The following is a 115,630-nucleotide window of genomic DNA, read 5'->3' on the forward strand; positions in this document are numbered from 1 at the left end:
CGGGGGATACGGGGTCTCTCCCTCCTCCAGCCCTACAAAACCACCCTCCGTGCTCTCTGGTCCCCCCTCCCAGCTGCCCCCCTGCCCCCTCCTTTCCTCTCACCTCCTGTGTCTTCACCATCATTGCGTCCCCTGAACATCTCCAGGACCCCCTCCTACCAGCCCCACACCTGCCTCCAGGTAAGAGGGAGCCCTCAGGTCTGCTTAGGGTCCTCTTAGCTGCCCCCCACCCCACGAGGCTTTTGCAGCGCAACTGGCCAACCCCCTCCCCTCGCACTCAGTGCCCACTGCCAGGCCTCACCCATTGGGTCCCTGAGCTCAGTTGGCCCTGCCTTCTGCCCAGCCCACCCTGCCCACCTGGCAAGTCCTCTCCCAAGAGTTGTCCCCAACCTTCCCAAGGGGCCACAGCTGCCTTCCAGGGACCCCCCCACACACACACACCCCTGGCAGTGCGCAACTCCCCAAAGGGTCAGAGCTCCTGGGGAGTTTGTGACCGAGGCTTGGTGCGGCCCTAGATTTCTCCTGCCGCAAGCTCACATCCGGCCGTGGCCAGGGCCCGCTCTGTGCTCCTGGACTGGCTTTTGTTGGAAGCCCTGGGAGGGCAGGCCTGGGAGGCAGATGGTGGCTGCAGCAGCTCCCAGGAAGGACACCCGGTCCCAGGAGAGCAGACAAGAGGCGTCCCCAGGGACTTCTGTGGCGGGCAGAACTCTTGGCCCCAGGATTCCAGCCCTAGCGGACACCTTCCAGAAGAGCGCCTCCCCTCGAGTGGGCAGTGCCTGTGACTGGGATGAGGTTCCTGGACAAGAGACAGGAGGGAGGGTCTCCGCTGGCCTGAAAGACAGCAGCTCCACGTGGCAGAGGAGGCCCTGGGCCCTGTGCGTACATAAAGCAGCCCTCATCCTAACGGCCCTGCAGCTCCCCTTCCGGCCTCCTTCAAGTGGTGCGGAGCTGCAGGACCAGGTGGGCTGCCCTCCCCCTCCCTAGCACGGTGGTGGTGGGGGTTGCCTGTGGTGCTTGGGGCAGCAGTGGAGTTGAGGGGCTCAGGTAGAACATTTACTCTGTTCCTAATGAGGTGTTTGCCTTGCTGGGTCTTTGCAAAATAGAACTAGCGCAATGCACCTGATGTCCTGGCTGAGAATGAAGCTGATTGTTCTAAAAAGCAAGTTGACCTAAAATCAGTCTCAGCAGGTCCGTGGCGGGCGTGGGGGTGGGGTGGGGGGGTAGAACTGGTAGCGGTGGGACTGGTGGGGATGCAACGTGCCCAGAAAGAGCCTGCAGGGATGGGGGGTGATGAGCATGCCATACCTCCAGCCCTGCCGGAGGCTCTCCAGAACCTTCTCCATGCAGCCCTGTGTGCGGGAGCTCCAGCCCACAGGACAGGTGAGCAGACTCAGATTTGGAGTTCCAGGGATGAAGCATAGGGCCTCTGTGGTTGGGAGGGCTGGACCTCAAACCTTGGTGCCCGGCAAGTCGGGGGTCACAGCACCCACCTCTCATTCTGGTCTGAGGGTTAATGTCCCTGGCCGCAGGCCGAGGCCCAGCCCGGGAATGAGGGGAGATCCGGGCACATTTGCAGGTGCCCATCTGGCTTCAAAGTACAACATAAAGAAAACACAATTTCCACAAAGATGGCCATCCCGAGAAGCATTGCCTCGGAAGGACTTGAGGGGCTGAGTCATCAGTGACCTCCATCTTCTAGTGGAGACGGTGAGGCAGGAAGGGGCAGCCAGGGAGGACAGGCTTGGGGGAGGGGGCTTGGAGGGTCCAGATGAGGCTGGAGGATGAGGAGTCCCAGGACTAGCCACTGGCTTAGGTCTGTTTGCCGTTTTTTTCACTTATTTATTTATTTGTTTTATTTATTTTTTTGCAGTACGCGGGCCTCTCACTGTTGTGGCCTCTCCCGTCGCGGAGCACAGGCTCAGCGGCCATGGCCATGGCTGACGGGCCGAGCCGCTCCGCGGCATGTGGGATCTTCCCGGACCGGGGCACGAACCCGTGTCCCCTGCATCGGCAGCTGCGCCACCAGGGAAGCCCTTTCACTTATTTCAATTGTGGTAAAATACACGTAACACAATTTACCACGCGACCATTTTAAGTGTACAGTTCAGTGACATAACGTACACCCACGTTGGGAATTCCCTGGTGGTCCAGTGGTTAGGACTCGGCGCTTTCACTGCCGACAGCGTGGGTTCGATCCCTGGTTGGGGAACTAGGATCGCGCAAGCCTTGCAGCACAGCCATGAGTAAATGAGTAAATAAATAAAGTACATCCACGTGGTTGTATAACCATGCCCACCATGCATCTCCAGACTCTGTTCATCTTCCCAAACCGAAACTCTATCTTCAACTAAACACTAACTCCCCACCCCTAGCCCCTGGCAACCACCCTTCTGCTTCTTTCAGTCTCTGTGCATGTGGCCACTCTAGGGACTTCATATAAGTGGAATCATACAGTCTTTGTCCTTTGGTGACTGCCTTATTTCACTCAGCACAGTGTCTTCAAGGTTCATCCATGTTGTAGCCTGTGTCAGAATTTCCTTCCTTTTAAAGCCACTATTATGCCTTTTTTGAAACATGAGTTTTAACGGAAAGTGACGCACGGCACAGAAAATTCCAATAGCACAAAAAAAGCTCACAGAGAAGAGTAGGTGCCCATGTCCCTCCCCCTGAAGGCAGCTGCCCCCAGTGTCCCCCAGGAGGTATTCACGTGGCTTGTCATCCGATTGGAAACAGCGGCCCGGCACCTCCACGGCTGTTTCCGTGGCGGCAGGGGTGAGGGGGGGTTGTTTATGGCCCCCCCCGCCCCGCTGCCGGAAATTTCCCCGTACAGACGTCTTCCTGAGCGTTTCCCTGTACAGACCCACCACAAATTCCTAGACGCGGAATTCCTGAGTCAAACCACCCGCCTCACGCTCCAGTCTGCCCTATCCCTGGCAGGGAAGAGCTGCCAGGCCCAGCTTCCCATGAGCAGAGTCCCTGCTCTCCCCTGGAGGGCAGCAAGGGGTCCCCATCCCCGTTTTCCTGTGCGCTGAGGGCATATCATCATCATCACTGGTCACGTGTGCTGTGAGGCGTACGTGTGGGATGAATTTGTCATTGGTGCTGGTGGAAACTGCTCAGAAATGAGGGAGAGGTTCCTGGCTGAGATCCCTGCCCTGACTGGGGCTCTCCAGGCCTCGATCCCCGCCGACCAACCCTGGGGCTGGGGGGGCAGGGACCTCGGCATCTCGGCCTCTGGCTACACTGACTCTGTGCAGGACTGCTCAGTCATTTCCTGGCTGGTTCCCATGTCCCCGAGTGTGTGGCTAGATTAGGGTTCGCCATACCAGGACACGGCTGCATCTGACCCCCTCTCCCACCCCTAGTTCATTTCTTCTTCCCTGACCCCCACTGCCCCCTTGGGGTCCCAGACATTGCCCCCACCACTGTGACCCAGCCCTGACCTCACAGAGACCGAGCACCCCCAGTGCAGGGCTCCCCCAGGGTAGGACGGTGTAGCTGCTCTGAGGTCTGGAGGGGGGATCGTGTTCAGGACGGAGGAGTACCCTCCCCTCTGGGTGGGACGTGGAGAGATCTGAGGGGTGAGGACCCCAACGGAAGGTGGTTCAGGGGGCTCCCTGGGCTGGCTGGGCCACTCCCTCTGGCTCATGTATGGCTGTGGCCCCTGGTCATACCTGGGACCCCAGGCTGAGCTTGGGATCAGGACCAGAGCAGAAGCGGCTTTGAGAACTGGAAATGGGCCCCCCCCCAGAGGGGGCTGCAGCCACGCTCCCCTAAGACCCCCAGGACAGCACATGCTCAGCATCGGGGGTTCTGGCTGAGAACCAAGACCTCCTCAGCAGGCTCACAAGGCCTGCCCCTCTCTGCGCCTGCCGGGGGACCTGTGCTGGGGCGTGGGTGAGGCTGCATATGGCAGGGTAACCTCCACAGAGGGCCAGAGGCATCTGGGGGGGGTCCGCTCACCTGCTCTGGCCTCTGATTTGGGGTCCTGCCTGCCAGAGCCGGGGGTGGGGTTTGGGAGGAGGGGGCTTCAGGAAGGGCCAAGCGTTCCTGATGGAGGGAGGGCAGCCTGGCACAGAGGGCTGGGCTGTCATGAGGATGGGGCCGAGATGTGATCGGCCAGCAAGAAGTGGCCACTTGGCCTACAGAGGCTGGACGGGGGCTGCAGCCTGGCACCTCCTCTCCCATCTTACTGGCCCGGCACCTAGACCCCAAGTAACTCCAGCTGCCAGGCCTCCTCAGGGCAGGCTTTGGGCCTCCCACGGGCTCATGGGGGCAGGGACCGGTTTATCTCACCAGAACTTGTCCCCTCCTCCGCCGGCACTCAGGATGCTGGGGGCGGGGGTAGGGGGGTCCGGCCAGGCAGGAAGCCTGAGGTCAGCCGGCCACATCCCAGAGTAGCCGGCACCCAGCACCGGCAACATGTGGGCTCTCCTGATGCTGTGGCCCCTAGCACTGGGGTTCAGCCTGGATGACACTCAGACCCCCATTATCTACGACGACGATGGGGGCAGCACAGAGAGAGGTGATGGTGAGTGACCTCGGGCCCTGCCTTGGGACTGGGGGGGTGCCCAGAGCCGGTGAAGAGGAGACAGGGAACGGGGGTGGGGCTTCTCCAGCCCAGCCCTGAGTCCACAGGGCTGGGGGTTTCCATGTCCAGCTCTGTCCCACCAGCCCAGGGACTCCTGAGAGCTGGGGGCTAGATCTACAGTTTCTCAGGGGCCTCGCCATCCAGCTGGGGAACCAGGTGAGGGGCTAGGGGTGGGGGGGTGACTCCTGGCCTCTCAGCGCTTCTATCCCCTTTCCCTCCGGGCCTCTCTCCCCCAGATAGCACGCCGGGGCCCCACCCGCGCAGCTTCCCTGGCCAGCCCTGTGCCAATGACAGCAACACTCTGGAGGTCCCGGGCAGCTCTCGGGCACTGCTGCTAGGCTGGGTGCCCACGAGACTGGTGCCCGCGCTCTACGGGCTGGCCCTGGCAGTGGGGCTGCCCGCCAATGGCCTGGCGCTGTGGGTGCTGGCCACACGGGTGCCACAACTGCCATCCACGGTGCTGCTGATGAACTTGGCGGCGGCTGACCTGCTGCTGGCCCTGGCGCTGCCGCCACGCATCACCTACCACCTGCGGGGCCAGCGCTGGCCCTTCGGCGAGGCCGCCTGCCGCCTGGACACGGCCGCGCTCTATGGTCACATGTACGGCTCCGTGCTGCTACTGGCCGCCATCAGCCTGGACCGCTACCTGGCCGTGGTGCACCCGCTGCGGGCCCGCACCCTGCGAGGCCAGCGCCTGGCCATCGGGCTCTGTGTCACAGCCTGGCTGGTGGCAGCCACCCTGGCACTGCCCCTGGCGCTGCAGCAGCAGACCTTCCGGCTGTCGCGTTCGGACCACGTGCTCTGCCATGACGTGCTGCCCGTCGGTGCCCAGGCCTCCTACTGGCGGCCCGCCTTCATCTGCCTGGCGGTGCTCGGCTGCTTCCTGCCGCTGCTGGCCATGCTGCTGAGTTACGGGGCCACCCTGCGCACGCTGGCGGCCGGCGGCCGGCGTTACAGCCACGCGCTGAGGCTGACCGCGCTGGTGCTGACCTCGGCCGTGGCCCTCTTTGCGCCCAGCAACGTGCTGCTGCTCCTGCACTACTCAAACCCGGACCCTGATGCCTGGGGGGACCTGTACGCCGCCTACCTGCCCAGCCTGGCGCTCAGCACCCTCAACAGCTGTGTAGACCCCTTCATCTACTACTACGTGTCGGCCGAGTTCAGGAGCAAGGTGCAGGAAGTGATGCTTCGCCGGGCGCCCGGTACCGCAACAGCCTCCAGGGAGGGGTGCAGCCCGGCGACCTGCACCCGGTCCTCCTCGTTTGTGTGACAGCCCCTCCACAGGCCGGACAAACAGGAAGGGGGTTGCACTGGGTTGAATAGGGTCCCCTCCCAATTCATGTCCACCGAGAACCTCCAAAAGTGAGCTTATTTGGAAATAAGGTCATTGCAGGTGTAATTAGTTAGGATGAGGTCACACTAGAGTAGGGCGGGCCCAAAATCCCATGTGACTGGTGTCCTTACAAGAAGAGGACACAGAGACACACAGGGAAGCCCATGTGACCACGGAGGCAGAGATGGGGTGATATGGCCACAAGCCAAGGGATGCCACAGACTGCTGGCAGCCACCAGAAGAAGCCAGGAGACCAGCCTGGGACAGATGCTCCCTCAGAGCCCCCAAAAGGAGCCAACCCTGCCCACCTTTATCTCAGACTTCTGGCCTCCAGAACTGTCAGAGAATAAATTTCTGTTGTTTTAAGCCACCTGGTACGTGGTACTTGGCTATGGCAGCCCCAGGAAACCAAGATGAGCGTTAAATGCAGGTTCCCAGGCCCAGCCAGCTCGCCTGTGTCCGTGTCCAAGGTGTGGACAAGGCGAAGCTGATGCTGCCTTGGACCTGCAGCAGGTCCCCACCCAGGAGGAGGCTCGGGCCCCCTCCCCGCTTGTGGCCCAGGCGGCTGGGAGCCCCGTTGGCGGTCCTCGTTCCCAGGATGGGCCTTAGTGTTCTGGGGCACCTCCTGAGCACTGGAGACCTCTACTCTGCTCTCCAAAGCCTGGTGCAACCCATCACTGGGAGCCACAGGGCTCAGCCTCCTACTGTCACCCTGGCTGCAAGACGTCACCTCCTCCTGCTTTCCCTTGGTCTGATCCCTCTTCTCAGGTAACTCCCCCATGGACTGGGCGGGTGGAGCAATGCGAGGATTCACAGTGTACACCCAGGGTGTACACCCAGGGTCAGGGGGCTGCAGCGTTGCAGAACCCACCCCCAGCCAGCTGAAGGCTGCTCTGAATCAAGTCGGGGGCACCACGTGGGGAAGGGCAGCCGTAGCCCCAGACACACATACACACACACCCTGCCGCTCCCCACCCCAGAAGGCAACACAGTGTCCGGAGCCACTGAGGCATCCGCTGTGGGAGTACACAAGCCCTCTCCAGAGGCAGAGGGGAATGGGTGCCATTCCTGGGCTCCCCATCAAGTTCATATGTCTCTAGTCTGGGGAAGAGTGAGCCGGAAGCCCCAGGACGGACACACACACACACACACACACACACACACACACACACACACACACACACACACACACAAGCCCGTGCGCACACGCTCTCCCACGTAAAAGTGAACCTGGGGCTGTGTGAATAAAGTCAACGAAGAATATCATGTCAATAGCCTGGTGTGATGATGTGCTAGAGTCTTCCAAGATGTTACCACTGGGGGAGGCTGGGTAAAGGGTGGCCAGGACCTCTCTGTATTGGTCTGATTTCTTACAAGTGCATGGGAATCTACGATTACCCTGGGATGCAAGTGTTCCAAAGCCTCACCCTGCTCTGAAAGGCTGGGCTGTAGATGAAGGAATGGAGGTGAGGGGCTGGAAGGGAGCTGGGCTCCAGCGCTTAGAGCTGCCTCTCAGCCTCCCCTGCCCGCAGGAGGCCCAAGTCTGTCAGGGACTCTATGGAAATGAGCTTTTATTACACCAGCAGCCTCTACGGCAAGTGGCAACAGGGCCTCGGCAAGGGCGCTGTAACCTTGCAGGATGGCAGGGGTCAGGAGCGTGGAAAGTGGCCGGTGCTGCACGACGGGGACCCACAGGCTGGGCAGCCCCCTCAGGTTCTCCGTGCTGTCCAGAGATGAGCAGTGTCAGCTGAAATAAATTACCACCGTGGAGGCGGAAGACAGGAGAATGCAGGAGGGGGCATGGAGAGCTGGGAGGCAGGTCTGAGCACACGGCTTCGGTAGGTCCAGAGCTGGGACACCCTCCCAGGCTGCTAGGAGCGGGACAATCTTCCAGGCGGGGCATTGGAAGATCGGGTTCACAGGTCGAGGTCAGGAAGTGGGCAGATGAAGGTGCATCTGTCTGGAGCCCAGGACTTTCTCTGCAGAGAAAGTGGTGGTGCTGTCGAGGCTAAACATTCAGGGACCCCTGGGTTGAGGCAGGGGTGCAGGGACTGTGACAGTTCTGGGACAATTTGGGGTTTGGGTCCGGGGGTTCAGCAGCCCGGGCAGTCATTATGCAGAAAAGCAGCCTGGTTCGTTTCTAAGTTGCTGACGCTACGTCCTTGATTTGGCCAGAGACATGCCCCCTCAGAAACAGGTCTTTGGCTACGAGTCCTTCCCAGAAATGTCCCTCCTCCGGGGAGCAGAACGTCAGGCTGTGGGAGCTGCTCTGGCCACCCAGCCCAAGGCTGTAGGGTGGGGTGACTGGTGCTCCAGCTGCATCTGGCGGGGAGGGGGGCGCCTCCAGCCACCTCGCTGACCATCCTTCCCGTTGAGGTGGGGACTGGGCCCCCAGGAGGCCCACCATCGTCTCCGATGGTCTGTTTATCGGGTTCGTTTGGAAGCAGGGGTCACCCGGGCAGGGTCCAGCAGCCCCCAGACAGTCAAGTCTCCTGTCAGCGACCCTCTTCCAGTGGGGCGAAATCACAGCCACATCACGTCTTCCTGCTCGGAGCTTTAGGAAGAGAAGCCACTCTGACTGATGGGGAGAGAAGCCGAAAAATGCCTGTGGGCTGCCAGGCCTGGCGGGGGCGGGACTACGGACCACTCCCTAAACCCGCCTCCAAGTGGCTCGGCCTGGCTGCCTCCGCCCACTGAGACATGAGCGCCCCACCTGGAGCCAGGGTTGGGGGGACATGGTCCAGCAGGGTCCCTCAGGACCCCGCCCATCCCCACCAGGCCACAGTGATGGGATGGGGCCTTCATTTCTGGTAAGAATGAGCGCAGCATGCAAGGGACCACTGACCAAATAGAAGACTTATCTGTGGAACTCAATCAGCTATGAAAAGGGAGGAACTATTGATACAACACCATGGATGGACAGCAAGGGAACTCTGTTGAGTGAGAAAAAGCCAATCTCAAAAGGTTACATACCCCACAATTCTGTTTACAAAGCATCCCTGAAATGGCAAAAGTATAGAGCAGGAGAACAAATGAATGGTTGGGGGGGGGTGGGGCGGAAATCGAGGTGGGTGTGGCTATAAACCTGCAGCTAAAGGGATCCTTGAGGTGATGGGCTGTCCTGTATCTTGACTGTGGTCATGATTACACAAATCTACACGTGGGGGGAAATTGTAGACTCAATTGCAAATGAGTGCATGGAAAAGTGGTGAAATAGGAGTAAGACGGGTAGATTGCACTGATGTCAATTTACTGGTGTTACACTGTAACTTGAGTTCTGGGAGATGTTACCACTGGGGGGAACTGGATGAAGGGCACCTAAGATCTCTCTGTTATTTCTTCCAACTGCGTGTGAACCTATGGTACCTCAAATTTAGAAGTTTAATAAAAATCTTCCCCTGCAAAAGGAAAATAAAAGCAGACCTCTCTCAGAAGACACTGGACAGGGTGGGCAACACTTGGGCGACTTTAAAGTTATACATATGATAATTATTAGCATGAGAGATGGGAGGGGACAACACATGGACAGAAATGCCTTCAGAGTTGCTACCTTTTGCTGAAGGTGGCTACAATACTCCCACCAAGTAGACTGTGAAAAATTTAAAGATGAATAGTCTTATCCCCAGAGTTACCGCTAAAAAAATAATGCTAAAACAACAATAACTGAATCAAAATGCAATTCTAAAAGATATTCAAAAGAGGGCATGGAAGGAGAAACACAGGGGGGCAAAACAAAATTAGTGCAACAGTAACCCTAAACCCAGCCCTATCGATAATTATATTATATGCATGTGAACTAAACCCAGTGCCTGGTGCAAGATGACGTACCCCTAAATCTCTGGGACTTTGGTTGGTGCTGGGAAAAACTTTCCTACTGGGTTTGCTGAGTGGGGATGTAAACCAGCCTTTGCCACCAGCATGGGGTGGAGAGACCCTTGCCACCCAGGAAGGCAGGGCTCTGAGGCCCGCCACTGCAGCCAGCCTCCAGGACCTGGCACTTACCTGAGCTGATAGATCAACCTGTTGTTTAAACCTCTTGAGTTGAGTTTGTTCAACCCAAAAGATTTGCCTCGTCCAGGAAGTCTGCCCAGCAGCTCCTTCCCAGCCTCACCCCACAGGGCTCTCTGGTCTCCTGACCATTTCCTCCATCCTTCCTTCAGGGGAGACAAAGATTCTCTACCTAACCAAACTCCACCCGGGCTCCTCTGAGCTCTTTTTCACTTCGGTCTCAAATTCTAGGCTTCCATGTTCATCTCAGCACTGCCCAACTGTAGCAAGAATCTGCTAATATGTCAGGTTAGCCAGAAACCCCCCCCTCCACCGTACTGATCACCCTTGATATCTGATTGGGTTCCTCGTCCTCCACCATCCACCCCCCGCCCCCTGTAATTTCTCATCACCCTGGCCTACCTTTCAGCAACAATCAGGTGCAGTCGGTTTAGCTAGAATATCCCCCCTTCACCCCTGATGTTTCCTCCTAGTAACTTTCCATCCACTGACTGCCACCCCCCACTCCTTGGCTATAAATTCCCACTTTTTCTTCTTTTATTATTAGGAGTTAGTTACAATCTCTATCCCCACTGCAAGACTGCATAGTGCTCCCCCTTGAAAAATATATTCTTTGTGTCATGAATAATTTCTTCTTTAACAGGGGTCCCAGGCCCAGTGGGTCTCAGGGACAGGTCTGTCCTGGGGTCCAGTCCTTGGGAGGGTTCACTAAGCTCACGCTACACATACAGGCTGCTCTTCTATGTGTGCCTGGGTGGATGGGGGTCAAGGGAGAACAGATCCCACACCTCATCCCCTGAAACCCTACAGCAGGCTGACCCCTGCATCAGTCACTCCCACTCCCTGCCAGGTTCCAGGGCCAGCGGAGGGAGGTTGGGGGCGGGCCCAGCTCTCACCTGTCCTCTGCTTCCCCATCCAAGTCCACCACCTCATGGCCGGCTGCCACGTGCCCCGCGTCCAGGGGACCCAGGTCATAGTCGTAGCTGTACAAAGCAGAGGCTGGTGTCGGCTGCTCTGGAAGGAAGGAGGACTGAGTCGGTAGGGAAGGCACTGGAGGGAGAGGATCTGGATGACCAACAGCCCAGGGGGCCTGAGGGGAGGAGATCTGTGGCCCAGAGCAACAGATAGGAGGTGAGGTCACAAGGTGGGGAAGCGGACACAGAAATCAGAGATGAGGAGACGCAGGAAAGCACAAAGTTGGGGTGGGGCTGGGGAGAGACTGACCAAGACTGAGGAGATGCAAAGGGACCCAGATGCAAAGAGAAGAAGATGGAGCGATACATTCTGGCACAAGGTGGGGTCCCCGAGGCGGAGCATGGGTGGATCCTCACCAAGGGCACAGCGGCCAGGGGGCGCGGGTTCCAATCTCACACGTTCGCGGCAGGCAGCCTCCTGGAGGTGGCAGGTGCTGGCATAGACGACGCCGTCGGAGCCACATACCGGGTCCCTGCTGGTGGTGCAGTCGCGCGCGCAGCCGCAGCGCGTGATCTTCGTCCCCTCCTCCGGGATGGCAGCGGGACCTGCCTCGCCAGGGGACCAGCCTGGCGGGCGAGGCGAAATGGGCAGGCCCCGGGAACTCCACCCCCCAACTTGATCCCTGCCTCCACCTGGGCCTGGGGTTGGGGAGAAGTCCCTGGGGTCCGGACCACACTCCACAGCGTGGAGACAGTTCCTAGGAAGCCCTGACCTGGTAGAATTTCACGCAAGTATTTGCCTAGCGTTTACCAAAATAAAATTTAAAAAGAAAACTTTTATGTTCCTTGCAGCTCTACTTACAATAGCCAGGGCATGGAAGCAACCTAAGTGTCCATCGACAGATGAATGAATAAAGAAGATGTGGCACATATATACAATGGAATATTACTCAGCCATAAAAAGAAACGAAATTGAGTTATCTATAGTGAGGTGGATGGATCTGGAGTCTGTCATACAGAGTGACGTAAGTCAGAAAGAGAAGAACAAATACCATATGCTAACACATATATATGGAATCTAAAAAAAAAAAATTGATTCTGAAGAACCTAGGGGCAGGACAGGAATAAAGACACAGACCTACTAGAGAATGGACTTGAGGATATGGGGAGGGGGAAGGGTAAGCTGGGACGAAGTGAGAGAGTGGCAGGGACATATATACACTACCAAATGTAAAATGGATTACTAGTGGGAAGCAGCCACATAGCACAGGGAGATCAGCTCAGTGCTTTGTGACCACCTAGATGGGTGGGTTAGGGAGGGTGGGAGGGAGATGCAAGAGGGAGGAGACATGGGGATATATGTATACGTACAGCTGATTCATTTTATTATATAGCAGAAACTAACACACCATTGTAAAGCAACTATATTCCAATAAAGATGTTAATAAATAAATAAATAAATAAGAAAAAGAAAACTTTTAAAAGCAATCTAAACTCATTTCAAGAAGTCTGGAAAATAAAGAAAAAGGTCCCGAGGGACCCCTAGCCCGTCCTGCGTCCTTCTCTGTGGCCGATTGGGGCCCCCGGCCTGGGTCCCGACACCCTTTGGCTTGTGGGGAAGCGGAGGCAAGGGCTCTCCTTTGGGCCGCCCGCTTCTACACCCGCCCCCTCATACCCCCCTAGGCCCCGCCCCCCTCACTGCCCACCCCCCGCGCCCCGCTAAGCCCCGCCTCCTGCTCACTGCCTGCCCACTCTGCTCAACCCCAAGCCCCTCCGCTCGGGCAGCGCGCCCTCGACCGTGCCGGGTCCTCCTGCCTTTACCACGCCCTCCTCTGCCGCGGGTGGGGTCGGGGTGGCGGGTGGTCGGAAGGGGCAATGGCCCCGCGCACTTACCGGGGCCCTGGGCCAAGGAACGCTCCACCTCGTTGCACGCAGGCCCAGCGCACAGCTCCCGGGCGAGGGGACTGCGCGAGCTGACGTTGTAGAAGCGAGTGGCCTCGAAGGCTGCGGGACGAGGGGAGAAGGGTGACCAAGTGATGGATGACAGGGTGAGGGACTGAGCTAGAGTTGTGGGTGTTGGGCGCGGACCTACCAGGCTCGTAGTAGTCGTACACAGAGATGGGCAGCGCCGACGTCCTGCCCACGACGTGCTGGCGGAGCGCCCGGAACCTCACGCACGTCAAACACTCGCTGGGGATCTGCGGGGGCAGCGGGCAGGCTCAGGCTCGGCCGGGGCCACTAGGGCCAGAGACTGAGCTCCGGCCTCTGTGCTCTGTGACGCCGCAAAATGTGGGCCCAGAACTGGCTGATTTCGGGATGCCCAGGAGGCGTGAAACAGAAACGTGATCCCATTTTAATTTTGTGGGTCCTTCCATCCCACTTGGGAAAAACATCTCAGCTGGCCTTTCATCCCCCACTCCCCCCATGGCAGGTGCCCTCCCTCCTTGTGTGTGTGTGTGTGGGGGGCCATTGACAAACTTGTGCAACCACCATCCATCTGCAGAATATTTCCGTCACCTCAAAAGGAAACCCTATCCCCATTTGCACTCCCCATCCCCCCAACTCCTGGCAACCACCGATCTGCTTTCTGTCTCTTCACTCCGCATGTTTTTGAGGTTCAAACCATCACTGCTTCATTCCTTTTGATGCCCGAATACTATTCCATACCCCTCCCAACTTTCTGCACCAAAGCAAGTTGGCTAGGGCACAGGGCAGGCAGCCGTGCCAACTCCGCCTGAGTTGCCTCTCCCAGTTTCTTTTTCTTGGTATGAGATCATTGCAGGAACCACACGGGGCCATGGCAGCTGTGCCCTCGCCAATGTGGCTGCGGTGGAGGCCTCCACCCACCACCCCCGGCCAGCAGTACCTCATCGAAGTAGAAGAGCACTCTGCGACCAGCCACCTCGTACCTCTTCAGTGCCACGTGCTTGTCGAGGAGAAGCTGGCAGGGAAGCCAGAGGTCAGGGTCTGCCCGGCTCTTCAGACCCCAATGCTCTCTTCCTCCCCGATCTCCAAGGGCCCAAGGTGGGCTGGACCCGTGAACACCCAAGGCCCCGGAGGCTGAGGAGTTTGCCCACGGTCATCCAGCAAGTCCCCGTGGACCAGGCCAGGGGGTGGAGATCAGCACCCAGGAGAGGGCATTCAAGGCTGGTTGCCACTGTCCCGAGTGCCTGCTTCCCCTTCCCTGCCTGCAGTCTCCCCTGAGCGAGCCTCAGTCCCAGGCCGGGCCTCCCTGTGGCCCCCTAGGCGCCCACAGAGCCCTGCCACCTGCTCCTGCCTCACCTGCACCATTCAAACTCCCTCCCCCAGGACAGGCCCTACTTTCCTGTCCCTCCCCACACTGCAGACATCCTCAGGTAAGGCTGCTCTGCCCATTTTGTGACCCTCTTCCCCTCCCCCCCCAAAAAAGGGGGCCGGTCTCTCTTTAAGTTGAGGATGGTGGCAAATCTCTCCCTGGTATCCCAGATCATCCCCAAAGTGCGGGCAGGTTCGTTGAACCCTTCCTCTGCCACGTGGATAACAGCACGGGTGGCCCACTGAATGACACCTACTGGGAAAGCTCCCACCCCTCCCCACCTGCCCCTCAGCAGATGGCCAGCCCCCAAACACCAACTTTGCCCAGAAAGACAAAAAAACAAAAACAAAAACCCATTTTATGAAGGGCTGGGAATTTGCAACCTGGGCAGGGCCACCAGCCAGAGACCTGAGCCGAGCCCTGCCCACCAGTGCTACCTCACCTGCTCCAGGCTCTCAATGTCCGCCCGGAACCCTGACAGCAGGGGCACCTCCAGGACCGCCATGTTGGAGGAGCCTGCATGCAGCCACCTTCCGATGAGGGGAGAGAGAGAGAGGCCCTTGAACTCAAGCGCCGCAGTGGAATTCATGGACCCCTCTGTCCCCACCACCCCCGAGCCTGCCTGGCTGGCTGCCCATCTGCACAAACACCCTTGGCTGGGTCGGTGGTCAGCCCATTTCACAGCTAAGACACTGAGACCATAAAGAAAAGGCCTTGCCGAGGGTTCTGGGCCTGACCCAGGTCTATCAACTCTGGGCTGTGTTCTGACCCGAACTCCATGCTGTGCCCCCAGTGTGAGAAGCTGCTCCACGGGGCCGAGGGAGTCCAGGCCACTGGGGGAGACCCGGTCACTCTCCAGTGCCAGCCCTCAGTTTCCTCTTCTGTGACATGGGGGGTGGGTAAATATGGCCTCTGGGGCTTGCTATGTGCCAGGCCCTCCCTGTGCTGGGTGCTGGTGACAGGGAGGCTGACACTGAGTGAGGAACCTGCAGACTGTGTCCCAAGGGGACGGGGTGGCCACAGCTCCTGGGGCAGGCGGGGGAGGCTTCCTGCAGGGGTGAGGCCTGAGAGACGCTATATCCGGGTGGCACACGGTGGGGGTTTTTTTTCTTAACGCATCTGAGGGAGGAACAGAGATGCCCCAGCAGGCCAGCCGGGACCAGACAGTTGGGCCAGTCCAGCTGCTTCTCGCTCCCCCGCCTGATTAGATGGTGATCACAGCCGTGCTTAGTGGAACCATCCTGAGTCTCACTGTGGAGCAGGAAACACAGCTGGAGGTTTGGGAAGCCACTCACCCAGGGCTCCCGGGCTTGGACCAAGTTGTGCTTGTTCTTCAGAACTTCCTAAGATGGGAGCCTTGGACATGTGAGGGCTGAGGGTCAAGGTTAAAGAAGGTGTCTGGGCAGCTCTGATGGGCTTCAGGTGCCATAGCTTGCAACCACCTTTGGGGTCCCCCATCATTGCCATGGTAATGAGCAGCCTTCGTGGGCAGCTGCATGCGCCCACCACCGAGGACCCTCTGTGGCCTGGTCCCAGGGTCACACCTGGGGCTGGTGGGTCGCACAGGGGCCACAAACAGCCATCCCACCCAGCCCCACCTGTCACTGGGGTCTGCTGCACCCATTCAGAAGCACTTCCATTTCTTTCATTTCAAAAATCATTTGGAGTGTAAGCTTCTGATTGCAAAGGCATCCATTTCGAAGACATCCATCTTGAATAAAGATACTGGCAGCCGTATGACACAACTACTAGCCAAACAACCAGAAGAGGAATCAGGCTGCCCCCACCCACAAAGGTCCCTCTTTCAGGAAGCCCTGGGTAACCTAGATGATGGACCACTTGGGTCACCCTGCCTTCCCCTTCCAGCACCCTAATTCCTGCTCTTATATTTTAAATTCGCCAATAAAAAGTGAATCCACAAAAATGTAGGCAACCCCCCCCTTGGACCCCAATATAGGCAGAACCTCAGGTCCGTGCCTTCTCTCTGTCTCTCTACCTGTGACCTCGCTGTGTGACCCTCGGGAGGGTCAGGTACCCTCCAGGACCTGTGAGTAAGAAATCTTGTTCTTCCAAGGTCCCTGATGGGTGTTGCTGACGTGTGTCTTGCGATCAGACTAAGGACCACGAGGGCTGGTCCAGCCACAACTTTGGTGAAATGTCTGTGGGGCTCCCACAAGTAGTACAGGCCCAGATGAATGCCCGAGGCGTTCTTAGCCGAGAGCGTCACTATATAAAATGCCGTCCAGGTGGCGGTGCCAGCCAGCGGGGCAGGAGGCCTTACCTGGCGCACACCTCCAGTGTCACCGGGTACTCCTGCTGATGCTGGTCAGCTGCTGGGTCGTCATCGTCAGCCGAGGAGGCAGGCGCAGGGGGCCGCCGCTCGGCCTCGGGCTCCTGGAGGTTGACAAGCAGCTGGAAGGACGGCTTGGCCACTGGGTCTGGCACGTTGTAGGTAACATCGATCTGGGGGGTGGGTGGGAGGACAGAGGCTGAGGGGACAGGGGAGTGGGGAGGGGAGAGGCAAGGGCAGGACAAGGTGGGGGACAGCCAGAACGACGACAACGGTGACATCAACAACAGCTCTGGGCACTACGGTCATTCCATTTCGCCCTGATGGTGTAGGTACGACCATCACCCCATTTTTCCACATTTCAAGCCCAGGTCTGTCTGCCTCTCAGGCTCCCTCCCCTATCCACTGTGTTGTCTGGGCTCCCACCTTCCAGATGGAGAAGCTGAGAATGCGAGGGTCTCCTGGCAGACTTGCCCTCTGACCGCTGGCCAGAGCCTAGGAGGCCAGCCTGTCTCCACCCAGAGTGTGACTAAATCCTGAGCCTGGTGACTGAGGGGTCGTGGGGAGCGCCAGGCTGGCCATCTCCATTCAGGCCTTGGCAGGGAGAATAACAAGTCCCACCATGGGGGGTGAAGGGAGGGGTATGCTTAAGGTCAGAGACCACCGGAACGGGGATCAGATGGAGTTTCTGGGGCAACTCCATTCTCAAGGGGACACATTGCCGTCTGCCTTGGGTCCTGCCTTGGGCAGAGTGGATGGCATTTCAGGGGGCTGACAGGCTGCCCTGGGGTGGCTCTCACACCCACATCCACCCCACTCAACCTGGCCCAACACTGAGCTCCCTCCCGCCCGCCCCTCCAGGGGCGCCCTGGAAGCGCCCCCTCTCCCCGCAGCCTCACCTGCATCAGGCAGCAGCCTTCGCCCTTGGCGCTCACAAACAGCCCCGTGGGGAGGCTGGGGATCTGGGGAGAGAAGATGCCGTGGTTTCCCCCGCAGACCCACGTGGACAGACAGGCAGCAGGGACGGGCCGCCGTCGCTGCCCACCCCCCAACCCTGGTCCCGGGAGCACGCACCGCCGCCATCTGTAGAAGCTTCTGGTTGGCCCTGTGCAGCTCGAAGGTCTCCTGGTAGTCCAAGTTGGTGGAGGCCAGGGAGACGGTGAGGTTGATGCCGCCCGCGTAAGACAAGATGGCATACTCTGCCAAGGCCTGCAGAGCCACGCAGGTGTCCTAGGGACAGAGCAGGAGGCTGGGGTCAGCTCCAGGAGCAGGGCCGGCCCACGCTGCGGGTGCCACGGACCCTCTCTGGATACCAGCGACCCGTGAGGCTGGAACAGAGCACTGGGTGTCCGGTGTAGATACCCACAGGGCTGGGGGCCCCAGGCAGTTGGGGAGCATCTCCATGGAGGCAGGGGCTGGGTCCCTGTCCCAGAGCCAGGCACATCTGTCCCTCAGCCCCATCCTCCTGCCCTCTCTTGGACATCATGCCCCCAGGGGCTGCGGGTAAGGAGCCGTCCTGAGACTTGAAGCAGCCAGTGGCTTCCTACCTGGCTCTTGAGTCCCAAGCCTAGGCCACAGTAACCCCGCTCAGACCCGAGCCCCTCTTTTGGCCTTCCTGGCTCACCTGAGTGGAGGAGAAGCCCCCGAGGGCATTCCGCTGCTGGGATAGCCACTTCACCACAGGCAGGGCAGTGGCCACATCTCCCAGGAGGGTGTAGGTCAGCAGGGCATAGGCTGTCATTTCCACCTCGGCCGAGACCACTGCAACGGAAGAGGCCAGCTGGGGCCCTTTTGACACTGGGACCCAGGACCCGGTGCCCACAGCAGGCACCGCAGGTGGGGTGGCCAGTACCTGTCTGATAGACCCCGTCACTGAAGCTCAGGAACGCATCCTTGTCCACATCCCGGGAACCCGTCAGGCTCCAGTGGGTCACCCCATCTGTAAGGCCAGAACAGGTCAGGGGCCACAACCCCTGTTGGCACTCAGCCTGGCAACCCATGCTGAGTGTCAGCGCATGTGGTCTCAAGAACAGACATCAGGGGGCTGGGCCCCAGGGCAGGAGGGTACCAGGGGAAGATGGCTGGGACAGGAAGGGTCTTGGGGCTACATCTCACATCTGCAGCTACAGCGACAAACCCAGCCCCTCCTGCACCGTTGGCAGACATCACCAATCCCTGGCTGCTTTTCTGTACCCCGGCAGACATCACTAATCAATGGCCTCCCTCCTGGCTGGAGCCCTGAGGCAGGCCCCAGTCTACCCCACTTGGGGACCAGGAAGCCACTCCGTACTTGCAAAGGCTCCAAAGATTCTGAGCTCATGTGTGGTATAAAAAGCCCTCAAACCACTGAGAAATCAGCACTCCCTGCCTCAGATCTTGAGCAGTTAGTCCTAAATTGACACCGTCATCCAACTGGATGGTTTTAGAATTTTGCTTTTTAAGTTTTTTTTTTTTTTCTTCTTCTTCTTCTTAAGCAGTGAAAGCAATTCTTCAGGTGACATCTTAAGCAGAGAAGCTGGATGGAATACCAGCGCAGCTCCTGGGAAAGCCCAGGGGTTGGGGGGAAGGAGACTGAGTTTGGGGACCTCTGAGAAGTCACAGCTCAGTGACTGGGGCTCCCCAAACACAATGAGGAGGCATTTTGTAGATGGGAGACTGACACTCCAAGATGGAAAAGGCTTTCCGAAGCTCACCCAGTGATGGGGGGCAGCGTGGGAGCCGGCTGCAGCCCTCCCCTGCCTCCCAGCACCCTGCCCAGGAATGGTTTCCAGGAAGCCTGGGGGATCCTCTACCAGGGATCTCCGAGCACTGTTTTCCCTGGTGGGGGCGGGGTGGCATCCCCTACTTCATAGGGGAAGAAAATGATGCTCAAGCTCAAGCCACTTCATCAAATGAAGCCACTAGCAGATGCGATAATAAATGAGTAAAAAGAAACAGTGAGGGACTTCCCTGGTGGCCCAGCGGTTAAGAATCCGCCTGCCAATGAAGGGGACACGGGTTCGATCCCTGGTCCAGGAGGATCCCACATGCCGCAGAGCAACTAAGCCCGTGCGCCACAACTACTGAGCCTGCGTTCTAGAGCCCGCGAGCCACAACTACTGAGGCCTGTGCGCCTAGAGCCCGTGCTCTGCAACAAGGGGAGCCACCGCAATGAGGAGCCGGTGCCCCGCAACGAAAAGTAGCCCCCGCTCACCACAACTATAGAAAGCCCGTGTGCAGTAACGAAGACCCAACGCAGCCAAAAATAAAATAAAATAATTAAAAAAATAAATGTATTAAAAAAAAAACAACAAAAAAAACAGGTCTTCCCTGGTGGCGCAGTGGTTGAGAGTCCGCCTGCCGAGGCAGGGGACACGGGTTCGTGCCCCGATCTGGGAAGATCCCACATGCCGCGGAGCGGCTGGGCCCGTGAGCCATGGCCGCTGAGCCTGCGCGTCCGGAGCCTGTGCTCCGCAACGGGAGAGGCCACAACAGTGAGAGGCCCGCGTACCACAAAAAAAAAAAAAAAAAAACCAGAGTGAGCAAAGGACGCCTCCTTCATTCCATGCACGTGTTCATGAGCTGTTTACTGGGGCCCGCAGTGGGCTGGCCCCACACCGTGTCCGCTGGGGTGGCAGGCAGGGGCACCTACCCTGGGTGATGGCCAGGCTGCGGAGCTTTCGCAGAGCGGCGGGGGCTGCAGGGCTGCGGAGCAGGGTCAGCGCGTAGGCGGTCAGGGCACCGCTGTAGGGGTCCGTAGCCAGGGGCGCGCTGGACTCCAGGAAGTGCCTGGCTTTGGCAATGGCACCCCTCTCCTCCTGCGGGGTGCAGCGGGGGTGGGAATTGGAGCACTGGGAGGCTGCTCTGCCTTCACCCCACCCACCACACTCCCAGAGGTTCTCAGGACATGCCTGGGGCAAGCACTGGATGGCTTGCAGCCCCTCACTTTGTATCCTTCTGGTGCCCCACTGCCTGCAGCCTCAGCTTTCAAAGCCCCATTCCCTTTCTTTTCTGTTGGTGCCAGGTTTTCCAAGTGAAGTCTGAACACAACAAATCAATCCAGAGACACTCTGGGGGAAGCAGGCAGACCCCTGCCCGCCCCGCCCCATCCCACTCTATCACTAGGCTGGCTTTTAAGACCCCCAGCTCAGGCCCACCTCATCCTCCAGGCCTAGCTTCAATCGTCACCTCCTCCAGGAAGCCCACCAACCCTCATCATGCTCCTGACCCACAGTGTGAGCGGGTGAAGGACAGAAACCAAGTCCATGGTCCAGTGATGGGCTTAGTTCAGAGAAGCTGCCCAATAATATAGGCTAAATGGAAAAAGGAGGGATTCAAAGCATTCGGGAATTTAGCAAATGAGCAATGGTGCTCCTGTGGGCACCGGTGGAGTCATGGAGTTAAGATAACTCTGCTTTGGTGATTGTTAAGATTGCAGAAGGAATGCTCTCCCAAAGCTTTCCATCTTTAGATCAGGATAAAGCAGGGGAACCGCCCTTACGGCATGTCGTTAAGACGTACCATCTCCCTCCCGGGGCATGTATCAGGGATAACAGAGCAAATTAACTGGACCCCAAGCCTGAGCCACATAAGCCCAGAGCCTGGGGTGGGGGTGGCTGGACACTTTTGCAGAGGTAGCACTGATGTCCTTATAAGAAGAGAGGACGAAGAGACAGAGAGAGAAGGCCGTGTTAAGACAGGCAGAGATTGGAGTGATGCAGTCACAAGCCAAGGAATGCTGGGAGTTCCCAGAAGGTGAAAGAGGCTAGGAAGCATCCTCCCCTAGACCTCCAGAGGAGCCATGGCCCTGCCCACACACTGACTTCAGACCTTGGCCTCCAGAACTGCGAGAGAATAAACTCCCGTTGTTTAAAGCCACTGTTTGTGGTACTTTGTTACAAATGCCACAGGACACAAGTCCAGGGGCCTTTTTTCAGCCTAAGGCACAGGGGCCTTCACATTCTTGAGTTCAGGAAGAAACACTTGGTTCAGCTCTAGAAAAATCTGATAAGGTCAGAATGGCCTAAATGTCGATTTTACCAAAACAAAAAGCAGAACCAGGGGATGGAGGAGAGACCCACCTTGGGAACGCCAAGGAGCCTGGGTTCCTCAGTCTCAGGTGCAGGCAGGGAGGAGGCACCCACGAGGCCTGCACCCCTGGAATCCCTTGGACCCGGGCCAACCAAGTTGGTTGGTCTTCCTAGAGGCAGGGTGTATGAGTCTGCTGGGGCTGCGTAACAAAGTACCACAAATTGGGTGGCTTAAAAAAGTAGAAATTTCTTGTCTCGTGGATCTGGAGGCCAGAAGTCCAATATCGAGGTGTTAGCAGGGCTGGTTCCTTCTGAGGGCCGTGAGGAAAGGATCTGTTCCAGGCCTCTCTCTTGGCTTGTAGCTAGCCATCTTCTCCCTTTATCTTCACATCATCTTCCCTCTGTGCTGGTCTCTGTGTCCTAATGTCCCCCTTTTCCAAGGATGCCAGTCATAGTGGATTAGTACCCACTCTAAAGGCTACATTTTAACGTGACTACCTCTTTAAAGGCCCTGTCTCTAAATACTATCACATTCTGAAGTCTTGGGGCTGTTATGTACTGAATGTCTGTGCCTCCCCGTCCCCCTCCCACAAATGTATATGTTAAAGCCCTAACCTCCAATATGATGGTGTTAGGAAGGGGTGCCTTTGGGAGGTGGTTAGGTTTAGATGAGGCCAGGAGGGTGGAACCTCTATAATCAATGAGGCTGGTTATAAGAAGACAAAGAGACACCAGAGTGATCTCTCTCTCAATCTCTCCCCCAACCCCATCCCACCTCTCTCCATGGTCACGCACCAAGAAAAGGCCACGTGAGGACATGGAAAGAAGATGGCTGTCTACAAGCCAGGAAGAGACCCCTCATTAAGAACTGAATCAGAGGGGCTTCCCTGGTGGCGCAGTGGTTGGGAGTCCGCCTGCCAAAGCAGGGGACACGGGATCATGCCCCGGTCCGGGAAGATCCCACATGCCGCGGAGCGGCTGGGCCCGTGAGCCACAACTACCGAGCCTGCGCGTCTGGAGCCTGTGCTCCACAACGGGAGAGGCTGCCGCAGTGAGAGGCCCACGCGCCGCGATGAAGAGTGGCCCCCGCTCGCCGCCAACTGGAGAAAGCCCTCGCACAGAAACGAAGACCCAACACAGCCAAAAATAAAATATTAACTAAATTAATTAATTTAATTTTAAAAAAAGAACTGAATCAGAAAAAAAAAAAAAAAGAACTAAATCGACCAGAACCTTGACCTTGGACTTTCCAGTCTCTAGAACCATAAGAAATAAATGTCTGTTGTTGAAGTCCCTCACTCTCTGGTGTTTTGTGACGGCAGCCTGAGCTGACTAAGATGGGGGTTGGGATTTCAGGATATGAATTTTGGGGGCGACACAATTCAGCCCCTTAACACAGGGCAAGCAAGGGGCTCTCTGGGCAAAGCGTGTGGGACGTGGAGGGTCTTAGGTCGCACCAAAGCCTAGACACAGTCAAATCGGAAAATTCTGAGAAGTGCCACAATTCACAATTCATCACCAGAGGATTTAGAATTGGCACAGGTGTTAGGAATGGTGGAGTCCCGACCCCAGCGGCCGAGATCCGTCTAAGCTCTCACTGCAGGGGACATGCCACGCCCATCTGGGACAGCCTCCCGGAAGTGACGATGGTCCTTGAGTTCCTCGGGACGTCTAAGCCCTGCTGGGTCTAGTACCGTCCCTGAAGGTTCTAGACTCTTCCCCGCAAAAGCATTCATGAGTCCAACGTTATGTATAGGGCTCCCTGAAGCCAGCCCCTGGGTCACTGGCCAGGAACCTGATTGGGCCCCAAATGATTCTCCGATTGGGCCTGGGGGCTGTGGACAGTCCTGGGAGGGCTCGTACTCAGGATACAGCCACCCCTACCCCACTCTCCCACACACGCATGTCCCCGGTGATTACTGCTGGAATCTCTCACACCTCTGCTCAGGCCACAAGAAGTTGGATGTTCTGTGACCATTGAAAAGCATCAAAAAGTCTCACTAATGAGCAGAAGGGGGGCAGCAAGGAATAAATAGAAGCTGAAGATGGCCAGAAGATGGCCAACCTGGCCTGCAAGGCCAAACTGTCCGCTCGCTCCTCCAGCCGGCACCTCCCGGGCCCCCTGCGCTTACCTCTGAGGCCAGGCCCATCTCCAGGAGCGCTGCCACCACGTAGGCTGTCAGAGGGACTGTGCCGTGGATCCCACCCTGTAAGAGGATTTGTAGTTTCATCCCAAGCCAGAGGGGACAGCCCCCTGCCCCCACTGGGCCCAGACAACACCGGGGAGCAGCCAGGGCAAGGCCAAGGCCCCAGGAGGAGGCTGGGAGGCTGCCAACCTGGATGTCCTTGTTCAGAATCCTGCCCACCGCCGGGAAGGAGCCGTCTGCCCGCTGCTGCCGGACAATCCAGCCCTTGGCGGCTGCCAGCTCCTGAGGGTCAATGAAGATAAAGCTGCGCGCCTGGGCGAAGGACTTCAGGACAAAGGCTGTGAGCCTGAAACAGGATGAGGTGGGGGCTGGGAGAGCCATGGGCTGGGGAGTTGCAAAACAGAGTCACCTCCCGTGTGCCCCGCCAGGGACTGTGGCACGCTCCCCACATCATCCAAGACTCTGCTTCCTACTCTACAAGACAGGAGGGTCCAGCTTGCCCTCGCAGGGCTGTTGTGAGCACTTGATGGAAGTGTGTGGGCACCCAGCTGGACCTGATGATGGAGCCCAGCCTCCCCGTTTGCTCCCTCCCCCCCCCCAGAAGCACCCGGGTCTGCTCCTTGCCTGGCACTCAAGGCCTTTTTGTGAGCTGGTCCAGTCCCACCCCACCCCCCACCCCCGCGATGTGCAGAAGACCTTCCTTGTTGCTCCTCCATAACCACTCCCCAAGAGATCCCAGGTCTTGCTGAGAGATCCCAGGAAAAACCGGCAACCAGGTACACTGGACAGTTGGGCTCCTCTATAGCCCTAGCCAGCCACAGCCATGGGCCTTCCAGTCCCCAGACCTGCAAATGGCTTTGGAATGGGCACATGAGGTGATGCTGGGAGCAGCTGCAGCCATTTTGCCACCACGAGGAGAGCAGCTGCTGCGCCGAGGATGCCCACAGGGACCAAGGGAAAGAACCAGGAACCCCAATGGATTGTGGGGCTGCCAGACTGGCCAATCCTGGAGCCTCCCCAGCTCTATGGTGTGAGGAGATATTCAGAATTGCTTTTTCAGCCAGTTTTCTTTTGTTTGCAGCTGAAAACATCCCACCAACCCACTAGCTTCAGTTACTCAGTCACCCAGGCCCTGGATGCACCATGCTCCTACCTCCCTTCTTTACAGGATGAAGTCTTACTTGTCGCTCAGTGTTCAACCCAGGGGTCCCTCCCCAGAGGAAGCCTCCCAGACACCTCCACTCTGTGATGGACATGCTGCCTCTGGACCCCCAGGCCCTCCCTCTGTGTCATTGTTTTCTATCTGTATCTCTGCAGCCTGCCCCTTGTCCACCCCATCCCCCAGCCCAACTGTTGCTAGCGCACCCTGAATGGGAGACGATGAAGCTGGAGAATGAATGAATGAAAAAAATGAATTCAGGAGAACCACCAGATGGAAACCAGGGAGCCAAGAGGGACAAACAGCAGAACTATCAGCAGGGGAAACACCCCAACTCAGGACAAAAGAGTAATCCATCCTTTCCAAAATCAAGTGGCTCCCCCACCTGACACGCATCAGGATGGCTACTATAAAACAAAAACCAAACGACACAGAAAACAACACGTGTCGATGAAGATGCGGAGAAATTGGAACCCTTGTGCACTGCTGGTGGGAACGGACAATGGTACAGCCCCTGTGGAAAACAATATGGCAGTTCCTAAAAAAATTGAACACAGAATTATCATAGGATCCAGCAATTCCACTTCTGGGTATATACCCCAAAGAAATGAAAGCAGCGTCTTAAAGAGATATCTGTGCACCCATATCTGTAGCAGCATTATTCACAATGGCCAAACTATGGAAGCAACCCAGTGTCCACTGACAGATGAATGGACAAGCAAAATGTGGTATTGAGGTAGGATGTAGATGGGCCCCTGGGCTGGTGTTTGTCAAGCTGAGGAAACTGAAGGTTGTTTCCCCCTGATATTTCAACGGAAAAGTTAATGGCAGGAGCAGAGGAGAGCTGAGCTCTGCTGGAGTAAAAAGAGAAGAGGACCACATCTTTCATTCTTGAGGTCAAGGAGACCTCCCCAACTGCCCATGCACCAAAAAGCTCCTTTGGGGATCAAAAATGGAGGGAGCACTAACGCATAATCTCTGTTCTGTCCATCTCCCAGAGACCCCCCTCGCTGGAATACATTTTGGCTAAAAGATGCATGCGCATATCAGGCAGGGCCCTGGGTCAGGTCAGATGTGGAAAACCAAGAAAGATGACTGGTGAGAGGAAAACAAAAACCCGGAAAAACTGCCCCCATATAAGTGATTTAAATCATCTCTCTGGTGTACTCCTCGTTAGGGAGGATGCCTGCACTCTTCTCTGGGTGTGTATTTCTGCTTTACAAAGTCTCTTTGTGGAATTGTCTCTCTAAAGAAGACGAGGACCAAGGTCCTCTCACCTGCCGACACCAGTATATCCACACAATGGAATATTATTCAGCCTTGAAAAGGAAAGAAACTCCGCAAAGTGCTATAACATGGACGAACATTGAGGACATTATACTGAGTGGAATAGGCCAATCACACAAGACACTGTATGATTCCACTTATATGAGGCACTTAAGAGTAGTCAGAATCATAGAGACAGAAAGTAGAATGGTGGTTGCCAGGGGCTGGGGGGAAGGGAGAATGGGGAGTTAGCATTTAATAAGTATAGAGTTTCAGATTTACAAGATGAAAAGAGTTATGGGGATGGACGGTGGTGTTGGCTGCTCAACAGTATGAATGTACTTAATACCACTGAACGGTATACTTAAAAATAGTTAAGACAGTAAATTTTCTGCTATTTAATACAGTTAAAAAAACAAAAAAAGAAAATCAAGTGGCTCCAAGCTCTGTTCCTGTGAATCACCAAAACCTGAAATATTAACCTTACAATTATTAACCTTATTAACCTCGTCCTGGCCACTCTCCTTCCAAGATACCTCAAATCCATCCTCTTCCTTCTACCCCCATGGCTCCTGTGTCAGCCAGGCCACCCCATGGCTCCCACTGCTTCCACCAGCCCAGCCCTGCCCCATCACCTACTCTGTATGCAGCAGAGTTTGGAAATTCCAAACACTGGGGGGCCAAGATGGAACTTAGTTGCCCCTGTGCTGGGAACTGTGGAATTTCCACATTCTGCTACACTGTTCTCTTTTTTTTTTTTTTTGTGGTACGCGGGCCTCTCACTGTTGTGGCCTCTCCCGTTGCGGAGCACAGGCTCCAGACGTGCAGGCTCAGCGGCCATGGCTCACGGGCCCAGCCGCTCCGCGGCATGTGGGATCTTCCCGGACCGGGGCACGAACCTGTGTCCCCTGCATCGGCAGGCAGACCCCCAACCACTGCGCCACCAGGGAAGCCCCCACTGTTCTCTTTAATTTTCCATCTTAAAACACAAACAGGGATAAACAAACTGTGGTACGTCCATACAACTGAATATTATTCAGCAACAAAAAGAGCTAACAAGCCACTGTATGATCTGAAGGAAATTTAAATGCATATTACAGAGTGAAAGGAGAAATCTGAAAAGGCTGCATACTGAATGATTCCAACTCTATGACATTCTGGAAAAGGCAAAACTATAGAGACAGTAAAAGTCTCAGTGGTTGCCAGGGGCTGGGGGGAGGGAGAGACAAATGTGCAGAGCACAGGGGATTTTTAGGGCAGTGAAACTATTTTGTATGATACCTTAATTGTCCAAACCCATAGACTATGCAACATGAACCCTACACTATGGACCTCAGTTAATAATGTAGCAATACTGGTCCATCATTTATAACAAATGTATATCACTAATGCAAGACATTAACAGCAGGGGAAACTGTGTGTAGGGGAGAGGGCGTGTATGGGAACTCACTTCTACCTACTTAATTTTTCTATGAAACTAAAACTGTTCTACAAAAATAAACTCTATTAATTAAACACACACAGCCCAGCGTGACTCAGATTACAGCCATGCTTTGTTCTAAGCCCTCCTGCTCCATGTGGAATAAAATCCAAACTCCTCCCGCTGCTCAGTCTGGCCCTGCCACCCTCTCCTCCCTCACGTTGGGCCACTCTCCTCCTCATCTGTGCTGCTTCAGCCACACTGGTCTCCTTCTGTGGCTCAAACTCGTCAAGCTCAGTTCTGCCTCAGGGCCTTTGCACAGGCTGTTCCCTCTGCCTGAAATCTTCTCCCCTTGGATTTTCATACAGCTCCTCTCTCATCTTCAGGTGACCTCTTCAGGGGCACCTTTCCTGACCACCCCATGTAACTGTGTGCCTCATCATACCCTACCCCCTTTGCATGCTTCATAGATATGAGAAATTATATAGGTGATGTAGTAGCTTTAAAATATATCCACAAATGCCTTGCTTCTTTTCCTTTCAAGCAGTAGAACCCAGTTTCCCCCCTTCTTGAGTATAGGCTGTACACAGTGACTTGCTTCTAAAGAACTTAATGTGGTGGGGACTTCTTGGTGGCGCAGTGGTTAAGAATCCGCCTGCCAATGCAGGGGACACAGGTTCAAGCCCTGGTCCAGGAAGATCCCACATGCCGCTGAGCAACTAAGCCCATGCACCACAACTACTGGGCCTGCTCTCTAGAGCCTGTGAGCCATAACTACTGAGCCTACATGCCACAACTACTGAAGCCTGCACACCTAGAGCCTGTGCTCTGCAACAAGAAAAGCCACCACAGTGAGAAGCCCCCACACCACAACGAAGAGAGTAGCCCCCCGCTTGCTGCAACTAGAGAAAGCCCGCACACAGCAATGAAGACCCAACACAGCCAAAAATAAATAAATAAATATTTTTTTTTAAAAGTAGAATGTGGTGGAGGTGACAGTATGACTTGGGAAACCAGATGATAAAAGGCATGTGGCATCCTCCTTGTTTTCTCTCTTGGAGTTTTTATTCAAAGGGAAGTCAGCTGCCATGTTGTAAGGACACTCAAGCAGCCCTATGGGATAGTCTTCAGTGAGGAACTGAGGCCTCCTGCCAATAGCCATGTGAGAGAACTAACTTGGAAACAAATGCTCCAGCCTCAGTCAAGCCTTCAGATGATGACAGCCCCAGCCAACACCCTGACTGCAACCTTGGGAGAGATCCTGAGCCAGCAATGCTAGCTAAGCTGCTCCTGAATTCCTGACCCACAGAACTGTGACTAAATGTTTGTTTTAAATGGCTATGTTTTGGGGTGACTTGTTACACAGCAGTAGATAACCATTACATCTTGTACAGGGTCTCTCTCTCTCGGGCAATGAGCTCCTGGAGGCAGGGACCACGTCTTTCTTGTTCTCTCAGGAGTAAGAAAAGAGCCTGGCACATAGCAGACACTTGAATAAACAAACAAATGAATGAATGAATGAACACTGGATGCCCCGGAACCTATCTATAACAGATCCTGAGTTTTAAGGAAGTTGAGGAGGTTGGACTGGATCCTGGACTCCCTGGCCAAATATTTAGGGAGAGGTGCTAACAGGGTATCCATCCCAATGGGTACCTGGCACTGTAATGAGCACGCCTGCACCCTTATCCTACTGCCTACCCGATCCCAGTCCAGAGAGGGATGTGTGGCGAGGAAACAGGTTCAGAGAAGTTGAGCATCTGGTCTAAGGCTGCCACAGTTCACACGAGACAGAGCCTGGGTTTGCCCAGCCCCAGGGTGGATGCTGTTGCCATTGTCCTGTGCATCTGCAGTTTTATCCTACAGGGAGGTTTCACAAGGCTAAGCGGGAGAGGCAAGCTGCTGGGTGTCACATTTCCATGACCACAGCAGAACTGGTCTTTTCCTGCTCAGTGTGTGTGTGTGTGTGGGTGGGTGTGGGTGTGAACTGTGGGAGGGCATACAAAGGTCACAGCTCACTATTTCTGACCGGTGGAGGCCTCTGGGAGCTGCCAGGACTTGGCCAGCTTTCAGAGAGTGACTCAGTGGCTTTGGCCAATCCCGCAGAGGGTGGGGGCCTCTGCTTGCTAGTGCATGACTGCGGCCTTGCCTCATGGCTGTCAGCAAGGCAGGGCCCTGGGACCAGAACTGGGTCAGACGATTGGCTTCTGGGGACTGGGGGGCCGAGCAGGTCAACAAGGCTGGGCCCCTCGGGAGCCAAGCGAGTGACACTGCACCGCAGCGTGGGCTCAGCCAGCCGTGTCCCTGTTCCCCCGGCCCCTAGCACTGACGCTGGGCCGATTTAAGGACTGGATACTTTCCACGCCCATAGCTGCTGCAGGCGCCATCAGGGTGTTGCTCTGAGAAGGAGGCCTCACTAGGGACAGAAAGTTCGGGTGCCCCACTTCCTCAGTAAGCCCCAAAGTGGACGAGGCAAATCCCTGATGATGCCAAGAACTGCTGCGGCCCAAAAATCTCAGGGAATAAGACCCAGGTACACCCAGGCCCTCCCTGCTCTGGTTGACCCTGAAAGCCAGAGGGAGCCGCTCGCAAGGGAAACCGGACCCCAGGACGTGCCTCCAGAACCCCACAAGCCAGCTTAGAGGCAGCGGTCTGGCCTCTCCCGGCCCATCCCCTCCTGCTCAGGGTCACCCCATTCCTGGGTCCCGTGGGCTCTGAGGAGGACCAGAGCGCCAGGACCCATCCTCAAGGGGCCAGAGGGCAGGGGCTCAGTTCCTGGGCCCTGTGGCAACAACAGCAGAAGGAGTAACAGTAACTGTCACCGCCGCCAGCTCCACCATGCACGGGCCAGGCAGAACCCGCCCGCCACCCCAACAATCCAGACCTGTAAACCCCAGGGGCTAAGACCATGGCCACCTCCATTTCCCATGCAGGCTCCTGGCTACGCTGTGCTGGACATGAGAATGTGACTTCAAGTGGAAGAACCTCAGCAGCCGTGCCTGGGGAGCGAGGACTCACCACATACTCCCCGACTTGTCCCGCTCCCCGAAAGCACTATAGGAGCCATCTTGGTGCTTGTAGGTCAACTGTCTCTGGTAGCCTGTGGGGCAAGAAGAGGGGACAGCACCCTGGTGAATGGCTGGCCAGCCAACGTCTTACCCCAGGACCCTGAAACAATGCCACACCCACATCGAGGGTTCCTGAGACTACCCCATGCCCACAACTGGGGTCCTTGAAACTGCCCCACGCCCACAGCTGGGGTCCTTGAAACTGCCCCATGCCCACAGCTGGGGTCCTTGAAACTGCCCCACACCCACAGCTGGGGGGATTGAAACCTCTACTTTATTCTTCCTTTGTATCCTGATATTGCCCCTTTGTGACTCCTGGTCACACACCGGCCCCTCAGTCGTACCTGGGGCAGGGGTTGGTCAGTGAAATGCACCATCTCCAGGCGCCCTCGAGCTTGGTTTGCTCAGAGCAAGGGAGCAAGGAGGGACAAGAGGGAGGGAGGTCAGGTGGGCTACTGGGGCCTCCAAGGCTGGGCTGGGCGGTTGGTCTTACTGTGAGGGCAGCAGGAGGGCATGAGTGGAGGGGGTGAGGGGAGCAGGGGAGGGGTGTGAGGGGACAAATGTAGTGGGTGGATCATAGGGTCCAGAGAGGAAGCAGAGAAACTGGGCAGGTGGGGACTGTCTAGGCGAGCATGACCATGGGCTTGGAGCGGGTGGTGGGGACAGGCAGGGAGGGGTTCTGCAGTATAGGCAGAGCTGCCTCAGCTGAGTAAGATGTGAAGGAAAAGAAGAAGGATGCCGAGGGCATCTAGGTTTGCGGCCTGAAAGGCAGGAAGGACGGAGCTGTGCCCATGGACATGGGGAAAGAGGCAGGAGGAACTCTGAACTGGGTGGACAGTGTCCCCTGCCCCACCAAATTAATGTCCACCTGGAACCTCAAAATGTGACCTTATCGGGAGTGAGGTTCTTTGCAGATGGAATTATGCTCCTGGATTAGGCTGGACCCTAAATCCAATGACTGGTGTCCTTCTCAGAGGAAAGAAAGGGAAACACACAGATATAAAAGGGCTTGTGGAGACGGAGGCAGAGAGCGTGGTGATGTGTCCACAAGCCAAAGAACACCTGGAGTCACCAGAATTCCGCCAGGACAGAGGCCTGGGACAGATGCTCCCTCGGAGCCTCCAGACGGAATCAACCCTGTTGCCACCTTCATTTTGGACCTCTGTCTTCCAGAACCATGAAGGAATAAAGTCCTATTGTTCTAAGCCACCCAGTTTGTGGTACTTTGTTACGGCAGCCCCAGGAAACTAACACCAAAGGTTTGCCGGAAAACCAGGGGGTCGGAGGTTAATCTGGGGCTTGTTGAGTCTGAAAGGCCAATTGGCTGATAAGCCTCAGGTCTGGCTGTCCTGGGGTGGGGGGTGGGTCCAGGCTGCCACTCACCCATACAGGTCATTGCACTCTGGGTGGCATTCAAGGGCCTGAGCCCAGATGAATCCACTGAGGTATGCCTGGCCCTGGGAAGCCAGGGCCCATCCACCTCCAAGACCCTCACAGCACATGAACCTGAGCCCCCCGTCCCCACGATGGACCAAGCAGACTTGGGGTTCTGGGAAGTCTGCGGTCAGCCTTCTTGAAGCCAAACCTTCAGCCCATGGCAACCCCTGAGTTCTCTTTTCATCTGAGAGTTGTACGTTCTTCATAGTAAGTTTTTTCATTTTCTCATCCACAAGGACAGATGGTTGTAGATCATCAGGACTGCCCTTGGAGTAGAATAACTGCGGGAACCGTAACAGGCCAGGAGGCAGGGACCCCAGACTCGCCTTAGGAATCGAGATTTTCACGTGCCTCGGTTTCCCCATCTGATAGGGGCCAGCATCGTCTGAGCCAGGCACCCGCGGGTCCTTTTCGGTGGCAGAAATTTCCAAGGTTGTGCCCGTGGGTTCTCATCTCCCTCTGGCTGGGTCTAGTGCCCTGGCTGCCCCTCGTGCCCCAGTCCAGGGGAGCCTGCAGTCTGAGAAGCCCCCACCACTTGCCCCTATGAGGTCTTGGGCACCTCTTCACTCCCAGGACCTTCACTTTGCTCATCTGGGAAATGGGGACCATCAGTGTGGAGGCTGCCGGGAAGGCAACTCAGGGCAGCGTGGATGGAGCGGCACTTGCCTGGCACAAGATCGATGCCAGCCTCAGAGCTGGGTCCAGCCCCCTCCACGCGCTCCTTTCACTTCAGCTCCAGCCCAAGGCTAGAAGCAGAGCCCAGGAGGCCCCAGGACCTTGGGATCAATTGACAACTCCCTTGTTACACAGGTAGGAAACCAAGTTACTGAGAAAAGCAGGCCCTACCCGAGGACACAGAGTGGGAATCCATGACAGAAGTGAGACCCCACCTCCAGCCTCCCACCCCCTTCCTCCTACCTGTGGGGCCTAGATGTGCAAAGTGGGTAAGACAGGGCCCTCAGAGGCCTTGTCCGCCCCCCTGCCTCCGCCCCCTCTGCCATAAGGTTGTTCCCTATCCTAAGGACCTGAGTCATGGCAATGGAAGATGTTCAGTGCTGTGTTATTTATATCTGAAGTTCAATGCTGCTTTGTTTATTTCTGAAGAAGTTCAGTGCTGGTGGTTTATTTCTGAAGATGTTCAGTGCTGCATTATTTAGGAAAAAAAAACCTGGAAATAACCCCAGTATGTCCAAAAGCATAGTTCAGTATGTTGTGCTCCATAAATGCACGTGATGAACAAATAGTGTAGTCTCCAAAGTGATTATGAACTGAACACGTCCTGAGACCCAGCGATTTCACCCCACAGAAATCTGGACGTGTTGTCACCAAGTACACTAAGAGGGTGATTAATGGCAGCACCATTCTAAAAGCCCTGAGTTGGAAGCTGCTCCAAAGCCCATCAACAGACACACTGACTATGGTCTCCCCACACAGCAATGGAGGTGAACAGACCACAGGTCCCCACAGCCCAGTGGACGAATCTTGTGCACACAGTGCGGGGTTGGGGGTGGAGGGCACGCCATAGGATGCCATGTTATGAGACACCAAGAGTGGCAAAGCTAATCTTTGCTCCTGGAGGGCAGAGGAGTAAACCCAGAGCCAGCAAGACAGGGAGGTTATGGGGATTTTTTTCCCTTTCCAGATGTTTTTTATAATGCTATTATACTGCTCTGGTTGTTCAAAATATCTACATTTTTAAAAGATGCTATTCCTCTCCCCAGGGCTGATTACCAGCATTCAGAGCCTTTTCCTAACAGGGGCAGACACCAGGTTCCTATTAACAGGGACCCCATCAGGCCACCCAGAGTGGCCTCTTTCACCCACTTCTTTGCCTTCTTCTACGTCCGCCGCACTTGGCATGTGAGCTGCCCCCCAGCATGGTCAAGGCTACCTGCAGTCCCATGCCCTCCACCCAGGCAGTGTCCCCCAGTACCTTGCACCAGGTAATCAGTGGTCTCCCTTTCCACCTCAGGGCTGAGCTGTCGGGTTTTCTGGAGATACTTCAGGACAAAGACGTTGGGTGCAAAGTGGATCATGTTTTGCTCTCCGCAGCCAAAGGGCAGGCGCAGGTGGTTGCTGAGATGGTTCAGAGTTGGCCCCATGACATCTCCTGGTGGGAAGAAAAAGAAGGATGGGCTGGGGACTGGCCTCACCCAGTGCCCTGGCTGTCCTACGGACAGCTTTCCTTAGAGAGAGCCCACTTGTGGCCTAACACCAGCAACCCATCCTCTGATTGCCAGTGCTGCCCTTTGAAACTGGGCTGCACCCTTGCCCAGTCAGCCTGCTTGGTCTCCTGGCTTTGGTGAACACCCACTGGCCCTTTCCTCCATACCTCCCTCTGTGTTCTTTAGTTTTAACTCAGGTGTTCTTTCTCTACCTTTTCATTATGTTAAATGCTCTTTCCTTTCTGGCTTTTTAAACAGGTGCAATTAAGGCTATACATTTCCCACTTAGTACAATTTTGGCTGCATCCCACAGACGTTAAGATGTCAATCCAGCCATGCGATTCCATTCTAAATATTTTTTCTAACTTCCAATATGAAATGTGATTTTCTCTCTAACCGTATTTAGATTTTTTATAAAACTCTTCCTACATGTGTGGTATTGTTGGTGTGTTTTTAAAAGTTCTTTTTTTCTCTTATTTCTGACCTACTGTGTTCTCATCCCTTCAGTACCCTGTCTTCCTCTCCCTGGCCTCTATGCCCCAAACATTGCTGATGGGCCCTCTGGAATCCCCACTGTCCCCTGACTGCACCTCTCTTCCTTCCTCGGCCTTTCCTCCTGCCCCACTGAGGCTGCCACTGCTCTTGCAGCCTGCTCTTGTGGCAGGGCCTACCTGGCTACTTTCTCATCACCCTTCTCTGGGTTTTCCAGCTTCTTCTCCAACCTTCCATCCCACTGTGCTGATGACACTGACTGGCACACAAGTCCCTGCCTTCACCTCCTCTCCACTGCTGTCCATCTGCCTTCTCCCCTACATCCCTCACCTCCATCTGTGCCACTCATCCCCAAGGCCACATTTGAGTTTATCTCATGCTTCAGAAGTCATAAACTCCAATATCCTCTGATCTGGTCACAACCACCACCCTGCCCAGGCCCCAGGGCTTCCATCCTCTGATGTCAGAGAGACCCAAGACCCCCTCCTTCAGGCCTGTCCACCTCCTCCTGGTGTCTCACCCTCACCTCACCCTTCCAATTCCCAGCACTAGATGGATCACACACTCCCCACTTTCCACTTCTATGCCAGGGCTATGGGAGACAATCCACAGCCCAAGAGATCCCTGGTCACAGCCTCTTACCCCTGCTCAGTAAATGCTCTAAGCATTTGAAATGGTCCTGCCCACTCAGCTGGACACCCAGAAGCCCCACCCTCCACCCCATACCTGGTTAACTTCACCTGGCCTTTCAGCCTTCTTGTATATCACCCCAGACCCACTGCCCTCATGGAGTTCACCACCCACCCTCCCGGTTGCCCCACACAGGGCAAGGACCTGCCTTCTCAGCCAGACTAGGAAGCCCTGAAGGTCGGGTTTGAGGTCATCTCTGAGTCTGGCCCCAGCGCCCATCATGGAGAAGGCACTAGAAGCTGCTTGTCAGGTGAGTGGGTGTGTGGTTGGAGGCCCCGGAGCACAGGTCCCCAGCAAAGCCTGGTATGAGACTGAGCCCAGAGTAAACACTTGTCCCTTGGCCTGGGTTCTTGCTCCTGTCTTCCCCAAATCAGGCTGCAGGGCAGACGCACCTATGATGGCGGCGGCTGCACGCTCAGACCCAGGGATGGCGCTGTGCGGGACCCCCAGAGTGAAGGCTTCGCTGTAGCTCTCATCTACTTCCACCTTCCTCCAGATGCGGAACTCGCCCACAGAACCCCAGCCAGTGGAGAAACCGATGAACTGGACCTCTGGTGTCTTGGGGAGGGTCCAGGCCATGATGACAGAGTCATTGGATGGCTCTGGACCATGGCCCACCTGGAAAAAGAGGCCAATGCTGCTGGATGCTGGCAAGAAGCGTGAAGCCGTGCTCAGACATGGTCAGAGGCCTTGGCCACGCTTATAGGTTGGGGCGGGGTTCTCAAGGGGTCAGAGATGAGAGAAACTAGAGACCACACTGTTCATGAAACACCTAACAGAGACACAAGTGTGGCATCTGCAGGTTCCAAAGTACCTCTGGATCTTAGCATATGCCTCCAAACTCCTCTATTTGTACTTCAAAACCCCACTTGGCTATATCCCTCCTCTAGGAAGCTGTGTCAGCTGCTTCTTTCTATGTCTCCTCTGCTTGGCCCAAAAGAGTCCACAGTCCCCATTTTACCTGTTCTATCCACTTTCTTTCTCCCTGACCACCCACCACCCTTCAGCTCCCAGATCCCTGGGCACTTCCTCCGCCACAGCTCTCACCACCTGTTTTTTGTACGTAACTCCAGGCAGACCGTGAGCAACTTGAGAGCTGCCTTGTGTTTCCCCTCTCCCCTCCCCACCCCTACCACATGTATCAGGAAGCAACAATGCCAGAGGACCAGGAGGTTCCCGTGCCCACCCCAGGCAAGCCCAGCCATGCCTGGATGAGCCCACTGTGCCAGCTGATCCAGAATGTTCTGAATTCGTCCCAGGAGAGGATCTTGGCTGTGTGTGTGCTGGCCACGGGCTCGCCCATCTTGCTGGTGGAGATCCAGGACCTGGTGTTCTGGTGCCCTCCCAGAACGATCTCGATCATGCCTGCCGTGTCCTGGGGTCCTGGGGACAAGGCCACGCGGGCATCGTTGTGGGCTCGCACGGCCACATCAAAATGGGTGAGGCGCAGCGGCCGCTGCACATACTGGAACTCGTACTTGTTGGGTGTGGAGATGTGGACTCTCTCTGGATGGAGGGAAGGAGAAGGGGTGTTGAGGGGGCACCGAAGCATGCCCAGAGCTGAGCATCGGGACCTCAGGGGGCCAGCCTCACTGTGACTCCCCATGAAGCTGCAGGAAGCATGGTGGAACGGAGCTGGCTTAATGACCGTTTTGTCAATAGCAGACAAAAGATGAAATGCTCACAGAGATAAATCCTACAAAAGACGCGCAAGACCCATAAGCTGCGAACTGCAAAATGCTGCTGAAACTAAAGACACAATGGAGAGCTAGAGCGTGTTCGTGGGTCAGAAGATAATACTGCAAAGATGTTAATTATTCCCCAAACTGATTTATAGATTCGATCCAATCCCAATCAAAATCTCAGCGGAGTCTTTTGAAGAAACTGCCAAGCTGATTCCAGAATTTACATGGAAACTCAAAGGATCTAGAAGAGCCAAAGCAACTTTGATAAACAAGAACCAAGTTTACTCACACCCTCCGACACTGAGACGTACTCTAAAGCTAGAGCAATCACAAGAGTGCAGCACTGGTGTCAACATAGACAAATGCTGAATGGAACAGAACAGGGAGTCCAGAAATGGACCCACACATGTATGCGCGACTGATTTGCAACAAAGGTGCAAAAGCAATTCAATAGCAAAAGTCTTTTCAACAAATGATGCCAGGACAACTGGGCCTCCAGATGCATAAAAAGGAACACTGATCCATACCTTGCATGGGCTCCAAGGAGTAACTCGAAACAGATCATAGCCATTTTATGAATGTAAAACCTAAAACTATAATACCTTGAGAAGAAAATGTAGGGTTGGGCAAAGATTTCTTAGATAAAACAACAAAAAATAATCCATAAAAGGAAAAAGTGATAAGCCGGGCTTCATTAAAATGAAAACCTTCTGTTCTTTAAAAGACACTATTCATCCAATGATGGACACTTAGGTTGCTTCCATCTCCTGGCTATTGAAAATAGAACTGCAATGAACATTTTGGTACATGATTCTTTTTGAATTATGGTTTTCTCAGGGTATATGCCCAGTAGTGGGATTGCTGGGTTGTATGGTAGTTCTATTTGTAGTTTTTTAAGGAACCTCCATACTGTTCTCCATAGTGGCTGTTTCAATTTACATTCCCACCAGCAGTGCAAGAGTGTTCCCTTTTCTCCACACCCTCTCCAGCACTTATCGTTTCTAGATTTTTTTTTTAACATCTTTATTGGGGTATAATTGCTTTACAATGGTGTGTTAGTTTCTGCTTTATAACAAAGTGAATCAGTTATACATATACATATGTTCCCATATGTCTTCCCTCTTGCGTCTCCCTCCTTCCCACCCTCCCTATCCCACCCCTCCAGGCTGTCACAAAGCACCGAGCCAATATTCCTGTGCCATGCGGCTGCTTCCCACCAGCTATCTACCTTCCTACGTTTGGTAGTGTGTATATGTCCATGACTCTCTCTCGCCCTGTCACAGCTCACCCTTCCCCCTCCCCATAACCTCAAGTCCGTTCTCCAGTAGATCTGCGTCTTTATTCCTGTCTTACCCCTAGGTTCTTCATGACATTTTTTTTCTTAAATTCCATATATATGTGTTAGCATACGGTATTTGTCTTTTTCTTTCTGACTTACTTCACTCTGTATGACAGACTCTAGGTCTATCCACCTCATTACAAATAGCTCAATTTCGTTTCTTTTTATGGCTGAGTAATATTCCACTGTATATATGTGCCACATCTTCTTTATCCATTCATCCGATGATGGACACTTAGGTTGCTTCCATCTCCTGGCTATTGTAAATAGAGCTGCAATGAACACTTTGGTACATGACTCTTTTTGAATTATGGTTTTCTCAGGGTATATGCCCAGTAGTGGGATTGCTGGGTCATATGGTAGTTCTATTTGTAGTTTTTTAAGGAACTTCCATACTGTTCTCCATAGTGGATGAACCAATTCACATTCCCACCAGCAGTGCAAGAGTGTTCCCTTTTCTCCACACCCTCTCCAGCATTTATTGTTTCTAGATTTTTTGATGATGGCCATTCTGACCTGTGTGAGATGATACCTCATTGTAGTTTTGATTTGCATTTCTCTAATGATTAGTGATGTTGAGCATTCTTGCATGTGTTTGTTGGCAATCTGTATATTTTCTTTGGAGAAATGTCTGTTTAGGGCTTCTGCCCATTTTTGGATTGGGCTGTTTGTTTTTTTGTTATTGAGCTGCATGAGCTGCTTGTAAATTTTGGAGATTAATCCTTTGTCCGTTGCTTCATTTGCAAATATTTTCTCCCATTCTGAGGGTTGTCTTTTGGTCTTGTTTATGGTTTCCTTTGCTGTGAAAAAGCTTTTAAGTTTCATTAGGTCCCATTTGTTTATTTTTGTTTTTATTTCCATTTCTCTAGGAGGGGGGGTCAAAAAGGATCTTGCTGTGATTTATGTCACAGAGTGTTCTGCCTATGTTTTCCTCTAAGAGTTTGATAGTTTCTGGCCTTACATTTAGGTCTTTAATCCATTTTGAGCTTATTTTTTTGTATGGTGTTAGGGAGTGTTCTAATCTCATACTTTTAAATGTACCTGTCCAGTTTTCCCAGCACCACTTATTGAAGAGGCTGTCCTTTCTCCACTGTACATTCCTGACTCCTTTATCAAAGATAAGGTGACCATATGTGCGTGGGTTTATCTCTGGGCTTTCTAAGCGTCCATTATCGGATGAATGGATAAAGAAGATGTGGCACATATACACAATGGAATTACTCAGCCATAAAAAGAAACGAAATTGAGTTATTTGTAGTGAGGTGGATAGACCTAGAGTCTGTCATACATAGTGAAATAAGTCAGAAAGAGAAAAACAAATATCGTATGCTAACACATATATATGGAATCTAAGAAAAAAAATGGTCATGAAAACCTAGTGGTAAGATGGGAATAAAGACACAGACCTACTAGAGACTGGACTTGAGGATATGGGGAGGGGGAAAGGTAAGCTGTGACAAAGTGAGAGAGTGGCAGGGACATATATACACTACCAAACGTAAAATAGATAGCTAGTGGGAAGCAGCCGCATAGCACAGGGAGATCAGCTTGGTGCTTTGTGACCACCTAGAAGGGTGGGATGGGGAGGGTGGGAAGGAGGGAGACGCAAGATGGAAGAGATATGGGAACATATGTATATGTATAACTGATTCACTTTGTTATAAAGCAGAAACTAACACACCGTTGTAAAGCAATTATATTCCAATAAAGAGGTTAAAAAAAAAAAAGAGTGTGTCGGTAAAAAAAAAAAAAAAAAGACACTATTAAGAGAATGAAAAGGCAAGCCACAGACTGGGAGAAATACCTTTGCAAAGCATTTATCTGATAAAAGACTTGTATCCAGAACACATTTTTTAAATCTCTCAAAACTCATTATAAATAAACAACTCAATTTTATTTAATTTTATTTCACTTTGGCTTATTAGATCTTAGTTCCCCAACCCGGGATTGAACCCAGACTACGGCAGTGAAAGCACTGAATCCCAACCACTGTACCACCTGGGAACTCCCAACAACTCAATTGTAAAAAGGTTAAAAGACACTTCACAAAAAAAGATAGACTAATAGCAGATAAGCATATGAAAAGACGCTTAACGTCATTAGTCATGATGGAAATGCAAATTAAAACCACAATGACATACCACTAGACACCTATTAGAATGGCTAAAATTAAACAGACAATACTAAGTGTTGATAAGAATGGGGCAGAACTGGCTTATCCAGTGCTGGTGGGAATGCAAAATAGTACTACCACTTTGGGAAACAATTGACAGTTTCTTAAAAAGTTAAATACATACCTACTACATGAGTTAGCTATTCCACTCCTAGACATTGACTCAAAAGAAAGGAAAACACATCACCCATACAAAGACTTGTGCATGAATGTTCATAGCAGCTTTATATGAAATAGCCCCAAACGGGAAATAACTTGAAAAAATAACATTCAAAAAGTGAATGGATAAACAAAGTGTGACACATCCATGCAATGGACTCCTACTCAGCCTTAAAATGACTGAATTATTGACACACACAGTATGGTTGAATCTCAAAATTATTATGCTGAGTGAAAGAGGCCAGACAAAAAGAGGACATTCCATATGATCCCATTTATGTAAAATTCTAGCAGGTGCAAAGTAATCTATAGAGAAAGGAAGCAGATCAGTGGTTCCCTAGTAGCAAGAGTGGACAGGGTGAGAGAGTTCAAAGGGATGTGACTTTAGGGTTAATGGAAATCTTCATTATCTTAATTGTGGTGATGGCTTCACAGATGTACACACATGTCAACATTTATCAAACTACCCTTAAAATATGTCTAATTTATTGTATGTCAGTTATACGTCAATAAACATGTTAAAATGTTACTGACCTTACTTTGAATACAAATATATTTGGCCTAGTGTTGATTATGATATAAGAAGTACAAACAATATATAAATGTCCAATAATGTTTCAAAATGTTCCATAATGATCAAATTTTGGAGCAGTCCTTTGATGGAGCATACTGAAGCTGTTTTGAAATGCTGTTTATAACGACTTTACAATAACGAGGAAAAGTTCTCAGGATGTGTTAAGTGAGAAAGGCAAGATATAAAATTACATAGCTTATGAGTCACAACTATGCTAAAACAAACAATAATCAATCCTATGAAAGTGAATATAACAAAATGTCAAAAGAGGTCATCTTTGGGTATGAACCAGAGGAGATAGTTTCTATCTTTCTCTCTTTCTAAATTTTCTCTAATACACAGGTATTGCTTTTTCCTTTCCCAATTTTTAAACTTATGGTAAAATACACACAATGTAAAATTTGCCATCTTAACCATCTTTAAGTGTACAGTTCAGTGGCATTAAATACATTCACATTGTGCAAACATCACCACCACCCACCTCAAGAACTCTTTTCATCTTGTAGAACTGAAGTTCTATACTCATTAAACAATAAACCCCCATTTTCCCCTCCCCCCAGCCCCTGGCAACCACCACTCTACTTTCTGACCCTATAGTTTTGACTACTCTAGGGAGCTCATATAAGTGGAATCATATGGTATTTGTACACATGCATTGCTTTTTAAAACGTTTTTAATTTAAATTTTACTGGGATAATTATAGATTTATATGTGACTCTAAGAAATAACACAGAGAAATCTGTGTACTCTTGACCCAGTTTCCCCAATGGTAACATCTCACAAAATTCTAGTATAGTATCACTAACGGGATATTGGCACTGTTACAATCCTCATTCAGATTTCTCCAATTTTATTTTATGGGAGAAAAATAAATGTTGCCATTTTATCATCAGTCCCAGACCCTTTCTCCTTGCCCTAACAACCATCTCTAAAATTTTGTCATTTCGAAAATGTCATATAAACAGAATCTTTTATGTACCCTTTTAGGATTTTTTTTTTTACTCAATCCACTTCATCCAAGTTGCTGCATGTTATCAATAGTTTCTTCCTTTTTACTCTGGATAGTATTCTAAGATATGGATGGACCACAACTTTTTAACCATTCACCCACTGAAGGACATCTAGACTGTTTTCAGTTTGAGGCTATTGCAGATAAAGCTGATATGAACAGTTGTATACAGGTTTTTGTGTGAACATAAGTCTTCATTTCTCTGGGATAAATGCCTAAGAGTGTAGTTACTGGTGGGTATGCTGATGGCATGCTGTCTTTTAAGAAACCATCAAACTGTTTTAAGAAACCACCAGCAGTGACTGTACCACTTTACAATGTGTGAGAGATCCAGTGTCTCCACATCCTGGCCATCTTTTGGTGCTATCTCTACTTTTTATTTAGTCATTCTGGTAGGTGTGTACTGATAACTCACTGCATTTCAATGTGCATTTCTGTAATGGTTAACAAAGTTGAGCACCTTTTCATGTGTTTATTTGGCATCTGTACATCTTCTTCGGTGAATTGTTTATTTCTTTTGCCCATTTTCTAATTGGATTGTTTGTTTTATTTACTGTTAAATTTTGAGAGCTCTTTATATATTCTAGATCCTAGTCCTTTGTCAGTTCTGGGTTTGGAAATATTTTCTTCCAGTCAGTAACTTGAATTTCCCCGCATTAACAGCATCTTTCACAGAGCAAACGCTTTTCATTTTGATGAGGTCCATTTATCAATGTTTCCTTTTGTCATTCATTCTTTTGGTAATATGTCTAAGAATTCTTTACCTAGCCCTAGATCCCAAAGATTCCTCCCATGTTTTTTTTTCTAGAAGTTGTACAGTTTTACATGTAAGTTCGTGCTCCGTTTTGAGTTCATTCTTGTATAAGGTATGATCTTTCAGTCGAATTTCATGTTTTTGCCAATGGATGTCCAATTGCTCTAGCATCATTTGTTGAGAAGGTTCTCCATCCTCCATTGAATTGCTTGTGCACCATTGTCAAAACTCATTTGAGCACATATGTGATGTATTGCTATTTACTGAAAAAAGGGAGGGGGGGATGTTAAAGGAAGCCTGTGTCCAGAGTGTGCTGTGGGTCAGGGGACCTGTTGTGCTGAATGCTTTGGGAACAAGGAGGTGGTACACCTAGAAGGTAGGCATCACCAGGGGACTCCACTTCAGATCCTCTGCTGTGCCTCTTGGCAAAACCTGCCAGGTGAGTGCCCAGTGCCAGGCCCAGCCCAACCTCCAAGCTGGAGGGCTCTTTGGGGAGGGACTGGATGGGGAAGGGGCAGACCCTCCCATAGGCAGCTCAGACTCATGTTCCTCTCAGCACTGCCCTGACCCCACAAGGCAGAGGTGTGGACAGGCCTTTGTCTGGCCACCCCACCCACTGGGCACTCTGTGCCCATCTCCTGTTCACAGATCATGGGCAGGTATAATGTCAATTTCAGGGGATCAAGATGGACCCCAGATCTCACACTTTCTGGAACCCACCTTAATTTCCCGCATCCTCCTTTGCTATCCCTGGGTTCTGGGTCACCCTCATTCCCACAGCTTTCCCATGATATGACTCTAAGACCTCCTTTCCCCAGACCCTGGGTGAGGAGCCCAGGGCCCAAGGACAGCCCTACCCCTGATGGCAGTCTCTTCTCATTGGTGCCTGCAGTCTACCATCGTATGTGCTCACTTCCTGCGTGGCAGATGCCCAGTCCTCACTCTGGCTTACAGGTGCCCCCAACTGGGACATATCAGTGCTTTGCTGCTGTGTCCCCAGCTCCTAGGGATGGTGGGTGTCCACTGAGCAGCAGGAAAGCTGCCGAAGTGCAGGGGTAAGGGCCAAAGTCCTTGGCAGGGTGGGCACGGGAACTCACCATTGGGACAGAAGAAAGCGCTGTAGGTGTATGACCGGGGGGCTCCTTCAGGCTGAAACAGAGAAACGGGGAGAACTGAGAAATGGGGGGCGGCAGCCAGTGCAAGGGCGAAGCCGCCCTCCCACGGCAGCAGCTCTGAGTGTGGATCCCGCAGGGTGATACCACGACCACAGGTGCACAGAGATGGACCAGGTCACCTACCTCCCATGCTCAGATAGGGAAAATGAGGCTCACTTCCCCTTCTCTGGGCTCTAGTCAAACAAACTCACCAACCGCTCCTGGACTTATCATGCTTCTCACACCCCCATCCTACCCTCCCAGCCACCCCTTTGGCCCAGCTCCAAGCCCAGCTGCTCCCTGTGGGCAGAGAACACTATGACTCGAAGGCTGCCAGGATCTGAGGCCCCATCCAATGTCCAAGAGCACTGAGAAGGGGGCACCCAGGTCTGTCAAGGACGGGGTCTCTGTCCCACTGTCCGATGCATCCCTTGTCTCCTGTCCATCATGCTCCTGCTTCCACCCCTTCCACAACGTCCCCCAAATAATAGAAGGCAGCTGGCTTGTTCTCTTATTTATTTTTAAAATTTATCTATTTTTGGCCACACCACGCGGCATGAGGAACTTCCCCTGACCAGGGATCGAACCTGTGCCCCCTGCAGTGGAAGCGTGGAGTCTTAACCACTGTACTGCCAGGGAAGTCCTGGCTTGTTCTCTTAAAAGGGAGCACTGGGAATTTAACCCGATACACCTTGTGGGCTTTCGTCTGACCGGAACGGCCCCTGTGGGGCTCTCGCTTTTCCAGATCTCTTTTAGCGCCATCAGCAAATCGGTGAGCTGGGGCCACCTGAGGTCAGACCTCAGACGGTTAATGCTTGGCCACTGCAGCCAGGCAGCCTCCTGGGGTCCCAGCTCCTCCTACTGTGAGGATCATTTTATCTGCCAACTTGTGTAAGCCAGGGCATGCCTAAACATCTGGCCAAATGTTACTTCTGGGCATCCCTGTGAGGACTTGTCTTAAAGGAGTCAGCATTTGAATTGGTGGACAGGGATGTAGATGGCCCCTCCCCAACGTGGTGGCCCCCAAACACTCCACTGAGGGCCCAAATACAACAACAGGCAGAGGAAGGATGAATTCTCTCTCTGCCAGACTGCTTGAGTTGGGGCATCAATCTTCTCTGCCCTCGTTGCTTCTGACCTTCAGACTCACAGATGGCAGACTTCTCAGCCTCCATGGGGACTTCTCAGCCTCCATGATCGCGTAAGCCAATTGCTTATAATAAATCTCTTCCTAGAGAAATGTATATGTCCTATTGGCTCTGTTTATCCGCAGCACCCTGACTAATACACCCACTCCTTGCTGGGTGACCGAGGGCCACTCACTTAACCTCTCTGGACCTCTATTTGTCATCTCTAAGATGGGGGTGATGAAGGCGCCGACCTCACCGCGACGTGAGGGTTAGGTGTATTTCAGACAGAGCCTGGCATCTTTTCAGTGCTACTCAACAGTCAGCTCTTGTTAGCGTTTCTCATCCCCCTCTTCCCCCCACCCCCACCCCCAGTCCTCTGTTGAAGCTGCAAAGATGGGCGTCATCCATCCTGGGTCTGTACTGATGAGTCCGGGAGGCACCTGTCTGGATCATGTCCACTTCCTGCTATCATCCCGGGGCCACGCCCAGGGGCCTGCACCGGGGTCCTGCCTCACCCACGCAAGCCACAACCTGACACCCACACTGCACACCTCACTAGCAAACCTTTAGCAAAATCACCCGTGGTTGATGCTGAGCTGTCCAGCAGCCGCATTGTCATCTCACACCCAGAAGGCCTGACATGGAGCCCACAGGCCATCTGCTCAGCCACAGGCTCCAGGGTGAGCCCCCGAGATTTCGCTTGGACTTCAGCAACCCCCTCCCCGGTCTATCAGCTCAGCCCCTTGTTGGAAAAGGGGCTGAGTCACTGGACAGGGCCTGGCCACTGTAAGCCCATGATAGCTATACAGTCATAAAAATGATTCGTGACTCAGGTGTCTATCAATGGATGAATGGATAAACAAAATGTGGCCCATGCATACAATGGAACATTATACAACCGTGAAAAGGGATGGAGCACTGACACGTGCTACGATGTACGTGGACCTCAAAAACATCATGCTAAGTGAAAGAAGCCAGACAGGAAAGGCCACAGAGTGTATGGTTCCATTTATATGAAACGTCCAGAACAAGCAAACCCAGAGACAGAATCTGAGCCCTTCTGCTGCTGCTGAGCATTTCTCTGGCTCCGGCTGACCATCCAGGGCCTCCTGGACACACCCCCACCCCCAGCATAGCCTCTGAAGCAGCCCATGGGGCCGCTCGTGGCCACGCCACCCTGTCTTCTTTTCTGGCTCAACTCAGAGGGGACCCTGGTGCCAGCCTCTCTCCTCCACGCTGCCCTGGCTTTTAGCTGATCCTGGGTTCCAATCTCCTTCGCCTCTGTGCTCAAGGCAGCTCCTGACCAGGTTCCAAAACATGGTCACTGCATGATGTCATTATTACCTCTGGCAAGACTTTTCTACAACCTTGTAGCACAGATCGGGGCTTCACTCTTGTCTGTTCTATGGATTTATCTATTCCGGACATTTCATATAAACAGGCTCATACACTACGTGGCCTTGTGTGTCTGGCTTCCTTCACTCAGCATAACGTTTTCAAGGTTCATCTACGCTGTTGCATGAATCAGCGCTTCAGTCCTTTTTAGGACTGAGTAATATTCCGTGGTATTGGGTAACCGGATCCCCTCGCACCACATTTATCCATTCATCAGCTGATGGACATATCCTAAATCGGAAAGAGCGTCCCTGGTTTATGTCCAGGTTCCCCCAGTTGACCATTATAAATGCCTGGATGACCACAGACCACTTTTCTTTAGCACTCAGGCCAGGCATCAAGAGATGTCTTCCACACACTCTCATTTAACCGTCCAGCAGTTTCATGTTTGAATCCAGGGCTCTCACTCCACAGCCCACCCCAAGCCAAGAAGGCAGACTTCCTCTCACTCCTGTGATGCCCGCCAGGCTCCCCTCATGGGTCTGAATTATGTCGGCCTCCTCTTTGATCCTGTGAACTCCACTGAGACACGGTGGGGTGATGGAAGGCTCTCAGCCTTCCAGCAGAAATGCAAAAGGTCACAATCCCCTGGGCCAGCTGGGGATCCAGGAGGGATGGCGTTCGCCGCCCCTCCTCCTGATACACACCCACGACAGCTCGGCCATCACCTGCTTCCCCACCACGTGTCTCTCAGGAATGGCCTTTCTGTTGTATTCAGACTCCTGCCCAGCAGGTGGCACGTGGTGTCTTGGGAGGGTCCATCGTATAACTGATGGAGCGAGCGACCCATGTGCTCAGAGCTCTGTGGTGGGATGAGATGGGAGAAGCCGTGCACCCAGTGCCTCCTATTTCATAAATCCATTTTTCTAATTCATGCTTCATTTTTTTGCATTGACATTTCAAGTCTTCTGATGCCTAACTCATACCTCCTGTCCTCCAGTGCTGTCTGTACAGAGCTGGACCAGTGGATGCTGCAGACAGAGGACACTGCTGAACAGCATGAAAGGGAGGAAAGGCTTGAGGATAAGAGAATCCTTCTCTGTGCATCTAGAAATTCCTCCTGCAGAGGAAGAAGACAAGAGCTCCAGGCCTCCAGATCAGGCTGGCCGCACTGGGGGACTCGCTGCCTCCTTGGACTGAGGTAGGGCAGGCTGTGGTCCAGGGAGCGTGCTCAGGCTGTGCAAAGGGTCACCAGGGGTCTCTGCATTTCCTGTTGAGGCCATCCTATCCTGCTGGCTCACAGAGATCGCGTGCCTCATCTGATGACACACTCGGAGGACTCCATCACGTCGTGTCAACAAAGCGGCAGCAGTAACCCATCCACCTCCAGGAGTTCCGCCCAGCGCGTGTGTGACTCCAGGCGCTGATGGGAACCATTTGTGCTCAGCTCCACCAGGACTGCAGCCAGGAGGGAGGGCAGCTGTTTGCAGCTGGGCTACTGGGGAGGGGCAGAGACTCGGGGCCACTGTGAGGAGATTCCGTGGGGCTGCTGTGTGCTCTCCATGCAGCACTAAACAGGAGTCTCTCCACAGCTCTGGGCTCTGATACATCTGAGCAGCCCAAAAAAGATGGGGCATTGCTGCTGCTACAAGCCCAGCACTGTGAAGCGCCGTGTGCATTCTCCAACCTCCCCCATGCTATGGGGTGAGCGTGAGCCTCCCAGTCTTACAGAGCAGAGTCGGAATAACAAGACACTCGCTGAGCCCCATGCGTAAGTGGCAGATCCCAGATTCACAGCTCGGGGATGGGTCAGGGGGCGGAGGTGGGGGTGGAGGGCAGGGGGGTGGGGGTGGGCGCGGTGGTCTGGGCGCCCCAGCTGGAGGCTCCGTGTCCTTCCCACACGGCCATTCCAAGGACAACCCTCTGAATGATGGGTCACAGGCCCTACAATTGCCTGTTGACAAACGGACAGCCAGGAGACAGAGGCACACCACCCTCCAGGGTGATCAAGCCGGGGGTCAGGAGGACACTTCCCTGCAGCCCGCGTGAGTCCAAAATCACTTCACCAAAGCCTGCTCTGCTCCTTGGAGAGCAGATGGATGCCGCAGTCCTCCAGCAAGGCAGCCCCGTCACCTGCCCCAAGCCCCAAAGCAGGACTCATGGGGGCTGCCCTGGCCCTGGCTTGGGAAGGGACCACACTCTCCGGCCCCAGCCTCACTGTTGAGGTAATCAGGCCCTGGCCAAGTGCCTCGAGTGAGGACATAGGCTTACCTCAACCATCACACCGCGCCGGATGTGATCCCTCCCAATGGGGACCCTCCTGTCAGCGTAATTCTCCTCCAGGGTTCTGATCGACTTCCCATCCCGGCAGCAGCTCGTTTCTCTGTAAGCCAGGGCTTTGGCTGCGGAGATTTGAGTACTCGGTGCTGGCTCTCAGAACAGGTCCCTATCCGGCGCTGTTCTACACCCCACCCTTGTCCCAGGCTTCCCAGGTGTGCATGCACACATACGTGTGTGTGTGTGCATATGCGCGTGTGTGCACGGTGTAGGCTGGATGTGTGTGCATGCATATGTACGCATGTGTGCAAGTGTGCGTGCATGTGTGTGCTACCTCGGTTTGGCATCTTAAGAGACTGTCTTCCCCCAGATGAGGCCCCCTACCTCCTGATCATTCCCTCTGGCCTGCATCCCCAGCAGCTGTCTTGCCCCTTGATCTCATCTTCTGCCCCGCTGACCCTTCACCCGTGCCTGGACTCTGCACCTGAACCCCTTGGCGGCCTGGAGAGTGGAGTTGCCCAAAGAAGCACATGACCCTCACCTGTGATGTTGCTGAGACCCAGGTCGCCAAAGGACAGAACCACCCAGGAGGGTTCCATCTCCCCGGGGACCACACACGTCTTCTTGGTCAGATGGCGTTTGCCAGGATGTCCGACAAATTGGATGCCCTTGGGAACTGAGATCTTCACGTAGACCTGGAGAGTGTGGCAAGAACCATGGTGCCCGGAATCTGTGTGCCCTCCCAGCACACCCCACTGCCCACTGCACTCCGTCCACCCTGGCAGCCTTTCCCCCAAAGCCACGCTCTCTTTGGGAGGCTCTCTTTCCATTTCTGATCAGAACAAACTACTTACCATTGTCCTGCTGGGAGCCCCCTCCTTCCCTCAGCCCCCTGAACCCTCACTGGTCCAGCTCTCCCTTGGGACCAAGGTCAATTCAAGGGCTGTCTCTCTGGCCAAGCATGGGATAAGAGGGGCCACTCCATATGCAGGCCCCGCAGGGAACTTCATCTGACCCTCTCTCCAACCACTGAGGTCCACCGAGTCATAATAGAGTTCAGGTGTGCACACGTGTGTGTCATGTGTGTGCTGTGCATGCACGCATCTCTGTATGCACACCTATGTGTGTAGGCGTAGCATTACACGATGTGTGAGTGCACGCGAGTGAAGGCAAGTGTCTGCACACATGTGCAAGCATGGTTCTCTACACGTGTGCTTGTGCACACCATGTCTCCACGTGCATGTTGTGTACGTGTGTGTGTGTTTATAACCCTCCATCTACAACAGGCTCTTTGCTCCCCATGCATTTGTCCAACCAGCACATATGCAGCACCTGGTGGGTTCAGGAGCCCTGCTAGGAGCTCAAGAAACAGGTCTGAACAGACAAGAGCGACCCCTGGGCCTCAGAGGCTTCACGTGCCTGAGTCACACACACACGCAGGTGTGCACAAGGAAGCTTTACAGTGGCAAGTGTGACAGTGTCGGAATCCTGCCCAAGGGCAGGCCCAGTAGAACCTGAATGAGAACGGTTGGTGCAGGGTGCTTTGGGGACTCCCCCATTCCCCTCGAGACAGCATTCTTCTAGAAAGTTCTTCCAGGGAGGAAAGAAGAAATTCAAGCGTCAAGCATCAGTGAGATACATTTTCCACGTGCTGGATGGAACCCGCTGTCTAGGCTGAGGGGTCTGGATGTGCCTGTTTTCCTGGAACCTCAGGAATAGCACATGGAGGTGGGGGGGCGGGGGGGCGGGGAGGGCGGTTCCTGAAATTGACGTGTGGTGATCCCTGGACACACCTGCTGCCCGGCAGGGCTTCCTTCTTCCCGCTGACAAGCCAACCACCAGTGCTTGCTAGGAGCTGAAATGGGCACCTGGGGGGCCTGCCTGCAGTTCAGGAGGGAGCCTCCCATGGGGGCCACCCTGTGATTAGGGACCACCCTACATTTATTCTGGCTTTCTGAAATTAGGGTCCTATTCCTCCTAGCCATAAGCTACATAAAAAGCATGAATGATAAAGGTTCTGGGTTTGGGGGCACCTTTATCCCAGCTGACTGCCCTGAGCCCCTCACATGTCCTCCTTGGCCCCCTCCAGGCCACCGCGTGGCCACTGCCGTGGTTCTCACTCAGTGGCTCTCACTCAGATTACTGCACAAGCGTCCCCCTTCTCTCCTGCTCTTCCAACCAGACCCTAAAGCCCAGCCAGACTGTGGCACGGTCAGTTTCTGGGACAGGCCAAGCTGCCTCCTGCCTGTCCCTTGCATATACTATTCCCTCTTCCAGGAATGCCCTTCCAGGGCTGGTGCCCAGCTTAAGCATCGCCCAAAGACTTCGGCGTTCAGAGAAGCCACCCCTCCTCAGGGCTTCCCTGGCTTCCTGTAGACACTTAATTCTTTTTTTTTTTTTTCTGGCCGCACTGTGTGGCACGGCTTGCGGGATCTTAGCTCTCCAACCAGGAATGAAACCTCTGCCCCCTGCAGTGGAAGCGCAGAATCCTAACCACTGGACGGCTGGGCAATTCCCGATACCTAATTCTAACACAGGTCTGCCCCTCACTCCCTGGGGGACCTTGAACATACGATGATGCCTCTCTGAGCTTCCCAAGCGGGAATGATTCCATCACAGCCCCTCCTTCCTCAGCCCACGTGGGCACTTGCTAATGATACAGTTAAAATCATCCACCCGGCACTGGGCACAGAGATGCGTGCCCAAGAACACCGAGTTAGTGGCATCAGAGCTCCAGGTGAGCTCAGGCAGACCCCACGTCCTGAGCATTGGGGTCTTCAGATTCCCACACAGAGCCTGGCATGCATCAGGTATCGGGCGATAGCTTTTGAGTGAACGAATTCGAATCACTCACATCTTACACACAGGAATTCCTTTCTGGTGGCCTCTGGGTGTTTCATTTCTATTCCAGACTTGCACTGACCCCTTTTTGTTTCACTTGGAATTTTCTTTTCATTAAAGACCCAAGACAGAAGTTCCTGTGTGACGGTACATTACGTGCGGCTCAAATAAGCATCGGGGAGTCAAAAGCAAATACCAGCCTCAAACCTGGACTGTGCCAGGCAGAAGGCAATGGGAGGGGTCCTTTACTGGCCTCAGGGCCAACATACGGCATTCTGAACAACACGTTCTTGGGTAGATGTAATCAGTCGGCAGAGATATAGAATTTGCAAAGGAAAAAGGGAGTAAATGATTTCATGGAAGCTCAAGGTCAGCCTCTGAGCTGAGACTCAGAGACTCGGAACACTGCTGTCTCCACTCTGGGCCAGGCTCAGAAATGATCACAGACATAGGGGAGGGGACAGGGGGTGAGGGTAGATCTCTCACACCCAGATAAGGAAACTGAGACAGAGTGGGCTGGTGAATGGAAACAGCAAGCTGAAGTCCAAAGGGTCGTCTGGGGGATGCTGAGACAGGTATGCGCTGGGACTACAGCTGTGCCGCGGGGGATCCGCCACCTCCACTCAGGACCTCCACCCCCAGCAGCCTCGCTGCCCTTCAGGTGGCAAATTCCAATCACTCCCTGGCCAGAAGGGCTTGCTTTTCAAGAAAAGCCAGAAATCTGGGCAGGGGGTGGATAAAATCTCTTGGTTTCCAGTGTCTTTGGCCTGGGGCTGCCCCTCCCATCTCTGCCCTTGGTGGGGAATGTACCAGCAGCCTTGGGGGGGGGGCGGGCGCACACACATGGGCAGGGCCAGGACAAGGTTAGCAGGCTCCCCCCGGCTGGCTGGGGTGAGGCTGAGACCTGTAGCCTGACCTCCAGGCCAAGCTGTGGAAAGCAGGCTTGCTCCCAGCTAGACCCCTGGCCCTGCACCCCACTCACTCCTCCATTTGCAGCCTCGGCTCCCAGCTCCCACTCCTGAGGGCTGCCCCTAACTCTGGGAGCCCACCTCCTCTCTCTTCCTGCCACCCCCCAGCTGACATCCAGTCTGAGATGGCGCAAAAGGATTACAAAGGCAGGGGAGGAGGGTGCCCCTGCCCTCCTGCAGCCGCACTCATGCTCAGGCCCCAAACACCCCTTCCCTATCCTGCCCCCACCTGACCCTGGTCCTCGCGGCTCCCTCCACATTGCCTGCCATCCCTCCTCCTCATGAGGGTCTGAAACCCCCAAGCCCACCTCCTTGGGGTAGCTGTTACCGGTTGAATTGTGCCTCCCAGGAAGATATGTTGAAATCCTAACACCCCCCCACCCCGTACCTATAAACGTGACCTCATTTGGAACTACGGTCTCTGCAGACGTCATCAAGTTCCAATGAGGTCATTAGGGTAGACCCTAATCCAATAAAACAGGGACTCTTCTCAGAGGAAATCTGGACACAGAGATAACAAGAGAAGTCACCCTGGGGTCCCTTGATGAGATGAGGCGACAGCTCTGTGACCCCAGCTAGGTCGGGTCTACCAGCCCCTTGCCAGCCTGAAGAAGCTACAGAAGGCAGACTCTGTCGCCCTTTATCCTCCCAGTAAAGATTTCTTGGGGTTCACGTCTCTCAGGGGGGATTTGAGGTAGGAGGTAGAGGGGCCCCTGGGCTGGACAGCTGGTGTTTGCCAAGTGGAGTAAAATTGGAGCTTTTTTTCCCTAGACACTCCAAGGCCAAAGTTAAAGGCAGGAGCTGAGCTCTGCTGGAGTAAAGAGATAAGATGACCACTCCTGAGACCAAGGAGACCTCCCTGACTACACATGCGCAGAAAGGCTCCTAGGGGGTCAAAAAGGAGGGGGCGCCACCCCACAATAGGTGATGCCAAACCTCCCACAGGCCTCTGTGCTAGAATCCATCTTGGCAAAAAGATACGCAAGCATGTTGGAGCGGGTCCTAGGGCAGGTCAGATGTGGGAAGAGAAGGTGCTGACGACTGGCCGAAGGTAAACAAAGGCCGGGAAGAACTGCCCTGTAGAAACGATTTAACCGCCCCTTTACTGCACTCCTTCTCATTAGGGAGGATGCCCACACCCTTCCTCTCTGGGTGTGTACTTCTGCCTTGCTTCTGTCTTAAATAAACAACACTCTCTCTGTGTGTTCTCCCACTTGCTGTGCTGTGTCTCTCATCATAAACTTCACCTGTTTATGCAGGTTTTGCCTCTTTGAGAAATTCATTTTTCAAACAGAGCAAGAGCCAGGGAAACTTTGCTTCTAGCCTCTGGCCCCTGGTGGTCCAGTGGCTAGGATTCCTGGTTTTCATCCAGGCTACCCAGGTCCAATTCCTGGGCAGAGAACTAAGACCCTGCTTCAAGACCGCTTGCTGGTGTCTCTCCGAGATCACCTGACTCCATGCCGTTCCATATGATACTCACCCTCCCACACCCCTGCAGGGTCAGGAGTCAACGACAGTCGCAGTTGCTCCGTCACATCCGTCACCCTCTAACCCCGCCATGCACACACTCCCACCCCCAACCTGCCCGGGTGTAGACAGCTGGTGAAGGAGAAGCTGACTCCACAGATGCTGTCCCACACGGCCCTCCAGGATGACCCCATGCCGCCCTGCCTGCCCCACATCCCAGGTGCTGTGCCCCTCCAACCCCTCCCCCCAGGATGACCCCACCTCCCTCTGCTTCCTGCCATTAAGGAGGCCACCCCTCTCCCCCATAATGGGAAAGGCTGTGTATGGAGGGCGGGTTCGGTACCTCGACGCAGGTGTCCATGTAGTTGTAGATGCTGAGCGGGATTTTGGCCTGCTCCCCGCGGACGACGTTGGGGGGCAGGGTGAAGTCGACAAAGAAGGGCTTGAAGGTCTTCAGCAGAGTGGACTCCGCAATGCCCAGGCCCCTCTCGGCAGACAGACCCACTGCCTCACCCACCCAGCTGGTGATGGAGTCGGGGACCTGCACGCTGAGTGTGTCCTCGCCTGATGGATCACTGCGGAAAGACGGACAAGCGTGTGCTCTTCTCCACGGCCGTGCCGCAAGCGGCCAGGTGGGAACAGAGGAGTCCAGCCGTATGGCCTTGGGCCCCAGGGTGGTGCCCCCCGCAACTGCCCCGGCAGCTTGGAAATAAGCATTCAAGGCACCCCACAGCGTGTGACAGGAGAAAGTCATCCCTCGGCCCTGACTCGCCCTAATCGGAAACATGAATGTCTCTCACGACAGCTGTGATCACAGGACCATTCAAAACATGGGTCCAGAGAGGCAAACTCTGGCAGTGTGTGCTCTGCCCAGTTTAGGGGAGAAAGACACTGAATCAAGGGGACTGGTCACTTAGAGCATGCTTGTGTGTCTCCCAGAAAGACATGTCCAAGCCCTAACCCCTGGTAACCTGTGAATGGGACATTATTTGGAAATAGCGTCTTTGCAGACGCCACTAGTTAAGATGAAGCCACACTGGAGTAGAGTGGGCCCTAATCCAATGACAGGTGTCCTTAGAAGAGGAGGGAAATTCAGACACAGAGAGAAGAAGGCCAGGCGAAGATGGAGGCAGAGACTGGAGTGATGCAGCCACAAGCCAAGGAATGCCTGCCTGTGGGGGACACCCACACTTCCTGGCCTGGCATCCTTGTCCCATATACTCCTGCGGAGCCCAGCTCCCTGTTAAGGGCGTATGTGTGATTTTTCAGGCCTGCCCACAGGCCTGCAGGTCTCACGGGGTGGGAGTAGGGTAGGGAGGTGAGGGGTGCGGGTGCACTGGGGTCTCTGAGGGGAGCTGCAGCCAAGGACTCGGGGCCCCTGGCTGGCCCTGCTCTTTTCGTGTTTGCATTCCCGGCCCAGAATTTCCATTCCCAGGTCTCTTTAGCATAAGGGACCATGGGCAGAGGTTTTCTTCAGACACCTCTGCCAAGGCCTCTTTACGGTCCGAAGGAAACACTGAAGACACCCCTCCCCAGTTGGAGTACTTTCCCACTCCTAACTCTCTCCCCTGTCCACCCCCAACCCCACCCCATGGTCCATAAAGCTGCTGGAGCCTTTTGTTCAGGGCTCCCTCCAAGTGAGATGACCCCTGTGTCTTGGCGGATCCACCTGACAGTGGGCCATTCTGTGGGGAACAGAACAGGGGGAGACATACACAGAACACTCTACCCAACAACGACAATGGAACACACATTCTTCTGAAGTGCACTTGGGGTATTTTCCAGGACAGAGCCATACGTTAAGCTACAAACTAAGCCTCAGTGGGCTTAAAAAGAGAGCGAGCATACAAAGTCCCTTCTCTGACCACAATAAGATGAATGAAGTTAGAAATCAACAAGAGAAGGAAAGCTGGAAAATTTACAAATGTGTGGAAATTAACACATTCTTAAACAGCAAAGGATCAAAGAAGAGATCACAAAGGAAATTAAAAAGTACTTAGAACTCCCTCTTGCTAGAGCACTGGAATCACAACTAACTGCTGAACAATCATGGACAGGAAGACACTGGAACTCACTAAAAAAGATAGCCCACATCCAAAAGGAGAGGCTGCAATGAGACGGTAGGAGGGCTGCAATCACAATAAAATCAAATCCCATAACCGCTGGGTGGGCGACTCACAGACTGGAGAACACTTATACCACAGAAGCCCACCCACTGGAGTGAAGGTCCTGAGCACCACATCAGGCTTCCCAACCTGGGGTCCAGCAACAGGAATTCCCAGAGAATCAGAGTTTGAAGGCTAGCAGGATTTGACTGCAGAACTTCAACAGGACTGGGCGAAACAGCGACTCCACTCTTGAAGGGCACATACAAAGTGTGTGCATTAGGACCCAGGGGGAAGGAGCAGTGACCCCATAGGAGACTGAACCAGACCTACCTGCTAGTGCTGGAGGGTCTCCTGCAGAGGTTGGGGTGGGCGGCTGTGGCTCACCACGCGGGACAAGGACACTGGCAGCAGAAGTTATGGGAAGTACTCATTGGTGTGAGCCCTCCCGGGGTCCTCCATCAGCCCCACCAAAGAGCCTGTAGGCTCCAGTGCTGGGTCGCCTCAGGCCAAACAACCAACAGCGGGGCGGAGGGAGGGGGGGACAGCCCCACCCATCAGCAGACAAGTGGATTAAAGTTTTACTGAGCTCTGCCCACCAGAGCAACACCTGGCTCTACCCATCACCAGTCCCTCCCATCAGGAAGCTTGCACGAGCCTCTTAGATAGCCTCAACCACCAGAGGGCAGACAGCAGACACAAGAAGAACTACAATCCTACAGCCTGTGGAAGGAAAACCACAATCACAGAAAGACAGACAAGATGAAAAGGCAGAGGATTATGTCCCAGATGAAGGACCAAGATAAAACCCCAGAAAAACAACTAAAAGAAGTGGAGATAGGAAACCTTCCAGAAAAATAATTCAGAACAATGATAGTGCAGATGATCCAGGACCTCGGAAAAAGAATGGAGGCAAAGATCGAGAAGATGAAAGAAATGTTTAACAAAGACCTAGAAAAATTAAAGAACAAACAGAGATGAACAATACAATAACTGAAATGAAAACTACCCTAGAAGGAATCCATAGCGGAATAACTGAGGCAGAAGAACGGATAAGTGACCTGGAAGACAGAAGGGTGGAATTCACTCCTGCGCAACAGAATAAAGAAAACAGAATGAAAAGAAATGAAGACAGCCTAAGAGACCTCTGGGACAACATTCACATTATAGGGGTCCCAGAAGGAGAAGAGACAGACAAAGGACCCAAGAAAATATTTGAAGAGATTATAGTCAAAAACTTCCCTAACACGGGAAAGGAAATAGCCACCCAGGTCCAGGAAGTGCAGAGAGTCCCAGGCAGGATAAACCCAAGGAGAAACACGCCGAGACACATAGTAATCAAACTGAGAAAAATTAAGGACAAAGGAAAATTATTAAAAGCAACAAGGGAAAAATGACAAATAACATACAAGGGAACTCCATAAGGTTAACAGCTGATTTCTCAGCAGAAACTCTACAAGCCGGAAGGGAGTGGCACGATATATTTAAAGTGATGAAAGGGAAGAAACTACAACCAAGACTACTCTACCCGGCAAAGATCTCATTCAGGTTTGACAGAGAAATCAAAAGCTTTACAGACAAACAAAAGATAAGAGCACTCAGCACCACCAAACCAGCTCTACGACAAATGCTAAAGGAACTTCTCTAAGTGGGAAACACAAGAGAAGAAAAGGACCTGGAAAAACAAACCCATAACAATTAAGAAAACGGAAATAGGAACATACATGTCGATAATTACCTTAAACGTGAATGGATTAAATGCTCCAACCAAAAGACACAGGTTCACTGAATGAATACAAAAACAAGACCCATACACATGCTGTCTACAAGAGACCCACTTCAGACCTAGGGACACATACAGACTGAAAGTGAGGGGATGGAAAAAGATATTCCACACAAATGGAAATCAAAAGAAAGCTGGAGCAGCAATACTCATATCAGATAAAACAGACTTTAAAATAAAGAATGTTGGGGCTTCCCTGGTGGTGCAGTGGTTGAGAGTCCGCCTGCCGATGCAGGGGACACGGGTTCGTGCCCCGGTCCAGGAAGATCCCACGCGCCGCGGAGTGGCTGGGCCTGTGAGCCATGGCCGCTGAGCCTGCACGTCTGGAGCCTGTGCTCCGCAACAGGAGAGGCCACAACAGTGAGAGGCCCACGTACCGCAAAAAAAAAAAAGAATGTTACAAGAGACAAGGAAGGGCACTACATAATGATCAAGGGATCAATCCAAGAAGAAGATATAACAATTATAAATATATAGGAGCACCTCAATACATAAGGCAAATGCTAAGAGCTATAAAAGAGGAAATCGACAGTAACCCAGTAATAGTGGGGGACTTTAACACTGCACTTACACCAATGGACAGATCATCCAGACAAAAAATTAATAAGGAAACACAAGCTTTAAATGACACAGTAGACCAGATAGATTTAATTGATATTTATAGGACATTCCACCCAAATACAGAAGATTACATTTTCTTCTCAAGTGCACACGGAACATTCTCCAGGACAGATCACATCTTGGGTCACAAATCAAGCCTTGGTAAAGTTAAGAAAATTGAAATCATATCAAGCATCATTTCTGACCACAACACTATGTGATTAGAAATCAATTACCGGGAAAAAATGTAAAAAACCACAAACACATGGAGGCTAAACAATACGTTAACCAAGAGATCACTGAAGAAATCAAAGAGGAAATCAAAAAATACCTAGAGACAAATGACAATGAAAACACGATGATCCAAAACCTATGGGATGCAGCAAAAGCAGTTCTAAGTGGGAAGTTTATAGCAATACAATCCTACCTCAAGAAAAAACAAAAAATCTCAAATAAACAGTCTAAACTTACACCTAAAGGAACTAGAGGAAGAACAACAAACAAAACCCAAAGTCAGTAGAAGAAAAGAAATCATAAAGATCAGAGCAGAAATAAATGAAATAGAAACAAAGAAAACAATAGCAAAGATCAATAAAACTAAAAGCTGGTTCTTTGAGAAGATAAACAAAATTGATAAGCCTTTAGCCAGACTCATCAAGATAAACAGGGAGAGGACTCAAATCAATAATATTAGAAATGAAAAAGGAGAAGTTACAATGGACACCACAGAAATACAAAGCATCCTAAGAGACTACTATAAGCAACTCTATGCCAATAAAATGGACAACCTGGAAGAAATGGACAAATTCTTAGAGAGGTATAAGCTTCCAAGATTGAACCAGGAAGAAATAGAAAATATGACCAGACCAATCACACATAATGAAATTGAAACTGTGATTAAAAATATTCCAACAAACAAAAGTCCAGGACCAGATGGCTTCACAGGTGAATTCTATCAAACATTTAGAGAAGAGCTAACACCCATCCTTCTCAAACTCTTCCAAAAAATTGTAGAGAAAGGAACACTTCCAAACTCATTCTACAAGACCACCATCACCCTGATACCAAAACCAGACAAAGAGACTACAAAAAAAGAAAATTACAGACCAATATCACTGATGAATATAGATGCAAAAATCCTCAACAAAACACTAGCAAACAGAATCCAACAACACATTAAAAGGATCAAACACCATGACCAAGTGGGATTTATCCCAAGGATGCAAGGATTCCTCAATATACGCAAATCATTCAGTGTGACACACCATATTAACAGATTGAAGAATAAAAACCATATGATCATCTCAATAGATGCAGAAAAAGCTTTTGACAAAATTCAACCCCATTTATGATAAAAACTCTCCAGGAAGTGGGCATAGAGGGAACTTACCTCAACATAATAAAGGCCATATATGACAAACCCACAGCAAACATCATTCTCAATAGTGAAAAGCTGAAAGCATTTCCTGTAAGATCAGGAACAAGACAAGGATTTCCACTCTCGCCACTATTATTCAACATAGTTTTGGAAGTCCTAGCCATGGCCATCAGAGAAGAAAAAGAAATAAAAGGAATCCAAATTGGAAAATAAGAAGTAAAACTGTCACTGTTTGCAGATGACATGATACTATACATAGATAATCCTAAAGATGCCACCAGAAAACTACTAGAGCTAATCAATGAATTTGGTAAAGTTGCAGGATACAAAATTAATGCACAGAAATCTCTTGCATTCCTATACACTAACAATGAAAGATCAGAAAGAGAAATTAAGGAAACAATCTCATTCACCATTGCAACAAAAAGAATAAAATATGTAGGAATAAACCTAAAGAGGTAAAAGACCTGTACTCAGAAAACTATCAGACACTGATGAAAGAAATCAAAGATGACACAAACAGATGGAGAGATAGACCATGTTCTTGGATTGGAGGAATCAATTTTGTGAAAATGACTATACTACCCAAAGCAATCTACAGATTCAATGCAATCCCTATCAAATTACCAATGGCATTTTTTACAGAACTAGAACAAAAAATCTTAAAATTTGTATGGAGACGCAAAAGACCCCGAAGAGCCAAAGCAATCTTGAGGGAAAAAAACCGCGCTGGATGAATCAGACTCCCTGACTTCAGGCTATACTACAAAGCTACAGTCATCAAGACAATGTGGTACTAGCACAAAAACAGAAATATAGATCAATGGAACAGGATAGAAAGCCCAGAGATAAACCCATGCACCTATGGTCAACTAATCTATGACAAAGGAGGCAAGGATACACAATGGAGAAAAGACAGTCTCTTCAATAAGTGGTGCTGAGAAAACTGGACAGCTACATGTAAAAGAATGAAATTAGAACACTCCCTAACACCATACAAAAAATAAACTCAAAATGGATTAGAGACCTAAATGTATAAGACCGGACACTATAAAACTCTTAGAGGAAAACATAGGAAGAACACTCTTTGACATAAATCATAGCAAGATCTTTTTTGACCCACCTCCTACAGTAATGGAAATAAAAATAAACAAACAGGACCTAATGAAACTTAAAAGCTTTTGCACAGCAAAGGAAACTATAAACAAGACAAAAAGACAACCCTCAGAATGGGAGAAAATATTTGCAAATGAATCAATGGACAAAGGATTAATCTCCAAAATATATAAACAGCTCATGCAGCTCAATATTAAAAAAACCAACAACCCAATCAAAAAAAGGGGAGAAGACCTAAATAGACATTTCTCCAAAGAAGACATACAGATGGCCAAGAGGAACATGAAAAGCTGCTCAACATCATTAATTATTAGAGAAATGCAAATCAAAACGACAATGAGGTATCACCTCACACCAGTTAGGATGGGCACCATCAGAAAATCTACAAACAACAAATGCTGGAGAGGTTGTGGAGAAAAGGGAACCCTCTTGCACTGCTGGTGGGAATGTAAATTGATACAGCCATTATGGAGAACAGTATGGGGGTTCCTTAAAAAAACTAAACCTAGAATTACCATATGACCCAGCAATCCCACTACTGGGCATATACCCAGAGAAAACCATTATTCAAAAAGACATATGCACTCCAATGTTCATTGCAGCACTATTTACAATAGCCAGGTCATGGAAGCAACCTAAATGCCCATTGACAGACAAATGGATAAAGAAGGTGTGGTACGTATATACAATGGAATATTACTCAGCCATAAAAAGGAACGAAATTGGGTCATTTGTTAGAGACGTGGATGGACCTAGAGACTGTCATACAGAGTGAAGTAAGTCAGAGAGAGAAAAACAAATACTGCATATTAATGCATATATGTGGAATCTAGAAAAATGGCACAGATAAACCGGTTTGCAAGGCAGAAATTGAGACACAGATGTAGAGAACAAACGTATGGACACCAAGTGGGGAAAACAGGGTGGGTGGTGGTGGTGGTGGGATGAATTGGGATATTGGGATTGACATATATACACTAATATATATAAAATAGATAACTAGTAAGAACCTGCTGTATAAAATAAATAAAATAAAATTCAAAAAGAAAAAAATGTTTTTGCAAAGATAAATGATATGTCAAAAATTAACTGTTATACTTTGCTACTCAAATTATCTCTGGATTTGAAAGAAATTTTTTTAAATCTCTGCCAAAAAAAAAAGAAAAAAAGGACTTAGAAATGAATGAAAACAAAAGCACAACACACCAAAACTCACAGGATGCATCAAAAGCAGTATTAAGGGGGAAATTCATAGCTGTAAATGCTTACATTAAAAAATAAGATCTCAAATAAACAGCCTAACTCTGTAACTTAAAGAACTTGAAAAACAAAAGAGATCAAATAATAAAGAAGCAGAAATAATAAAGATTATAGCAGAAATAAACGAAATAAAGAATACAAAAATAATAGAGAGGGACTTTCTTCATGGTCCAGTGGTTAGGACTCTGCGCTCCTAATGCAGGGGGTCCAGGTTCGATCCCTTGTCAGGGAACTAGATCCCGCATGCTGCAACTGAAAGGATCCCACATGGTGCAATGAAGATCTCGCATACCACAACTAAGACATGGCATAGCCAAATAAATAAATTAATTAATTAATTTTTAAAAAAGAAAAATAATAGAGAAAATGAAACCAAAAGTTGGTTCTTTGAAAAGATTAATAAAATTAACAAACCTTTAGCTAGATGATCTAAGAAAAAAGAGAAAAGACTTAAATTACTAAAATCCAAAATGAAAGTGGGCACATTACTACCGATTCCACGGAAATAAAAAAAGATTTTAAGAGACTACTATGAACTACTGTACACCAACAACTTGGATAATCTAGATGAATGGACAAATTCTTAGAAACACAAAACCTACCAAGACTGAATCACAAGGAAATAACAAATCTGATTAGATCTCTAACAAGTAAGGAGATTGAATCAGCAATCAAAATCTTCCCAAAAAGGGAAGCTCTGGATGTGATGGCTTCGCTGGTAAATTCTATCCAACATTTAAAGAAGAACACTTGTGCACTGTTGGTGGGAATGTAAAATGGTGCAACCACTGTGGAAAACAATATGGTGAATTCTCAAAAAATTAAACACAGAATTACCATATGATCCAGCAACTCCACTTCTGGGTATATACCCAAAAGAATTGAAAGCAGGGTCTCGAAGTGATATTTGCACATCCATATTCATAGAAGGGTTATTCATAATAACCAAAAGGTGGAAGCAACCTAAGTGTCCACCAAAGGACGAATGCATATACGAAATGTGGTCCACCCATACAACGGAATGCTATTCAGGCTTAAAAAGAAAGCAAATTTTGATACATGCCACAACAAGGATGAACCATGAGGACACCATGCTAAGTGAAATGAGCCAGTCACAAAAGGACAAATACTATATGATTCCACTTACATGAGGTCCTTAGAGCAGTAAGATTCATAGAGACAAAAAGTAGAAGAGTGGACGCTAGGGGGCTGAGGGGAGGGAGGATTGGGGAGTTAGTATTTAATGGGGACATAGTTTCAGTTTTGCAAGAGGAAAGGAGTTTTGGAGACGGAGGGTGGTGATGGCAGCACAACAATACGAATGCACTTATTACCACTGAACCGTACACCTAAAAATGGTTAAGGTGGTCAATTTTATGTTACGTGTATTTTACCAATTTTAAAAATTAGAAAAGAAAAAAAAAAAAAGAGCTGACGAGTCCTTGCCTGGGCCCAGCAAGAACCTCCTCCTTGGTCTCAGATCTGTACTCTCTGACTCATCCTTGCTCCAGCCAACAGAGGGAGAGAGACCGTCTCAAATCCCAAATGCCTCCCAGCAACCCTCTGTGGCTCTCCACACCCCCACCACAGACCACACGGCCGTCACACTCCCTGCCTCGTCCTCTTGGCCCCACCTGCCTCATCCCAACCATGTGAAAATCACCAGCCTCTCCCAAGCCCCAACTCTTGCCCATGCTGGTCCTGCCTCCTGGATCCCCTTCCCCCCTTCTTGTTTATTTATCCTGTGGGACCCAGCTTGGGCTCCACCTGCCCTGGGAGTCTTTCTAGCTTCCCCAAGGGGTCCCTCTACTTCCTCCCAAGCCCTCCATGAGAACACTGGCCCTACTGAAGCATGAAGCCCTTGGAGGCATAAAACATAAATTCTACGCGTGAGGGGACCCTATCTGCCTTGATCAAGGTGCCATCCCTGGCACCAAAAACACTACCCAGCACCCAAAACATCACCCAGTACACAGAAAATAGATACATTTTTACTCTCCGTACATCTCTGATGATGGACTGACAGCCCATCTTAAATCTGGACTCCCAGAACAAAATGCAGTAATCAGCTTCTGTTCTGACCAGCGGGGAAGACTGCCCATAATGAGGACAAGCACATCCGTGAAAGCGGCCTGAGGAACCCCCAGCTGAGTGCTTGGCTCTGTGCTGAGCATGTGCCATGGTATCTCATGCCAAGAAGGGGACCCCAGCTCAGCAGTCGGTCCACCCGCTGGCCAATCCACTAGCCCCAGGGTCTGAACTTTCATGCCTAACTGGTTTCCCAGGGCAAGTCACCACTACCTTCTGACACTAAGCATTGAAAGAAAAAAGCCAACTGCATCTGGCAAGAATTTAGCACAGCACTGCTGCTTCAAGGCGAACTAAAAGAGAAAACAATGTAGAACGGAAATGTGCTGAGAGAAGCAGCCTGTTTTGCGGGCAGGAGCCTGAGTCCCCTGAGGAGCGAGGAGGGGGTGGGTGGGTGGAATTGAGTTCATGTTCCAGGGAACTGTAATCATTTTAATGAGCTCGTTATATAAACAGAGCGGATAGAGTTACCCCAAGAGGGAGTTGTTAAGAAGCATGAAGCCCTCAAATTTCATATTTCATAGGCAGATGTCTGAGGCTACAGAGGGATTTGGGGCTGACTTCATAGCTTTGAGTTTTATGTGTTAGAAAAGGATGCCCAATGTCTTACTCAGATGTTGGTGTCAGATCTCCAGGCAAACCGACTGGGAACCATCTTTCATGAGTGCCTCTGAGTCAGCCCACAAAGGCAGCAAAGGAAAGAAATCATACTTACCTGATGTTGAGACAGTGCCAAATCCATGTTTCAGGGAAGTAGGTCCTTTTCTTCTTCTCTGCTCTATGAAAAAAATTTTTTTTTAAAAAAAGAAATGATTAAAGTTTCACGGACATAACTTAATTCTGTTACCTGGCAGGTTAACATTCTACTTGATTAGCCTATAATATGTTAATTCTCTTACCCAGCAGCTTCATATTCTACACGTTTTAATTCTCTGACCTGGAAAGGTTAGTATTCTACTCTAATAGGACACAATGTGTTAATTCTTTCACCTGGCAGGGTTAACATTCTACTTGATTAGGACTAGTACAAGCGAGGCATCAAAGGCTTGACAGAGGCTTCTTAAAATGACAGTGGTGCCTCGCATCCTGAACTTAGAAGGTAAGAAGGGCCACAGGGACCACCCCATGTCCTCTCCTTTGTTAATTTCCCTCCCTGGGTTTGCCATGTTTTTCTGCATCATTACATAGAGCTCTCCTATCCCCTCTCCCCTTTCCTCTGTGCTTTCATTTTTTTTTTTTTAGTTTTTTTTAATTGAATTATAGTTGACTTAGGACATTGTGTTAGTTTAGTTTCTGAAGTACAGCAAAGTGATTCAGTTACACGTATATACATTCTTTCATGTGCTTTCATTCTTGGTTTATCCTCAGAAGCCTCACAGCCCACCTTCCTCAGGGGCTGTCCTATTCTTTTTTTTTTTTCTTTTCCTTTTTACAGTCTTTATTGAATTTGTTACAATATTGCTTCTGTTTTATGTTTTGGTTTTTGGGCCCCGAGGCAGGTAGGATCTTAGCTCCCCAACCAGGGATTGAACCTGCACCCCCTTCACTGGAAGGCAAAGTCTTAACCACTGGACTGCCAAGGAAGTCCAGGGACTGTCCTATTCTTTAAAAAATAATATTAATAAGCCCTACTTGACATCTGGCAAAACTTCTCAAGATTAGAAATGCTCACATCTCTTTCAACCTGAGGTTACCTCTCCCAGGGATGAACCCTGAAATTAACCACAGACACATGTGCAAAGACAGACTATGGTGTGGCTCACTGCAGCACTGTGAGAAATAACAAACATCGTCTGGTTAATCAAATGACAGTACATTCACACCGTGGAATATTACGTGTCAGTGAAAAAGGGTGAGGTAAGTATATATGTACTGGTATGAAATGACCTCTAAGGTTTATCGCTGACTTTAAAAAGGAAGGCACAGAACAGTATTATAGTATTCTCCCACTGCGTTTTTTTTTTTTTTAAAAATCCTTGTGTATACACAGAAAATTTCTAGAAGGATATCTAAGGAATTATTGACCATTATTGCCTCTTAGAAGGGAGCGGAGGATCTGGAGGTGGGAGGGAGACTTCCATTTCATTATATACCCTTTCATACTCTTTGAAAAATAATTTAACCACATGCATATGGTTAAGAAAAATGTCCTTCAGGATAAGGATGCATTATCCAATTACAAAAAGGCACAAACACTTGCTTTTTAAGGCATTTCTTATGCCTTTCTGCATTGGGATTTACAATTCCCTTTGAGGTTTTGGGTTTTGAGGCTGCTTGCATATCCACTTCAGGCCAAGCTCTCAGGAGGCACGCACATGGGAGGCTCCAGGCTTCCAGAGTAGTGTCTGGCTGAAGGATGCTCAGGGGCCAATATTATACCTCCTCACTCAACCACATCTCAGAAATGCCTTCGTGTGCGTCCAAAGTACCATAGGGGGAGCCTGGTCTGCCTATGCCCTGATGTGGAGTTTGGAAACGAGGACCCCTGTGGGCCTGTTAAATGTGTGACTTGGGCAGGAAGAACCTAGGGGATCCAGGTATCCAGAAACCACTGCAGAGGAGACTGGGGGGACTGGGAAGGTTCCCAAACTGGGCAGAGAGGGCTTGAAAGAAGAAGAGGGTTTTCATGGACAGGCCTGCCAGGGTGGGAGATCCTCTGGGCCACATCTGGCTCAGAACAAGGGCTAAGGAGTCTGGGTGCCACCCTCAAGGTCTCCAAAGAGACCCAGATGCTGGGGCACTGCTGACCACACTGACCCCATCCCTGGCCCACTTGGTTCTGTGCTTCTCATTTAATGAGTTGGCAGGAAAGGGTACATCCAAGGCCTGCCTCCCCTTTCCCAGCCTACACACCCCTAAATTCAGAGAGAGTGAAAAGGCAAGGTCTTCAAAACACCCTACCCCTCCCCAAGCTGGCTGGAGTTGAGGAGTTAGTGGGAGAGGCAGAGAATGAAGAAGGTGGGAAAGAAGACAGGTGGGGAATGGGGGAGCAGAAGGGAGGGAACAAAGGGAAAGACAGGAGAGAACAGGAAACACTACCTCCTGTGAAACAAAGGTTTCCATGACACCAGGGACAAAGCCACAAATCTAAGGGGGAGATGTGAACTCCTCTCTCTCAGTAATTGATAAGTTAGCAAACAAACAAAGAAACAAAATGAGCAAGGATATGGAGGGTTTGGGCACCATCTACCATAGACTTGACCAAAAGTACTCATAGAGAATCCTATACCCAATGACAGGAGCTTGGACATTCTTTTCAAGTAGATATGAGCATTTACAAAAACAGACCATATACCACATAGCCCGTCTCCAAAATAAAAACCAGATGATGGGTATCATACAGACTGTTTGTTGACCATAGTGGATATCATACAGACCATGTTCTCTGGCCATGATGCACATCTGACACAAATCTATAAAACACATAAAATTATAATAATTCTAAAAATCACTTGAAAGTTGAAAACACCTCTGGGTAAGTCACTTGCCACATCTGGGCAAATCAATTTTTCCGCTAGTAAGAATCTATTTGGAAGTCAGCAATAATGGAAACACTTCATAGCACAACTTGGGTGCAGCCAAAGCAACACTCTGAGGCTTAAACATTTGATTTAAAATAAGAAAGACTGAAAAGTAATTACTTGGTGTCTAACTCCAAAAGGTAAAGAGTTGGAGGGGAAGGGGGAAGAGACAGGAACAGAAGGAAGGAGGAAATGGTGGGAGGAAGGAGAAAGGGTAATAGAGAGAATTTTCTAAGCAGAGTCTCTGGGAGTGGGAGGATCAAGCCACAGTTTCCCACCCTGCCCCAATTTGTCTGTCCCTAGGCAGATCTGCTCCCCTGTTACACCTTCCTTCTCTTCTGCACCCCCAACCCCCAATTCCATGCACTTGGATGGGTCCAAGGACTAGGGGGAGCAGGGCCAAAGTGCTCAGTGCCCCAGCACACTAGGCCATTGGTGAGTCTGGCCCCAAGGAGACACTGGGCAATGTCTGAAGACATTTTTGGTTGTCACAACTGGGGGTAGGGGTGGGGGGTTACTGGCATCTGGTTGGTGGAGACCAGGGATGCCACTCAACACCCTACAGTGCGTGGGACAGCCTCACTGCAGAAAATGATCCAGCCCCAAATGTCAACAGTATGAGTTTATGACAACCCTATTCGAGGCAGTGACAATTACCTGGGGGGTTGTCTGGAGGACACTGCTGCCATCAGGCTCCCTGTGTGGGGCTGGAAGGCAGGGACAGCCTCATCAGTGTACAGGCCGCCGTCTTGCCGGTGGTTCAGGCTCACCAGGTCTGTCATCACCACCAGTCCTGTTTCCTAGGCAACAGATAATGCCCAGACCCACAGTGGGGAAGTGGACATTGTAGTCCCAGAGGTCACTGCCCCAACATCACTGCTGTGTAGCCCTGAGGGAGTCAGTCCTCTCTCCAGGCTTGGTGACACGGACTAAGGGGGTCATGGGACCCAGTAGCCATCCAGGGCAGAGCAGAGGGGAGGCCAGCGCGTTTGTGGTCTAGGCACAAAAGGCCACATCTTGTATGATTCCATTTATATGAGACGTCCAAAACCACAGGCAGATCAATGGTTGCCAGGTGCTGGGGGAGGGTGGGTGTGGAGTGACTGCTAATGGTGACAGGTCTCCTTTTGGGGTGATGGAAATGTTCTGGAACTAGACAGAGGTGCTGGTTTGCACAGCACTGTGAACGTACTAAATGCCACTGAATTGTTCACTTTAAAATGGGTTAATTTTCTGCTATGTGAATTTCACCTCTATTTAAAACAAATCAATTGGCGCAGTGCCTAATCCGGACCAAGAGCCAATGACTGTGGGCTGCAGTTATTACTGTTATAATATAGGGACTTCCCTGGTGGTCCAGTGGTTAAGACTTCACCTTCCAGTGTAGGGGGTGCGGGTTTGATCTCTGGTCGGGGAGGTAAGATCCCACGTGCCTCACGACCAAAACACATAAAACAGAAGCAGTTGTAACAAATTCAATAAAGACTTTAAAAAAATGGTCCACATCAAAAAAATTCTTTAATAAAAAAATGATATGTATGTATATATATTGGTATATATATTTGATACAGCAAAATGTTAACTGTGGGATCCAAGTGGTGGATCCACAGGTGTTCGCTAATTCGTTCAACGTTTCTGTATGTTTGAAAATGTTCCATAATAAAAATGGGAGGAAAAGGATGCCTGTTATTTATTTTAATTTGTTTTGGCCATGCCGCAGGGCTTGCAGGATCTTAGTTCCCCGACCAGGGATTGAACCCAGGCACCAGCAGTGAAAGCACAGAGTCCTAACCACTGGACCACCAGAGGATTCCCAAGGATGCCTTTTAAATGATTTAAAACCTAGGATGAAAAGTGCTCTCATGCATTTGAGTGGAGACCGCCAGCATGCTAAAGTGGGCTAGAATGACACTTGTGTGTATTGCGTCTCCAGCAGCGCCCTGGTCCCCGGAGCCAGGAAGGAAGGGGACAGATTTGAGCTATAAATGTCAGCAAGGGACCTGAGAACACGGCACCTGCACCCATGGTGTAGGTTTTCCTTCCACCAAAGCACTTTCATCATCATTGCTCCAGAACAAGTTCAAGTTATCAATGGATACTCATTCTGCTCTCGTCCGTTTTGCAAATTGGGAGGGTCCACATATGAGCTTCCACTGGGGAGAATCAAAAAAGCTTCTGCAATGCTAAAAGTTTGGAAACTTCCACCCCAACCCATCTCTGTACCCCGAGACCCTTTGTTTCAAAGGAAAAGGAGCTCAGAAGGGGGCGGTGGGGTCCAAGACCACCTCTCCTTACGGCAAAGGCAAACCCGGAGTCCTTGGTGACACCCCAGGGCCACAGGAAGATGGAGGAGCGCCGGCGTCGTCGGGCCATCAGCCCAGCCCACCAGAAGGGTCCATCCTCCCTGGACACCCCAAAAGCATCAGAAACATCGTAATCTTCCAATTCCCGGAAAACCTACAAACAAAGGGGAGCAGGAACTGGTCAACTGAGGGTTTCTTTTCAACCCAAACTGGCCTGGCATGCTCCCATCTCAACCTCCTCTCAATGTATCACTTGGAACCAATCTTAGGAGACAGGAGTTGGTGGCATTAACCCATTTTTAAGATGGGAAGCGTGGAGCTGAAGAGGTGGGACCCGGACAACGTGACATTGGATTTGACTCCAAGATCTTTTAACTGCACCCGAACAGCGACAAGGATGGGGTTTGCTGAGAATGAACCCAGTGAAGAGAGACAATCTGGATTTATACGGGGCTTTTCAGTTATTGGAAAGGAAGAGACGTCCGTGAAGATGCTGGAGCCCAGTGCCCAAGGGCCCCCGCTCACCTGGGTGGGAGTCAGCCGAAACCCAGACCTGAGCAAGTAGATGCTCTTGTCAACCACAGCTACACACACGCAACTGCCCCTTGCAGCCCTGACCCGCAGATCGACGACTTCCCCGGGTTGGGTCTCATTTGCTGAATATGTCAGTGAAACCTGGACCCAAACACAGCAGAAAACTCGGGAGCTTGACCAAACTCTCCAGACCCACCAACCCACCCACCCTCTCTGCCCTCCGAGAAGAGTCGGTCCTCGCCAGCTCAGCTGGGACCCTGGCTTTGCTGCCCAGATGAGGAAAAGGATGGGAGGCTGAATGACGGGAACTAGGCTGGCGCAACTGGTACATTCTGTGCAGAAGATGGGAGGGGAGAAGAGAGGTGGGGAGAGGGGCGGTGACAGAGGACATGTTGCAGCCAGTTTTGGAGGGCGCAGGGAGAGGACGTGGGGGGCGGAGCCCGTTTGGGGGGATGTGAGTGGAGCCCAGCAGGGACAGAGAACAGCTGACCACTTTTCCTGTGTGTAATGCATCCCCATCTGGGGGAGTTTTGGAGGATCTCCAGTAAAGACGCAACTTAGGATCCTGAAGGTAGGGCAACCCTTACAAGTCCTGCCTGTCACACTATGTGAAGTCTGAGTGGCAGCCGTGTGCAGTCCACCCCAGCCCCGACACCCTGGAGCCCTCAGCCCTGATGACTCTTGCCCATCGCCTCTCCCTCCCCCAGCTTGGTACCCGATGCTCTACCTGGTTTTCAAAGAAGGTCTCAACAGCAAACTGGAGGCTGTCAGCCACCCCTTCTCCATTCTCCCTGACGTAGAAGGCCAGCAGGCGGCCGAGGGGGACCATGCTGGGGGTCACGGTCAGCCGGAGAGAGGTCACGCACACATTGACCTCTGCTGCTGGGGCTGGAGAGGGCTCTTAGACAAGTCAAAGGTGGGGAGAGACATGAAAGCTCAGCATCCCACAGTAGAACCACCAATGCCCCAGTTGCTCTGGGGGTTACATAGGGGGTGGCGCGAAGAGATGGCAGCCCAGGGCTGGCCCAGGGCAACTACTCCATGGATACTCACACCCCCTGTTATTTCACCCAGAAGGGAAGATAAACCCAAGAGGATGTGGACACACAATGTCCAAAGCACCATTCAGGCCAGTGGTTCTCAACCACGGCAATGCTACTCCCCAGGGGGCATTTGGTAATTTTGGTTGTCGCAACTTGGGGGTGTTACTGGCATCTAGTGGGTGGAGGCCAGGGATGCTATCCAACACCCTACAATGCACAGGACAGCCCCACAGAGAATAATCCGGCCCCAAACATCAGTAGTGTGGAGGATGAGAAACTGACGTGGATGAGAGAGACCCTGTCTGACGTCCTGTCTGCCTGTCTGCCCGCCTTCCTATCCATCATCCATCCATCCATCCATCCAATTATCCACCCATCCATCCATCTATGACTCTATCTAACCATCCATCTATCAATTTATCTATTGATTCTATTTATAAAGCCATCTCTTTATCGACCCACCTATCCATGACTCTATCCATCCATCAACTTATCTATTGATAATTCTATCTATGAATCTGTCTCCCTATCTATCTATCTATCTATCTATCTATCTATCTATCTATCTATCTCAGTGATTCACACCCAGGCGTCACTTTTCCCCCTAGAGACACTGGTGATATCTGGAGACATTTTAGGTTGTCATACTGTGTGTAGGGGGGTTGCCACTGGCATCTAGTGGGGGGAGACCAGGGATGTTGCTCAGCAGCCTACAGTGCACAGCACAGGCCCCATAACAAAGAATATCCTGCAAGTGTCCACAGTCCCTAGTTAGGGGATCCTGCTTGAGGCAGAAGGGCTGTGAAGAGGACGAGGCTGGGGAGACCCAGGGGAGGAGGTGGGTCTTGTGAGGAACATGTGGAAAAGAAGGACCCCTACATGGGGAATCAGTCTGGGCAAAGGCGGAAGGGGCCTGGCAGATGGCAACCTGGCACAGCGTGGGCCTGTGCAGGGGCCCAGCCCATGGCAGCCTCAAGAAGCGATGCCTCCAACAGCTGGTCACTGCCCAACCTCCTGGCCCCAACCCGGTCTTGCCTGGGACGTGTGCCCTCCACCCTGAGGCAGGCCCCCCCTCCTGGCTGCACCCTGCCTACTCCTCCTTGCTGGGGCGCCCACCCCAGTCTCAATGGTTCAGAAGGAATATAGGAACCTCCAGCCCGTGGCCTAGCTCACCTGTCTCGGAAAGGTGCGTTAAGCGGATGGGCTTCTCCGGGGCTGCCCGTTTGCTTCTCTGCTGGGTGATGTGGGCAGGCTGCTGGCCCGAGAGCACAATGTTGCCCCTCGCAGCCACCTCATAGTACAGAGTGAAATTGCAGGGGCACGTGGACTTCACTGGGAAATGGGCATCCTCCCCGACCTGTGGGAGACATGGAGCATGGGGAGCCATGCCTGACATCCACAGCCTAGCACCAGTGCCACAGCCTACCCTAGGGAGAAGGCCACTGTGGGGCCACAGGGAGGCCAAGAAAGCTGAGGGAGGAGCACTGGCTTCAGAGCTGAGTGCTCAGCATCCGGTCCTGGCTGTGGCCACATCGCCATGGCAACCTCAGCGGATGCTCTGTAAATGGGGCTGTGCTGCGGATGAACCGTGATAAGGGGATGGAAACTCTCCGTGAGTGCAGTGTAGTAAGGATCTGAACCTAGCCTAAGAGAGGTCTGGCCTTTGTCCCCTGCTCCTGGAAGGTGATCTTTAAGGCCTTGAAATGTCCTGCCTGATGAGTCTTTGTTTATCTGGGGTCTGGGGCACACCAGATACTAACAATATAATTTACGGTAGGGACATTGGGCCACACCATATCAGTTTGACCTCTGGAGGGGCTGAGACTAGGGTCGGCCAGGCAGGTGGTTAGCCATGTCTATGTGACTAACCTCCAATAAAAACCCTGGACACTGAGGCCCGGGTGAACACCCCTGGTTGGCAGTACACCATGCATGTAGTCACACATTGTTGCCGGCAAGGCCACACTGTCCTTGACTCTATGGGGGGAGGACAACTGGAAGTTCACATTCAGAACTCACCTGGCCCCTGACTTATGATCCTCTTGCCTTGCCTGTTTTTAATCTGTATCTTTCACTTAAACTGTAACTGATTCTAACAGCTTTCAGGGATTCTGTGACTCCCTCCAGAGATTAAAGAAACTGAAAGTGGTTTGGTGACCCCCCCCCAAATTCTGCAATTGATGGGGGATGGTCTTGGGGACTATTCCCTAACTTCACAGGCACCAGTGCAGGCAATGGGCTGGAACTTCTCATTGGATATACACTTGATGAGTTGGGTTCTATCACAATCCCCAAGTTTCCAGAGGGGATTTGATCCCTTCCCAACATCAGTGAGTGGTGGGGACAGGATTCAAAGCCCAAAGGGCTGAAGCCAGAGCCCCATGCTTAACCTCCACGCTGCCCTCATTCCCTGTGTTACAGCTGAGGTCTCCCAGGTCCTGTGACCTCCCCAAGAGCTTGGAGTGTGACCATTTCCAACACTGATGTTACAGGCTGCATGAGAAGTCATCCTCTGGGCTTTTGCCCCAGAGGTTCCCTCCTCTGCCCCATGTTTTACAATCCATGACTCTCCCCAAACATCTGGGCCACCCTGAATGCCCAGAGGAGGGTAATCTGAGGTGGTGAGTATCATTCTCACTGTGGGTCCTTGAGCAAGTCATTTCACCTCTCTGATCCTCAGTTTCCCCATTTGTAAAATAAGGTTATATCTCCTGGACAGAAGGTCCTGAGGATCCAATGAAATGATGAACGTATCATTCTCAACATCACACCTGTTCACTGTGGGTGGTTAATAAATGTCATTCAACTTCCCACTGAAGACAAGAACCCACCCGTTTAAGGAGCTGACCCAAAGGTACTCACTCCCACAGCCAAATTTGGGAAACTGGAGTAGCAGAAAGAAGAATGAACTCTTCAAGAGTGTCAAGGTCATGAAAGACAAGGAAAGACCAAGAAACCATCAGACTGGAGGACACGAAATGCAGTGTGAGATCCTGCATGGGATCCTGGACCGAAAAAAGCAGGTGCCTGGAAAAACTAGGGAAATGCAAATAAAGTCCAGGGTTTAGTTATGCCCAGTGCTGATGTCTTAGTTTTGACAAATGTGTCATGGTCTCATAAGATGGTAACATTAGGGGGAAGCCTAACGAAGCGCCAGTGGCCTTTTTTGTCCAAGTGCAAAAGCTGATCCTAAAATTCACACGGAAATGCAAAGGATCCAGGATAACCAAAACAATCTCGACAAAGAACAAGGCTGTAGGACTCACGCTTGCCAATTTCAAAACTTACTACAAAGCTACAGTATCAAAACAGTGTGGTATTGGTATAAGGATAGACATATAGATCAATAGGATAGAACTGAGAGTCCAGAAATAAACATCTGTGGCAAACTGATTCTCATCAATGGTGCCAAGACCTTTTGAAGGGGAAAGAACAGTCTTTTCAACAGATGATTCTGGAACAACTGGATCTCCACATTCAAAAGAATGAAGTTGGACCCTACCTCACACCATATACAGAAGTTTACTCAAAATGGTTCAAAGACTTAAATGTAAGAGCTAAAACCATAAACTGTTAGGAGAAAACATAGGGGTAAACCTTCATGACCTTGGATTTGGCAATGGTTTCTTTGAGATACGGCACAAAAAGCACAAACAACAAAAGAAAAATAACAGATAAATTGGATTTCACCAAAATTAAAAACCTTTGTTGCATCAAAGGACACTATCAGGAAAGTGAAAGGACAACCCACAGAATGGCAGAAAAGACTTCCAAGTCATATATCTGATAAGGGTCTAATGTCCAAAATATATAAAGTACCCTCACAAAACCAAAAAGACAAACGATTTAAAACACTAGGGAAAGAAAGCTGGATGAAGGATATGCAGGAACTCTCTGCACTATATGAGCAACTCTTCTGTAAGTCTAAAGTTATTCCAAAATCTGAAATGAAAAAAGGAAGCATGGTGGTAACAGATTACAACACATTGAATCATCTTTTAGAAGTTCACAAGTCCATAGGCACACGGAAAACAACCATAATACAGCAAAAATAATAGTGGGGCAAGTTCTTTTTTTACCAGCTAATAAATTTAGAAGGAACGTCAGAATCATCATAAGTGCAGAAATCAGAGTATCCACCATAAAGCCAATGTGATAACTGATTACAGCAAGAATCATCAAAGATGCCAAAGGCATTTGGTGAAAGGTTGCTGGGGCTCAGGACACTGTGGCAGGGACCTCAGAGTGTCACCCAGATTATTTATTAGCTTCACCTGCAGAGGGAAAGAGCTGGTAGGAACCAGACCCAGCTTCAGCAAGGGTGGGGCTGCCCAAATCCGTGCCTCCTGATGGCGCTCAACAAAAGGAGTACGTACATAGTAGTTTCGCCAGAACCACGTTTTAACCTGAATCTCACTCATAATGTGGGATAATCTGCAAGATCACAGGCTTGAATTCTTTACAAAAGTCATGGCAATGAAAAGGCAGGGAGACTGTTCTAGATCAAGAACAATTACGGACACAGAAGAGCCAAATGCAACTTTTAAATTGATCCTGAGTAAAATGCAGGCACGCATACACACACGCACACACAGGTGAGCACACACACATGTGCACATGCACAAGCATGCATCTGCAAGACATGCATACACATGCACACTCACACATATGTGCAGGCATGCATGGGTGTGCACACACACTATATATAAACTATATCTCGAGGACACCTTTGAGAATCTGAATATTGCCTGTGAATTAGACAATATGATTGAGTTAATATAATTTTCTCAGATATAACAATGACCTTGCGGTCATGTTGAAGAATGTCCCTATTTTTAAGACACATTATGCTCAAGTATTTAAGAGTGAAGCATCATATCTGTAATTTACTTTCAAATATTGCTGTCAAAAAAGGGGGAGGGCTTCCCTGGTGGCGCAGTGGTTGAGAGTCCACCTGCCGATGCAGGGGACACGGGTTCCTACCCCGGTCCGGGAAGATCCCACGTGCCGCGGAGCGGCTGGGCCCGTGAGCCATGGCCGCTGAGCCTGCGCGTCAGGAGCCTGTGCTCCACAGCGGGAGAGGCCACAACAGTGAGAGGCCCGCGTACCGCAATAAATAAATAAATAAATAAGGTGGAAACAAATAGATGGATAAATAGGTGAGTGGATGGATGGATGGGTAGATGGGTGGGGGAATGAGTGGTAGGTGGATGATGGGTGCATGGGTGGGTAGATGGGAGGATGGATGGATGGGTGGATCGGTGCGGGGGTGGGTAGATGGGTGGGTGGATGGGTGGATGGAGAGATAAATAGATGAGTGGATGGATGGGTGGATGGGTAGATGGATGGGTAGGTAGGTGAGTGGGTGGGTGGGTAGATGGGTGGGTAGATGGATGGAGGCAAAATATTAATTCATAAGTCTAGGTGAAAAGCATATGGTTATTTATTATACTTTTTTTTTATTTCTCTCTAAATTTGCAAATATCCTCCTTATAAAAACACCCAAACAAAAGTCTCTTTCTGTTTGAGATGTTGGGAAAAAAAAGGAAAGAGTGCAAATCTTTTTCTTCTCACTAACTAACCCCATGGCATCAGAGCAACCCTAAAATATTGGGGTGACAGTCCCATTTACAGAGCAGCTCCTCCCTGCACATCCCTTGGTGCTGGAGGAAGAAGAAAGGGCCCCAACACAGAGCTGGGACTGCACCAAGCATGGTCACTCTTGCCTCAATGCCCTGAGGTCACACTCAGGGCCCCTCGATGACAGTCTGGGACGGGGAGAGCTGGCACCTGCTGACCTGACTGAGGCAGGACAGAAGTGTCCCTCCAAGAAGAAATTCTGAGCGGCCCAGCCAAGTCCTCGCCTACGGGAACAGTGGTCCCAGCAGACATGACACGGGACTCCTTCCCACCCCCACAAGAAGGTGGCCAACCCCAGCACCCCTACGCTGCAGATGGTTAAACAGTATTAAAACAAGAAGAGCGTGTGCAGCCAAGCTGGGCACGATCTCACTGGAGTTTCTCATTCTCATAACCCCCACAGAGGGCCATTAAGCCCAGGGAATAGGCAGCCCTGCCACCTCAGTTCCTCAAGATGCGTCCCAGGGGCCCCTCAGGCCTGGGCAGCACCCTCGGAGAGGGGATCTCAGAGGTTTACAGGGCTGGTAGGGCCTGGGAGTCCCATTGGCAAGTGGTTTCCATTAGAGGCAATGCTGGCAAGCCTGCCACCACCCACGGCAGCCGGGCTCAGCCCTCAGAGCATCAATTAGGGGACTTAACGGAGTGCTTTATAAAACATACATATACGTATATATCGTTTAATAGGTGAGGGGACAAACAAACCGCAGTTGATCCAAACCATATGATGCAATATAATTCGCCACGAAAATGAAAGGCCCTCTCAAGTCAGGAAAAGAGTCGGAGGTAGTTCGATGCAAATTGCTAAATGAAAGAAGCCAATCTGGGGACTTCCCTGGTGATCCAGTGGCTAAGACTCCGCACTTCCAGTGCAGGGGGCCTGGGTTCAATCCCTGGTCAGGGAACTAGATCCCACATGTCGCAACTAAAAAAGATCCCACGTGCCACAACGAAGATCCCGCAAGTGGCAACAAAGATCCCACGTGCTGCAACTAAGACCCGGCACAGGACTCCCCTGGTGGCGCAATGGTTAAGAATCCGCCTGCCAATGCAGGGGACACAGGTTCAGTCCCAGGTCCAGGAAGATCCCACATGCCGCAGAGCAATTAAGCCCATGCGCCACAACTACTGAGCCCACGTGCCACAACTATTGAAGCCCACGTGCCTAGAGCCCGTGCTCCACAACAAGAGAAGCCACCGCAATGAGAAGCACGCACACCGCAATGAAGAGTAGCCCCCACTCGTTACAACTAGAGAAAGCCCTCGTGCAGCAACGAACCCAACACAGCCAAAAAAAAAAAATAGACCCACTGCAGCCAAATAAATAAATAAATATTTAAAAAAAAAGAAGACGACAATCTGAAAAGGACACGCACTGTATAATTCTGGCTCTATGACATTCCGGAAAAGGAAAAAGTATAAAGACAGTGAAAAGCTCAGCGTTTGCCAGTGGTTGGAGGGAGGGAGGGAGGAATAGGTAGAGCACAGTGGATTTTTCGGGAAGTGAAACGATCCTGTATGACATTGTAACGGTGGATACGTGACATTGTGCATTTGTCATAAAACGTGCACCACCAAGAGGGAACCCTGACATACACTGGGGACTTCAGTGCATAATCCCATATTAATAGCGGCTCATCAATTTTAACAGATGGTAATAATCAGGGAAACTGCGTGCAGGGGAAGTGGGTGTATGGGAAGTCTCCGTATCTTCTGCTCAGTGTTTACAGATCCCTATTTCCACACACATCTTCACGCATCTTACTTAATTTGGATCATGGAATAACAGACTTGGGAAGAACTAACGTGAGACCCAGCTCTGAGTTCGTCTCATCTTTGCACTCGGTGTGTCTGCAAGTGTCTGGTGGGTGACTTCCGGTGCCTTTGCACAAGAAACTCCAGACAGTGGGGAACCAGGGCCAACAGGACCCTGAGGGCAGGTGACATCACAGTAAACCCTGGCCTTGGCCTAAATGTCCATCATAAATAAATTACAGGAATTCATTCCATGCAATACTCCCCTTGCTGGAGGGATGGGGCTCCTGTGTCAGCATCAGCATTAACCCTGCTGGGGCATGTGCAGGCTCCCTGGAGGCACGTGCATGCTGCTTCTTGGGCCCCGTCCTGCTCGAGAAGGGCACACCTGAAAGCCTTACCTGCAGGGGGAGGGAGGGCGGCTGCAGCTGCAGGTAGCACTGGCTTGGGGAGTACCAGCTGCTGAGGGAGAGGTAGCTGGGCAGGTACTGGGCCCCCACGAGCTTTCCACCGAGGGCTGTCACCTTGGTCTAAAGAAGAGAGGGTATTTGATCAAGGCTTGGATGCTTGGTGTAGGAAGGGGTCTTAATCAAGACTATGTAATGCAACCCCAATAAAAACCGTGGACACTGAGGTGGGCGTGAGCATCCCTATTGGCTGTGCTCTGTGTGTAGTATCAGGAGGGTGATGTGTCCCGACTCCACGCTTCTGCCTGCCCCGCCCTGCCCTGCAGCAAGATCTTCTCATGCTCCAATTTCCCTTTGGAGAACCTCTTCCCCAATTCTCAGAGCATGGAGTCCAGTGTGGCTAGCTTGTCCTTCCCCAGCTCCACGGGAAGCAAGTGTCCAAGGCTGGCCACAGGGTGTCAGGGGTTGGCTCAGGCAATGGCAGGTGGCCCACGTGGCCACTGAGAGACAGTTCCCTCATGGGCATATTAGGGAAGCCCATGTCCTGGGCTTGCCAGCACCTTCGGTGGCTCCTCGGAGGGCAAAACCTCCTTGGGAAGTGAGCACAGGGGAGATGGTGGTCAGGAGAGGGAGAAGCCGCGCTGGGCAGCATCTGGACGCTGCTCCCCCTGGAGTTCTCCATCCTCCCCCTTCATGCCCCAGGGACTGGCAGTTATATTACTTTTGCTCCTTTGGGAGTTTGAACCTGCTGCCTTCACTTGCTGCTGGAAAAGTGTGGCTAACACAAGAGAGATGCCAGAAGTGGGGGCAGGGAGGGAGTAGTCTAAGACCTCTGTGTGATAAAGAATAAAGAAGCTGGGGACTTCCCTGGTGGCGCAGTGGTTAAGAATCCACCTGCCAATGCAGGGGACACGGGTTCGAGCCCTGGTCTGGGAAGATCCCACATGCTGCGGAGCAACTAAGCCCGTGCGCCACAACTACTGAGCCTGTGCTCTAGAGCCCGCGAGCCACAACTACTGAAGCCCATATGCCTAGAGCCTGTGCTCCGCAACAAGAGAAGCCACCGCAGTGAGAAGTCCACACCTCAACGAAGAGTAGCCCCCGCTCACTGCAACTAGAGAAAAGAAGCTGGCCCACTTTTATCTCAGTTACTGGCAGATAGCCTCTGAACCCCTAAAATTTCCCAAGTGATGCGGGTGTCTTTGTTATTCATGGTGGGTCCTGATAATATGAGCTAATGAGATAATTCGGGATGGGGACAATCATGCCAGAAAGACCAATCATGGGATTAGAGGGTTGGGGCTTTGAGCCACGGGATGTGGTGTCAACTTGACCTCTAGGGAGGGGAGGCAGCTAGAGACTGAGTTCAGTCATGGGGCCAATGATTAATCAATCAAGCCTATGTAGTGAAACCCCAATTAAAACTGTGGACACCAAAGTGGGAGTGAGCATCCCTATTGGCAATGCTCTGTGTAGTGTCACGAGGGTGACGTGTCCCAACTCCATGGGGACAGCACACGAAGCTACAAATTTGGGACCCTCCCTGCTCTCGTCCTACGCATGTGTGTCTCTCTCTTTGGTTGGTCCTAAGTTGTATCATTTTGCTATGATAAAACTGTAATTGCAAAAAATACAAACTTCCAGTTATAAATTCAGTCCTGGGGATGTAATGTACAGCATGGTGTCTATAGTTAATCATATCGTATTGTACATTTGAGAAAGTTGCTAAAACAATAGATCTTAGAGGTTCTCATCACAAGAAAAAAAAAGTGTAACTGTGTATGGTAACTGGACATATTGTGATGCCATTTCACAATATATACATACATTAAATCATTATGTTGAACACCTGAAATGAATATAATGTTACACGTCCACAGGTGCTGTAATTGTAAGGTAGTGGGGTAGCAGGAACCTCCAAATTTGTAGCCAGGTGGTAAAAAGTGTTGGTGGCCTGGGGATCCCTGGCTGTTAAAAATCTTTAAGGAGGGCTTCCCTGGTGGCGCAGTGGTTGAGAATCTGCCTGCCGATGCAGGGGACGTGGGTTCGTGCCCCGGTCCGGGAGGATCCCACATGCCGCGGAGCGGCTGGGCCCGCGAGCCATGGCCGCTGAGCCTGCGCGGCCGGAGCCTGTGCTCCGCAACAGGAGAGGCCACAACAGTGAGAGGCCTGCGTACCGCAAAAAAAAAAAAAAAAAAAGTCTTTAAGGACATGTCGCCCACAGGGGACATAGTGACCACAAGTGTCCTCGGCTCCCACCTACACATTTATTCCCAGCTACCTTCTATCCCCACCATCCCAGTGTCCGTGGGGCCACCACGCCTACCACCAGCTAGAGAGGTGAGGGCTGGGACATCCTCTTTACCACACCTGCTCCTCCCTCCCCTGACAAGGAGACACCAGGTCCTGCCAATTCTACCTCCACAGCTCCAGGCTCAGTGTCCTCTCCATCATCACCTCCCGTCTGCCCACCTGTGGCCCCGCCCAGACATCCCCCACTATGGGCACTGGAGTGACAGACTGCCTTCTGGGTAAGCCCTGAGCACCCCTGTGAGGTGAGGGGAAGCCCCACTGGCTCCCTCCTCCATATCTTCTTGAAATGGCTTGGCTGGCTGGGCATTTGCAGGATCCCATTACACTAGGACTGTGGGCCTCTGGGGCTGTGCATATGCTGTTCCACCTTCCTGGGAGCAGCCTGGCTGAACCTCCCCCTCGTCAGGAGTCCACCTGGGAAGATCCCCTCACAGGAGCCAGGCACCCTCATCTCTTCTCAGCCTCCCGCCTCACTCTGGGGTGGTTGGGTTATCTGACTCACTATCAGCCTCCCCCATCAGACTTTGAACTCCCTCAGGGCAGGGGCAGGACCCAGGTCCACTGACCCAGTGCCTGGAGGAGGGGCCAAATCCATGCCTGCTGGCTGAATGACAAGGGTCTAGGTGACTCACCCACCTCCAGCCACACGTGCTGGGCTGACACAGGGATGGAGGGGATCTCAAACCCTACCAGCCCACCCCGGGACACAGACTCGGTGGTGTATATGTTGTCCTTCGGCGTCAGCTCTGCCCTGATCTGGACCGTCACCCCCTCAGCCGGGCTGCCATCTGGGTAGGACAGTTCCACCTGGAAGGAGTCACCAATGATTCAACGTGGTTAGGGTGGCAACACTTCCCAAACGGATCTATAGATTCAACCCAATCCCCCAGCAGACTCCCAGCCAGCTTCCTTGCAGCAATCAACAATCTAATGCTAAAATTCATACGGAATTACAAGTGGCCCCAAACAGCCAAAGCAGTCCTGAAAAAGAACCAAGAACTCACACATCCCAATTTCAAAACTTACTACAAAGGTACAGTAATCAAGACACGTGGTACTGGTATAAGGACAGATATGCAGACCAGTAGAGTAGAAGAACTGAGAGTCCAGATATAAATCCACCCATCTATAGTCAATTGATTCAAAAAAATAAGATTAAAATATGGTGAGGGGGAATTCTCTGGCAGTCCAGTGGTTAGGACTCCACGCTTCCACTGCAGGGGGCATGGGTTCAATTCCTGCTCAGGGAACTAAGATCCTGCATGCCGAGTGGCACAGCAAAAAAAAAGAAAAGAAAAAGATTATAGTCAATTGATTTATGACAAGGGTGCCAAGACCATTCAATGGGGAAAGAACAATCCCTGCAACAAGTGGTTCTGGGACAACTGGATCTCCACATGCAGAAGAATGCAGCTGAACCCCTACCTCACACCATATACCAAAATTAACTCAAAATGGATCAGAGACCTAAATGTAATGGCTAGAACTACAAAACACTTCGGAGATAACGTAGGGGAAAACTCTTATGACCTTAGACTTGGCGAAGAAGTCACAAGGCACAAATCACCCCATGCCAGCCATTCTCCTGGTGCCACAGCCAGGTAGGAATGGGGCGGGCAATGCCACGGACAGTGCCATGTGACTCTCAGACCTCACTCATTCAGGCAGGTAGAAAAGGCAGTCAGAATGAGGGGTTCAGCTATTGTGAAGAAATACGGTCAGTGGTTCCGGAAGGACCCTGGAGCACCCCTCAACTGTGTAGGTTATCTGGTGATGGGGTGACCAGCTTCAGCTCCGTTCTTTAAGGCAGACAGTAGAAAATTTCTCAGGTGTAGGTGAAATGCTCCCCTTTCACTGAATGGACAGCTCCAAGCCCCTTCTTCATACACCATCTGACCCTGCACATGGTGCCTTAGCTTCTACTCAAGCTGGTACCCTCAAAGCCAGGGGCACACAAGCCGTGTCTCTGTGTGTGGGACAGTGGGAGGCTGAGATCTCATCATGGAGGAGAAGAGAGAGGTCCCAGAGCAGAGCAGGAGAAGCAGGACACAGCATGAGGACAGACCGCTAGGATCCTGTGGGTGACCCATGGAACATAAAAGGGGACAGGGGTGTGGGTGCTGGGCAGAGGCAGGGGTTAGAGGGCATGGCCAGCTTCCCCCTGAGGTGATGCTAGGCTCCACTGGCCTTGACTCCCCCAGCTGCAATTGAAACACAGATGCCGCAGTTCAGCAATTAGGATAAGGATCTCGAATTTCTAGTCACCTCAAACTTTACTGTGTAGAAAAAATGGTGTGGTGGGTGGGAGGGAGATGGGGGCTTGTTCAAAATGCTGTTCCCCACAGGCGATCTGAATCAGTCTGTCTCAGGGATGGGGATCTGCCTTTTAGGGACTTAGCTATTAAGTCATCCAGAGATAACGTCAACCCAGTTAAGGAAGGTGATTTAATAAGTGGATACGTTTGGTAGTGTATATGGGAGGGAGATGCAAGAGGAAGGAGATATGGGGATATATGTATGTGTATAGCTGACTCACTTTGTTATAAGGCAGAAACTAACACACAATTGTAAAGCAATTATACTCCAATAAAGATGTTAAAAAAATAATAATAAGTGGATACGTAGCATCATGGTTTAACGCTCTAGGTACGGGAATGTCTAACTACGTGGATTAAAGTAAACCATGCTTTTAGGTGGAGCAGAATGTCCAGTGTCCCCTGCCCTGGGTACCAGCTCTCATCACACTCAGCAAAGCAGTCCCTTGATCCCAAGAGGGCAAAAGTTCTGCTGGCACAATCAAACGACGTAGTATTCGGCCCAGGCACGGCTGTGGGGCCCGCGGCATGCACTGCAGTGGTTACACAGCGGTCCTTGGGCAGGAGCTGGGCTGGGAGGCAGCGCAGAGCCTGTGACCTTGACGGCCCCTGCTGGGCACCACGCCCAGGGCTTACCTTTCCCACATAGGACAGACCCGGCTTAAACTGCTTCCTGGTGTCCTTGGAGTACCGGACATCCACCAGCTGTCTCTGGACGGGGGTGGAGTCATCAAAAGCCACCTGTTGGCTCCCGTCCGTGCTGGTCACCATGGCCCAGATGCTGACGGTGCCCCGGAAGTGCTCAGGGACATCGGCCAGGATCATGTCCTTCACGCAGATGTTGAAGTCCTGGGAGCCGTGGATCTGGAGGCGGGAAACACACAGGTCGTGCTCGCCGGGAGCTGGAGTGGCTTTGAGAGATGACTCGCAAGCACAGAGCTCAAGTAGGTGACTCTGGGGACTTCCCTGGCGGTCCAACGGTTAAGACTGCATGCTCCCAATCTGGGGGGCCCAGGTTCGATCCCTGGCCAGAGAACCAGATCCCACATGCCGCAACAAAGATCCCGCGTGCCGCAACTAAGACCAGGCACAGCCAAATAAATAAATATTAAAAAAAAAAAGTAGGTGGCTCTGGTGGCTTGGAGGGCCAGGGGGACACTCGGTGACCCACCCGACCTATGCCGTGAGTCACTGCGTGGGGACCGAATCCCTGGCTGGACATGCATTATGTCCCAGGAGGAAGGGAGTCAGCTCCTTGGGCAGAAGGTGAGACAACCCCTCGGGCCAGACTGCAGGCAGGGACTTGAACCTGGTCAGCCACACTCTAGAGCACTGGCTCGCCTCCCACGCCCGGGGTACAGAACCCCCTCGATCAACCCCTATCTCAGGACCTGGGGGCAGAGGCTGGCAAATAATCCACACCCACAAACAGCTGTGGAGTGAATTACTCAGCAAAGGAGAAAATTAAGGCAAGAGCCACCGGGGCAGCCTCCAGGGACAACGGCTAGGATACCGAGGGCACCAACGCCAGGCACGAAAGAGGTGAGGGGCCAGGGTGTCTACTCCACAGAAGAGAAGCCTCAGGGACAGAGAGGGGGGACGCATCCCAGGCGGCAAATGGATGAAGAAGTAGCCTCGGGTGGAAATGGGAAGGAGGTGGCGCTGACAGGTTTAATGCCTGCAGGGGCACAGAATCTCCAAGATGTGTGTGGATGTTACACAGTAGCACACTCACAACTTAATGTTAGGTTGAAAAAGAAAAAGAAAAACCAGGTTATAAAACTTTACACGCACGGGAACGTGAAATCACGCAGCCGCTTTGGAAAACAGTCTGGGAGTTCTTCAAACAACTAAACGGAGAGACACCGCTGAGAGACTGAATAGACAAATGGACCAGGGCCAGATAATACAGAAAAAAAGAGAACTCGGACCCACACTCTGCAGGCACCAGCAAGGAAGCCAACCCATTACAGTCGGCTCTCCGTATTCGCGGTTCCGCATTTGCGGATTCAACCAACTTCAAAGAGTTTCAACCTGGGATCCTGGGATGCAGAAGCCTCAGACATGGGAGGGCCAACTGTATCTATAAGTCGGACTTGTAAGAAGTCAGACCCCTGTCTCAATAGCAACCAAACCATAACCCCCGTCACAACAAGCCCCAAATGGCCAGGACCAGATTCATAACTGACATTTTTTCTGATTTTGGCTCCCACTTCCATCTTAGGACCAACTGGAAAGAGCCAAATATGCACCCCCTCATCAATCACTTTGGATGCCTGCTTCTAGTTACCCGCCCATGACTTTCTGCACACCAATAGCCTCCCATCACGGCACACTGGAAGCCTTCCCTTTCTTTCACTATAAAGCCTTCCCACTTCTCCACCTGCCTTTGAGTCTCTGCCAAACACAGGTGATGGTGGCTGGCTCCCTTGCTGCAAGCTTCGAATAAATAGCCTTTGCTTGTTCTTGTTTGGGCGGTCTTCATTTAATTGCACGCCATACAACCCAGGGATTCCAAATGCAAGAGAAATGAAAACATCTGGCCACACAAAAACTTGTACGTGAATGTTCACAGCATCATCCGTAATAGCCGAAAAGCAGAAACAACTCAAATGTCCGTCAGCTAATGAACGGATAAACAAAATGTGGTCCAACCACACAGCGGAATATTACTCAGCCATAAAAAAGGATGAAGTACCTACACACAGTACAATGTGGATGAACCTTGAAAACATCAGGCTGAGTGAAAGAAACCAGACACAAAAGGTCACATGGTGCATGATTCCATTTATATGAAATGTCCAGAAATCCATAGAGACAAAGCATGTAAGTAAGTGGTTGCCAGGGGCTGGAGATGCAAACAGGGCTTAACTGCAAAAGGATGTGAGAGATTGGCGGGGGTGGGGGGACGGTTAGCAGAAATATTCTAAAACTGTATGGTGGTGGTTGTATAACTCTGTAATATACTAAAAACTACCGATTCGTACATTCTATATGGGGATTTGAATTATATGATATGTGAATTATGTCTCAAGAAAACTTTTTTTTAACTTTACACACAACATCCTAAGAGGAAACACATCAAAATACCAATAGTGGCTGTGTCTGCCTATCAGAGGACAAGTCGACTTTATTACTTCTTCTTTATATGTTCTAGCCTCTATGTTCAGCCTGCGGGAATATTATCATCGGAATATCCCCACCATCTAAACTGTTTTGGAAAGCAAAATAAAACGGACGATCACAGAGCTGAAGCTGGTGGGAAGGGACCCACCGAGTGGGTCGGGGTTCCTGCTCCTCACCTTGGTGGTCCTAAGGATGGGGCGCCCCACCTCCTGGCTGTAGTACCCCACGCCATTTACAGTCATGTTGATGGTTAAAGTCCCCGAGACAGGTTTCCCAAAGGTATACCTGGAACGAAAGGACAAAGGGTAGTAAGTTTCACAAGCAGGAGATGCCCAGGGGACAGTGGGGGAGGGGTCAGTTTCAGGAAGGCCAGGCCCAGCAAGATGTGATCAGTGGTAGAGTGGCTAATCCAGGGATGCTTCCCATCCTACATTCCACCCTTACAGCCCTCCCTGTAGCCCTGAGTAAGGACAGGTCATGTCAGGGCCCTGGTTCCTCTGCACCAAGCCTCATGTTGGACAGAAAAAAAGACCAAGGGTCAGAGAAGAACTCTGGAGCAAAGCAGCAGGGTATATGAGACAACCACTGAGGTTGGCCACACATTGGAGCAAGGCAGCCCAGAGGATCGAGCAACCGTGGACAACAGGAAGGCCTGGCTGGGCTTAAGTGCCCAGGGAGTTCAACTTTGAACCAGAGATCTGACCTCTCTGAGCTTCGGTTTCCTCACCGGGAGAATGAGAATAAAACCATCGTCTCAGGGATGTTGGTAAAATACTTCAATGTATGTATATCATGCCTGATGCAGTGGAGACACCTGCTTACTGGGACACAGGGGCAAAATTGGAGCAAAATTTAAAAAATAACACCCAGAATTTTGATAGTATTTTCTGGACTATAAAATGTGTGTATCCAGCAGCTCTATTTACAGTAACCAGGACATGGAAGCAACCTAAGTGTCCATCAACAGATGCATGGACAAAGAAGATGTGGCACATATATACAATGGAATATTACTCAGCCATAAGATGAAACGAAATTGAGTTATTTGTAGTGAGGTGGATGGACCTAGAGCCTGTCATACGGAGTGAAATAAGTCAGAAAGAGAAAAACAAATACCGTATGCTAACACATATATATGGAATCTTAAAAAAAAAAAAAAGGTTCTGATGACCCTAGGGGCAGGACAGGAATAAAGACACAGATGTAGAGAATGGACTTGAGGACATGCACGGGGAGGGGGAAGGCTAAGCTGGGACGAAGTGAGAGAGGGGCGTGGACATATATACACTACCAAGTGTAGAATAGATAGCTAGTGGGAAGCAGCCACATAGCACAGGGAGATCAGCTCGGTGCTTTGTGACCACCTAGAGGGGTGGGAAAGGGAGAGTGGGAGGGAGACGCAAGAGGGAGGAGATATGGGGATATATGTATACGCATGGCTGATTCACTTTGTTATACAGCAGAAACTAACACGACAATATAAAGCTATTATACTCCAATAGAGATGTTAAAAAAAAAATGTGTGTATCCACCACGTCCCTGGATTTTAAAACACACGCAGCCAGGGGAGACACACGAGGGAGAAGTCTCAGCCACAACCTCCGGCAGGTGGCAGAGATGGGGCGTGGACACGGGCCATGTAGGGCTCCCCCAGGGGCCCCAGAAAGGGACAGAGCCTCTTGACTCCCTCTGGTCGACACTCACATCGGGCTCCGTCAACAGCCTGGTCATTAGGCGGGTCAGCCCACTGGCTGTAGGTCAGCCCACTGGCTGCGGATGCTGCCCACAGGGTAAGGGGCATGGCCTGGGGGGTGTGCCCTGGGGAAGGGCATGCCCTAGGGGTGGGACATGTCCTAGGGGCAGGGGCTTCCCTGGGGAGGGGCAAGTACTAGGGGAGGAGCAAGTCCTAAGGGGAATGGGTGTGCTCTGGAGAAGGGGCGTGTCCTAAGGGAGGAGTATTGCTGGGAAGGGGTGGGTCCTAGGGGAGGGGCGTGCCCACAGTGGGAAGGGCTCACCGACAGTGGCCGCCTCTTTCTCACCTGGCCCGCACAGTGCCGGTCTCACAAGTGTCCAGGTCCTGGATATATGGGGGCGGGTCAATAAGGAGCTCAAACTTCGGCAACACTGAAGGGAGAGAGCAGAGAGGAGGGAGGCAGGGTGGCTTCCACCTCTGGGGCGGCCCCAGAAGGGTACTGGAGATGTGGGAGGGAGGAACACAAAGCCCCCTCTGGGGTTTCTGTGCTGCTGACACCATAGCAATCCGCACCATCCGTCTCTCTGGGGGTTTTGCCGGCCGCATCTATTTCCTATCTTTGGGGGACCAGCACTTCGTTTTTCTCAGGGGGCCATGTATCATCAGTTTTAGGCCAGCTGAACTGAGTGCAGCCAATTCCAGCCCATCCCAGGGGTGCACAAGTAGCCAGGCTTCTGGACCCGTCAGGGGCATCTTGAGGGTGCCTGCAGCTGGAAAGGGTCACTCTTTGCCGCCCTGGGCACATCCAGCCATCTCGTCCCCCTGCACAGCCCACGGAGAGATGGACACCAAGGAGCAGAAAGGAGGAAACATGAAGACTCTGATCCTGAGAGCTTGTTACACGAGCCTATAACCCTTTCCTTCTGCTTACTGGGTCTGCACCAGGCTTCTGTTGCTTGCAACCCATAACCCTGACCTCTAAGGATTTTCCTTCCAAGACCTGCCTCGTGAAAGGAAGAGAAATCCTTGACCCCCATCAGGGAGAATTTTAGCACAGAAGCGGAGTATGTGGCTCTGGCCCAGGTTCATTCCCCAGCTCTTAGTACTTGAGCAGTTTCCTTAACAGCTCTCTCAGCCTCAGTTTCCCCATCTGTAACATGGAGATGCCTCATAGGTTCAGGACAAGGATGAAAGAACAAAAGGAAGTGACAACCTTAAAAAGGAAGGACATTCGGACACATGCTGCAACATGGATCAACCTTGAGGACATTATGCTCCGTGAAATAAGCTACTCACAAAAAGACAAATACCTTATGACTCTACTCGTATGAAGTCATATATTTTACAATTTTTTTTAAAGGACATGACAAAGGCCAAGGCTTCCATATCGTGCCTGGCCCTACTGAGCCCTCAGTGAATGAGGCTCCGGCCATCTTCCCCCTTGTCATGTGTGTCGTCACTAGGGCTGTGGTTTCTCCCAGATCTGAAATCCTAGGGTCCTAAGATTCTCCGACTTACCATACTTCTGAACTTCAAAGGACTTGTTGTACACGTGGCCTTGCATTTCGACAAAAACGAACCATTCTCCCAGTACCGGCTGGTCAGACAAGGGGAAGGTCATGTTGGTGATGCCTGTGTGAAGAGAGACGCCCCCCCTCATCCTGGGGCAAGTGAGTGTGCAGAGGGCCTGGCATCTGGTGGTGAGGTCAGGGCAGAGGCGCCCCGGGGACCCTGCGCCTCCCCCCGGCCGAGCAGTCCCTCGGGGAAGCCAGAAGCCACCCGAGGCTGGCGGGGATTTGTGCAGAACAAGCACCTCTGCAGTCTGAAGGGGAAGCAGCGAGACACTGCACCTTGGGTTCCTGGGGGACCCCTGAGGCCAAGGCCAGGCGCAGGCAGCTCTGCTCCCCACACGAGTCGTTCCCTTGGTGACAGAGAATCACACAAGCCCTGTCCCTACTTGGCAGCCCTCTCTAGGCATCTCAGAATCAGGAAGAGCGAAATGGACGTGGAGAGGGGTCAAGGCCAGGCCAGGAGACCTGCACAGCCCACACAGCGGCTGGAGACCCCATTCTCTGTGTCTGGTTCACAGAGGCATGCGGGGGCCAGGAGCTCCCGAGCAGGACTCAGGGGTCTGTCATGTCTGTGCATTTCCCAGGTCGAGGGTGCACAGCTGTCCTCAGTCTCCCCAAGCCCCACCTACAGCTCCCCTCTCCCAGGACTCCACTTCCCTTAGGGCCGAAGCACAAAGGGAGATGTCAATTACATGGCCCTTATTGTCATAGAGAAAGAAAAAAATGCCAACTCCTCAGGCAAAGCAAAGCCTTCTGACTCCCAGCTGGAAAAGAACTGTCTCCTGTTGCGTTGGGGATGAGGACAAAGAAGATCTGCAGCAGGAGGAAGGTGGGGGGTGCCCACAAACAGGGCCCTGATATTCCAGAAAGATCTCAAGTTACAGGAGGATCCCCAGCTGGGATCCCAGGCACACAGAAATGTGGGCGGAGGGTCCCAACGCCGCAGGGAAGGAGCGGCAGGTGCCCAGACAGAGCACATTCTATTTTCCTGGAAGGTTTATCACATCTGCCACCCAAAGGTGCAGCCCCCAAACCACAGAAGGAATTAGGAGAGAGGATGAGAAGAGAGGCTTACCGCAGCATAAGGGCTGCAAGTGTCTCCACTCCATCATCCGTGAGCCCCGGGGGTCCTGCAGGGGGACGGATGCACAGTAAACTCAAGGCAGCCTGTGTGTGCCCGGTGTGCACACGGATCTTCCAAGCCTGCTCTCTAGGCAGAACAGAGAGCTCGGGGCAAACAGAGAGCTCGGGGCAAACAGAAGCTCGGGGCATAGAAGGGACTTGTCTGAGGACAAGGTGGCAGAAAGGGCTGGCCTGCCTCCTCATTTAGGGAGCTGCATGCAAATCTACAAAGAGATGGACAGACACATGCTCAGCTTATTCCAGGGTGGACCCAGGGATCAGGATGGACCAGGTCCCAGTCTATGGGGTGCTGAGGCAGGCAGGGATCAACCCAGAGGGTGGGTGTTAGGCAAAAACAGACCAGGTCTTGCAGAGAGCGGGCTAACTGTCTCTGAGCCAGCTGCAGAGGGGCAGGCCACTCACCAGGACATAAGCTTCCAGCTGCAACAGAGACAGACAGAGGCAGTGAGCAAACCCTCCCATAAGACCCGAGCCCTCCGTGCATGCTAAGTGTTCATCCCTCGGGACAGGCACAGGTTCTGTAATGGATTTAATGGTGTCCCCCTCCTCCCAAAATTCACACGTTGATGTCCTCACGCTCAGGGTCTCAGAATGTGACTGTATTTGGAGACGGGTCTTGATAGTGGTGATTAGTTAAAATAAGGTCCCTAGCATAGGTCCCAGTCCAATAGGACTGGTGTCATAAGAAGGGGAAATTTGGACACAGAGGCACATAGAGGGAAGACAATATGAAGACACAGAGAGAAGACGGCCAGCTACAAGCCAAGGAGGGAGGCCCGGAACAAATCCCTCCTTCACGGTCCCTGGAAGGAACCAATTCTGCCCCCACCTTGATCTTAGACTTCTGGCCTCCAGAACTGGGAAAGAATACATTTCTGCCCTTTAAATCATTGAGCAAACTCATACAGTGGCCACTGGCAATGAGGGTGGCCGAGCCCCATCCGGGACCTCTGTGTTCCTGGCTCCCCATCACAGCCCTGCCCTCCTCTCCAGACTCCCACACACCCCAACCAAGGACAGCTCCTCCAGGCAGCCCTCCCATGTTGCAGCTGGGTTGTTTTTTCAAGGGATCATGCCAGGTTCCTTGAAGGTCTGGAATGCACGCTTTCATCCCTGAACCCCCAGCACCTGCCTGGAGCCTGGCTTCTAGCTCCATCAACGTCACACTGAACAGTCAACACTGACTCCGGTGAAGGTCAACTGCTTGCACAACTTGCCCCCTCTCCGGGGAAGGCTGTGGGCAGACGATCCCCTAAAACAACTGGGCACAGGGACTCAGTACCATCCGCTCAGAAACATACACGTTTGGGACCTTCAAAACCTCCCTGGCTGTGGACCTCAGTATCCCACTCCTGGGGTCCAACTGAGCCTAAGGAAGGACACACCAGTGAAAAAGAAGGTTTGAGCATAAAAACAATCATGGCAGCATTTCTGACAATGACCAAAACCTGGAAACAAGCAAATGTCCACCAGGAGGGGGCAGTTGGGTATGAAGCCTTCCTTTGGCAGAAGGACCTCAGGCACTGAGGTGAGTTTGCAAGGCTGTGTCAAAAACGTGGGCAAGTGCATTCAAAGATCCAATGAAAAAAGTAATGTGGAAACTCGGGCTGGTGAAAGTTAAGAAAAAGCTGCGTGTACCCAATGGAACTGTGCTTCTAGGCTGGGGCCCACTGGGGAACTTTGCAGGATTATTTTCCAGCCCCCTGGGGTGGGGTCTGGGTCCGCTCTGCTCAATCATGTGCCCCAAGGGTTAGAACGGCGCCTGGCATGCAGTAACCACCATACACGTGACCCCTCGGGGATCCCTCAACTGGAGTCACCCCAGACTGCGTTCCCATCTTTGCTCTGGATATGTACAGTTTGCTTAAATCTCTTCCTTTACGATCTCTTCCCTTCTGAAAGCGCCTCTTTGCAGCAGAATGCCAACTAATAAATACAGAAGAAGCAACAGAGTTGGAAAAATCACCACTTTGCAAGCATCATAGCAAGTTTTGATTCATGTAATTCTGAACTCATCTGTGGAGGCTAGAACTAGCGGGTGATCATGGTGACTGGTAACAGGGTGTCCACACAGTCTCAAGTGTCCCCCACAGATGACTTACTGATTACAAAGGGGAAACAGTGACTTTTGCAGGGAGAAACCAGGCAGACTCTATCTGAACTACCGTCAGGTACCTCAGGATACGACACACTGGGGAGGACCAGCACGGCTCCTGTGGCTCCTCCCCCATGACGCACAACTTGAACCTGATCGCAGAGAACAAGCCAGCAGACCAGCCCACTGGGGAACACCATTCAAAACAACTGCCTGGAGTCTCCAAAAATGTCAATGCCGTGAAACACAGGCAAAGGCTGAGGAGCTGATTCAGAGTAAAGGATGCGAGAGACATGACGACTAAATTCGACACGTCGTCAGGGACTAGGTCCTGGACCAGCAAAGAAACATGCTATAAAGGACATTATTGGAACAATATGGACTCTGTATTAGACAATATTATTGTACCGATGTCAAAATTCCTAAATGTAATGATTGTACTTTAGTTGTATGAAAGAATGTTCTTGTTCTTAAAGGATACAGGAGGTGTTCGGGGACAAAGAGATGTGATATCTGCAAATTATTCTCAAATGATTTATCATTAAAATAATTTTAAAACTATGTGTGTACATATACATATATACATACAATACATGTATATGTACATATATGTATATACACACACTGAAAGCACATAAAATAATAAAATGTTTTGTAATTGGTGAATCTAGATACGTGGTTCTCAAAGTGGGTTCCCCAGAGCAGTAGCAGAAACCAGGAACTTGTTAGAAATACAGATCCTTGGGGCCCATCCAGGAAGCCGCTGAATCAAAAATTCTGGGGAGGGCTTCCCTGGTGGCGCAGTGGTTGAGAGTCCGCCTGCCGATGCAGGGGACACGGGTTCGTGCCCCGGTCCGGGAAGATCCCACATGCCGCGGAGCGGCTGGGCCCGTGAGCCGTGGCCGCTGAGCCTGCGCGTCCAGAGCCTGTGCTCCGCAACGGGAGAGGCCACGACAGTGAGAGGCCCGCGTATCACACCCAAAAAAAGAAATTCTGGCGAGGGCCCAATAACTTGTATGTGAACAAGCCCTCCAGGTGGTTCTGCTGCACACTCCAGTTTGAGAACCTCTGTTCCTGATCAGAGCTTGGCCAACTATGACCCTTAGGCTAAATCCGTCCCTCTGGCTGTTTGTGTAAATAAAGCTTTATTGGCACCCAGGCACACCCATTCATTCACGTGCTGTCTGTAGCTGAGTCCATTCAAGTTGTGACAGAATCCCTCTGACTGGCAGACCCGAACATACTTACTACCTGGCCCTTTACAGGAAGTTTGCCCACCCCTGGGCTCCATGAAGGGCCTATGCGAAGTTCTCTGTGACTTTCTTCCAACTTTTCTGTACATTTGAAGTGATTTCCAAATAAAAATTAAGAGAAAATCAATGTCTTTTTTATGTGAGTGTATTTACTTTGAAGGAGAAATGGTGGGTTTTAAGTGGCAATTATATTTTGTTTCTAATAAACGTTAAATAAATGCAGGGCTATTAAGATTTTAAATGATGGGCCACGGCCCCGACCCCGCACAGAGGGGTACTGGCCACTGCGGGGACCACTGGTGCCCCTTGCGGAGGCAGCATGCCCACAAGCACTCTTGTCACATAGAACTTCCCCTGGGTCCCCCAAGGGACGTGGAGCCCCGGGAAGAAACCGAGAATGGAGGTAGAAATTGGAAGAGGCAGGGGGAAAGGCCAGTTGTGGATGGTGGCCCTGGCCAGGCCGAACCCAGGTGGGTACGTTCCGGGCCCACAGTTTTAGAAGCCAATCTCACCTTCTCGCTGACGGGCCTCAGGTCTGGAGTGACAGTGAAGATGCTGATGAGCACTGGAAGAAAGGACATAGGCGTGTGGCAGCTTCAGGCCATGGCTGGCCCTCCCCCCGCCCGGCGCGCACCGGCCACCCACCTCGGTGTTGGGGCCTGTACACCGGCTTGTCGGTCTGGATGAACACGGAGGCTCCCCGGCTGTCCACAGTCACTGAAGTCTGGTTGTGGAAGAAGGGGCCCTCCTCTGCCCACCAACCACGGCCCCACACCTTCAGGAGGGCCTGGCCCCAGAGGCCCGTGGGCACCTGCAGGCAGAGCACAGAGCTTTGGGCAGGGGGTGTCACCCTGGAAGGTACCCAGGTATTGTGAAAGCAGCATGGAGGTCTAGGGCAGGGGAGCACACCCGGGGGCAATTGTGCACCCAGGGGACACTCAACAGTTTCAGGAGATTTTTGGGGTGTCACAGCTTCGGGGAGCAGGCGCTACTGGGCATCTGGTGGGTGGAGGCCAGGGATGCTGTTCAAGACCCTGTGATGCACAGGACAGCTGTCAGCAGCGCTGAGAATGAGAAACATTGGTGTAGCTTGACAAGACAGAGCCTTCTCCTCTCCTGACACTGCAAGCTTGCAAAGATATTCTCATCCCTGTAGAGCTACAAGAATTATCTCCCATCTTACCCAAATGCAGTCATAGCTGGTAAGCTGGGAGGTATGGAGACCCTAGTCCCTTCATATACATATATACATATGAATACATGGATGCCTATGTATGTATATTTTCATATTTCATATATGTATAGAGTGCATGTGCCTCTGTGCTTTGTCTCACTGTAAACACTGCTCACACATTATACAATCCCATTTATATGAAATGTCCACAACAGGCAAATCCACAGAGACAGAAAGCAGATTATTGGGTACCAGGAGCTGGGGGGAGATGGGGAATGGGGAGTGACAGCTAACGGGGGTGGACTTTCCTTCCTGGGTAATGAAAATGTTCTGGAACTAGACAGGGGTGGTGGTTGCACAATAGCGTGAATGTTCTAAATGCCACTGAACTGTCCACTTTAAAATGGTGAAAGTGGTTAAAAAAAACAGAGGGTTTTTTTTTGCCACCTAGATGGATTAAAAAAAAAAAAAAACCCACTGCAGTCTTAAGGATTCACCCTGGAGTTCAAATTCTTCTAGGGCAAAATTTCCAACATTTAGGGAATGGAAACTACCCTACATAATTCCCTCATTTTTTCCTTTTTAAGTGATGAGCAGAATACCCATGCATGTGAGTCATAACCTACAGAAACTCCTTTTGTGACTAAAGCAAACAAAAGTCACGACTCTGGATGTGACCATGTGCCATGAATGCGATGCTCGTGGCCATCCCTGGGTGCCTGGCGGGTGGACATTACGTGGTCATCAGTTCACACTGGGAGCTACAGCACCACCTGTTCCTAAGACCATCCAAATGCGGGGGTGTTCTTCTCCCAGTTGTTTGTCAGCATCCACCTGTGTGATTGCTCAAGGGGTGAAAAAGTCCTCGTGACCATCACAGCAATCAACCATGCTAAGTATCCTGGTGAATTATCTGACCGGTCCTCACACCAGTGTGCCCATTTTATGGATGAGGTCGGGGCATGCCAGGACCTTCTCCATCCTTCCAGCACCTGTCTCTGGCTGCCTCTCTTGTCTGCTCTGAACAGCATCAGAGGGACCCTGCCTGCCTGCCTGCCCACCTGCCACCCTCGGGATGGGGCGTCTCAGGACTCTGGGGTCCCTCCTAACTGCAGTTAACCTTGAGAACCTTTAGGACGAACTTGAGGATAATCCCCTTACTCTGACCCCCAAATCTTTACCTGCCTTTGTTTCTGGAAACCACTCAGCACCAAAGACCTCCATGCAAGGAGGAAAAAAACCCAGGCCACTCAGGGGAGCAGGCATGGACAGGTAGGAAGTAGCTGGCGGGAGGGGGCGGGGGGCTGTGTCCCAGCGGGGTGTCGTGGGTGCTGGGACCAAGAAGTTGCCCCTGAGAACAGAAAGGATCAGATGTGACCTTTGGGGACATGAAGTGACCCGCCCCGGGTCTTGAAAGCTGCAGAGCTGCCGTTTCCAATCAAGTCTCAGCTCAAAGTGGCGTTCCTACCTGGTCCTGCACCTGCCAGCCCTCAAAGGTCTTGCCGGAAGGTTCTGGACTGAGCTGACCCCCATCCCCACCCCTGACCTCAGTGATCCACATTTGCTCCTTTAGCATCAGTGACAGCCAAGGACTCGGGGGGCCGAGATCCAAGCAAGGGAGGCGGCCAGGCAAAGTTGGTGTAGCTGGCAGCTGAGTACAAAGGTGGGGGGCTTGGGGCCCAGCTAAAGAAAGAGGCTGGCTGTCCTCTGGGGAAGGCTGTGTGGAGGGGCCAGTCCTACGGCAGGCCGATCCACCGCCCTGATGAACGCCCAGCTCCCCGCCCCTCCAGGCAGGAGAGGCCCCTGGGGCTCTGGGTGTGGGTCCCAGATTACCGGACTCCGTAGGCATCCACCAAACATACCCCAGAGAGAAGCCACCAGACTCACTAGACCCTGAGTTTCCGACACATTGTTGTGCAGATGGGTGATCAGGACTTAAAGGCATGGCACACAGTAGACACCCATGGTTGGTGGCGACAGGTATCACGATTCCCCTCCTAAATGGAAACCATCCGAAGCAGAGGGATTCAGGTGAAGGCTGATTCCACAGATTGGAAATCTCCCTCCCACTATTCATGGGAGCGCCTGGCTGGCTCCACTCCAGGCCACTGGCTGCCTCTTTTGGCCTCTTTCCTGCCCCAGGGCTTTTGCACCGGTGGTTCCCTCTGCCTGGAATGCCCTGCCCCCAGATTCCTGCATGTCGGTTCCTCCTGGTTTCAGCTCAGAGGGACCCTGCTGCCATATAAAATGGGACTCTACCCCCCACTCCTCAGCATTCTCTTTCTCTGACACATTTTAAAACAAAATGTTAGAATCTGATTAACATTTAGTGTCCTAAAATAGGACACTTGCTACTCTCTGAGGTGATCATGTTTATGTAATTGGGGGTTTACTGTCTGACCCACCCCTTTGCCCATCACTAATAAGGCTGGTGGCTGAGAGCAGGGAATGTGGCCAACTTCCTGCTTGAAACTGAATAGATGCTTAAGACATTTGTCACACAGATGCACGGGTTAAGTCTAAAAAATCGGAATAAAACAAATATCACGAGGTTTTAGGTACGCTTTCTTGAAAGTTCCATCAAGGGCCTCTTACCGGCATCCTCGCTGCTGCACAGATGAGAGGGACGAGGCGAGACACAGACCGGGTAGAGCCTGCCCGTGGCAGTCAGTGGCAACACTAGGTCCTCACAACACGGGTTTCCAAACCCTGTACCCGGAAGCACTCAGGTCCCCAAGGCAGGCACGGCTGGGGAGTGGGTGGGGTAGTGGGCAGGGGAGTCCTACACCCACAAGAGCAGCTTCTCTCTTGTCTGAGGCCCACACCATGGTTCCACAGAGCAGAGTTTCTTAACTCAACCTCGGCACTACTGACGTTTAGGGCTGAATCATCCTCTGCGGTGACAGGGACGGGGGCGTCCTGTCCCTGTAGGGTGTTGAGCAGCATCCCTGGCCTCCACCCACTAGATGGCAGTAGCACCCTCACCCCCAGCTACCATAACCAGAAATATCTCCAGACACTGCCATTGTCCCCCGGCGGGGGAGGGGAGCATCCTTCCCCACTCCCCAAGTTGAGAAAGGCTCATCCAGAGCTCTTCTAAATGCTAAGGATCCCAAGACCCTTTTGAAAGTCTCCAGTCCAGGGATCCCCGGCCCTTCTCCCAAAGTTATATGGCCCTTTACTGGTTTCTTATACAAATCCACAGCATCTAGCCTGTGAAGAGTGCCTTCTTATGTGCGGTGGCTAGGGACAGAGCATAATCTTAACCCCGCTGGGGCAGCCCTGGTTTCTTTCTTTCTTTTTTTTTCTTTCTGGTAAGTAATATGCTTTAGTAAAAGTACTTCTCTAAATAAAATACACGAGGCTTTCTTCTTTCCTAAGTAGTTCATCTGTCAGTGGACAGGGCAGCCCTGCATTCTGATTCACAAGAAAGCAGATCTGCTCACAGGAAGCCGGCAAGGGCGGCTCTAGCCTATTGATCCAGGGTTTTCCAAATGCTGACATCTGGGGCTGGCTCATTCTCCGCGGAGGGGCTGTCCTGTGTATTATAGGACTTGAGCACCATCCTCGGTCTCTACCCACTAGAAGCCAGTAGCAACCTCCAACCCTGCCCCCCAAGCTGTGACAACCAGAACTGTCTCCAGACCCTGCAAACCTCACCCCCGGGAGAGAACTCTAGAGAAAGAATTCTAACATTGACAAGAGGGCAGGAAGACCACTGCCCCACAGCAATGAGACACTAATGATGCATCCCATCCCATGGAAGAGGAACCGCCCCGGACTTCATTCTAATCACTGGGAGAGAGCACATTACAATTTGGAATGATTCTCTACTTAGCCCATCCTTTCAGGGACTCCTTTGAGCATCTGGTAAGCGTTAAGGACTAGCTAACCCAGAAAAAGCCGACAATTTCAGGGCTTACGACTGCCTTGAAATCCAAGGACTCCAGTTAAAAAACCCATGTCAGAGAATGACCTACCTGTAGTTTGGTATGTAAAATAATTTTAAAATAATAATATTCAATGCCAACAAGGCTGAGGGCAATTTGGTCTCTAACGTATAGCTGGTGGTACCATGCACGTGCACTGCTGTGTCTTCCAAGACAAAACAGGACACAGCAAGAGCCTTGGATCCTAATTTGGTAGTTCTTCTTTCAGGGTGTTCAGTCTAAGGCAGGCATCCAGTACGTTAACAGCTTTACGCACAAAGATGCTCTCAACTTTTGGATTACATTATCAAAACCCTGAAAACAAGAAAGAAATCTAACTATGTACAAGCGATGTGTGTGTGAGGGGGAGGTGTTAGTAAATTAGTATATGAAAGAGATGCAGTGGGATGTTATTTACAATAGGATGCAATTATAGAGACTTGGAAACACGGAAGTATGTTTACGCAACGTGTGAAGAGAAAATGGCATGACAGACCACAATATACCCTTTAACTGCAACTATGAAAGAAAATGTCTTTATGTGGACAAGGATTTATGGGAAACACGAAAAAGTGAAAAGTATGAGGGATGGGATTATGGGTGAGCTTTGAGCTTTCTCCTTTTGTAAACTGTTTTTTCCTTCATTATTCTTTTTTTTTTTTTTAACATCACCATTAATGATTCTTTTCACAACACATGCAACTTCTCTTGTTCCATTCCAGTTCAATTCTTTATTTCCAAAGTAGGGTTTCTGATTTTAAAAATTCATAGCTTACCTTGAGTTTGATCGTCCCTTTATCTAAAAAATGAAAATAAAATGAAAACGGTTAAATCAGGAGCTGTGTTTGCCTGCCTCCTTGAGCTGCAGCCTTACAAACAGGGGCTTTCTCAACCCAGAGGGATTTTCTGTGGACAAACACACACCCTGGGTCATGCTGGTCTGGCCTGGGCTGGGATCGGCGGAAGTGAGAGGTTTCCTCCAAGCTGGAGAGTACTGAAGACCGGAGGGCATGGACAAAGCCGAGCTATTCAGGGGAAGGTTGGCCAGCCTGCATACTTTATTCACTTCACCCCTGGCCCCTGCCCAAGGTAAGCTGTGAGGGGAGCAAAGAGAAAACTCCACGGGAGAGGAACAAGGAGAAAGGTGGAGAGAAAAAAGAGGAGCCTGAGGTCCCCAGTGGACCTCAGTCCAATGGATCTAACTAGTCTTCCATCTACCTCTCTCTTCCACCCAAACTGAGTCATCTGTCGTCTGACACTTCTCCAGGCTCTTTGGCCTCCAGGACTTAATTAGGCATCTACTGTTTCTGCTTCCCAGTGTCCATTTCCCCCACTTCCTGCTAGCAGAAGCCCGATTTTCTTGGAGAAGCCCACCTACCCAACTCCTAATTCTTAAGGTTTAGTGGGTTCTGCCCATCTTCCCTGGGGCTCTGTGCAGATCTACATAGGCCTTCCTCCTAGACACAGTGATTGGTTCAGAGTTGAGCACATGTCCTAAAATGGGCCAATCAGCATGGGCCGTCCACCTGGTCACAGGACTTGGTTCAGAGTTGAGCACATGACCCACATGGGCCAATCAGCATAGGCCTTCCCTCTGGTCACGGGGATTGGCTCAGGATTGAGCACATGCCCCAACATGAGCCAATCAGAGTTAATCCTGGGACTTTGCCCAAAGGTCCGGTAACTGCCAGTCCCTCCCTGCTTTGGAGAGACACAGGCACATCCAGAAGTGGAGCTGGGAGACTGGGCCAGTGATGCCAGGGGACTTTTCTAGTTATAAGAGCCCATAAACTCTCTGTTGCTGAAGCCAACCTGATTTGGGTTTCAGGACTGGCCAGTGGAGTCGGGACTGCCTGCACTTCTCCTGCCTACCCAAGTCTCCCTCTCCCAGGGGACAGAGGCTGCCTTGTTGGCCTTGGGAGACCTGACATCATCTCTCGGTGTCTCCTGTGGCCACACCACACCCTGCATGATGAATGAGTTACCTGCCCTGCTGGACTACAGGCCCTAAGGCAGGGCCTGGTCTCCACACTTTGTCCAAGAGGCCAACGCTGCTGTTGTCTGCAGTTTACGAAGGAGAGCCAGGGAGAAGCTGGCTGAGGGCCTGAGCTCAACTCAGTGGCAGGCTGGCTGTGAGCCCAGCTCCGGGTCTAACACCACAGGGGTGCTAGAAGCTCAACAAAGGATCTGAAAAGGTCACAAGGTTCCCTCTGGGCCCCCTTCCCACGTCTAGCCAAAACTGGCATGAAAGGGTGCCCAAATCTATCCAGATCTGCGCCCACTGAACCCGAGCTGCTGAGGAACAAGGAACTCTGGTTTCCCAGACTGGGCAGGTGGCTTCCCCTGCTGGGCCTTACTCTCTCCATCTGTAAAGTGAGGAGAATGCAACCTGTCCTCCTACTCCTGCCAGGGTTCTGGAGGTGAGGTGGGAAGGAAGCAAAGCAATGCCGACACTGCCTGAGCCCTAAAGACCACTTTGCAAAGGGAGGGGAAGGCCTGGTCAGGCACCCCAGGGACCTACCCAGGATGGCTCCCTGGCTCTGCGCCACCGCCTCGCCCTGGGCCACCAGCTGAGCCTGGACCATGACTTCCCTCGGGGAGTTAAAGATGGTCACACTGATGACTTCCTCCACTCCTGAGCGGAAGACGGAGGGTGCAGCGATCAAATAGCCCCTGCAGAAGAGGAGAACCGCAGTGAAGGCCAAAGGTTCTGACCCATCCCTAGCCTCACCGTCACCTGGCTGAATGAGGGTGCACCCTAGGTGGACTCCCACCTATGCCTGACCACACTCCAATGGCACTGTCACTTTATGTGTCCGTGTCCCCTACCAACCTGTGAGCTCCTTGAGGCTTGTTCACCTCTGAATTCCTCCCCTCGCCCTGAGTAAGCAAGAATCTGGCTTCTCTGGATCTACCTGGAACCACACCCCCTTCGATCTCGGCATTATGGCCTCTGGACTTTTTTCGCAGCTCCTTCTGCCACAGGACCTTTGCACATGCCACACCCACAAACTAAAATACTCTCCCCTGTAGACTGAGTTACTGGTAGGATCCCACTTCATCCTCAAAGCCACCCGTGAGACGTGCTAACATCTCCCATTTACAGAGTCAGAAATTAAGCCCCAGAGAAGCCAATTCACGTGCCCGAGTCAGTGAGAGATTAGGCTACAAACCCAGGCAGCCAGACTCTGGACCCCAGTGGAAAGAAGCAAGGAACTACCTGCAGCATTAATTTTAAGAATAAGACCCTAAAGACAAACTAAATGGCCTGAAACAGGAAAAGCACTGTGAACAATGGAGTCAAAACAGCTCTTTCTTTCTCAAAAGACTCAGCTTGACTGGGAAGACATTTCTGGAAGAGAGGTGTTATTATCCTGTTTTCCAGACGGGAAGGCTGACCTTGCAGAAGGAGGAGGAACGTGCACCAGATCACACAGCCTAGGCAGGAGAGGGCCCTGGGGCCCCCTTATGGCACCGGACCTGGAGGCCTAGGTCCTCCCCACCTGAGCTCCTGCTTCCCCGTTATTTTGCAGCCTTAGGTAGAAGATCACAAAGGCTCATCCGTAACCACGTGACCCACTCACAGTGCAATGGCAAGTGCCAGGAGCCTGGCAGCAAAGGCAGCACGATTCCAACAGTGCAGAACTACAGGCATCAGAAGGAAACAGGAGAGAGGGAAAACACTGGGCAAACACTGAGATCAGGAGAGGTTTTTTTATTTCTCAACGTCCTCTCTGGGACAACCCCAGGTCCACACACAAAGAGATGAATTTAGACCCTTACCACACACCATACACGAAGAGGACCTTCGAGACATGCCATGTAGTATATGACTCCAGCACTGATAAGAGTGTGCAAAGACCCTAGTTTCGTAGGTGCACTGCCCAGCAGTGGCTGGACCCGGTAACCCTGGGGTCTGATGTTCTGTCTGACTCCAGCACCGACAAGCGCCTGCAATGACAGGGCTCCTCTGTGCAGTGTCAGGCCTTGGCCATGCACAGAGTTGCGGCCATGCACAGAGCATATTGAAAGTGGGGCCACATCATTGAAAGTGGGGCCACACATCATTGAAAGTGGGGCCACATCATTGAAAGTTGCGGCCATGCACAGAGCATACACTGATCCTGCACCAGCCGGAGCATGCAACGACCCTGGGTTTCATGGATGTTCTGTCCAGATCCAGCACTGACCACAATGTGTACTGATCCTGCGTCCTATATGTTCTGTCCCACTCCAGCATCAAGCACAGCATTCCGTGACACTGGGACAGACATGTACTGCCTCAAGCATGGGAAGACCTTTGCTTCATGTGTGATGTGCACCATCCAGCTCCAGCACTGACCAGAGGGCGCAGTGACCCTGGGGTCACCTGTGCAGTGTCTGGCCTCAGCGGTGCACAGAGCACGCAATGATCCTGGGTACGTAACTGTACTGTCTGGAGCACACAATCACCCCCACGTACGTGATGTGTACTATCTGAACTCTAACACCGACCTGCACGGGCAATGACCCTGGGTTCCTGTGTGTCCTGCCCCACTGCAGCACGGGAATACGGCCACCTTCAGGACAGAAACTTTCTGCCCAGCTCCCAGATGACCCCCAGGGCCTCCCACATAGCACCTGCTGAGTGTGGAAGAGTACTGGGGGAAATACACAACCCACGTGTTCACTTTCCTTGGGCACTTCTAAAGCCCTTATCCAGATCTGAGTTAGGGTCTTCACTCAAAGGCCCAGAGAACCTGATGGAACCAAATTAACTTTCCCTGCGACTCAGGAATTACAGCTGTTGGAGTGCTCGCCAGCCAATCACTGTCTACCTGATACACCCCTGCCATCTGGGCTGACACTGGTTTCTCATCCTTTGGTCTTGGAAGGTCCCATCCTGGGAAGGGTGGTATTTGGTAAAGTGTAGACAGTATTGGTCTCATAACAGTGTGCAAATCCATAGGGCTTTCTGGCATCAGGCATTCCTCACAATACAATCAGATGGATCATAGAAGTGGGTATCCGGGGCTATTCCTAAAACGGGACCCTTCGGGCTGATGCGCCATGGCTCTGGCTTAGAGGTCGGCTAATCTGGACCCCTGGTTGGTCACTGTGTGTCTCCCAGCACGGGAGTTCCATTTGACTCAACAGTAGGTAAGATCCCAGGGCAACTTTAGTCAGAGGCAAATACTCCTGAGAACTATTTAAAACTCTGCAACACAGGGACTCTGAACTTGGTCCTTATAAGGCGGGGTCTCTCATGGAGGGCAGGGTCATGCTTCGTGCTGGGGACTGTCCTGTGCATGGCAGGATGTGTTGCAGCATCCCTGGCCTCCACTCAGTAGATTCCAGCCGCATGGCCTCCCCCTAGACGTGACCACCAAACATGCCTCCGGACATTGCTGAATGACCCCAGGGAGACAAAAATCGCCCCTTGGCTGAAAACTGCTATCCTGAGGGATGCCAGCTTTGAAAGCATCAGGTCAAAAGTTTGCTGGGCTCCAATTTCACAAGGCCCAGGGGAGGTAAACCCCATGGTTCCAACTGCAGCATGGTGTCTTACTTTTCAAACTTGTAATCCAAAGGAGCAGCACGGGAGGTGCCTCCGCTCACCTAGTCTCACTGCTGACCTGTTTTCTGGGAACTCCTGTACAAGGGCTGCTTGAACAAGGCTCAGAAAGGCCGGTCTGCACGAAACGGCTGAGCTTGAGCAGCTGCAGGCAGGCCCCCTCCCAGCCCACAACCCCGCAGGGCTCACCCAAACTTGGCAGGTCTGCGAATAGTCCCTGTGAAGCCAACTCATGGGAAATTCTCCTTAGCAGCTAGTTAATTCACCTCCTCACTGTGTCAACTCACCAGAAGCTCTGTAAGCAAACTTCAAGAAAAATGTGGAAGCAAAATAAACACTTCCTCCGCCCCCCCCCACGCCCTCCCAAGGAAAACGGAACGGCAGGTCTCTCCTTCCATTTCTCAGCCAAGACACGCACCTCTTACCTTCAAGCCACGGACAACTGGAAATCGCCACCCAAGAAGACAGCCCTGGTCACACCAAGGGAGCGAGGTGGGATGGGGGGAGGGCCTCGCCGCCTTAGCTCTGAGGAGTCCTTGTACCCCCACGGGGCCACTTCTGAAGCCTCAGGCTACCCTCTTCCCAGTCCGACTCGTGGCGGCTAGGGGGTCAAGATTCTAGGTCCCGCCCAGCCCGGAGGCTGTGTGGCTTTGGACAGGTCGCTGCGTCTCTGAACCAGACCCCGCGACCCCCACCCCCAGAAGGCGGCCAGCCTCCTCCGTCGCCCGGGGCTACTCACGGGGCCTGGGGCTGCGCAGCGCGCACGCCGTCCCGCGGCGACAGCAGCAGCAGCAGGAGCCGGAGCAGCGGCCAGAGCAGGGCGACCCACATTTTCCGGCTCCGCGAGGCTGCCGCGCCCGGGTAGGGGGCCCTTTGTTCGCAGCCCCCGCGCAGTGCGCCCGGCGCCATGCGCCCAACTCCGCGCCCGGCTAGGCTGGGGCAGCGGGGGACCAGCCCCCTCCCCGGACCCGCCTTGTCCCCGGGCCCGCCCCCACCCGGACCCGCCCCGCTCACCCCCTCCCTGCCTCCCGCCCCGCCCACTCTCCGGACCTCGTCCCGCCCCCTCCTCCCGCTCCCTTCCCGGGACTCATCCCCCCCCTCAAAACCGACTCTCCCCCAATATCTCCTGGGACCCGCCCCGCCCTCAGCCCGGACGCACCCCCAGACCTGACCCATTCCCTTCCCCTTCGTCGGACGCGACCCATCCCACTCTTCGCCCCCCGCAACCCGGCCCCGCATCCTCTCCGGACCCGCCCCCGCCCCGGACTGCCCCCTTCCGAGCTCCCTGCCTGGCCGCCTCCCCGCCGCCCCCACCCTGCGGACCAGCCCGGCCCCGCCCCGCCCCGCCCCAAGCGGGGGCCGCTCGGTCTCCGCGCCGCCTTCACCCCGCACCTTGTCGGCACCCCCCACCTGCCCCAGCCTGGACCCGGCGACCTGTGCAGTGCACTCACAGGAGGAGCTGAGCCCTTTGGGGAAACGGAGGCTGGCCAAGGGATGAAACTTCAGACCCGCAGCTTCCCCCAGGCGCCTGACTGCCGCTCCTCGCTTCTTCCCTCTCCCCACCTCCTCCATCCACAAATCCCCTAGGCCAGGCCCCTCCCTCTCTGGGCCTCACTTTCCCTCTCGGAGAGCAGGGTGCCCCCTCCTGCCCCTCCCAGTGTGCCCAACTCAGTGATGGCCTCACTGTTTTAGGTCCCTCTGGAAGGGGGCACCCACCAACTTTTTATGTCATGTCCAAGTCCTGTCCCTCCTCTAGTTACCCCCCAACTGTCCCAGGTGGTCCCTCTAGTGAGGACCCCTGCAGGGACAAGGGTCTTACTTCTAAAACTCTAGAGCTGACCATATGGCCCTCCTGCCCCAAATCCTCCCGGGTCTCTATTTATCCAGGCCAAGTCCAAACACCGGGCTGCCCTGAGGCTGCCCTGGTGGCTCCCACCTCATCCTAGTTTCTAGATGCCCTGTGCCACCCTGTGCCGATCCCCACTGCCAGCCTTTGCTCAAACTCTGCCCCTCTGCCCTCCTCCTTGGCCTGGCCAACTCCTGCTTCTTCCAGAAACCTCCCTTGCGCCCTCCCTGCCCTACGGGCATCGTGGGTCCTCCAGGCAGCCTCTCCCACCAACCCTCTCCAAGGGCTTTTGGCCAAGCCCTGGCCACCCAGTGAGCACCAAGCCCTGGGCAGGCAGTGGGGACTTCAGGGCAGACAGGATCTGCTGTCATAGATGGCGGAGGGGGCTGTGCAGGGGCCGGAGTGGACTGGGGAGCAGCTGCAGTGCTGAGAGACCAGGAGGAGTTGCCAGCCTCCAGTCCCAGCCACACTGGCACCAAGCAGGGTGGTCTAGCGTAATCCTCATAATTCACGTCTGCCCAGCCCCTGCGCGCCTCCCCCTGCTCCTCCGTAAACCAGGCTCCACTCTCCAGTCTCGCGAGGCCAGCCTCCTGCCCCTCTGTTCTCTCCCTCACCTGCTGAGCTCTGGCTACACAGGCCTCCAGGGTTCCGTGGATCCCGACTCACTACCACCACCACCTCCTCCAGCCGAGGTGCCAACTGGCCCCTCTGCCTGGGCCACTCCTCCTCCTGGCATCCCAAGGCTGGCCCCCTTCTACCTTCAGGACTAGCTCTACCCTCCCTTCTTGCCTGACTACCTGTAAGACAAAGCCTCAGATTTCAGGTCCCCCAAAGCCTGAGTTCCCTGCTCTCGCCAGGTCTGCCCCCACTCAGCAGGAGAGGCTGAACCCCACCTGGCTAGTTCCCCTGTCGGTCAAACCAGCTGCACTCCACCCAGTCCTAAGCTAATAGATTTCATTTTCTTGGTGTTTTGGTTTTTGGTTTTGGCCGAGCCCCACGGCTTGCAAGATCTCAGTTCCCTGACCAGCCCTAACCACTGGACCACCAGGGAATTCCCTCACTTCTTGTTATTCAAGTAAGCCCATCACATCCTCCCGAGGGAAGCAGGGGCACCCCACCCTCTTGTTACTACGAAGCCTGCCTCCCACAGCCTCTGGCTGTCCACCCCGCTCCTAAGTGCAACCCTCATGTGGTCCTGCATGGCCAGCTGTGTCTTCCCCCCACCCCGCCCGGGGTTGTGAATATACGTAACTAACAGACCACTCTACCCCACCCGTTCAGTGTTGGGTATTGTGTGTTTGGCTATCTTGTGCTATTTAGCATGAGGGATCCTTCCTTCCCTAATGGGGTGAATAAGAGGCAAATAGAACACCACCGTGCTCTCGTCACCCAATTTAACTCACTCCATGGTGCCCAGTACGGTAGAGGCCATGATCTTATTATCCCAGTGAACCTACTTCCTGTCTGTCTCCCCTGGGGCAGGAGCGCCATTTGCTACTGGATGCCGGGCCGCTGCTTTGAAGTGTCACAGTACATGTGACATCCTCCCTGGTCCCCTGAGCTGCAGTGGGGAACTGGGGAAGAGTCCCACATTTGATACATTTCCAGCACTTGTGTGAGTCCCTGGTTAACAGAGCCATTATTAGAAATTGTTGCACCAACTTTCAATTTAGTATATGATATTAAAAACAAAAACAATAAGTGTGCAAAAGTTATCAGTTCCTCATTATTTCACTACATCATACTCTTCTCTGTGCTCTTGAGAGTATCCCTGACCTTTGTATCTGATGGTAAAAAGACTCTGTAATGATACACATCTCTTCCCATGTAGTGACTTCCTGCTGGCAGCTTGAAACTGGTCATGGGGGGAGTACAGTCAATTCTGCTCTAACACTAGTTTTGAAAACAAAAATTTGTTCCAACATGATGGATACATAAGGGAAGGATTTGAGCGTAATTTGATGGAATGTGGTATTGCTTATGCAGGATTTGGTCTGCAAGAAACACGGAGTGAATGCAGGAAGTAGCACCCCACTGACCAGAGCCACATGGGAATATACAACCCGTGCCACACACACACACACACACACACACACCCTCAACATCTACACTCCCTGAGCTGTTAGGAGCCACCCTGCCCTCCCCTGTCTGGGATGACCATGTCGCATCTCATTTCAGCAAACCTCCTCCTGGTACCTCTCAGAGACACGAAGGCTACAACCTTCCCACACCACATCCACACATGAACCTCAGGTCTTTTCCAAGGTCAAGTGCCACATGTGCTATAGTATTCGTGTCATTCTTAGGGTTTAACGTGTGTATAACGGTGCTATCAGTTTTTAGTAAATGTCTATCTTTTTAAAATGTGTTACTGACACCGTTTTTTTTTTAATTTATTTATTTTATTTATTTATTTTTGGCTACATTGGGTCTTCATTGCTGGGCGTGGGCTTTCTCTGGTTGTGGCAAGCGGGGGCTACACTTCGTTGTGGTGCGCGGGCTTCTCATTGCAGTGGCTTCTCTTGTTGCAGAGCATGGGCTCTAGGTGCACAGGCTTCAGTAGTTGTGGCTCACGGGCTTAGCTCCTCCGCGGCATGTGAGATTTTCCCAGACCAGGGCTCGAACCCGTGTCCCCTGCACTGGCAGGCAGATTCTTAACCACTGTGCCACCAGGGAAGCCCTTGACACAGTTTTTGAGTGTGGTGTCCTGACTCCTTTTTTCCATGAGCCCTGTGGTTGGTGTGAAGAACATAGTCATTTTCAAGAATATGTCAGGGAAGAACTGGCTGCTTTTACCCCCCCAGGAAGAGTTTGCTAAATATCTCCTCGGTCACCAGTGATGAATGGCATAGCAGTCTGGGTGGGAGGACGAGGAAGACAGTTCAACTGTGAGAAGCATTTTGTTCTTCCAGGGAGCCAGCCTGGTCCTGGGCTCGCTGAGCACCCGGCAGTCAGGATGTGGCAGGGGATGACAGATGAGCAGCCCCACCACCGGCAGGAGGTGGGAGCTGAATACGGCATGGCCAGGACCCCAGAGCCAGAGGGGGAACAGGGCATGCCATGTGCAGGAGTGGCTGTGGTGAATGATGTTTGCTGCTCAGGAGGAAACAGCCAGTTTGTCACTTGGGGAGTGGCCAGTGATATTAATGAAGCTGAAACTGCATGTGACCTCTGACCCTGCTGCAAGGACATGAATGCGTCCAAGGTGACCCAGCCAAGAGCTTTCACAGCTGCGTCATTCAACGGTGGTGAATAGACAGAAGCAGACTGTGTGTCCATCCATGGGACAAGGGACAAACAGATAAAGGAAGTATGTGCCCTGTGTGATTCCCACAAATCAGGGAAGGTGGGGTATGGGGCTTGGGGAGAGAAGAGGAGCCAGAGAGAGGGATGCAGGAAGGCGATTTCAACAAGACCCAAGCACTTTCACCTCCTGCTGCCTGGGGAGCAGGAACCTGGAGAGGAGGGAAGGATGACTGGGGGGATCTTCCTGCACCTGTGTGATCACTTTCACCCTGTGTCCTTTATGCCCGCAGCATGTGAAGAGCAGAGGCTTTTCCACACAACCAGCGTGATCCCCCTTCCCAGGCTGGACTTTGAGAAAGGCTCCTCCAAAGAAGATATATAAATGGTCCACAAGTACGTGAAAAGATGTTCAACATTACTAATCAGTAGGGAAATGTAAACCAAAACCACAATGAGCTCCTACTTCACACCTATTACAATGATAGTATTTTTTTTGAAAAAAGACAATAACAAGTGTTGGTGAGGATGTGGAGAAATTGAAACCCTTGCGTATTTCTCACGGGAATGTAAAATGATGCGGCCATGCGGGAAAAAGTCTGGTAGTTCCTCAAAAAGTTAAACAGAATTACCATATACTCCATCAGTTTCCACTCTGGGATATATACCCAAAGACAGAGAGATTGTAAATAAGCAGTGGGGCTAAATAGCAATGTTTTCACCCAAGATAAGGCATGAATTAGGTGTAGGTTTGCCAGAGTTAGCAAAGAAAAATACAATTAAATTTGACTCAGATAAACAACAACAACAACAATTTTTAGCATAAGCGTAGCCCATGCAATATTTGGGACATGCTTACACTAATAAATTTTATTTGTTTCTTATGTGGGATTCACATTCGACAGGGTGTCTTATGCTCTATGTGACATTTCTAACTGGGTGAGGACAGAGAGATAATCTTCATTATTATCTTTAAAATAATCTCAGAAAAGAAGGGAATGATTCCTCCAAAAGTTAAACATAGAGTTTGCATATGACCCAGCAATTCCACCCCTAGGTGTAGACCTGAAGTCTGGAAAATAGGTGTTCAAACAAATTGTACACACACGTCATAGCAGCACTCTTCACAGTAGCCAAAAGGTGGAAATGACCCAAATGCCCATCAATAGATGAATGGATAAACAAAATGTGGTTCATCCATACAATGGAATATTATTCAGCCATAGAAAGGAATGAAGCACTGACATGGCTACAATGTGACGAACCTTGAAACCATTATCCGTTATGCTCAGTGAAAGAAGCTAGACCCAAAAGACCACATAGCGCATGATTCAGTTTGGATGAAATGTGCAAAACAGACAGCAGATTGGTGGTTGCCAGCAACAGATTGAGGTGGATGAAGAGTGGAGAGTGACTGCTAATGGGTATGGGGTTTCTTTATGGGGTGATGAAAATATTCTGGAACTAGATAGAGGTGTTGGTTGGCTGTGAACAAAGATTAATGGTAAAATGACACAAGGGATATTTTGGGGGTGACGGAAATATTCTAAAACTAGATTGTCATGATGTTGTAAAATCTTGTAAGTTTATGAGGAATCATTGATTTGTACACTGAAAACAGGTAAATTTGATGGCATGTCAATGATATCTCAATAGAGCAAAAAATGGCATATGGAAACACATGCAAATATAGTTGTTTGCATATATATTTCTGAACAAGCAATGTGCTTTGGGAATGCCCACACTGACAGGTCTTTGCTTCCTTTTGCTCCCTCCCTCTCTGGCTCTGTATTTCCAGCATCTCACGGAAGCCCCAAACAGCTCAATTCCACTTGCAGTTGAATTAATAAAGACCAGTAATGAGAAGGTGGATTTCACACACCTCACCTGGAGGTGCCCAGCCCAGGGCTCAGCAGAGGTCAAGGGAAAAGCTAACGATGTGAGCTCTGCCACTCAGATTCCCTAAAGCCAGCTCCATGTGATGCTGCTTCTGTGCATGGTGTGTCCTGCACTTTTGCACCATGAAAATGTCCAAGGAATTTCGCAGCCGAGTAGAGGGCAGACGCACTTGGGCAGAGGGCTTTCCAGTTGTTATCTGCGGTTGCAGTCCACGGCAGAGTGAATGCTGTTTGCAGATGCAACAACCATTTCTGGGGTCTGTTAGTGTCCTGTAGCTGCTATAATGTAGGACCACAGACTGAGTGACTTAAAACAACAGAATTTCTTTCCTCATGGTTCTGGGAGCCTGAAATCCAAAATCAAGGTTTGGCAGGGTTGGTTCCTTCTGCAGACTGTGAGGGCGAATCTATTCCATGCCTCTCTCCCAGTTTTCGGTGGCCTCTGGAAGTCTTTGGCTTACCTTGGCTAATTGATACATTGCTCCCATGGTTACTGACTAGGGTCCTTGGACTCTTTAATCAATAGAAATTGATAAGAGGCCAGATGAGAAGTTCAGGCAAGGGCTTCCCTGGTGGCGCAGTGGTTGAGAGTCCGCCTGCCGATGCAGGGGACGCGGGTTCGTGCCCCGGTCCGGGAAGATCCCACATGCCGCAGAGCGGCTGGCCCATGAGCCATGGCCACTGAGCCTGCGCATCCGGAGCCTGTGCTCCGCAACGGGAGAGGCCACAACAGTGAGAGGCCCGCGTACCGCAAAAAAAAAAAAAAAAAAAAAAAAAAAAGAGAAATTCAGGCAAGGCTTTAGAGGGAGCGGGAACAGGTGCCTTTGCTCACTCCCTGAGCTGGGGGTTAAGGGCTTCCTTACATGGGGTGAGGGGGGTCGGGCAGATCAGGGGGTTGGGCAGGAGGTGTAGTTTAGGTAGTCTGCCCACTGCCTTGGTGGTACTCTGTGCAGGGATCATGGGCAGTACCCTGTTTTTGCTCCTGGCACGTCAGAACTGGCGGTTGGTCTGTGGCCTTTTGGTATCTTACTGTTTATAATTGCCTCTACTGCACATGCATGCAGTTATTTTTTAGTCCCTTATAGTTTCTTTGTATTCTTTTGCTCCAGGAGAACTTTGTCCAGGCACACGCACGCAGCAAAGGGTCCCAGGTCCCAGTTCATCTCACAATCTCTGCCTCCATCATCACGTGGCTTTCTCTCCTCCTGTGTGTGTCTCTGTGTGTGTGTGTGTGTGTGTGTGTGTGTCCAAACTTCCCTCTTCTTATAAGGACACCAGTCCTATTGGATTGAGGGCCCGCCCTAATCCAATATGGCCTCTTTTTATTTTTTTTAATTTTTTTAATGTTATTATTATTTTTAAATTAAATTTATTTATTTTTGGCTGTGTTGGGTCTTTGTTGCTGTGCCCGGGCTTTCTCTAGTTGTGGTGAGCAGGGGCCACTCTTGATTACGGTGCATGGGCTTCTCATCGCGGTGGCTTTTGTTGCGGAGCATAGGCTCCAGGAGCATGGGCTTCAGTAGTTGTGGCTTGTGGGCTCTAGAGCGCAGGCTCAGGAGCTATGGCGCACAGGCTTAGTTGCCCTGCAGCATGTGAGATCTTCCCGCACCAGGCCTTGAGCCCGTGTCCCCTGCATTGGCAGGCGGATTCTTAACCACTGCGCCACCAGGGAAGTCCCTGATCTCATTGTAATAACTGATTACATTTGCAAAGACCCAAACCCATTTGGACTTGTGCTCCAAACAGGATCATATTCTGAGATTCTGGGTGGACATGAATTTTAGGGGGATCTTATTCACGCTAGCACAGGGACCTTTCAGCAAATAATCTTAAGTGATTTCTTAGGCCCTTCCCAGGAAGGGAGTAATACCTGTATAAGTTGAAGTCTGTGCATAAGTCCAATTTGTCACTTCCTTGGCCTAAGTTAGGTTTGCCCCACTGTGTCATTCTCATAGCCTCAGAGTACAGACCACAGCAAGTGAAGGGCTGGGTGTGGGTGGGGGCTTGGAGCCAGGCTTAGGGGTCCCAACCCAGCTTCACATCTGGGGCAGTGCCAAGCAATCTGGACTTCGTTTTCCTTGTCCATCACATAGGGATAGTCATAACCCCACCCTCCTACATGCCGCTAGGACTAAACAAGGCGACGAGTGCGTGCAGAGAGTTCGACTCTGGGCCTGGCCCAGGAGCGGCACCCAGGAAACCAGAGCTGGTTCTGGGCTCCTTTCCCATGCCTCCACTTCCTGGGTCTCCTTCCAAAATCCGGAATCTGGAGAATGTGGGCCTCTTGTGCTGCCAGCAGCATCTCATACTGGGCTCCCACAACTGATGGCTAATGTTGTGGGTCAGCCATGAGCTGCAACCCGAGAGGGCGCCGGGATTCAATGAGGATTCCTGCAGAGAACGGGGTCCCACTGAACCTTGTGGCCTGAGAAGGCTTCCCCCTCCCTATCTCGGTTCCCTGGGCTGTCCTGTGCTCCCCTGTTAGGTTCTAGAGTCCATCCGAACTGGGGATGGATTTTGTCTGTTCTGTGTATGCCCGTGGCACCCTGGCAAGTGTATCTAGGACCATTTCTCTGTCCTCTCACTGCCTGCTTCCAAAGGTCCTAAGGTCCTCACATTATCGCATTATGTATCTTAAGCATTTTAACCCCCTTGACCCGGTGTGCTCTATAAGTTCCCCCATTTCACAGACGAGCAGCCTGGGGCTCCGTGAGGGGAAGCACAGAGGAGCAAGTTGGCAAAAGCAGAGCAGGACAGGCTTAAGTGGGCCTTGCCTTAACAAGGATGTGATGAAGCCC

General features: G+C 51.7%; 2 protein-coding genes across 8 annotated transcripts; one reads left to right on the top strand and one right to left on the bottom strand.

Moving 5' to 3' along the window:
* Nucleotides 1-4,397: 4,397 nt before the first annotated feature.
* Nucleotides 4,398-6,290, top strand: F2RL3 (F2R like thrombin or trypsin receptor 3). Its single transcript, XM_060144666.1, has 2 exons — nt 4,398-4,531; nt 4,828-6,290. The coding sequence occupies exons 1-2, from the start codon at nt 4,423-4,425 to the stop codon at nt 5,859-5,861; spliced, it is 1,143 nt and encodes a 380-aa protein (XP_060000649.1). The 5' UTR covers nt 4,398-4,422; the 3' UTR covers nt 5,862-6,290.
* A 1,178-nt stretch (nt 6,291-7,468) lies between these two features.
* Nucleotides 7,469-106,752, bottom strand: CPAMD8 (C3 and PZP like alpha-2-macroglobulin domain containing 8). 7 transcript variants are annotated; one of them, XR_009539744.1, is made up of 42 exons: nt 106,585-106,752; nt 102,813-102,964; nt 101,068-101,090; nt 95,834-95,999; nt 95,701-95,753; nt 92,243-92,260; nt 91,773-91,827; nt 90,645-90,758; nt 89,473-89,557; nt 87,610-87,718; nt 84,944-85,171; nt 82,629-82,799; nt 79,674-79,802; nt 73,054-73,237; nt 71,565-71,737; nt 70,829-70,978; nt 70,296-70,457; nt 68,658-68,800; nt 65,195-65,257; nt 54,493-54,724; nt 49,415-49,568; nt 48,868-48,998; nt 44,075-44,126; nt 36,471-36,790; nt 35,677-35,902; nt 33,871-34,047; nt 30,451-30,532; nt 23,777-23,933; nt 23,573-23,647; nt 20,063-20,228; nt 18,284-18,370; nt 18,056-18,192; nt 17,506-17,661; nt 17,331-17,393; nt 16,423-16,604; nt 14,584-14,671; nt 13,713-13,787; nt 12,939-13,044; nt 12,740-12,850; nt 11,264-11,473; nt 10,829-10,941; nt 7,469-8,478 (listed from the first exon to the last, which is right to left on the bottom strand). XR_009539744.1 is itself a non-coding variant. In XM_060144660.1 (42 exons), the coding sequence occupies exons 1-42, from the start codon at nt 106,674-106,676 to the stop codon at nt 8,448-8,450; spliced, it is 5,406 nt and encodes a 1,801-aa protein (XP_060000643.1). In that variant the 5' UTR covers nt 106,677-106,752; the 3' UTR covers nt 7,469-8,447. The 7 variants fall into 7 exon arrangements, 5 of the variants coding, with proteins under 5 accessions (XP_060000643.1, XP_060000644.1, XP_060000647.1 ...); XR_009539743.1 differs by having other exon boundaries at nt 7,469-8,502; XM_060144660.1 differs by having other exon boundaries at nt 10,829-10,946.
* Nucleotides 106,753-115,630: the final 8,878 nt, after the last annotated feature.

This window comes from Lagenorhynchus albirostris, chromosome 3 (assembly GCF_949774975.1).
Source record: "Lagenorhynchus albirostris chromosome 3, mLagAlb1.1, whole genome shotgun sequence".
Lineage (NCBI taxonomy): Eukaryota > Metazoa > Chordata > Mammalia > Artiodactyla > Delphinidae > Lagenorhynchus > Lagenorhynchus albirostris.

Excerpts from the sequence above, each read along its gene's own strand:
- F2RL3 (XM_060144666.1), top strand. The coding sequence starts at position 4,423 with ATGTGGGCTCTCCTGATGCTGTGGCCCCTAGCACTGGGGTTCAGCCTG. Across the intron at positions 4,532-4,827 it reads CAGCACAGAGAGAGGTGATG|ATAGCACGCCGGGGCCCCAC; the intron begins GTGAGTGACCTC and ends TCTCTCCCCCAG.
- CPAMD8 (XM_060144660.1), bottom strand. The coding sequence starts at position 106,676 with ATGTGGGTCGCCCTGCTCTGGCCGCTGCTCCGGCTCCTGCTGCTGCTG. Across the intron at positions 85,172-87,609 it reads CCATCCTTAGGACCACCAAG|ATCCACGGCTCCCAGGACTT; the intron begins GTGAGGAGCAGG and ends TCCCGCCTCCAG. Across the intron at positions 8,479-10,828 it reads GATGGGGAAGCAGAGGACAG|CTCCGAGCAGGAAGACGTGA; the intron begins GTGAGAGCTGGG and ends CTCTTCCTAAAG.